Source organism: Amblyomma mixtum, chromosome 10 (assembly GCF_055824585.1).
Source record: "Amblyomma mixtum isolate Tamu chromosome 10, ASM5582458v1, whole genome shotgun sequence".
NCBI classification, from domain to species: domain Eukaryota; kingdom Metazoa; phylum Arthropoda; class Arachnida; order Ixodida; family Ixodidae; genus Amblyomma; species Amblyomma mixtum.
This window is the reverse complement of record NC_143021.1, coordinates 123,710,797-123,854,975: the sequence shown is the minus strand read 5'-3', so window position 1 is coordinate 123,854,975 and position 144,179 is coordinate 123,710,797. Positions and strand designations below refer to the sequence as shown.

The 144,179-nt window shown below is 45.5% G+C and overlaps 3 protein-coding genes and 2 long non-coding RNA genes across 6 annotated transcripts; 2 read left to right on the top strand and 3 right to left on the bottom strand.

Moving 5' to 3' along the window:
* Nucleotides 1–23,392: 23,392 nt before the first annotated feature.
* On the bottom strand, nucleotides 23,393–102,387 carry LOC149326842 (acetylcholinesterase-like). 2 transcript variants are annotated; one of them, XM_089563896.1, is made up of 4 exons: nucleotides 102,372–102,387; nucleotides 96,661–96,920; nucleotides 29,791–31,007; nucleotides 23,393–23,534 (listed from the first exon to the last, which is right to left on the bottom strand). In XM_089563896.1, the coding sequence occupies exons 1-4, from the start codon at nucleotides 102,385–102,387 to the stop codon at nucleotides 23,393–23,395; spliced, it is 1,635 nt and encodes a 544-aa protein (XP_089420022.1). The 2 variants fall into 2 exon arrangements, with proteins under 2 accessions (XP_089420022.1, XP_089420021.1); XM_089563895.1 differs by lacking the exon at nucleotides 102,372–102,387 and having other exon boundaries at nucleotides 96,661–96,918.
* LOC149326845 (uncharacterized) lies at nucleotides 49,707–58,412 on the top strand. The gene is made up of 3 exons (XR_016286425.1): nucleotides 49,707–50,003; nucleotides 51,076–51,149; nucleotides 58,004–58,412. It is a non-coding gene; the product is annotated as an uncharacterized LOC149326845 (long non-coding RNA).
* Nucleotides 58,554–69,128, bottom strand: LOC149326844 (uncharacterized). The gene is made up of 3 exons (XR_016286184.1): nucleotides 69,028–69,128; nucleotides 67,882–67,955; nucleotides 58,554–58,678 (listed from the first exon to the last, which is right to left on the bottom strand). It is a non-coding gene; the product is annotated as an uncharacterized LOC149326844 (long non-coding RNA).
* Nucleotides 87,860–89,245, bottom strand: LOC149326843 (uncharacterized). The gene is made up of 2 exons (XM_089562324.1): nucleotides 88,663–89,245; nucleotides 87,860–88,586 (listed from the first exon to the last, which is right to left on the bottom strand). Exons 1-2 carry the CDS (start codon nucleotides 89,215–89,217, stop codon nucleotides 88,452–88,454), a joined length of 690 nt encoding a protein of 229 aa, XP_089418450.1. The 5' UTR covers nucleotides 89,218–89,245; the 3' UTR covers nucleotides 87,860–88,451.
* A 36,114-nt stretch (nucleotides 102,388–138,501) lies between the features above and the next one.
* On the top strand, nucleotides 138,502–139,368 carry LOC149326841 (uncharacterized). Its single transcript, XM_089564698.1, has one exon. The coding sequence runs from the start codon at nucleotides 138,502–138,504 to the stop codon at nucleotides 139,366–139,368; it is 867 nt and encodes a 288-aa protein (XP_089420824.1).
* The last annotated feature ends 4,811 nt before the right edge of the window (nucleotides 139,369–144,179 follow it).

Genomic DNA, 144,179 nt, shown 5'->3' with positions numbered 1-144,179 from the left:
CAATGAACACTAAAACTTCCTTGAACGTTCTAGGAAAGTCTGGGACGTCCGGCGGACGTCCAGTGTCGTTTCAGTGCCCTTTGGGAGGAAGAAGGGCATCATGGCTATTTACAATGATTTATGCCTACTGTAATTACGCGCAGCGCTCGCTCTGCTGGTCAGATCCCACTAAACGAATAAGAGCATGTAAGTACCTGAGACAAGGTATAGAAGGTGGTACGAGTAGGCCATCGGTGATGAGTACCGCAACAGTTCTCTCACTCATAAACAATGCATCACTGTAAACTGATAAGCAATTGCATAGTGCATACAACTAAAGTATAATCTTTTTCGTGTTTCGTTGTCCAAAAAACTGCTATAATTGCGCTGTCAGGTTGACGGAGCAAACGCAAAGCAACCTACCGGACACTATCCGATTCTTTGCGCACGTTTTTGTCGTTTTTATTTATTACAGATACCTGCAGCGCCCAAGGGCATTATTGAAGGGGGGGAAACACAATAACTTCTACTCATTTGGCCGAAAGTACACATAATAACAGAAATACAATCACACAACTAATCGATGAGGAAAAACATGCACTGAAGGAAGACAACCACGCTCCACAAATAAAATAACACTAATGAAATGAAAAAGACACGCGCAAGAGAACTGCGCGCCACGTCACACATCAGATAAAAATGCGCGGAATTGACCTTCCGTGCAGCACTCAGTGACGCCGGCTGGTAGCCTGTTCCAATCATTGATCGTCCGTGGAAAGAACGAGGTTTTATAAACATCTGTGCGACACTTAATCTCTCGATCTTCCACTGATGATCAACTCGTCTAGAAAAAAAAATGAGGTTGAAGCAGATACCGGTCTTTGTCAATGCTCAGCTTTCCAAAATAGATGCGATGCATGATTTGTAATCTCAAATGCTTCCTACGGTTAGCTAAAGATCCCCAGCCAAGGTGGTTTTTAAGAGACGTGACACTAGCTGAGAAGCTGTAATTATTGGACACAAATCTCGCAGCATTATGTTGGACGCGCTCGAGCATATCACATAAGTAAGCAAACTGGGGGTCCCATACAGGACAAGCATATTCAAGAATTGGTCGTATGTAAGTGAAATACAGGAGTTGTTTGACATTAGACGGTGCTTTATTGAAATTTCTTTTTAAGAAATTAAGCATTCTGCAGGCTTTGGATGTAGTGTACTCAACTTGCCTCGTCCATGTTAGGTTAGACGAAAAATAAGCGCCGAGGTACTTGTATACAAGTCCATTTGTACTTGAATACAAGTACAAAAGACTTTTGTACTTCAGAGTGTGCTACTTGTATTCAAGTAGCACACCCTCTCTTGTAATTCCTTGGCGTCAAAATGCAAGCTGCTCTGATTTAGTGGGTTCTAGACCCCTATTGTGAACGAGCCTCAGAAACACATCCTTTGCAAATGTCTGTATCGTAAGAAAAACAGACACCTTGGAAGCAACCTGGCTACCGAGACGGATCTCAGAATCACTACGGTGTCTGGCGAGTACAAGGAGACGAAAGCTACGACGAGAAAGATGTGGGTGTAAGAATGGAGCCTGCAAAGAAGAATTAAAAAACTCACCTCAGTGGTATCACTGTGGGTATTCACGCTAGTCACCCGACTACCTGCCGTTGAGATCTGAGCTATTCCGAAACCATAGCTTCGTAGCAGCTGGAGCGGCTGGACGACAGCCGACAGTTGCTGTTTTTTTGTTTTTTGTTTTTGCTTCATATTCGCGCCCTCTCTGCGCAATCACGACGCCGCAAACGGCATGTTCTTTCCCATCGACGGCCACAAAACTGGTTTTGCTGGCCTCCCGGTGCAATCTCCGCTGTTCAGTTCTCTCTTTCCGTACCATTCTCCCACACCCAGCGCCGTCTCAGTCTGACACTTTTTCCTTTATTGTTGGTTGATTTGATGCACAGACAGAGTGGTTAATTGCAGACAGTGAAGGCTTCCCTCATGCGATTCCCGATCACAGGCGGAGAAGGAGAATTTTTCGGCATTTTTTTACAGGTAGTTGAGCTGCTAGCCGAACAAGTAATACAGCAAATACACTCCATGAAGTAAGCTGTGTTACTGCTGTTACTCAACTGCTGCTCAAGAAAGCAAGAAAATTCTGGTGTTTTCCGAGCTCGGAAACTTGCGTTAGGATCACGTGCTCTTTTAGGTTAAGGCATCTGACAAGAGGCAAATGATATTCGTGATAGTAACTTGAAAGTGCTTGGAACCCTCTGCAATGGCTCAGCGGCTAGTCAGCCCGGCTGCTTCCCCCGAAGACGCGGGTCCAATCCCGCGTCTTCATGTCCTTTTCAGGTAACTTTTCAGTCCTTTACATCTACTTTGCTATGGATTAAGATTATGGATTATGCTAGCATTCTCCTGAAATTCTGCCATGCTCCAAGTCATAAGGCATTGGGCATAGAGCGTGGCTAGTTTTTCTCGCACAATCTCCTCCCCGTCGTTCAACAGATCTCCTGTTACCTGATCCTTACCGTCTCCTTTACGCCTTTGCATTGCTCCTAATGCTTTCTTTAATTCGTCTTTCTTTTTCTTGCGGGATGTCTAGTTGGTGTGTGATATTGTTTATCTCGATTACGTCCTGAGAACATTGCCTACTGTGCAGGTCTGTCTAGAGCTCTTCGGTGACTATCTCATCAATGCTACTATTGACATTGTCCCCTTTGTCTCTGAACGCCTACATCTGATTTTTGCCCATGCCTAGTTTTCTCTTCACCGCTTTTACGCTATTCATTATGTCAATCACAACCAAAAGCGCCCGGAGGCATTGCAGTGGGAGGGGGGCGGCGGAAGTAACAAAGAATGCTTGCATTACAGGTATAAGACGGGCGAACTGCCACCACTCTGCAATGAAATACACGTCATGCGCGGAGCAATCGCGATCAGAACAATGAACGCCGCCAGAAAAAAAAAACAGCAAATGCGAAGAGCACAGTGAGCACTTAACTCAATATTGAAAAGAAGACATCAATGGATACAACAATGACAACATTGCGAAGCAAATGGTTCCACTCTAATATTCTTTTTGGGCAAAGATACGATCTTAAGGGCACAGGGTAAGGTAAAATTAGAAAAAAATTGTTTTTTTTTTCTTTTGCAATTTGAGAAGTTCAATTCATTCTACATATGATTCACGAGCGTACTTTCCTCAGGAAGCCATATTTCGGGCTGAAAAATGCTTTTTCCTAGACCAAGTAGTAAGCGGCCACGCCCCCTTTCCTGATACGCTCCACATTTATCGCCAATTTTTTCAACCAAGAAGTCCACCACCTGATTTCAAAGCTTGTCTGAAATCAGCTACACATAGAAAATTGTTTCGCAACTACTGTTCAGCTGTCTTTTTTAGCCAAAACAATCCTGAGACGGTGCGCACGTTTTTTGCACGTTTCTGCAACCTTCATGCAGCTGCGTCCGAGTGCTTTCCCTTCCGAGGAGTATTGTACTTTGTGCCGGTGTTGGTTGTTGAGATGCCGAGGGCAAAGAAGGCCTTCGTCAGGCGTGAATTTCACGGCAACCGTTACACTCATCGTGAAAAAGCAAATGATGTCCACGACCTAATGAGACGCCGAACGCCCAACGCGCCAGCTCCTCGTCACCGAAGCTTTCAAGATTTTCTGCGTGCTTCGAGGAAGAGCATGTGCCACAGAGCGCCACCAAATATGCCTTAATGGACATAGACGGCATTTGTGCTGCAATTACACAGAGTTGTGTGTGTAGACAGTGCGGTGGCAATTGTGGAAATTGTGGCAAAGCGCGCGTGTTTGTTAGGTTTCGGACCCTAAGGATGGTAGCACTGGACGCTGTTATTTCATTTAATGATAGTAGCATTGCCCGGGACAATGTTTTGAAGGCGTGTGGATTGAACCCAGGGCGCAACCCCATCAAGTGGCTTAGGGAAGCTGACCACAAGCGTATGTACTTTGCTCACCAAGCAACATGACAGCTCACAAAAGAGGCCCGGCAAGCAAAGCGACAAGCCCAAAGGGAAAAAATTGACTGCGACATTGACTACGAAGCAGGGGGCTATTAAGCCAATTACTATTAATGTGTTTGTGCGAATAAAAAATTGTTTTTCAGATCTTTTTTCACTTTAGGCTCAATTATCTCAGAACTGTGTTTTTTCTTACAAAGGTACCATTATTTCCAATGTCTCTCAAGACAGACAGCTGATTTTCTTTTGAAACCATGTACATAGGTGTTGGCAACTACTGAACTAGAATTAACAAATTTCACTCAGGATTTTTTCCGTTATGAATTTTCAAATGCCCTAAGAAAGCCGAAATTTATGTACTACAGGTAGAAATTTCATTAAAAATCAAATTTCCAACACATTTCAATTATTCTAGTTCAGTAAAAAGTGTAGGAAAACTGTAACAAAATGATATATATATTATAACGGTACTCCTATTAGTTTTTGAGAAACGTGTACCTGAACATGGCCTAAAATGCATGGGAAGTATAGGGCTTACCCTGTGCCCTTAAGTAATTTGTATGGCAAAAAATTTCGCGTACTTTACGGTCCGCAAATTCTGAGACATATTAGAGCCGCTTTATATATACACTATACAGCAGCTGTATCGTATCGGTAGTCAACTATGGGGCATAAACAAGGAGGCTAAAGAGGGTTCAGCTTAAGTTATCGACTACGCAGCGAGCTATGGAAAGAAGAATGATAGGTGTAACGTGATGAGAACGGAAGCGGCCGGAGTGGGTGAGAGAACAAACGCGAGTTAATGGCATCCTAGTCGAAATCAAGAGGAAGAAATTTGCTTGGGCAGGGCATGCAATGCCAAGGCAACATAACCGCTGGTCCTTACGGGTAACGGAGGGGATTCCAAGAGAAGGCATGCGTAGCAGGTGGCGGCAGAAAGTTAGGTGGCCGGATGAGATTAAGTTTGCGGGGATACGATAGCTGCAACTGGCAAATGACACGGTTAATTGGAGAGACATTGGAGGGGCCTTTGCCCTGCAGTGGGCGTAGCCAGGCTGATGATGATGATGATGATATATTCATCTTTTTTCGCTTTGTACCAATGAGTGGCATACATTATGAAATAATTACGGGCGTAAATTTCGTCTATTGACCTTCAGGGCCTACTGTTTTTTTTTCTTTTTTAGCACTGAAAAATTCCGGTAATTTCCGGTGACAAATGAGCAGCCTTATTCTGCATGCATTCTAATTTTTGCTGATATTTTTGGTTGGCGGATTCCAAACAGTGTATGCATATTCTAGTATCGGTTTTACATTGACCTTACGAAGCAAATCCCGAGAGACCAATGGGAATTTTCTGCACTGAGGCGGAAAAAAACCCAATGCACGCCTAGCATATCGGGGCCAGTTTATCTCTGGCGTAAAATACACACCTGTATACGTTTAAGGAAAAATTATTTAGGGGGTAGGGTTGAACTCGAGGGTTTCTCTTTTTGTGCATACAATATATACTCTTTTGTTCAGGTTAAGTTTCATACGCCATTTTGTACACCAAAAAGGTATTTCATCCATGGCCAGTTCAGTTATGTAGGTGTCTATTTCAGAAGTGATTGCGCTGTAAAGCACGCAGTTATCTGGAAAGAGCCTCATATGGGCTGCAATGCCATCAGTGACGTCATTCACACAGAGGAAAAATAAAAGACTTAGCACGGACCCTTATATGACTCCGGATGTGGCTTTTGCTGTCTGAGATGGTGGGTTATTGACTACAACAGTGTTTTTAATCGCAACTACTCTTTGACTTAGCATATCACTTCAGGAATAATATTGGAAGTATACATTTCTTGAATAAGAAGGCTATGGGTTACCGTATCAACGCTTTCCGAAAGTCTAGATAAATGCAGTCCACTGAAAGTCGTTTGTCCACGCATCTGCTAAGTCATGCGTAAATTCTGTTAGTTGAGTGCCACATGAAAGCACTTTCCGAAAACCGCCTTGACGAGTGTTCATTTTATTTATGCGTGTCAAAGAGAGCGGCTAGCGTTGCGCACCGTGCCTGCGGAGTGGCCACGCTCGGCGGGCGTCTGTCGCAAGCACCGTGTAAGAATAACCGTGGTCGCAAGCCACAGCCCTGCGCGCCCGCCGAGTTTCGCGGCGCAGTTTCCGCTTTTAATTGAACCTGCTACGTTGCATTTCTCTTTCTATTTACTCCGACTTTGCGCCGCCGCTGTGGCTCAGTGGTTATGGTGTTCGGCTCCTGACCCGAAAGATGCGAGTTCGATCCCGGCGGCGGCGGTTGAATTTCGTTGAAGGAGAAATTCTAGGAGCCCGTGTACTGTGCGATGTCAGTGCACGTTAAAGAACCCCAGGTGGTCGAAATTTCCGGAGACCTCCACTACGGCGTCTCTCATAGTCTTAGTCGCTTTAGGACGTTAAACCCCATAAACCAATTTACTCGGACAGCATGTGGGATGAGTTGGTGCATGCATGAATTGAACGGCGGAAGGAAAAGAACACAAGTGCATACTAACATCTGTTGATTGAGCTGAAAGGATGCAAATTTATAATAAGCAGCTCAAGCACTTGACACAGGGGAATATCTATCCGAGCCAGTGAAACAACGTGAAACAAATCAACGTGCAAGAAGACAGCACGCACGTAATCGCAGAACAATTCTTATTACCTGCGCGTAAAGTATTAGCTTCTGATAAACAGTTTTCGAAACACAGAGAGGAATAAAAAATGTTTTTAGTAAAACCAGTGTCGAGTATTCGTAATAAAAGCAGTGCCATACATTCGAAGCAAAAGCAGTCGGAAACGTAGAAAGCTAAGTGCAAAGCAAAGTCAAGAAACGGATAACAAAAAACCCATCACAACAAACAACGCCCATTTTAGTGCACCATTAAAGGAAGGAATCTCGAGGGGTACACCCCTTTACAGACAACGCTGAAGACCGGAAATTTCATTTCTTCGAAGGGATACAGACATGTCGCTAACACGTTCTTGATCTCGCTAAGAAATTTTTTAATCTCTATGAGGGGTTTGGAAAACCATTTATCAGAAAGTAGTCTGGGCAGGGGTTGAGAAGGGCTCTGCGATTTGATGTGTGCTGACTTGTTTCATGCTAATTTCCTGTCACTGGCTCGCTTCGGAGCTGTATTGTACTGTTTCACATGCGTGAGCTGAGTATTATAAATGTACATTCTCTCAGTCTAAGTAACAGTTGGTAGTGTGCACATAAATTGCCTTTTTTCTTCTGGCGTTGTCGTTGCGGCATAGTTCATTTTACTGAGATAGATTTTCAGTCCGTTAAATACTCAATCTGGAGAGCGAGAACAGCGCTGAATGAATATTCTGCGCCTGGTTTTAAAACTTCCGAACGGAAAGAATGCAACACTCAAAGAAGGAAGGAGGGTGTCATGGCTTTCCACAATGATTTATGCGTACTGTAATTACGCGCAGTGCTTGCTCCGCTGATCAGATCGCACTAAACGAATAAGAGCATGTAAATACCTGAGACAAGGTATAGAAGGTGGTACGAGTAGGCCTATAGTTAAATAGTTTTAATGTACGAAAACAGAGAAGACACATAGGTAGGTGACAGGACGAAGCGCCATCCTCCAACTGATATTGCATTCATGAAGCGTACTTATATAGCTTGTCGACACATGCGCCGGTGGGTCACCTAAAGCTCAGGAACGACATGATAAGGCGCGCTCCAGGAACTTCTTTTCACTGTTACACAGTATATTTGATGTATCGCTTACGCTCAAGTTGCCTTTCTTTTTGATAACAAACGCTTCTATCAACTCCCTAGCATTAGAGTCATTTCTTTGGGCCAGAATGCGCAAATTTGCGCACCTTTTGCGCAATCATGATGCCGCAAACAGCATGTTCTTTCCCGTCGACGGCCACAGAACTGGTTTTCCTGGCCTCCCGCTGCAAGCTCTCATGTTCAGTTCTCTCTTTCCGCAGCGTTCTCACAGACCTAGAGCCGTCTCAGTCTGACACTTTTTTCTTTATTCCTGGTTGATTTGCCGCGCAGACAAAGTCGTTAATAATAGATAGTGAAGGCTTCTCTTATGCGATTCCCGATCACATGCAGTCAAGGAGAATTTTTCCGCATTTTTTTACAGGTGGTGGAGCTGCTAGCCGAACAAGTAATACACCAAATACACTTCATGAGGTAAGCTGTGTTTCTATTGTTACTCAACTGCTACTCAACAAAGCAAAAACAATTCTGGTGTTTTCCGAGCTCGGAAACTTGCATGAAGATGACATGCACTTTCAGGTTAAGGCAGTTGTCAAGAGGCAACTGATCTGCGTGATTGGAACGCAAAAGCGCTTGGAACCCTCCGCAATGGCTCAGTGGCTAGCAAACCCAGCTGCCTAGCCCAAAGACGCGGGTCCAATCCCGGCCGCTGCGGCCGGGCTTTGCGCATATCTCTATCACCTGATAAATACAGTGAATATGATCTCTCTGGTCGAGTACCCTTGATGAAAGCATGCCTGATCGTTTTGTTGATGGAAGTTTAAGGTTGCCCTGAATATATTAGCGAATACCTTAGTAAAAAATTCAGGGGGCACTTTGACTGTCTAAAGTGGGTAGAGGCGGAAGCGTTTTCCGCACCACCTTCGCTGTTTCTGTGGCACTGGTAGCGTCACATATATTTGAGTACTAATTACTAAGTGATGGCAAATCACTAATTAATTCTTAATTACTGATTAATGCCTGAATACTAATTAACTACTAATTAATTACGCTTAAGCTTCGCCTTAGGAGTGGAACGCGACAGCGCGTTGTAGCGCTGCCAGGGAGTCCACGCAACGCCACCACCCGTTCGGCGCGATGCCTTGCCCTTTGAACGCAACTTTTTTGAGGAAAGGAAATGGCGCAGTAATTCTCTGTCATCTCGGTGGATACCTGAACCGCACCGTACAGGAAGGGAGGAAGTTGGAGTGAAAGAAGATAGATAAAGAGGAGCCGTAATGAAGAAAATGAAAATTGTATTTGAGGAAAGGAAATTACCCAGTAACTGCCTCACATATCTCGGTGGACACCCGTCAAAATTCAGGGGGCACTTTTTTACCTAAGTGTGGTCACTGATGTGTGGTTAAGATGTTAAGCATCGCCCCTAACAGTGGAACGCGACAGCGTCTTGCAACGCTGCCAAGGAGTCCATAGAACGCCATCACCCATTCGGTTCTACGCCTCGCTCGTCGGTAAATTGGTTTTTGAGGAAAGGAAATGTATCTGTCTCTCATTTGTCGGTGGACACCTAAACCTCGCCGGAGGGGAATGGAGCAGGATGAGAGTGAGTGAAGACACCGTATTCACTAGACGCGCCTTTGTTCATTCCAAACCATCGAGCTGGATGAACGTACAGAGACTGCACCGGATCTTTGCCGTTTTTGTGTGGGCTGCGGACTGGGAACGCTGCAGCCGGACCAATTTGTTTAGGCGGGTGAAGGATGGCGGCCTGAGTCTGGGACACTTATTTCTGCGGCAGATTGTAAGCAGATTTTGTTTTGTGCGCGATGTAAGCGATCCGTTTTTGCGCACTGTGTGCCAATTAAGGCTCGGAAATGCACTGCCGTACTTTGTTGTCACAACCGAAAGTTTCTCGGGACGTATTTTTGGTTACTTTAGAGAGGTTGTCGCGAGTGTTCGATTCCTGTCTGTTCGATTTTCGTATGAATATTTATCTTCTGTTAGCAGGAAAAAGTAGTATAAAGATTTGTGCGATGTAGTTCTTCCACAACCTATGTACAGGGCCTTATACAATGGAGGCCAGGGACGCGACGTACTTAAGCGTGTGAAGGCGATGCAGGTGCCGCCAAGTGCAAAAACTTTTTTCTTTAAATTACATACCGGAACACTACCAGTAAAGGAATTCTTGGAAAGGAAGCAGTTATTTCTACCTTGGGGTTCACATTGTTTAATTTGTAAACAACCAGAAACAATAGACCACGTTTTTTTGCACTGTTGGGAGGGGGTATACTTTTGGGACATCTTGCAACGGACTTTAAAAAAGGAATTTCCGCTCGACGCTCATGGAATCCGGTACTTGCCTGTAGAGAGTGAGGATGGGACACCATTCGACCTCATTATGCTAATGGGCCTCCATTGTATTTGGCGCTCCAGAATGGCAGGATATCATTGCGATCCTGATGCACGGCCAGCACGGATCTATTTTCGGGAGTGCATGCATAAGTATATTGAAGTTCAGAAACTTGCTCCTGAAGCTCCCGAGTGGCTCGAAAGGTGACGCTTAAGGAGTTTTAATATGACGAAGCCACGCACCCCCGGGCGGATAGTGTTGTTAATTATTGCTCATTGCGCTCTGTAAGTGTATTTGTGTACTGTGGTTCTTGCCGAAGTCAGGCAATAAATAAAAAAAAAAAAAGCTGGCATGGCGGAGTGGATAGCGTGCTCGTCTCTCACGCCGAAGACCGGGGTTCGATTCCTGAGCTCGACCAATTTCTTAATCGCTTTTATTTATTTATATGGGCTGACTAGTAAGGCTAATTAGGCTAATTGGGTAATTAAGCAATTAACTAAGCTCAGTCCCACCTACTTGGAGCATCAGTATACGATCAAGGCAGAAAGCTGGGCTAGTTGGTTTGACATAGTTAATTAAAAGACTAGCGCAAAAAACTAGGACAAAGACAGAGAAGGAGACAGGACGAGCGCTAAACATCAACTAAAGGTTTACTACACCAAACATGTACTTAAAACACTTCAGTGGCACATGCGCACACTGCGTTACAAAAAAAACTAATCAAGAAGTGGCAAACTGTTTCGCAGATACATGGTTTCTTTCCTGGTCAGGGCAAGTGACGTCGTGCTTACACACTTGTCACCTTCCCTCATAATGTGATAAGCCTCACAAATCTCGCGACCTAACCTTGTGCCTCCCCTACCAAGCACACACGTGGCATCAAACGCCGGCACGCACCCGCACCGCTTACAATGCGTAGCCAAATGGCTGCCCCCCGCCAATGAATCCACCAGCGTGCGATGCTCTCGTAGCCGTTCATTTAGGCAGCGTCCAGACTGTCCCACGTAGCATCTACCGCATGAGAGGGGTATGCGGTATACAATGCCAGCAGTGCACGGAACGAACTTGCACACGTGTTTTATGGTGCATACCGGTTTCCTCTTCTCATTGACGGCTTTGCACATGCGCACCAGCTTTTCGGGGGCGGTGAACAAGACGTCCACACCGCACTTCCCTCCAACTTTCCTCAGCCGGTGCGAAAGCTGGTGCACGTACGGTATAGCCGTACGCCTGAGCCTTTTGGCACATTCTCCGGCGGCCACGCCAGGGCGGCCACCTGCCCTGACTTCCTTCAAGAGGCATTCCGCCACAGCCATCACTGTGTCGTTAGGGAAACCGGCCTTCTTCAACCGGTGCACTTGCGCTTGCAAGCTGTCCTCAATCTTATGCTGGCAGGACTTTTCGAGAGCACCCCGCAGGCAATTTTTTGCAATCCCCCGTTTTACCAATTTAGAATGGGCCGAATTATACGCTAAAATTTCTTTTTTTGTGCGAGGCTGGTACGACCAACAGATGTGCCCAGTGCCAAAGAACAAACTTAGCTCGAGGAACTGGAGGCACCCGTCCACTGGAACTTCATGCGTGAACCTCAGCTTGCCAGAACAATCACCTAAAATCTCTAAAACACTTTTTACAACCTGTGGTTTGTCGCTCTCGTTGTTAACATGCATAAACACAATAAAGTCATCCACGTACCTAAAACACTTAACGCGCTTTTCGTCTTCAATGCACGCTGCAACGCGCTTGTCAAACTGTCCTAAAAAGATTTCACTAAGAATCGGGGCTATGCAAGACCCTATGCAAATGCCATCTTTTTGCACAAACAATCGGTCATCAAAACAAATGTAAGTGGATGAGAGGTAACACTTAACTAAGGCTATAAAGTCATTTACCGAAACCCCGCTACTATTCTGAAACTTCACAGCCCCCCAGCTTTCAATCCGCTCTCTTACTGCATCTAACAACTCTTTTTGTGGTATGGAATAGAATAGCTCCTCAACATCAACTGAAAACGCGAAATTAGCTCCTGAAGCACCACCTTGCGCTGCCAAAAATTCTATCACATCTTTTGAGTTGCGCACTCGAAAAGGGTCTTCTACGTCTAGTTGGCTAAGGTGCTCTAGTAGGTATTTTGACACCAGGCCTTGCCAGGCTTCTTTCTCGGATACAATAGCTCTGAGAGGCATGCCCTCTTTGTGTGTCTTCGCAGAAAAGAAAACGTTCAGCCCCTGCTCATTCGCTGCTTTAACTGACTTATGAAGTCCTATCAAATTGATCTGTTCGCAAACCTTTAATGCCTCAGCCTTTACTTTCCTGCCAGATCTTTTTAGGAGAACAAAGTTCTTGTCAATAGCCTGCATAGCCTTTTCATGATACATTGTTTTCGGCAACACGACGAATCCCCCCTCTTTATCTGCAGTCAATAAAGAAAGATTATTCCTTTTGAGGTAATGAACTGTATTGCTCACTGCTAGCGTTTCCTGCTAGCTCACTGCTAGCGTTTCACTGCTCACTGCTAGCGTTTGATGCCACGTGTGTGCTTGGTAGGGGAGGCACAAGGTTAGGTCGCGAGATTTGTGAGGCTTATCACATTATGAGGGAAGGTGACAAGTGTGTAAGCACGACGTCACTTGCCCTGACCAGGAAAGAAACCATGTATCTGCGAAACAGTTTGCCACTTCTTGATTAGTTTTTTTTGTAACGCAGTGTGCGCATGTGCCACTGAAGTGTTTTAAGTACATGTTTGGTGTAGTAAACCTTTAGTTGATGTTTAGCGCTCGTCCTGTCTCCTTCTCTGTCTTTGTCCTAGTTTTTTGCGCTAGTCTTTTAATTAACTATGTCAAACCAACTAGCCCAGCTTTCCGCCTTGATTGCATTGATTTCTCGTACATCGGGCCCTGTTCTTCCTTCTTTTATGTGTAGTGATCCTTCAGTTACCTATGTGAACCTAATAGCAATAACTACTTATCGGGCAAGAGTGCTTTCCTTCGCCCTCAAGAATGGACTGGTACCGCCTGAGGTGCAAGCCTTGTTCCATCCCTGCCAAGCGTCCGTGCGACATACTAGAAGAATCACCAAGATCTTCCGTGCCGAACTTTGGAGACACATCCGGTATTTCCAGCTGTGCTTGCGTGTGCATGCCACGACCAGGACAAGCTGCAAGGTAACCTGTGATGCAATGATCAGGACTTGGGCTAGGGAGGCAGCTAATGTTACCGAGTTCCTGTGGTCTTGTGGGCTGCCATCTCTGTGTGCTTGGAAAAAAGCGGAAGAGGACTCTCAAAATGTTCCTAAGAAGGAAGTGTTGTGTTTAGCAGAATGTGGTCTCCCTGATAAAGTTCGAAGGGTTTTGAGCTGCGGGCCTAAATTTTGTAATGAAGTTAACGAGACCCCGCTCGGTCTCCTTACCATGGTTAGGAAAGTAGGGCAATGTGCAGACGTGGAAGAGAAAGCTAGATGTATTTCCGAAGGTGTCGACTGCTTGTTAAGTAAAAAACCATGTCCACGTGTGGAAACGCTAGCAGTGAGCAATACAGTTCATTACCTCAAAAGGAATAATCTTTCTTTATTGACTGCAGATAAAGAGGGGGGATTCGTCGTGTTGCCGAAAACAATGTATCATGAAAAGGCTATGCAGGCTATTGACAAGAACTTTGTTCTCCTAAAAAGATCTGGCAGGAAAGTAAAGGCTGAGGCTTTAAAGGTTTGCGAACAGATCAATTTGATAGGACTTCATAAGTCAGTTAAAGCAGCGAATGAGCAGGGGCTGAACGTTTTCTTTTCTGCGAAGACACACAAAGAGGGCATGCCTCTCAGAGCTATTGTATCCGAGAAAGAAGCCTGGCAAGGCCTGGTGTCAAAATACCTACTAGAGCACCTTAGCCAACTAGACGTAGAAGACCCTTTTCCAGTGCGCAACTCAAAAGATGTGATAGAATTTTTGGCAGCGCAAGGTGGTGCTTCAGGAGCTAATTTCGCGTTTTCAGTTGATGTTGAGGAGCTATTCTATTCCATACCACAAAAAGAGTTGTTAGATGCAGTAAGAGAGCGGATTGAAAGCTGGGGGGCTGTGAAGTTTCAGAATAGTAGCGGGGTTTCGGTAAATGACTTTATAGCCTTAGTTAAGTGTTACCTCTCATCCACTTACATTTGTTTTGATGACCGATTGTTTGTGCAAAAAGATGGCATTTGCATAGGGTCTTGCATAGCCCCGATTCTTAGTGAAATCTTTTTAGGACAGTTTGACAAGCGCGTTGCAGCGTGCATTGAAGACGAAAAGCGCGTTGTTAAGTGTTTTAGGTACGTGGATGACTTTATTGTGTTTATGCATGTTAACAACGAGAGCGACAAACCACAGGTTGTAAAAAGTGTTTTAGAGATTTTCGGTGATTGTTCTGGCAAGCTGAGGTTCACGCATGAAGTTCCAGTGGACGGGTGCCTCCAGTTCCTCGAGCTAAGTTTGTTCTTTGGCACTGGGCACATCTGTTGGTCGTACCAGCCTCGCACAAAAAAAGAAATTTTAGCGTATAATTCGGCCCATTCTAAATTGGTAAAACGGGGGATTGCAAAAAATTGCCTGCGGGGTGCTCTCGAAAAGTCCTGCCAGCATAAGATTGAGGACAGCTTGCAAGCGCAAGTGCACCGGTTGAAGAAGGCCGGTTTCCCTAACGACACAGTGATGGCTGTGGCGGAATGCCTCTTGAAGGAAGTCAGGGCAGGTGGCCGCCCTGGCGTGGCCGCCGGAGAATGTGCCAAAAGGCTCAGGCGTACGGCTATACCGTACGTGCACCAGCTTTCGCACCGGCTGAGGAAAGTTGGAGGGAAGTGCGGTGTGGACGTCTTGTTCACCGCCCCCGAAAAGCTGGTGCGCATGTGCAAAGCCGTCAATGAGAAGAGGAAACCGGTATGCACCATAAAACACGTGTGCAAGTTCGTTCCGTGCACTGCTGGCATTGTATACCGCATACCCCTCTCATGCGGTAGATGCTACGTGGGACAGTCTGGACGCTGCCTAAATGAACGGCTACGAGAGCATCGCACGCTGGTGGATTCATTGGCGGCGGGCAGCCATTTGGCTACGCATTGTAAGCGGTGCGGGTGCGTGCCGGCGTTTGATGCCACGTGTGTGCTTGGTAGGGGAGGCACAAGGTTAGGTCGCGAGATTTGTGAGGCTTATCACATTATGAGGGAAGGTGACAAGTGTGTAAGCACGACGTCACTTGCCCTGACCAGGAAAGAAACCATGTATCTGCGAAACAGTTTGCCACTTCTTGATTAGTTTTTTTTGTAACGCAGTGTGCGCATGTGCCACTGAAGTGTTTTAAGTACATGTTTGGTGTAGTAAACCTTTAGTTGATGTTTAGCGCTCGTCCTGTCTCCTTCTCTGTCTTTGTCCTAGTTTTTTGCGCTAGTCTTTTAATTAACAATCAGTATACGATCCCTTCAATTGGTTGTATGGTTACTAGCCAAAGTGCAATTGGCCCCGTTTGAAATTCGCGCCCTGTGACGTCACGACCGTTTCCACCAATTGAAAAGCGTGACATTTTCTGTCGACAACTGCTGCTTACAACGATGAGACATTAAAGGCTTCCGCCTTAATATATTATAGGAAATGGACAGCAGTCTGATCGATCCGTAATTTTTCAGGTTCTTTACATCTGCTTTGTTATGGATTAAGATTATGGATTATTCTAGCATTCTCCCGAAAATTCGCAACGAACGAGGTCATAAGGCATTTGGTATACAGGGTGGCTCATTTTTCTGGCACAGTCTCCTCGCCATCGTTCAACAGATCTGCTGTTTCCTGATCCTTACCGACTGCTTCACCCCTTTGCATTGCTCCTAAGGCTTTCTTTCATTCCTCTTTCTTTTTCTGGCGGGATGTCCCGTTCGTGTGTGATAATTTTTATCTCATTTACCTCCTGGGAACACTGGCTACTGTATAGATTTGTGTAGAGCTCTTTGGTTCCTTTAACTATCTAATCCTTGCTGCTAATGACATTGTCCTCTTTGTCTCTTAACGCCTACATCTGACTTTTGCCTATGCCTAGTTTGGTATTCATCGTTTTAGGCTATTAATTATGTAAGTCACGACCTACAGCGCCCGGAGGTATTACAGGGCGGCTGTGTGGGGGGGGGGGGGGGGGGGGCGGTAAGGAACGCTTATATGGCATAAAACGGGTGAACTGGAGCCACTCTGCAATGAAATGCACGTTATTCGCAGAGCAGTCGTAATCAGAACAATGAACGCCGCCAGAAAAAAAAAAGAGAGAGAGAGCAAATGCGAATAGCTCAGCGAGCACTTAACATTTAAAAGTAGACATCAATAGATACAACAATAACAACATTGCGAAGCAAATGGTTCCCCTCTAATATTGTTTTGGGAAAGATAAGATCTTAAATAATTTGTATGGCCAAAAATTTCGCGTACTTTTATGGTCCGCAAATTCTGAGACATAGTAGAGCTGCTTTATACATATATACAGTATACAACAGCTCTATCTTACCGGTACTCACCTATGGGGCATAAACATGGAGGCTAACAAAGAGGGTTCAGCTTAAGTTAAGGAGAACGTAGCCAGCTATGGAAAGAAGAATGAAGGGTGTAATGTTAAGAGATCGGAAGCCGGCAGAGTGTGTGAGAGAACAAACGTGGGTTAATCATATCCTAGTCGAAATCAAGAGGAAGAAGTGGGCTTGGGCAGGGCACGTAATGTGAAGGCAAGATAACCGCTGGTCCTTAAGGGTAACGGAGTGGATTCCAAGAGAAGGTAAACGTAGCAGGGGGCGGCAGAAAGTTAGGCGGGCGGATGATATTAAGTTTTCGGGGATACGGTAGCTGCAACTGGCAAAGGACAGGGTTAATTGGAGAGACATAAGAGAGGCCTTTGCCCGCAGTGGCATAGTCAGGCTGATGTTGATGATGATATCTTTTTCGGTATGTACCAATGAGCGACATACATTATGACATAAATACGGGCGTAAACTTCGTCTTTTGTACTTCAGATCCCATTCTATCTTTTTTTTCTTTTTTTAGCACTGAACTGCCTTTCCAAATTTCCGGTGACAAAGTGAGCAGCCTTATTCTGTTAGCAGCCTAATTTTTGTTGATATTTTTTGGTGGGCGTTTTCAAAAGAGAGCATGCATATTCTAGAATCGATTTTACTTTGACCTTACGAAGCAAATCTTGAGAGTCTATTGGGAAGTTTCAGCAAGCAATTCGGAAGCACCTTCGTTTTTTGCTTTTCTTTTGAATAAAGAAAAAAATGTTTCCGAATTTCTGTTCATACCGTCCAGATGTGCGTTATCGTAGTTGTTTTTTTCCTAGTTTTTGTTCTAGTTAATTTTGTATATTTATTATTCAATTCACAACACAATGCATTATGGTCACTTATTACCGATATAGCGACAGCTGACCTTACTAAGTCAGGTCGATTTGTTAAAGAATGAAAAATATTGTTTCCGCATGTGGGGTCTAGTATCATCCGCTGAGGCGGTGACAAAGGCGTTGACAATTCCAGCTTACTATATCTGGCAGATTAAAATTCCCTCCTATGATAATTGAATCAGTTTGTTGTAATACAGACTTGAAAACTGCAACAACTCTTGTACAGAAGAATCTGGTGGACGATAAGAGCTACAGGCTGTCTGAACCTTCTTTCTTTCTTTCTTTCTTTCTTTCTTTCTTTCTTTCTTTCTTTCTTTCTTTATTTCTTTCTTTCTTTCTTTCTTTCTTTCTTTCTTTCTTTCTTTCTTTCTTTCTTTCTTTCTTTCTTTCTTTCTTTCTTTCTTTCTTTCTTTCTTTCTTTCTTTCTTTTTTTCTTTCTTCTTTCCTTTCTTTCTTTCTTTCTTTCTTTCCTTCTTTCTTTCCTTCCTTCTTTCTTTCTTTCTTTCTTTCTTTCTTTATTGTTTCCTTAGACACAGTCCAAGAGGGGGCCGAGGCTAAAGGCGACAGAGCGCCTGACAAGGGCCCCGGCCCCCTTGCACAATGTACATAAAACAAAACTAGCATTACAAAGTTCGGTCAACTAGTCGTCCTAGGATCAGTCAAAGGGAAAACAAAAGGTAGCTATTTCCTGTCAGAATCACATGGCATTAGAGACAATTTCATTTTCTGTACAACAGAGTGCCGATACAAAAAAAAACAGTAACTGAGTGGAACATCGGGAATATACTGAATACAGCATTAAACCAATACATGATTTACACATTAGCAATTAGTAGACGCAACCGTGAGTCGTCGCCGCGAAGACATTAGATCATATTACAGTTGGTAAGACATGACAAGAGGAATATAAGATAAAACAAGGTTACACTTTTCGGAATAGTTACAGTAATGAGAATTTAGTACCGGTGTTCACAAGAAACTTCTTACAGAATTTCTTAAAAAATTGTGCACCTTTATTCGAGTCTATCTGCATCATATCTTTTCTGTTCAAAGCATTCGTGATTTGGAAAGATAATGCTTGTTTTCCGTAGTTTGTTCTAACTGGCGGCATTCTTCGTTTTGGATTTCGAATGCTGTATGAACTTGAACTATGTACTGTGGGAATATGTAGCCTGTATCTATGGATCCATTGCAGTAATTTAATGTAGTATACCTGGTCAGACTTCAACATATTATATTTGACATATAATGGTCGTGTTCTCAAGACTGCTTATTTCCTTTGTAGTCTTCTAGTATACGTAATATTTTCTTTTGTAATACATTAAGCCTGTAGTAATTAGAGTTTGTTGTCGTTCCCCTCGTAAGGATACCATAGCTTATTCTGGAGTAAACTAGAGAATAGTACAGCGCCTGTGTTAAGCTTTTGAGTATTCGATGTTGTACTTTATAAATGCAGCCTATTGTACGAGACAGACTTGACTTAAGTTGATTAAAATGGATGTTCCATGAGAGGTCGGGGCAGAACCAAACACCTAAAACTTTTTGTTCGGTAACCTGTCCCAGTGGGTGTCCTTCAAATGTAATACTAACCGAGTTGCAGTCTTGTTTATTTATTGGCTTGAAAATTAAGTACTTAGTTTTATTTATATTTAGACCCAAGCAGTTTCTGTGAAGCCATTTAGATAACTGTATTAGATAATTGTTAACAGAGTTCTCTAGACAGTGCGCGGTTTCTCAAGTAAAAAATACATTAGTATCATCTGTAGACATTATAATTTGCGGCGATTCAGGGATTGTTGTAATGTCATTCACGTAAATGAGAAAAAGGAGGGGTCCCAAAATGGAGCCCTGGGGAACACCGTGTTGGATTTCAAGTTTGATGGAGCACCAGTTGTTAACACATGCTTACTGGTAACGTTTCTCGAGGTAACTTCGAATTAGTTTTAGTGCCACTCCTCTGATGCCATATGTTTCCAGTTTTTGTAAAAGAATATCATGTTGAACAATATCAAAGGCTTTGCTTAAATCTAGAAATAAGCCAAGTGTAAAAAGATTTATTTCAATGTTTTCAATTATCTTATCCTAAATGTTAATGAGTGCCAGCTCTGCTGATTTATCAGCTTGATAAACCGTATTGAGCTTCTGTTATCACTCGGTGCTTCTTAAAAAAAACAGTTAACCTGCTATTGATTACATGTTCAAATACCTTCGAAAACACAGTCAGAACAGAAATTGGCCTGTAATTACTAACGCTACTATCATCACCGCCTTTATAAATAGGTGTGACTTTTGCGATCTTTAATTCGTCCGGGAAATTCCGCTAAGAAGCACTTGATTTATTATGTGCGATAGTATGGTACTTATGAAGCATAACACATGTTTAATAGGCAAGACCTTTATCCCGTCATCACCGCAGGCGACATGGTTTTTTATTTTTCTGATTATCTCTTCAATTTCACTAGGTGTTGTCGGAGCAAGCACAATGGACTGTGGCAAACTGGTTACATTCATCCCGTCATCTGCAGTGCCGTATCCTCTTGAGTGAGCACCCACCTTAACAAAGTGCTTATTCATTGCATTTACTAGGTCGTTCCCGGTCAGAAGGTCACTGTCAATACGGATTTCCTTCACACTGCAACCAGCTTGTTTCGTTGTTTATATGATATTCAGCATGTCCCATGTATTTTTGCTGTCATTTTGAACATCTTGGAATTTATTTTGAAAATAATTCGATTTTGCATTCTTTAGATCTGAGTTCAATTTGTTTCGTAATTCAATGTGTTTCGTACAGTGCACAGTAGGACATCCGAACCCTTCGGTCCGAACCCTTCGAAAGCGGTCCACGTGGAGAAGGCTGCTTCTTGGTTTCGAAACCACAGGTTGGCAACGCCGGTGAAGTAAAAGATAACGTTGGTCGACTTGGCAGCATCGTTGTTCTATGCGCTCACCGGCTGCTATGATGTCAGCCTGTTATCAGCATCATGGACGTCATTCCCGGTGAAGACGGCAGGGTCCCACTAGCGGAGGGAGCCGGAAGAGAGGACTGCTGAGCCCAGCTGTACTGCTTGGTGGTTGGCGGCTTCAGGCATACTGGGCGTCGGCAGCGTGCAGATGCGAAGTTCCCGGGAGGTACGAGGTTGAGAATGAGAAACCGAACCACCTCAGAATGTAACCGGGGCTTAGGTCAGCGCTTAGGCGGCGGCGACGCCACAGCGGCGAAACGCAGTCCTTGGTCCGTCAGGGTCAGCAGTCTCTCGCTGTGAGCGATGGCAATGCCACTGGGATAATGCTCGTCTCCTTCACATTTACTTTATTGATTTTCTTAATGTTGCCGTTTTTTTATGGTAAAACACCAAAGCAACAAATATTAGTCAATGTCTTATAATCCATTAAAACTAGCATGCTAACACCAAAGTGATAAATGTATCAGTAGTCCTGCATTGCGTACGGATATGATATTCCCGCCTTGACGAATCGCGACTAGTTTCATTGCGGGCAACCGTGAGCGCTATAATCAGGGCTGCTCTCATTACAGCACTTTTTCCATAGAAGCTCCGTGAAAAAGACGCTTAAACGCCTAATATTTCATTGAAATTAGCAAAGTGAAGGGTGTGGAGGCCTACTCGTTCACCACCTAGGTCATCCTAGTTCGGGGCCACATGCATGCTTTTAAATGTTTTGACGTCAAGGACCAAAAAAAGAACGTTTGTCAGCAAAGAAACATTCATGGGCAGTTTTATTTCACTTGCAAGCATCTTCGAGGCAGAAACAACGACGTAGAGTGTACTTGCCTGCTTAAACTTTTTACCTGTTATCGGCGTCTCGGCCTAGCGTGCCTTTCCAATTGATTTACGCTCCAATAGTGTCGCAGATTCTAGGTGAGGCCTACCTGGCGAATAGAAAGGCGGAGGACGCTATCGTTGGCACCAGTATAACGGCAGCCACTTAATAGAAGTGACGAGACAACCAGGCACACAAAACCAATCACACGAAGAGACTTCGCGCAAAACAGGCGCTTGCGAGCGTGGGCTATAGCGCGTGCAAGGGAGACTACTAACGTGTACTCGAACGCAACACAGTACTCATCACAAATAAACACAGAGTGAGTGATTGAAAAGGACAAAAAGCGCAACTTTTTCAAAGAGGCTTCCTTCAATTATCTCGACAGAATAGGATAAGCGGAAAAAGTGTATGCCCTGTTCAAATTATTTTTTATAAACGTTTGCATCGTTTGTTATTCGCTGTGAGAAAAATTAACTGCAGTTTTAGCAAGGCTGTCGGTCATGCGGCACAAAAAGAAAAGTAACCGTTACATCATGGAGTGCCCTATACAAAGCTTCATTAACTTGCGTACCGTCAACTGAAGGAAGGATGTGAGCAGGGGTGGCGTTTACCCGCGTCGGCATATATATCCTCAACGAGGAACATTACTACTACCTATCCCATCCCGAAAAGGTGCGGGTTCGAATCGCACTGAAAAGTATAGCTCTACAAGTGTGTTTTATTGTGCCGAGTTGTTTTGTGCGGAAGGACAGATGGTCGAAATTATGCGTACAAAGAGAAACGTTTTTCCTATAAATGCATTTGTGGTGTAAAAGTTATTCATGGTTACACCCGCGGCAATGCCGACGACCAGCGTAAGCATGTTTATTTTGTGCTTTTTCGGCTGTTGCATTTCTTTAATGCTGAGCTACGCATAAATGGATGGCGACTTTGTTCCGGTTTTGGCAGCATTAGAACGAGGACTTAACGTTCTCAGAAATGTGCAGGCGCGCACTTCAGCATCTGTGATGGTAAGCTTTGTGAGGGTATTCTTCCAAGTTCACAGCGTAACACTCCCCCTCGGCTACATACATGGTGCTCCCGCAAACCGGCTAATGTGGCACGTCGCTGCTGTTGCTGCATCATAACTGCTGCGGCTGCTACTGCGCCGGCGTGATGAAACATTGCCATGCGATCATTTCAGTTTCAAGCAGTTTGACGCTATATTGTTGAGAACGCGAGTCCCTCCTGATAACGACGATGTTTTCAGGACAAAGCGAAGAAGTGTGGGTGGACGCATGATCGCGAGCGCTCCATGCTCCATGCTTTGGCTTCCAGAAAAAATACTCTTTTTTGAAGGTTCATATTGGAAGGTACAGCGCGAACGAGACGCCAGACGTACAGAAAGAGGACACAGACAGGCGCTGACTGGCAACTAATTTTTTATTACGAAAAATTACGCATTTTATACAACCCTGTCATGTGACAACAGATCGAGAGGACTTGCACAGACACATTGCCCAGGGAAAACCATTATTACCACACTCAACCTTATCGAACAGAATTTGGCCTCTCTCTTCAATTCTCAAAGACATAATGAGGAGTTATGAAGGAAAGAGACCTCTTTATCAACTAGCATAGCAGAAGGCTGGCTTAAACACTACGGCTGTCTTTTTCGGATAAAGTAGGCCGCCATGAGTTCCCTTGTTGTTTTATCTTAGTGCCTAAATAAAATCTTTGTATTAGCAACTGAACGACGACTGGTATTGGTTTTCTTATTTTTCTTTTTCTTGCCATTTTTTTCACATTCGCGACAGTGGTCATTCAAATGAGAGTAGTCAGTATCGGAGAGCGATTTGAGATATTCTCGTAGAGGAATGTTTATGCATTTTCCTGTTTGCCCTATGCATATTTTGTTGAGTGGAATTTCGGACACAATATATGATTCGCAACCGTATGTTAACGTTACCAACATGCACAACTGTCCATGCTTGTTCTTTTTCAAAGCACTCGTCGTATCTGATTAACCTGGTGACTGCATGCAACGCCGGACATTTAAGGCGAGCGTCTTTGGTAATTCAGGCTGTAGAGAAGAATCGATATGCATTAAGAGGTAAATATATCACTAATTCTTCTCTTTCTTTTTCCGCTATTTATCAACTCTAAAGGATTACTAAACAACACAGGCATCAACCGAAAATTAAGCTTTTGACTTGTCAAAAGCGCGTCCTCCAACGTTCACACTGACTCTCTCGGAAGTTCCTTGTCTCGTTGAACTGCCCACGGCCCATCATTACCACGACGGGGGAGCTCCTGGTGTACTTTGGCCACTCCTGTCCACTTGGCAGCTCAGGAACGCTGCAAAAAGAAATGGAGCCTCTCGAATTAGTTCCGTAATATACCGAGTAACCATAGTCAGCGTCCCAAGCGTCTTTCCCCAAGCAGTATCGAATATCTTTTTTAATTCTCTTTTCGGTCACTTCTTCATACTGCAAAATATAATGCAGACGATGGTAGTGCCATTGCGGAGATTAGGGTCATTATAAGTGGCTTCTGTCCTCCAGCAGGGGCATTCCGACTGAACATAATCATTAAAATTGGAATGTGAGAACCATGAGTAGCCGAGTGATAACTGGCGGGTATTTATTTCAAACCCCATAAATGACAGCAGTCAGGCGATCACGATGGTACAGAACATGAAGCTCGCGATATAAGTTTTGGCATTCGCAATGTTTACGAAATACAAATTGCGCTTACACTGAACAAATGTGGCAGCAAAGAGCGGACATCGGTAACATAGTGCTTTTACCGCTAACGCTACGTTCTGCTAGCTGGTAGAGAATGTGTTAGCCACAAGGCAGTTGTAGGATTTTGCTGAATTCGCAGTTGGAGTGAATGCATGTTTGGAAAATTGTGTGCAAAAAAACGATGAACAAGAAAAGCAATACAACAAGCACCGAAAAGCAAGATTGCACACAGCGCTGATGTGTGTAATCTTGCTTTTCGTGCCGGTCTCTATTTTGCGCTGGCATTTTTCAAAATATACTCTTCTGGTGATTTCAGCAGCACAGTTTCCACCACCCCAACAAAATTGGCTTCCGTTCATTAATATGTACTGAATATGGGTTCTCTGTGTTGCCATAACAAATTTTTTTCATAAAACCGCCGCCACAGTGTACGGCTGTGGGTAGAAGTAAATAAAGCACTGTTATTGCATTTTAACATTTCTCATGCGTCTCATAATTGTAATTTCTTGATACTCTGTGTGCATGTTGGTAGGGGGCGCCAATGCACTTTCTCATAGACAAAATATGTTTCTACATACACAACATGGAACGCATGATTCCACTTAGAACAAAGTCGCGTACTCTGTTTACTTATGTCCGCATCTGTACGTACCGTCCTCTATATGGACGTCTTGTAAGCAAATGTATCTATCAGCAATGCTGCCATCCTGGGCTCCATTGTCGTTCTCAATTTGCCTTTTAGAGTTCGCATTTCGTAAAATCTTCTCTTGAAGGCAGAAGATTTACAACGTGCAGTAGAGTTCACGGGATCAAATAACTCGTACCGCTTCGTGGCGTACCCGTTGAATCGGCCCTGTCACCAACGTTGTTTATTTTGGCTTTTATCCATCTTGCATTGCACTTACATCACAGTCCTGACTGTAAAGTTTTTTTGTAGGCTAATGACTTCATTTTGTGGAGTACTTGAAGCAACTTTCAGACTCAAGCCGCCGTACTGCAGTCAGCCTTTGATTTCTTTTTTGTTCATTTTGAACGAACACATTGCTAGCCTCTTTCGAAGCTCTTACAATATTATTTTGCAATGCTATTCTTTCAGGACATGTCGCAAGAAAAAAGCCATCTACTGAAAGGAAGCTGATACAACAAAAATTTGAAGATAGTGAGACCAAAGTCATCTCCGGAAAAAGACATGCTGCAGGCTTGCATAGTAAAGTACGTGTACAGTATAGGAAATAACATTTATTAAAAAGTGGTGCAAGCAGTGCCAGAGCACAATAGTCCAAAGAAACAATTATGACAAGTCAGAAAGAAAACTGCTCAGAGGTAGAGAATTAACAACATTCTCTAGTCGCTAGGAGGAAAAAGGAATAATAAATGTTGTCAGTATGAAGTTTATGCTCAACTAAATGCTCTGAATGTTGTGTTTTGGCATTTTATTTAGCTGAAGGAACTAAACCGCGCACTCTACTAAACAAAGAACTTGGGGTGCGAGTTCCAGGTACGGCTATGAATAGTGGTCTGATTTGGTCTGTTTAAGCGCTTACTTCGAGAGTCATTACGTCCATACTTGTTAAAAATAAATGTCTCCTTCGTGCTGAACTCTTTCCGTTATGTTAAGCATTTCTGTGTGTACGGAAACCAACCCACGATGATGTACTCAGCTAAACTACCTACAAAGGCCATCAAATTGGTGTCGGGAAAGGAAGACGGAATGGACAGTTCTAAAGAGATATGCGTAGGAGGTCCTAAAACAATAGCTCGAATAAGAGCGGGGACGAATGCCGCCTGCGCAAGACTTCATCACTTTGTAAGTGACATAAGATCTGAAGCCATTTATCTCGAATGCTCGAAGCCAGGCGGGAGCTATTCTGCGTTTTTCGGAACAGTAGGGGCTACTTTGCACGCCTTATCTCGAAAGCTTGTTGTCAGCTTTAAATAGAGCGTGACAAAGAGCGTTGGGCATTGTTTTGGACGACCGCTGTGCACGTTTGTGACTATCGCCACCGAGTTACTCAGGTCTTTCGGGTGCGAGTGAGCGCAATAATCAGTTTCTATTGGAACTCCACTTTGCTAGCTTCGTGACTGACTGAATGCCGTCACCACTGCATAACCATACACTCCTTGGACGCAGGGACTGCACCCCGACTGAATCCTCGGCTTCATTAGCTAGCTAAACCATTTTTTTTTTAATTATTAGACAACTTTTATAATTTACACCCCACTTTAGGCCCATATGAAATAAAAAAGGCACTTGAAAATGAAAAGCAAACTGTGGCACCTTAGATGAGGACTGCCTCTGAGGTTACCTTAGGTAACATATCGCTTGTTTGGAAGTTGAACGACCAGCTAAAGCTTCTTTTCCAATGGAGTTAAGCTCCCAGAAGCTAGCCTTTCATTGCTCAAGAGTGCAAGGAAATAGGGCACATACAATAAAGAAAGCGCTCAACCGGCGTGAAAGCCTAGCCTAGGCGGTGCATCGGGCTTTAGCGAAAATTTAATCTAGTCGACATATCGGCGCTCGGCGATGAAGATTTCTACAGCCGGTAGATTGCAACTCTAGCAGCGTAGTTTTGGGTATCCAGGGCTCATCCTGAAATTGAATATACTTTTTAGTATTACAATAGGAAGAAAGACACACAAAAACCTAGAAAATCCTGACGAGGTCTGCGCTACCTTAGATAGCTGTACTAAAAGAAAGTATAAAAAATGTGATCGTAGTACACATAATAAGGAAAACTCGTTGCTGTGGTCTTACCACAAACTACAAAATTCTTGTATACATAATATTTTGTGTGCATAAGTACATATTTCACTGAATTTTCACACAAGCTGGCTGAAATGGCACCAAACAGAACAAAAGAAATAGCGCTTTGACTGACATGACTTCCAGGTTCACGGGACTAATGAGAGATAAAAGAATGACGTTAAAAAGCTGAAACCATCGTACACAGCCATACAATTAGAGTTTACGTCAGTCAGAATAGGATCGGGCTTCATCAACGAGAATTTCGAACAATTACGAACCGAACACACTCCGTAAAGAAACTGAAGAATCAAAGCAGTTTAGCCTTGAGTGCCAGAATGAGAACCAAATTCTCAGCAAAGAAGCCAGTGACACTTCCCGTAGTTACAGCGCGAAGGACAGGACAGGGGAGAACAGGACACAGAGCTGACTCGCAACTGAAGCCTTAATGGCAAACCAGTCAGTATAAGTTCTGGCCGCCCACCTGGTGGCGAGAATTGGAAACGAGAAGATACATTGCATGCATACGAAGCATCGATCTTCAAAAAGCATTGGCACGTGTCAACAGTCACATTAAAGATAGGGTCTTTTTTTCTCTGACAGAGCCATGGAAGGCACACTAATACATTCCTCGTGGAGCCGTGGTGTCATCAGTGCTTCGATGATTTCTCTCGTCAAAGCATCATGGTTTCTTCCAGTTACAGTGCTTTCCTGATGACTTTAATCTTTCTTGCATTCTCCGCAGTACTTTGTCACGTGCCTTGTAGTGGCAACACGTGAGACGATCTTTCATTAAGTCACCAGACAGTTTGGCCGGTGTACTTCTTCCGACAGGACACAGGCAACGGATAAATCACTCCTTCCTGGCAAGAGACGAAACGTTCAGCGTGCCTCCTCGAGCAGCCTTGAGGTTCGCTGTTCGAGGAATTCACTTCCCGGAAGAGACTACACAGTCGCTTAGGCGCCGCAAAACAACGTCCACTCCCGCACGGTTCCCAATTTTCCTTAGGTTGTGTGAAACCTGGTGCAGATATTCACGTCAGCAACGTTTCTTTCCCTTTTCATCATTAGTTTTTTCACTTTATTGCTGTCCTCCACTCTGTCTGCAGTTTTTCTGCCACGGAAATCAGAACTTCTGAAGGGTAACCGGACTGCATTAGACGACGTGCTTGGTTTTGGAAGCTTTGCTGCGGCCCGTGCTCATGTCTTTTGCGCTGTATTGCTAAAATTGAACAATTGCTCTTCTCAATAGCTTCGAATATGCTGATGAATATGACAAAATGGGTTCTTGAAAACGCGGCTCAAAATCCTAGCACACCTGGGATGAAGTGAAATGAAGCGAGAGGTCTGAAAAACCTGAAACAACCATCAAGTGGCACTTCGTTTCTTAAAACAATCTGATTGAGGCATGCGGGTAGCTTAGAAATGGTTTGCTATTAAAGGCTTCAGCTGCGAGTCAGCGCTGCGTTGTGTCGTCCTCTCTGGTCCTGTCTTTCCCGCTGTAACCATGGAAGAAGGTCACCAACTCGCCTAACCGCTTGCTTTACCGAACTTCATTTCTCGTACAAAGGGCCCTTTGGCATGTGATATAGATCCTATTTTTTTGTGCCAATCGATGCCTTGTATTTTCTTGCGCCATGCTGCCTAATTCCTTTATCTGCGATTAAGTGCATGCTTTTGAGGCAATTATTATTAAAAATGTACAAAGTAAGAACGGTGGTCTGTCGTCTACTTCTCGTCTACTCCTCGTCTACTTATGTCCTCGGATGTACCCGGCATCTCACCTCAAGCATTCCTTCTTATGGACTTTTAACGAGCCAGCATTAATGGCCGCGGTTAGTGATTTCAGCATTGTGTGTGTGTGCGTGGTGCTTCTGCGTCACGTAAACAGAAAAAAAAAGTTTGATGGTTCGCATTCGAACCCAAGAATTTCTCGTGGGACGCGAGTACGGAACTTCAAAGCTTCCATGAGTGCTTAGTTGGTTGTTAGAGGGGAACAGTCTGTGCGGCCAGACAGAAGCATTTGCGGCGGAACTTTCAATGACGTCACCCTTGGTGGTGTGAACGAAACGAAGGTGGGTGGTGTATAAAAACTCCGCCGCCGTTGACGTCATGGAAGGCAACTACACGCTCGCTTACAAAACATTTCGCTCGGCACCCAGTTGCGTCGACCTCGAGCCAAACATGGATGAGGCGAAGTAATAAAAAAAGTAAAAGGTGAAACAACGAAATATGTTTTCAATGAATAACCACAGGACTCAGTTTTGTTGGCCAACAATACGTGGCCAACGGAAATGTAAGTTTGCATTTTAAAGACAACGAGAATTTGTTCTGGCTTGGTAATATATGCTCAGATAGCGGGATAAGTGCCTCAGAGATAGCACACGCTAATTCTTAGTGACCTTGTTAATGAGTTCCCAAAAGCTGTGCTCGGTCGTGTGCGCACTCCGATTTTTCATAATATATAAGAGCGTCTTTCTTTCAATCTTTTTAACTGAACATATGAATTTTAATTCAGGTCTTTCTTTTAATGCTGAAGAAAACCAAGGATGCGGAGGATGTATTTGTGGGTTGTGAGGCAGATAACCACTGCCACTCCAGCCTAACTTACGTAAGCAGAGCGATGCGGCCGAATATATGTCCTATTTCCATTAAGGCAAAAAAGCACTGAAAATCACAGTCTTTCTAGAGCACCCTGTGTAGACAAGTTTTCCAGAAGGCTACTTGCCGTAAGCGCGCCTTTCTACCACTCAGAACACCCGCGCAGCAGAGCCTCTCTCAAAACAACGCCGTTTCCTTTCCGAAGGCATTTTCAGACCCAAAAATTGCCAGTGGCCACGCTCGAATTGATGCCTGAACAACATTATCTATTTGTGCATCTATTTTCCAGTAAATCTAGTCTTGCGGTGCCGGTGAGCTGCGCATGCTCTGTTGGGTTTTCTCGGAGACTGGTTGTTTTTCAATAAAGCACAGTTGATAGTCCAGTCGTTGTGTGTGCCTCGTCTGTCCTTTGTCCCCGTCTTTTTGGCTGGTTTTTCTTAAGTAAATGTAGTCTTGCTGCGGCAAATGATATCCGGCGGACATAACAGACTGAAGAAGCAGAAACGCGAGGGTTGGCACACACCCGCTTTCGGCGAAGGTTGCTAGCATCCGCACGAAGGCTTCGCTCATTCGCCCGTCGGGCGAGTCAGGCTGCTGGACGTACTTGTGGCCAAAGGCGAATGCCAATTCGGAAGTGTGGGGAGCGCCCGTCCAGCTGGGGAAAGGTGCCGTGGGCGACTTGTGGCTGAAGACGTAGGCGTAAACATTGCTGCCCCTCTCACTGTGCTTCTCAGCGAGGAACCGGAAGGGGCAGTTGAACAACCGGTCCGAGAGGTAGTCGATGTACTGCCTCCTCAGAGCATTGCCGTCGCCCTCTGGAGCGTCGGCGGTATACTGAAGGATTATGTCATGTGTGTCCGCCTTCTGCCATCGTGACACGACAGCATTAAGAGCGTCGGTGAGACCTTCTGAGGCGTCGAGGTCTTCGACCAAGAGCTCCGGCTTTGCTGAGGCCAGGAACGAGTACGCTGCTTCGTCCGAAGTGACGCCCGCTAGGATGTCGACGGATCCAAAAAATCCTCGCTTGATTGCGACCAGCGGTATCCTTGGCAAGAATGAGTCATGATAGGTCGGCAGAAATGCGGTGATCTTCGGCGCTGTGCTTTCGGCGGCAGCTCGAACCAGTTCTTCTGCCGACTTGCGTCTTAAGCAGTCTACGACTTCATCTGGGTTGGACGAGAGATTCTTGCTCCCCCCGTTAGAGCAGCCGATGATGTCGGCTACTCTGCTGCCCTTGACCATGCTTTCGTGAACCGTGTCCCACAGGTCTATGCTGTACATGCTGCCGCTCATCAGCACCGCTCTCCTGAAAAGCCCCTCGCTCATCGGGGACAGGACGTGAGCGTGTGTGCTCACGGCACCCGCACTTTCGCCGAACAGGGTTACTCGCTGCGGGTCGCCGCCGAAGTATCCAATGTTGATCTGCACCCACTGCAGGGCCATGACCTGGTCCAACAGACCCACGTTGCCCGGCGCCTGCGGAGAGTCGGCGCTCATGAAGCCAAGGATGCTGAGGCGGTAGTTCATAGAAACGACCAGCACGTCCGCCATGGCGGCCATCGCGGCACCGCTGTAGTTGCCCTGTGTGGCGCTGCCGGAATGGAAGCCGCCTCCGTGGATCCAGACTAGCACTGGCCGAGGGGTGCCGGACTGGACCGCCAGGTCGGGGACCCAAACGTTCAGCCGCAGGCAGCCTTCGGTGTAGGAGACACCGTGCATCCCAAGCCTGGCATTTTCCACCTGCATGACAACAAAGTTCGATGCTAATACTCCCACATAACTGTGTAGCTCTACAGTGACACCTTGAACAATGCATTCATCATGCAAATGTGTATCGTTTCATAAAGAACTAAAGTCGCGTTTTCACACATATTAAAGTTAATTGAAAAAATTGTGAGTTACACCAGATGGATGGGAGAGTTGGTACGACATTTTTCTGAATAACAGCTCAAACTTGCACGAGGAGTGAATTAAGACACAGCGTCCGTCTATGTGTCTTCCTTCAGTCTTCGTTCAAGTTCGCGCTGTTATTCATGATTATTTGTTACATTCTGCCAAATCATGCACGTTCTCACCCTCCCCCCCTCCTGCCACCACACTGTTCATTTTGCAATAATCGGAACTATTTCCTCGCAGGAGGTCGTAAAAACTGATCATTCACAGAGGTCTCGCAAACTACTGTTCGGAAAATATTGGAACTATTGGCAGCAATGAGATTTCTCCCATTCTTTTTTTCTCTCAAAACAGACAAACATTTTAACACGAAAATATCATATCCTGAAGTAAAAAAAGAGGGGCACCGGGCAAGCGACACTGCAGTTAACACGGAATTCGCAGCTGAAATTCTGTTCAGTCCCACGAAAGCAACGTGCGAAGCGTTCTCTGCTGCGGCAAACGCAGCGCAGCTCTGTGACTGGCTCAGCATCGGAAGAAGAGAGTCTCTCGTGGACGTGCACGGCCCCTGTCGTTTATCGCCGGAAAGCAGCACCAGTCTCCGCAAGAAGCCCCCGTGGTGGCTCAGGCGCCTTATTTCTTAACAATAAGTCAGTGTTGCATAGACAGCTCGATTTCAAGGCAGTGATCATGTAGTCCACTTAGGTGTCCTTGCATGAACGCAGCTACGGACTGCAGGAAATGGCAATTCTTAGGCGCTCAAACTTATACTTAACGTTTATGCAGCGAAAGTGTTTCCACTTTTGTTCAGCCATATAGCCATTATTCGACCATAAAATATACGTCGGCCGTAATACCTAAAACGTAATTGTAAAGTTAGTCTTACGTACATATCCGAATTAATTTATTTGAATGTTTAAAATAATTGTCACTTGGCAACTGTCCTAGGTTTAAAAGAGGAAAGCATTGAGAGTACAAGAGCGACAGGGCAAGGGCGAGAGGCAATGCAGACAGTGGTGAGAGTTGGGAGGAGACAGGTGGCCGCACCAGGAGTCGCTGATCCACATGACCACGGTTAGCCTTCCTCTTATGGTTGAAAACCTTGATTCCGTGGCCGAATGCAGGCTTAAATGGCTAAAGAAAACTAATAACAGCATTCTCTGTTTAGTGTACCAAGGAGGTGAGTTCAGCTCTTGAAGTGTTTCAGAATTTTTTTCTTTCGCTTTCTACACGCTTTATAGTGGCAGAGGGCAGACAGAAAGCAGCGGTATGTAATCCTGACAGTTTGCCACATCGTAGCACACCATGTTAACTAAGAAGAAAGCGGACTTACCAGAATTCGAGGTGAGTAGATCTACTCAGGGCAAAATCATGTCCCATTAATTTCAAACCACCTCTGTCCTATTCCTGTGACGCTCACCCTATTCCTGGAAGCCTTGGAACACCATAAGCAGATTACTATCCTTGCTACTAAGTACTACGTTTGTCTTGCCTGTGCTTCGACTACGTACTCTAAACGACCATCGGTTTCCTGGACTGCGTAGTTAGAGCATATTTCTTCCGAATTTAGCTTTCTAATAACAATAAATCTCGTTTGTGTCCTATCTTCCTCCGTCCTAACCATAGACCCATTATTTATCCTTGTACGGCTGACTGGGCTGCGTTAAATTTAGTTCTTCTGTGCTGGGTTGCATGGCGGATAAAGAGCTGAGGTATATTTCGCCGAACGCGGCGATAAAAGTGTGTTTGATAAGTAATGCTAAAGTGCGTAACCTAATTTGTTTCGAACACAGCGTTCCTTTAGAAAAAACAGAGACATAGAAAAACTCAATTGCGTTCTCGCCTATGATCCTTCTAGGATGGTGTAGAATGTTGCTATTGTAAATGCTGCAAAATGCGTTTTTTTTAGTTGATGAAATTTTAAGCAGGGCATTAAAATGTGGCTTACAGCAGCAATTTCACCGCATACTTTCCAGGTAGGCATATTTTGATTCATTAGTTCGAAGTTGTATTTACAGTGCACGTTTTCAATGCGAAGCTTCTGTAGTACCACTTGAGTGAAATATTGTTCTCGATTGAATGACGTTCATGATCCCAAGATTGCGTTTATCGGCTTTAGCCTATGTTGCACTAGTTTTTTCATGTGGACTAATTTATCACTCAGGTGTTTACGTACTGATTTTATGCAGTCTTTACAAAGAGTGGTCGCTACTCTGAGCTCCTTGTTGTGAGCTTTTTATTGAACTTGCCCACTCTTTCATTCCTATCAATTCCGATGTGACTTTGTGCCCAGCCGAAGTTCATATCACTTCCTTGCCTTGTGCCTGTGTTTATATTATCTGTGATAACGCCAACTACTGGTATGACAGTATTTCGAGAGTTTAATGCTTTGAGCATTCTGAGAGTCAGTGCAGATTAAACTGCCTTCAGCGCTGTGATTTATCATCAATGCCAAAGCATTTCTAGGCTATTGCGACGGGGTCGTGTTACCAAAAAAATGTCCGCAAACGTGTCCGCAGAAGTTGTGATGTTCTCAGGAGAGGTAGCATCAAACGAGTGGTTGTATCCGAAAGAGGATGATGTGAAGACGCTGCGCAAGAAAATTATGTCTATGGGATGATTATTAATTAGAGTGTAACGACGAAGAAGTTCCTATTCAGGCGAAGACGGTGACGAACTTCTGACCGTTATATCGAGCGGCATTGCCATCGATTTGTGTGTGTGGTCCTATTTCGCAAGCTGCACGACACGCAGAAGAGTGTCGTCAAGTTGCCCGTTCTCTCACGACGGAGGCCCAATGCCGTCGAAAATCCCGCCACAACAGCCATCACACGTCCCCGCACTTTTCCTCTGGTAGCCTGGTGTGGCTCTAGATTCCATCCAGTACTCCGGGCCTCTTCTCAAAACTTCTTGCATAGATTCACGGTCCCTACCGAGTTGTGGAACGCACCTCGCCTGTTAATTACGTGGTGGAACCGCTGATGCCGTCTCCTGATCTTCGCCGGCGAGGACGGAAGACGGTTCACGTCCAGCGCCTTAAGCCGTATTATGACGCGGCTATCTCACCTACGCCGTAAGTCGCCAGAATGGCTCCTCTCCTCCCCGTGGGGCAGTTGTAACGACGAACAAGTTCCTGTTCATGCGAAGACGATGACGAACTTCTGACCGTTGTCTTGCGCGGCATTGCCATCGCTTTGTTTGTGTGCTCTCGGTGCTCGACCGCTCTGTGTCTACGGACCGCCGGCGCGCAGTACCTCCAACTATCCCAGTACCCATCTTACAAGGGCGAAAAATGTCGAAGAAACAACGAAATAGCGCGAACGTCGATATAGCGAATAGACGGGCAAACAACCGTGGACGGCAAAATAGCGCAAAAATAACCAAAGGAGTGAAAATAAATTTTGAAATGAATTGAAATGCGCATGATGAGTGATAATTAATCGAATAATAAGTTTCTTTTTGTATCAGTCTGGGTGACTGACCGAGTGATGTACACCAGTACGTGTCGAGGGAACGAATGCCAGCAGTCATTTATTGCACTGTATATAAAGCCACGTTGGGCGAGAGGGTAGTGTGAGGGTAGAGGGCAGTACTCTTGGTAGGAAGAGTTATCATGAAAGGAAACGTCGGCTCGTGTTTGCTCGGAAGCAAACATAAATACGCGCACAAGCAGATATGATACACTTTTCACATAGATTAATTAATTAATTAACAGCAAAAACCACTGGACCTTTGAATAGGCTGGACGGAGATATAGTAAGTGGACGGAAAAGCAACCACGGCGCCACATTTGACAAACCAAAATGGTTAACTGAGATAAGAGAAGGCATAACCCAAGTAAATAAATCGCTCTTTTATTAAAGCATAAGATAATTGCGTTAACTAAGTTGATAAATTTAAATTAAGTTGTTTGCAAAAAAAATTTAATTAAATTAAACTTAGTTGTTAGCACCGTCGTGCTCGTGCACGACAATTCACGAGAGTGGTGCTAGTGAACGCTATCGAGGTTCAGTTACATTGGATATAAATACACCCGAAAGCAGAAAATCGGATAGCTGTCGCCATAGCTCAGTTGGTTGAGCACCAGACGCTAAATTTGGAGATTGTGGGTTCGATTCTCACCGGGGGTATGTGGTTGTTTTTCTTCTGCTTTCTGGTTGATTATCTTTAACAAATTTACATTATTATTCTCCCAGTGATGAACGCAAAAAAAACTATCCACTATTGTCCTTGGTTTCTGCTACTGGTATCTTTCATCGCTCATTGTTGTCTTTTTGTGAGGCCCCTTTTTCCTAGCCATGCCAGACAACCATCATAAACGCCTTTGTCTAAGCTGCGTGTGTCAGAAGGCCTGGCCGATTTGCCGTCAACCAACTAAAGACACATTGCCTACTTCTTCATTAGGAAATGCCTGCGCATTACTTTTAATATCGTTACATAAGCAACTACCCAGGTAGCACACGACGGCGGGCCAATATTTGAAATCCACTGGCAAAGCGTGGCCCTAACTAGGCCCAGAGTTGCCAGTGAGCATCCAATATTGGTTGTGCCACTCCTTAGCACATCCAACAATGGCCATGGTTGTCCGTCGCTTTACCAGTATTGGCTGAGCCCTCATTATATCCTGGCTATCATGGGCCAGGTTAGCCAGGATTGCCCCACTGTTTGCCATTGCTGGCTGTGCCATCATCGAATCATGGCTATCATAGGCCATGTTAGCCAGTGTTGTTCCACTCTTTGCCAGAATTGGCTATGCCATTTCCGGGAGCTGGCTATATTGGCCTAGGATTACCACCGCTTATCCAGTGTTCAAAGTATACTGGCAAACGTTGGTAAACATTCTGTCATCCATTAAAATGGGTTCAAAATTAATTTTATTGTCGAGTACCATATCGGCAGTTCATAATTTTTGAACGCGCTAAAACATGCGAGTTCAAAGATTTGGTTTTATTTAGTATTATATTTTAACCGAACACTTTTGCAGTTTGTGAGCAAAGCTACCCATGATTCCGTTGGAAAAGCTGCACTCTGGTTGCGCAGTGAGCAGCAATAATACGTTAAGAATTGCGATCGACGTCCTGTTGATCAGAATTAACGTTCTGATTACACCCGAGACGCCTTCAACAAAAATTGTGATCAGGTGCCTTCAACAAAAATCAAATAAGTTTCATGTGATTAAATTTTCGGAATAAAAAAATCACTTTTTTTTTATTCGCTCTAGGTATTCACTGCCGCAGTGCGAAGCTGGTGTCTGCTTCAGGGAGATCGCGATACAAACGTAATAGATTAGCGCAAGTGCATTCGCTAAACCGAAATTGTGCTCAGTTTTGGCAACGTCCAGAAACTAAGCAGTCGCCTCGTAATTTCGAATTATGCGTTGCGCTCGTGAAATATTCGGCGGGTGCTTCATAAACGCACGCGGACACGTGCTAAGCGATTCTTACGCTTCCCTACGTCGTGCCCTGTGATCGCGCCTTTCCCGTGTTTTCTGATTTGCTATTTCCTTCCTTTTCTGCAAATCGTTGTGTTGGAAATTGTTGTTTTTGACCATTTTATACTTCTGTTGCGTAATTTGCATTGGGGGCAATATAGCTCTTGCTCATGTCCTTGCATATTTACTCGCAAGTTTTTTTTTTCTTTCGAACATGACCTTTATTGATGAAAACCGTCGAAAGTAGTTGCGAACCACAATTCAACATGCCTTTGTTTGTTTTTACTTTTTTGCGCGAAACTTCCACACCAACAAACAATTTGAGGATTCTTCGACGACCACTGAATAAATGGACTGACAACTGGCGTTAGACGCATGTTAACCTAGCTTGTTTGGCGCATGTACGGTACATGAAACTATGAAAGAGCGCGCATTCTGCTAGGATATTTTTTTTGCTTTATATTTTTGTTATTATGTGGTAACATTTTAAGCTATCTTGAACTAACAGAAGCCACATCATACGGCCCCACAAAATACGCGAGTGTCTCAAGTCGTTTTGGCGAAATGCATCTTGAAGCTCCAAGTTTTTCACTTCAAAATTTTCAGGCTTTTGCTGCAACTTTGTAGCAATACTTTGACGCTTCCGTGTTTCCCATCCACTTCTCTCTTGTAGATATTGCTTTCTGTACTGCCTGTGGCCATGTGACTCATTCTCCAAAAATTCCAAACCCTTTTCACGTGTTTTGGCCTCTTTCCCTCTCTCTTTCAAGTCTTCAAGTCCAATATCTCCCCACCTGTTCTCCCGGCCGTGCCCTTTTCCAGGTAGCGGGCTAACCCCCCACCCCGCGAAGCGCTATTTTTTCTTTTTGGTTGTCACTTTCTCAAACCTGTTTTCCCTCGCGCGCAGATACGCGCTTCGCTGTTCCTCCACCTCCCTGTCTCCACCTTTCAGCTCGAGGACTTTTCTCGGAACCACAAAACCTGCTTAAAGGAAAATTACTCTCTCCCCTCCAGCCAACCCCCCCCCCCCCCCCCACACCATCGTCTCCACTGCTCGTCTTGGAACCGCGCGACTCATCACAAAAAGACATTCTTGACTGCACGGCGGAGCTCAACCACGTGCAAACCAACGCGACGAAAATGCATGCACACTCGAGCTAGCACCGTTCATAGTCTGCGCACGCGAAAAGCCACACTCATATATTAGGAGAGCTCCGACGCTGTTCGTACCGCCTGCAAGATCTTTTGTAAGTACTAAATCTCTTTTATCTTGATATACGTCTGGAAGTTAAAGTGGTTTTTGTAGTAAATGTTGCTTTGACTACATGCGCCTTTATTTTTTCGGCAGGAGAAGAGAGCGGGCCAAAAAGCACGAGGACGACTTCTGTGTACCCACTCTCATTGCGAAATGGCTTGCTTGACGTCGTGCGCAGTGGAATTGTGGCCGAATGGTGAGAATTTAATTTTTCGTCTTTGGTGAGATGAACTCTTTAAAGATTCACTACTTTGGCTAACAGCGGGTTTGAACTCATATGAATTGAGATAGGATGCATTCGGGAATATGTCCTTTACCGCTTATGCACGACGGAAATCAGAACCGCTTAATTAATTTTCCACTGCAGACTAGTTGGTAAGGATATGTGTAATACTTCCGTAGTGTTTCTTTTTGCCTTCTACTCTTGCACACTCAATAGAAAATCCGCAATTACTGGTTAAAGCTTTTGCCCAAGTTCTCTCGCAATGAAAAAGGGCATTACTCTGGACTATCAGACTAGTATTTTTGTGTGGTTTTCAAGTTGCAGTTTCGAATCCAACTATAGCATGCATGCGAAGCAACTAAGGTAAAACAAAGGTGCCCTGAGTTCCTTGCGTTCAGCGTATTTCGTCAAAAGTCGCAAGCCGCATTTTTGACCCCATTAAATAAAACTAATCAAAAATGTTGTTTTGACGTCCATGTGGAAGAGACGCTACAACCTGTGCATATTTACTGGAATAAAAAATTACCTCGCAATTTAGAGATACGAGTTATGATATTAAAACAAAATAATACATTAATATGTTTTCAATATCACATTAATTTGCTTATCTCGCATTGAATATATTTACTGGGATTGCGACACGACGCATTAAACTAAATTAAACCATTTGGTATAAGGGAAGTTTAGTAAATTAAATTCCACTTTGTGCAACTAATGTGGGGCTGGTTCTTAAGAATAAATTAAAAATTATCCTGTAAAATATGTTGCTAGTGTCTTCACGATGACTGTGTTTCACAAAATTCGGTGTTATTTTTGTTATGTTTGTTATGTTATGTTTGTTTTTGTTCTGTGATGGCCATAATTCAACTTACCATGACATCATGCATCTCTTTGCAGGCTTGGCACTTCGTGAGGCCATCGTGCAAGAACTGGACGAGGAATTTGTTTGAATGCAGTCCAGCAGCCCCCTTGCAAGTGGAGTGCAACGATTACTTCGGATATGACTGATCAGTTCACTGGAGGACAGCTCCGTTGAGCGCTTTATGGATGCCTTAGCCGTGCCGCAGCAGCTCGCCGAGATGCTTTGTCCAACCTGATCGGCACTCACCAAACTTGAAAATAAATTGTTTTCCCACAGCCTCTGCCACCATGCTCTTGGGCCCCTTTTCTTTACTCCCCAGGGTGGCTGGTGGTAGCGAAAACCATCCTGTGTGCGCTAGAAGCGTGATTCTTGTAACTCAAAGCAATAAACGGGTCTTTTTTCTGGAATTCTTTCGCACCCTCATTTATGAATATTTGCTAGGTAGAATGTTATGTATGTACATCTATCCACAGTGCCGGTCATTGGCGAGTGGGTTAATCCAGCGTTCGAAAGCTGGATGCCATTATTCGAAAGCTGGAAACCATTATTCGAATGCTGGATGCCAATATTCGAAAGCTGGAAACCATTATTCGAAAGCTGGCTACCAATGTTTGAAAGTTGGCTACCAATGTTTGAAAGTTGGATGCCAGTATGAGACCTTTGCTGGTCCATGCTGCAGAACGAACATCGAGACTGCGTTGGCCGCTTGATCGGCCGAGCGTTGGCCCAAAACTGGCGTGAAAGTAAGGCCAATGTGTAAAGTGGTAGCGCTCGGCCCAAATGCCAGTGTAGGACCGATGTTCGTGCCAAGTTTTGCCAACACTTGCGCGATGTTCGGCCAATGTTGTTGTGCTTCCTGGGTATGCTACTCAAAATGAGTTTATGTAATTGAAAGTTCTTTCCCCTGTGTCAATAACTGAGGGATTAATTAAGACAGCATCGTGCGTGGCGTAATTGAGGGCCTTGATTATATCCAAGGCTTATATAGCTTTAGTTTCTCTACCACGTCCCGGCCTATTATGTCTACCTTAAGTTACACCATAATATCTTGGGTGGAAAGATTATCCCTGAAACTTAGCATGGAGCTTGGAATGAAATTATTGTCCTCGGGGTATTCTCATATAGCTTTCTTTCCTTTGGCACGTTTAGGGTCTATTATGTCTACCTTGAGTTACAGCATACATCTTGGGTGTAACGATTAGCCCTGAAACCTAGCGTGGAGTTTGCGAGCAATTATTGTCCTCGGTATATTCTTGTAGTCGGTTGAGAACTACATCCTTCAATAATTTTGCCAGGGAGGATGTCAAAGAAATTCGCCACAGATTGTTTATACACAACTTCTTCCCTGGCTTTGGAATGAATGAAATCTTTGTATTTTTCCATTCTTGTGGAATAGTCCAATTTGTCCAGTACTTGTTCATTAGATAATTGAGAGCGCTCACGGATACCGCGTCCAAGTTTCTGAGACCATCGTCTGTAACATCGTCAGGCCAGGCTGCAGACGTGGTCCGTAGTTACCACATGGAAAACCGCACCTCCGCCTCCGAGTCATAGGCGTCTTATCTTTCGTTTGGTGTGTCCCGCTGTAGTCTGGCACCGGTCCCGCTGGGGTTCTGTTTGAGTATCTATCTCGTAGTTCTGTGAAGAACCTATATGTATCGCCTTTATACTGATGCACTAATATAATGAGTTGACACCGTTGAGTTGATTTTTTCTCTGTGGGGTCAAGAGGGTTTCTGAGTAATGTCATATTGTACCAATGCTGACTATTCTTGCGGTCACAAATCTGCCGCCATTGTTTGTGTTGAAGCTCGAGAGTATAGGTTTAAATTTGTTCCTTTAATTGCCCTAATCTCTTTTAAGAGTTCTGCTGCATTTGTTCCCCTTCCAACAGTTTGCAAGATGAAATATCCTTTCCACACATGCAACAGCCTAGATTCAGTGACTTGTCCTTCTTCTTCCAGGACCATTTCAGCGGTGGCAGCTTCTGTATCTCTTTTCAGTGACTCTGTCCAATCCCTGAAGTATTCAATTTATGTGTCTGTGTTTTTTTCTTAAGTCTCAGAAGTTGTGCCAGTCCTTTTTATTTTGCTTTGGTCAAGACTTATTTATTCCTTGTTATCTCAAAGGTGGTGGCGAAGTGGTGATTATTCATAATTTAAAAAAAAAACAGCGCTACAAAGCAAGAGAAAAAGAAGAGAAGGCGCGTGGTTTTCTGTCCGCTCATTGGTAGCGCACTTGAAAAATAAAGGGAAGTGGGAGGCACTGGAAGTACACTGTAAGCCATTTGTGGTGGATTTTGCGGAGCCAGACCAGTGACTGAAGGAAAAATTTATCCTCTGCAGACGCGTGTAAAGTGCTCTGTGGTGCGCAATATCTGTCTGTCAGGGACACGACAGTTTCTAGATTGTACAAAATAGGCGTGAATGACAATGCAGTAACCAAACATTCAGCCGTTAAGACAAAACTTTTTCAGGCTGGCATTACGAATGCGCCAGAGTATCGTTTCTAGCGTAGGCCTGAGCCTGATATGAGTAAGAGACAGTAGTGATCGTAAGTTCATGGAACGCCCTGCCTGATATCCTCCGGGTAAACGACGAGCGTGCTGTGCCCAGGCTGCGAAAGAGAGCAAAGAGGTCACTTTGATTCCTATTAAAAGCTACACTTTGCCATTGAGTGATCGCATCACTCACATTCCCAAGCATCTCCACATTCTGGACGACACCGGCAAGTGTACCCAGTCTAAAGTGCGTTGCAATTTGTAATAAGGGAGTAATTACTCATTGACATCCACCCAAGCGCAGCCAAATGGCTGTAAAGGAAAGCTATACAGCTCCCTCTGAAACTTCGTAGTTAAAGAAAAATTCGTCCTGGTCCGGGGTTCAAACCCGGGACAACCGCTTCACCGTAGCAGTCGCTCTACCAATTTAGTACACCGGGACGGCAAGCTTATGGTAGGGCGAGAGCGAATTGATCAATAACTTGATCAATAACTTTAAATTTGTTGCATCCCAGTTTTGGATTCTCAGAGGCCAGTTCCTGTTATCTCATTTGATGAAGATATTCATGACTCGTACACTACTTCGTTTTGCGAAATGTGCTGTTTTATGTCAGCGCACTTTAATAACACCAGGTGGTCAAATTAATCCGATGACCGGCATTACGGCCAACCTCATCCTGTATGGGGTTAACACCACAAAATACACTTCGATAAATAGTACAGCTACCTAATATTCCTAGGACATTTGGCATAGTCCTGTACTGCTTTGTTGCCTGTATGCTTCCCACTTATTTTGCGGATAAAGTGATATGTTAGTTGCACTCCGCACTGCATTTTTTCTGTACTCATTGCAGATATAATTTTATCACAGGAACTTCAATCTTAGTGCTATCATTACTCTATGTAGATACGTTGGCCTGTACTAACTTCCACATGATCTTCAGAGTAAGCCTAACTAAGACAGGTGCCGCCATCTGGGTTAATGATGATGGATTCGACAATATTTCCTCATGTGTCCTTTTTCATCAAGGCTTCTACACGATGTGTTTCCCATTGCCATATTTAACAGCAATTAATTTTATATTTTTAATAATTTGTACATCAGGTGCCCCTCAACGGTATTGAGGGGCCCCTCTTATTGAGAGGCACCTCAATGGGTCCCTCAATAAGTGCTCTGGCAATGAGGTGCGTGCAGTCATCGAGAAATAATCTTCAATGGATGTCTTTAGTAAGCGATAGCGTGCCAACGAAGCGATGTTGGCCGGAATTCCTCGACCACCTTGAAATGTACAAAGTAAACATGGTTTTTGTAATGTCGTATCAAAGTGCCTTTAGGGCAGCTGGATCGAGATAAATGGTGTGTTGGACAGGTGAAGATGTCCGACGGCCAGGTAAGAAACCAGCTTTGCAGAGGCAAACGTGTTCCGTATCACGGCGAGATCGCGCTGAAATTTTTGTTTTTACACTAGTGAAATTAGATCTCAGCATGAGATAAATCTAGCTGGAACATTTTTAATGGATCGAAGAATGCCTACCCCCCTAAAGCCTCCGTATATACTTCTTCTGTTTAGCCCTCAAAATTGAGATTCGTATGAATCATGATTTCTCACATGGCGCCTGTTAGCTGTACGAATAGGACAGGCTAGGCTAGTATCTCTTGATGCTTTTTACTATGAACGTTGCCATGTTCACTTTCTAATGTCAGCTTCTCCGTATCTAAATATTGATAGATCACCCACTGTGTCACAGCTCACAAAGCTACCGAGGACCAAAAGACGGTGGTTAAATGGTATATTAAAGCGAAAGCTTTACTACTTGCACTTTCAAGCCTTTGCCGTGACGCGGCGGTCCCACCATTGACCTTTCGCATGACCTCTCTGTGACGTCACGCCGAAGAGCTGGGGGACCATCTCGCGCCGTCTGCGAGTAGTGGCGGTGCCACCACCGGCGGCCTTAGATTAGATTGGATTAGATTAGATTACATTAGATTAGACTAGATTAGATTAGATTGGATTAGATTGGATATGGTTGGGTTAGATTGGACTGGATTGGATTATATTATATTATATTAGATTATAATATATTGTATTAGATTAGATTAGATTAGATTACATTGGCTTGGATTGGATTGTATAACCGATGCATCACCACAAGTCTAACCACAAGCACCACCACCAGCTACACTACCAGCTGAACCATGGCGTAGGTACGGATATTGCTTTCGCAATTACCGGGCTTAACCAAGCTAAGCCACAGCGAATTTTCATCTAGAAGCATGTAGCAAACTGCTGCACCTGGGCGGCCAAACTAGGTTCGGGTGAGGGGGTAAGTTTTATCTATTCTCTTCAGACGTTCTGGTCCTAGGATTCAAGCCAGCGTTCCAAAGCCTCAGTGGTCCCCGGTGCTAATTGTCGGGATAAGACAGCAGACCTGGCAGTGTTCTTAAGTTCCACTAGAACAGATTTTCTATGCTGGTGGCGACTTCCAGCAGCAGCCTGATTCGATCCACGGAGCTCTGTCACGGGAGACACAGCTTGTTTTTCATGCAGCGACTCCCAGTCAGCGAAGAATTCGGGTTTTGCTCGGCCGCACAGATAGTCGGACACGCATGCCGCTTCGTGTCCTCGAAAAATACAGTTTGAAGTCTTCGTCTCGTATGTCGGCTTGTCTCTGCATTTTCATTTCATTTATTTTTCCCTTAAAGGCCCGAGGGCGTTACATAAGGGTGGGGGGGGGGACTGTAGATTTGTACCAACAGGACACGAACACTACAGAGAAAGAAAAAAAATAACAGTAAAAAGGAATAAGAATGTACAACAGGGAAGTGGCGCCGAAAAGGTTACACAATGTGTAACAAGTAAAAAAAATTGAACATATGAGTAAACAAAGGCTAAGGAATAAAAAAAAAGCAAGGACACTTGTCTGTATTAAGCGCAACATATAATTGAAAAGATTGCTCTCACGAAAAATGGTCCTTTAGTATTTCACGGAATGATTTGAGATTAGTGCATGATACAATGATGTTTGGCAGGGCATTCCATAGTGCTATTGCGTGCGGGACAAAAAAAGAACTGAGTGCTAATGTGCGACAGTTGATGCGAGCGATGCTATGATTATGGTTGAAGCGGCTAGACGTCCTATGGGGGGGGGGGGTTGTAGTTTTGCGTGGCGTGAGCGCGGATGATAATAGAAACGATGCAGAAGACAGAGGCGAGATACGATGCGGCGTGACATGAGTGATGGAATGGAGACGGACTGTTTCAGTGCTGTGATGCTGGTTTTCCTTGAATAGGAAGATGTTATAAAGCGGATGGCGCGGTTCTGTACGGCTTCCATGTCGGCGGCGAGATAAGCTTCAGATGGATGCCAAATGAATGACGCATATTCTAATTTCGAGGGAATGATTGTCATGTATGCTAGTTTCTTTATTTCAGGGGATGCGGCCTTGAAGTTACGTCGTAAGTAACCGAGTGTGCGTGAGGCTTCTGCGCAAATGTTTTTAATGTGGGTTGCCCATGATAGTGATGGTGTTAGGTGGAGGCCGAGATATTTGTTGGATAATGTGGGGTCGACAAGAAGTGAGCCAATACTGTACTGATGCGGATTCACAGTGCGTTTTCTCGTGAAAGACATAGATTTGCACTTGCTAATGTTTGTGGAGAGGAGGGACTTATTGCACCATGAGGCGAGTGTGTTAAGATCGGTTTGAAGTAAAGGTGAATCGTTGGTGGCCTCAGTAACTCTGTATATGACGCAATCATCTTGAAGAAGCCGTAAATTAGAGTTTATGTTACAAGGGAGATCATTAATGTAAATGAGGAATAGAAGAGGTAACAGTCCGGCGCCTTGAGGGACCCCTGATGTTACGCTGGTGAAGGGTGAGCGGCTATCGTTTGCGGAAGTGAACTGCTTGGATCCTGAAAGAAAATTTTGAATCCAGCGGATTAGGTTGGCGGGAATTCCTCGCAATGAAAGCTTATCTTTACGCTGTTGTACTTCTCTACCGACTCCCTCTCTTCCACTCGAGCATACACCGTGGCCGGCTAAATCTGACTTCTTCGCACGCACGCACTAACATTCTTGCTGCGCTGTTTTACCTTTAGAGCGCATGATGTACAGGGTGTTTCACCTAATATTTTACACACTTTTTAAACAGTCTTTTGAGTTAGGAGAGCCGTTTTTTCCGCATAGCACTGTCAGCGGTAAAATACATAATACAGCTAAGGCATGCTCACTAGCAGGGTGGTTAAGTAATATTTAATAGTTAACTTTTTAACGACTAATTTTATACTCCTTAATTATCGACAGTCATGTTGCCCACCGTAAGTAATATCCATATCACATTTTAGAATTTCAAAAGCGCGGTTACCCTCGGTGCTGTGGCCCAACAGATTTTGCCTACACTGCGCCAAAATAGAGGCGCTTTCAAGCAACTTGCGAGCAAAGCAGCCTGTCCAGTGCGCGTAACTCGACGAAATCGACAGAATTTGTTGGGCCAAAGCGCCGAGCAAAATTGTGTTGGAGAAATTCTGAAAACGGATACAGAGATTGCTGGCGGTGAGCAACACGCCTCTCAGTAATTAGGCAGCTTAACAGTAATTGTTAAAAAGCTAACCATTCTACATTGGTTAACTGGTGCTACTGTTAGCACGCCTTAGCTATATTTGGATGTATTTCACTGCTGAAAATGCTACGCCGAGAAAACTGGTATGCGAACACAAAACTCCTATTTTTAAAAATTGTGTAGAGTTAGCTAAAACACCCTGCACATCATGCCCTCTATAGAGAAAACAGCATGGAAAGCTTTTTAGTGTGTGCGGGAGGCGGCGCAAAAGCTTTTCACTCAATCCACTGTGACGAATCGGCGTCCAAACCCAGACTCGGTCTGCTAGCTTGCATTCCGCGTTGCGTCTTCGTAGGTTTTAAGGGTCCGGCGTCGGTGCGCTGCTGCTTTTTGATCCGGAATCGGGTAAGTATTTCGGCTTCTTTTGTGCATTGAAGGTAGGAAGCGATGTTACTTTCGGTAACCTTCGGTAACCTTCGATGCTACCTTCGGTAACCATGCTGCCCAACGTTTCCTTCGGTAACGTTGGGCAGCATGGCGTCTAGCCTGATCGTGGCCTCCCTGCCATGAAGGAGCCTAAAAGGCGTCCGTCATCCTGGTGCTCTCCTGCACAACGGTGTTGTAGGCGAAGGAGATGTAAGGCAGGGTGACGTTCCAGGCCTTGCTTCCGCCATCGACATACATGGCTAGCATGTCCGCGACTGTTTTTATTCAGGCGCTCAGTCACTCCGTTGGTCTGCAGATCGTACGAAGTTGTCCTCAGGTGTCTGGTTTGGCTATAACGCAAGATAGCTTGCGTAAGTTGTCCTCAGGTGTCTGGTTTGGCTATAACGCAAGATAGCTTGCGTAACTTGTCCTCAGGTGTCTGGTTTGGCTATAACGCAAGATAGCTTGCGTAAGTTGTCCTCAGGTATCTGGTTTGGCTATAACGCAAGATAGCTTGCGTAAATTCCGCTCTAAACGCTGCTCCTCTCTCCGTGATGAGCACATCGGGGCGCCGTGTCGCAAAAGAATGGACTCCACGGAACGTTTGGCGACTTCTGCTGCTGTTCCGTTCGGTAGGGCTTTTGCCTCGGCGTGGTGGGTCAGGTAGTCAGTCACTGTGACGAGCCACTTATTTACTGACGTTGGCTTCCGGAATGGTCCAAGTAAGCCCATGGATATCTGCAAAAAGGACCTTAAGTAGCGTTCAATAGGGTTTATAAATCCTGTTATTCGGGTTGGAGGCGTGTTTCGTCGCTGACAATCTCGACAGGTTTTCACGTAATGTGCAACAGCAGCAGTCGGTCGGGTCCGGTAATATTTCTATTGAATGCAGCGGAGGGTGCAAGAAAACCAGAGCTGTCCAGCTATCGGCTTGTCATGCGAAGCCTGAAGAGCTTCTTCGCGCAGACTTGCAGGTACAACAAGGAGGTAGACTGTTGTTCGCTGCGAAGTTCTTCACAAGAACATCATTCTGCACGCAGAACGGACAACCCTGTTGAAAATTCCAGCAAAAGTCACGTTGGAGAAAACGGTGGGCCGAATGGAAGTGTTGGTTTCCACGTTGGAGAAAACGGTGGGCCGATTGGATGTGTTGGTTTCCACGTTGGGTGCTGGTGGAGCGAATGGGAGAGATGCTGGATGCACTAATGGCGACGTTGGGCACCCTGGATTGAGTGGAAATTATGGTGGCTGCACTGGCACTTTCAGTAAACAATATTGGGCTGAATGGAAACCACGCTGGACACTTCAGTAAACACGATGGGACGGGATGGGCTTGGTGGTATCCATCATGATTATCTCGATGGGCCTGGCAGGCAACACTGGACTATGGGAAACCACGGTGGGAGCATATGGATGTGTACAGTCGCGAGCAAAAAATATTAGCACAGATCACTGGCGATCAGAAATCGTATATCTCACCACGCGACGCTGCGGTACGCAGAACTGCCTAACGGGCCGTGTTCATGTTTGCAGCCAGGGGAGGGACGGCAGGAAGTTAGCTTTATCAAGCGTGCACCGCCCGAGCGATGAAGTGCCGACGCTACGTGACTGTGCTTGCGGAATTTATTTTGGCTCGGTTATCATGAGCAAAGATTGCTTCTTTTTATTACTGTTTTTTTATGTCCGCGATGGTTTGTAAAAAGGAACTCGCGGGAACAATAGATGATAGCGCTCCTTTTAGTCAGTAATTTTGGTGTCCGTGGGAGTCCGCTAATTTGCTGTCCGTGGCAGTCCGCAGTAATTTTACTGTCCGTGGCAGACCCCCTTAATACTGTAGAATGGGAACGGTCCGGCACTCTCGTTATCAGTCTCTCCGCCACGCGCAGTGCCAGGCGTTGTCATTCCGGCCCTCTGGTGTTCCGTCATGTGTGCTAATCTTTTTTACCCGCGACTGTACCTACTTGTTTGGCATGGCACAAACCATGGCTGCATTTGAATGGCCGATGCTCGGCAGCAGATACTGCATGCATGTGCCTATATGGTTGACAAAATGAAACTCATCAGTGCACTAACAATCTCAGTGGGTCCAATCCATCAAACGTACACTTGGCACTTTATGCTGTTAGAATAAAAACTGCAAGACAAATTTCTCTTTTTTGCACGTGCATTTGTTGACTTGGCAATTTCACAAAATTTTTTTAAAAGTAACGACTTATATACTTGGGCTTAGATTATCATTAGCAAAACATTTGAGATAAAGTTTAACTTCACTGTTCACAAAATAATAAATTGCAGGATTGCAGAGCCCTGCATGCCTGAATCCAAACACTCAATTTCATTCAGAAAATTTTATTGAGCGTGCATTTCAAGACATTACTAATCCAAATAACAAATTGTTAAACACATACTGGCCACACAGCTTCTTTGTAGAAGGGTTACGAATACAAAATATACACAGAATATTTCGACAAGGCTGATTACAGCACTCTTACACATGCACCTTGGTAGACAATTACCGGTACAACACTGTTTTTCAAAACAGAAATGCAGATATATATAAACACAATATGATGATCTAAATTACACAGCTTATTTTATACTAAGAATTGATTTGGTTTTCACGTTGGATGAGAGAACTCCACTATAGAAAATGCACACCTTCACTGTAGTCTAAAGAAAGCATATACCATGGAGGTTGTTCTCTCGACGCGCGTTTCAACGCTGCCGCCTCGCACGTCATGCTGCCGATCAAACAGCGTCACCATGTTTTTACGACAACCTGCTCTCTACGACTGCTACGTTGGGTACTATGTTAGCCTTGCTGATCTCCCATCAATATAAAAAAAAACTTCCCCATACAAACAGAAATTGGCATGTAATATCGTGAATAAGCAAAGCAGCAAGCGATACTGACGTGAGAACTCATGCATTTTTCAACCGCAGCGCAAGCAACAGGTCGTTAATTCGCGCGTTTCTACCAGTGGTAATTGCTCGCAATCGCTGCAATTTCTGTGGATGCCGATACGGCTGAATACCCAATAAAAATACCGAAAATAAAATAAAAAGTAGGATACAAGCTTTTTCACAACGAAACCGAAACAGAAACTGGTTGTCACCGCCAGGTGGCTGCCGGTAGCTGTTTTTCTGTATAACCCTCATGGCGGTTCGGGTGCTGCGTCGCGTGCGTCGCGCTTCGGGGCTTGCTACATTTCGCTACTTGGATTGTGAGCCGTCGTGAACTGTGTTGTGGTTTGCGTGTGTTTCTTCTTGCACAAGGGTGCACAATCGCGCAGTGCTGTCGACGTATCCTATTCGAGGCAAAGGGTAATTTTTCTGGTCTCTCTAACGTTTCAGTCTGTGCGCTTCTCTGTGTAGTCCAGGATGGGTGTCCAGGCACAAAGACGCGCGGGCAGTGTCGCGGTGGAAATGTTCCCAATAAGGCCTGGAATATTTTCTTCTGTGTGACTGCGTGGTAGAGTGTGCCGGCTACGTAGCACTCGTGCTGAACTCTCACTGGTTGGTGTAGTGCCCGTGACACGAAGGCAAACAGCGTTCTGCACGACTACGCAATCATCTGAAAAGGTAAGCAGTACTCGTGCTTTATCCGAAGCATATAATGCTGGAACGGTGACCTGTCGTACTGCTGCAGTAGTCGTGTTCAGTGCTATAAAAAGCGTTTAAGGCGCTTTTGTTGTCGCCGCGGTGAGTTGCTCTGTCGCTGTTGGTACTTGTTTTGGCAAAGGGGATGCGACCGTGCGTGCGCTAGCTTTGCATGATTTTGGTATGCGCATGTTTGCGCGTTTTTTTTTCTTGTTGAGCACAGATTTGTCCTCGTATATGCCTCGTTCTATGCGTTTCTGCCCATTCTTGTTCACACCACCGCGCACGTTTCAAGGACCGGCGCTTTGGCTGTGCGTAAAATGTATGATTAACTTTCAAGATAGCGTTAGCACTTTGAGGGGGATGAAACACTTTTTATTCGCCGCGGTTTTTGGTTGGCCCTAGACTGTTGAACCTTAGGTCGTGGGGTCGATCCTGATGGCAGTAGCCGCATTTCGATTTAGGTGAAATGAAAAAAATAATGCCCCTGTGCTGTGCGATGTCAGCTCACGTTAAGAAATTCTAGGTGGTCTAAATTAATCCGGAACCCTCCAATACGATCAGTGCCCATTTTCCGCATCTGAACTCAAACCCCACTATAAAGGAAGCACTGTCTCAGGTTGCAGTTACCAACGAAAGTTAATTTCCGGACGTCAGGATCTAATTTTGAAATCAGTATGTGAACTTATTTTTTTTATGATGCCGATAGCGTTTCTGGCTACCCAGAGTATAGTATCTTGCATTTCGATCATCTGCTGTTTGAAAATTGGTTTCTGAGGAAAAGAAGTGACGCAATAATTGTCTCAGTTATTACGATGTTTATCTACGCTTTCGAACGCAGATTTGTTTTGCTCATAGCAAGATTCCTTTACTAGTGCTAGGGAAACTGATGCATTTTAAACAGGGTAGTTTTCCTTTTTATTGAGGCGTTATTCTTGGGCAAGTATATTTTTCCTGATCTTTTTACATTCATGTGATATTCACTGTTAAACCGAGTTCGCATGCTTGTTTTTGTACTCCTGTGATAGTGATAATGGGAAATTGGTATCCGCAGGTGGCACATCTGTCTTCCAGTCCGAGTCAATGGCATGGAGTTTGTGGCCACCAGATGAAGTCAAAAGCTGTGTTGTAAGTTGCTACTGCATTGTGCTTTGTTTCTGTGGTTGCCATGAAATGTTCTCTTACTTTCATTGCTCTATTCCTTAATGCTACTGCTTGGAGCAGTTTGGATAGCTCTGGCCTGATATGTTTACATGTTTATACGAGTAATATTAGTTGGCTCTCAGAATGGGCCGGTTGCAGGCCATTTGAAGTTTTACATTCAATATTGCTTGTCTTTTAACCGTTGCATTCTATGCATGAAGTGCGAAATGTCTGCATGTTTTTGGCTGCATTATGTGATACTATTTGACTACGAATATTAACATTATGATGCACGTGTGTTAACTTATATATGTGTTTTTATGCCACTCATCGCAGGTCACAGATGTAAATGAAAAAGTGCACACATGAGAACTGGTTTCATTACTGCTGCCTTATTTTTGCTAAGCATGGAGAGCTGAGCTAATTGGTTCTGGGTAGAATTATGAGACATCATTCCAGTGTACAAAAACACACGAATGAAGAGAGTAGACTGCATGGACCCCAGACTTCAACTGAGGTTGATTCCACAACATGAGCTTTTTACATGCAAAGTGGTACTAGTGACCCCTGTGGCTGAAAAGTGTTTCCTCGACCAGGTAACAATTATTCAAGGTTGCAAAAACAAAAACATAGGTGTAAGGTTAGCTTGTCACTCAAGTTGAATGCAATGGCGTGACTAAACATTGCCTACCTGGCTGACCCAACACACATTTGCATTGAGATAATGTATTTCTTTTTCTGCCTGCCTGCTCCAGTCGCCTTACTTCGGCATTGACGCTGTCACGACTCTGTGACAGCATCAATGCGCAAGTAAGGAGACTGGAGCAGGCAGTTTTCATAGGATAAATTGTAGCCTTAGTGGTAAAAAGCCAGGTTCGAGAGATGAAGTGTGCTGGGCAGCGCAAGCCGGAAGACAACGCACATTTGCAACAGTGGCCTGTCATTGTGCCCTATTGCCATCAGGTGTCACACCGCCTCAAGAAGGCCAGTGACAAACACGATGTACATGTCGTATTTTAAGCTCGGGAAAGCTGGGATGCATGTGCCACCTGACAAATGACGTTACGAGAAAGCCTGCCTACAAAACTAAGCACACCAAACCCCTCGTTAAACATGAGGTTGGCATGGTGTACAGCATCCTCCTTGCCTGTGGCAAACATTACATTAGACAGACGAGGCTTGCATCAATGAACGCTTGCTTGAACATCGCAGGACAGCTGATTCATTAAGTGGCCGAGGTCATTTAGCTGAAACACATGCCTTGTGCAAGTTTAGCACTTGAAAGGGCTGGGAAATTTTTTAAGCCTTTTGTATCTCTGCTGAAAAAGAGAATTACGTCAGCAGCCCTTCTGCAGCGCTCCAGAAAAAGAAATAGATTATCTGGAGGCAAATATGTTTGTTCGGTCAGCCAGGTAGGTGATGCATAGGCCTGCCGATGTGTTGAATGTGAGTGGCAAGATACCTTTGCCCCTTTGTTTTTTTTGTGTTTTGGTTTTTGCCGTCCTGAATAATTGTTATCTGGTCGCGGAAATACTTTTCAGCCCCAGGGATCACTAGTACCCCTTTGCACATAAAAAGCCTGTGTTGTGGAATAAACCTCAGTTGAAATATGGTGTCCATGGAGTGTACTCTCTTCATCCGTGTGATTTTGTGTGCCGGAACGATGTCTCATAATTCTCCCTTGTTTTCAGTGAATAAGGAGGGCTTCTGGTGTCTCTTTTTTTTATGTGATGGTTATAACAAAGTGACTACCCATAAACTGTCATTTTGGGCTTAATGAAAGGATCCTTGGGAATTTGTTTGACAGCATATTCCATGGGCACTTTCTTGAGAAAAATCAGTTATTTGTTACCCATTTCACTGCATTAACCATTGCTTCTCATCATGTCTCGAAAGTCATTGATAAGCACCACCTTTCGAGTACCTGAGGGCTGTGTGAGTAGCCTTCTAACATACTTTAAACTACTGAGGATATCTGAAGACAGATTTTACCAATAATTGTTAGCCAATCCAAACCTCTTGGTTCTATCCCTGACAACCTGAAGCTGACCTGTCAATAATTAAGGCTGGAAACCGTTCTGATCCCCAAACTGTTCTCCTATTTTATTGATGTGCATTTTGCATGAACTGTTAGAGCACAAAATGAGTCCGCATATTACTTGCCACCATAATTCAAACTAATATTTCTAAACCAGTCATCAGGGCTCCCATTCTCTTTACTCATGCGCAATCCAACTTTTTTATTCACAACAGATTATCACCCAAATTTAGATTCTTTATTTTAGGCAAGTGTCATCGACTTCAATTTCTCGAAAGCTTTTCATGTTTGTCATTATAACCTTTTAGCTACACTCTCATGATTGAGCCTTCATTCTTTGATATTAGTGTAGATTCATTGCTTCCTGTTCTACGGCTGGCCTTAAAAAACTATTGTACTTCTTGTCTTATGAAGCCGAGCATATCAATATGCAAAATCATAAGGCGCCCCTCATCCTGAGTCACTTTGGGATGTTAAACCCCCATAAACCAAACCAAGCACATTACTAAAGTACATTAATATTAGCCATTCAATAACAATCTTTGTCTTTATGTCCCAACCTTGTCTTTATGACTGCATTATTCAGAAGGATGTCCCAACTATCTCAGCTACTCTGACTGTATTGACATTTCCAAGACGGATGAATGGGCTTGTTTCTAATTCGTGTCAAAACAGCGCAAAGAAGAGAACATGAGGAAGGAATGCGACGGTGCGAGTGCTGACTTTCAGGAAGGTGTATTGGAAAGTACATCAAAATATATACATTGTGGCCTAAAAAAAGAATGAAGAAAGGGTGCCTTGTAACATTCACTTTGAATCTGTCAAAAACAAAACGAAAGTTGAATATCAAGCATTTAAGAGCATGAACGCTTTCTTAGGGAGCGATAAAGAAGGTGTGTTAACACATTGATTGCGTTTTTTCTACAATTTCAGTGGCCTCGATCATCTCAGGCACAAACTTTTCTGTGTCTGTCTAGCACAATGCAGCACGTGAATTACGCCTCACAGCAATCAGGATGTGGCAAACGATCGCAGTCGCGACAGTGAAACATCAGATTCCCCCTGCTAGCTTTGTTCACATCGTAACGGTGGTCTTTTGACCTCTCATTGGCACCTCTGCTAGTTTCTTGCTGAAGTTGATACATTAGCCAGATGGTTCAACTTTAGATTATTACATAGTTTCTGGGCTCTGGGCATTGCTATTAACAAATCAGCTGCTGTGTTACACTTGAACTCAGAATTAACTGCCTCCGTTGCCTTGGACAGAAAGACGCCTTTAGACATGACCACAAAACCACCTTCTTTATCAGCAGTTGAATGCGATAGGGCCCACCGTCTTAAACCTGTTACAGTTCAGCCTGCGGGCAAGTTCCTGGCATGGTTCAATCCACGACACCCCATCAACCAACGCCCCCTGAAACACACCTGTCACGCTCAGGTCCAGGCACAGGAAGGCAAGACGTCAAAGTATGGCAAATAGCTCCAAAATAGTCCTCTTCGAAGGAACAATGGCAAATTTTGGCCCGTAAATGCTTCAAGCAGCAGACGAGGCAGCAACTCAGCGTCGACATTGTGCACCTTGTTTTCAGACACTCGTGCCTTGGCTTCTCTGCTCCGGGCTAGTGAGCGCAAAGTGGCTGCAAAGTGGCATTCCAGATGGCTTTCACCTGGTCAACGGTGCGTGATACCGTCAACCAGCCACTCCCTGGCTTGTTTTCAGGCACAGGAGTTTGACAACAAGGTGCACACCTTCAGCTTTGAGTCGCTGCCTCGTCTGGTCTTTGAAGTGCTTATGGACCAACATTTTCCGTTCCTCCGAAGAGAACTATTGTGGAGATGCTTGCCATGGTTTGACGAGTTGCCTTTTCCACGCCCAGACCTGACTGTGACAGGTGTGTTTCGGGGTGTTTTGATGCAGTGTCACGGTTTGAACCCTCTTTAGGAACTTTCCCACAGGCCTAACTGTGTCGTATTTAAGAGGGTGGGCCCTCTTGCTTTCAACTGCTGATAAACGGTGGTTTTGTGGTCATATCGAAAGGCGCCTTTCACTCCAAGGCCACAGATGCAGTGTATTCTGAATTTGAGTGCCACTTACTATCTGATTTGTTAAAAGCAAAGCCCAATGCCAAGAAACATTAACAATCTAGAGTTTAACCACCAGGCTAATGCCATCAACTTCAGTAAGAAAAATTGTCCAGCTATCTTCTTTACCGCAAAGACCCATAAAGGTGACTGCTCCTTGAGGGTTGTAGTTTAAGAGAATGGAACTTGTCAGAAACAAATCGCCTTTTCTTTGCGACATAAAATTAGGTTGCTGAGCATTGATGCCTCCTCTCGTGTAAGATCTGCAGAGAAAGTAACGCAGTTTCTACACAATAACTCTCGCACCAGTTTCATGGGGTGCTATGTTGACATCAAGGATTTATATTACACCATCCCTCAATCAGGATCAATAATGTGTTGAAGAATTCATTAACCTAAATGGAGCAGTGGCATTCCAAACGTCTCAGGCGTTTTGGTGAATAATATTGTCGCACTTTTAAGCTCATACCTTCAGTCCACCTTTATTACATTTCAGAATAGCTTGTTTTTTGCAAAAAAAACTGTATTAGCGCCGCTGTTACGTGGCTTATTGCAGGATCTCCAATCCTGACGAAGCATTGTCTAAGGTGAGAGAGGAGTTCAGTCAAAGCCTCAGTCCACTTTGAATCACCACTGAAATTATAGAGGATATGTCATTACATTTATTGGATCTCAATCTTGGGTGGCTACACTTGTTGGGCTAACGAGCCAAGGGAAAACAAGCTACTTTTACCATTTTCTACGGTTCAGTCTAAGCTGGTCAAGAGGTGTCACTAACCTTTGCTTCAAAAATTCCTTAATGAAATCCTGTTTGATTGCGATGACATCCAGTTTTGCCCAGCTCATATGCCGTTTGTCCTTTACTGGGTATTCGGAACCTTTGTCAGTGTCTTTAGCCGATTGCTTTAAGCAGTAGTTGAAACATTCCTTTTGTGCCCCCGTCGAGACTGTAACTCCCAAAAGGAAGTTTGTACGTACCTGTTCCCTACATCCACAATTGGTCGCACCGGTTAAATAGGCAGTCGAGTTGGCGTTGATATTGTTTTTCTAAACCTATGAAGTTTCAGTACCTGTAGTCAACCGAGATTATCCATCAGAGTCTCTTCGCGCACTGCACAGAAGACATAGTGTGTTCGAACGCCTTGAAATGCGGCTATGTTTACATTGGGAAAACAGGCAAGTGTGTCACTGAGAGGTTTAAAAGACCACCACGACGATGTGAACAAAGCTTGCGGGAGAACTTTGATGATTCACTGTCGCAATTGCAATTGTTTGCCAGATCCTAAACGCTGTGAACCGGAATTCATGTTCTGCATTTTGCCTGACAGACACAGAAAAGTTTGTGCGTGAGATAATCGAGGCCGCTGAAATTAAAATAAAAACCGCAATCACTGTGTTAGCACACCTTCTTTATCGCTTCCTAAGGAAGAGTTCATGCTCTTAAATGCTTCTTTGTCAGTTTTTGTTTTGTTTTCAACTCATGCAATGTGGTTGACACAAGGTGCTCTTTTTTCGTTGTTTTTTTAGGCCATAGTGTGTTTTGGCCATAGGCCATAGTGTTTTGACGTGGTTTCCAATACACATTGGCGATAGTCAGCACTCATGCCATCGTATTTATTCCTTCGTTGTCCTTGTCTTGTCTGCATTGTTTTGTCACAACGTATTGACCTCCTTTCCCACCTCTAGGGTTAATGGTATGGAGAAACCTTAACCAGATGCAGCCCCACATACTTGGAGCATGTCACGATACATGCTGCTGGCACCACAAGGGCATTTGGGTTTATCAGGAGATGTCATGATCTGTGTGCTCTTGCCGTGCTGCGCAGTTTATGCATAAAAATTCTATTGATTCGAAACTGAAGTATTCCGTAGCTCTTTCAATTTTGCACCAAACTGTTTGAAGCTACGCCACCAACTCCCTTTAATCCAACAGCGACACTTGGTACAGCATATGTGTAATCAGTCATCTCATATGACCACCAGACATCACTGCATAAAAGGGGAAATCGCTCGTTTAGGTGTGTTCCATATACTGTACAATACTTTTCCACAACTTAATGTTAAATGTTGCTGCCCCGCTTCAGACCAGGATGCCATCACCACTAAATCAAGAAATGTTTCCTGTTCGCATTGAAGAACAAATTGGCTACCTCACCACATTTTCATTGCATGTGGTTCCTCAGAATTCAGGAAATAAGTGATATCGCTTGGAGCATTGACACTGGTTTGTTTTACCTTTTGTTTGCTGCTGTTTTTATTTTTTGCAACTGATGTATCAATCGATTGTATGCCTCTTTTCTTAGTGTATCGTCTGCGACATCTCAGCTGTGCTACTGCAGTCACCCCTCTGATGTTACCTCTATATTGTCCCTCTTATTAATACCCCACTAAAAGCCTTCAGAGGACAAAAAACGATGGCTTTTTTATTTTCCTCATTATGGCACACGTCAGGCTTATGTTTAGGGATATAGGAGAGGCCTTTGTCTTGCAGTGGTGCTAGTTATGCTGCTGATGATGGTCCTTAATGACGAGCATATGATATATTCAATAAGAACCTCAAATTATTTTTCTTTTTGAGTGCGAATAGCTTCAGTGGTTCTTGATTTAGGTTCACTTTATTCCTGTGGCCACAATACAGAGTTTACTTTTTTAGCACTCTAATACTGGCAAGAATAAAAACTTGTGGATCCTAATTCTTTCATTTCAATCTTTTCTGCAGAGTGCATCGCCCAGTTTTCCCAAGCTCTCATGCACCGGTGGTACATCAACAGGGCTGTTTCATGGGGCCCAGCTGCATTGACAAGTGGCTAAAGAAGAGCAAGAGGAGCATGAACACAAAATAAAACTGGCTGTAGGAGCTTCATCTATTTTGAAATTTGCTGTCTCATTGCGACAGACATAACATTGCCCCATGGCCCCTGCCCCAACATCTCCCAGTCATTCCAACCTACCCAATCATTCCAACGTGCCGAATCATTCCAACGTGCCCAGTCATTCCAACGTGCCCAGTCATTCCAACGTGCCCAATCATTCCAACGTGCCCAGTCATTCCAACGTGCCCAGTCATTCCAACGTGCCCAGTCATTCCAACGTCCCCAGTTATTCCAACGTGCCCAGTCATTCCAACCTGCCCAGGCATTCCAACCTGCCCAGTCATGAGTGGGTAGATTGGAATGACTGGGAGATGTTGGGCAGGGGCCATGCCATAATGTTATGTCTGTCGCAATGAGACAGCAAATTTCAAAATAGATGAAGCTCCTACAGCCAGTTTTATTTTCTGTTCATGCTCCTCTTGCTCTTCTTTAGCCACTTGTCAATGCAGCTGGGCCCCATGAAACAGCCTTGTTGATGTACCACCGGTGCATGAGGGCTTGGGAAAACTGGGCGATGCACTCTGCAGAAAAGATTCAAATGAAAGAATTAAGATCCACAACTTTTTATTCTTGCCAGTATTAGAGTGCTAAAAAAGTAAACTCCGTATTGTGGCCACAGGAATAAAGTGAACCTAAATCAAGAACCACTGAAGCTATTCCCACTCAAGAAGAAAAATAATTTGAGGTTCTTATTCAATATATCGTATGCTCGTCATTAAGTACCATCATCAGCAGCATAACTAGCACCACTGCAAGACAAAGGCCTCTCCTATATCCGTAAACATAAGCCTGACGTGTGCCATAATGAGCAAAATAAAAAAGCCATCGTTTTTTGTCCTCTGAAGGCTTTTAGTGGGGTATTAATAAGAGGGACAATATAAAGGTAACATCAGAAGGGTGACTGCAGTAGCACAGCTGAGATGTCGCAGACGATACACTACGAAAAGAGGCATACAATCCATTGATACATCAGTTGCAAAAAATAAAAACAGCAGCAAACAAAAGGTAAAACAAACCAGTGTCAATGCTCCAAGCGATATCACTTATTTTCATAATTTTGAGGGACCACATGCAATGAAAATGTGGTGAGGTAGCCAATTTATTCTTTAATGGGAACAGGAAAAATTTCTTGATTTAGTGGTGATGGCATCCTGGTCTGAAGCGGGGCAGCAACAGTTAACATTAAGTTGTGGAAAAGTATTGTAGAGTATATGGAACACACCTAAACGAGCGATTTCCCCCTTTATGCAGTGATGTCTGGTGGTCACATGAGATGACTGATTACACATATGCTGTACCAAGTGTCGCTGTTGGATTAAGGGAGTTGTTGGCGTAGCTTCAAACAGTTTGGTGCAAAATTGAAAGAGCTAGGGAATACTTCAGTTTGGAATCAATCAAATTTTTATGCATAAACTGCGCAGCACGGCAAGAGCACACAGATCATGACATCTCCTGACAAACCCGAGTGCCTTTGTGGTGCCAGCAGCATGTATCGTGACATGCTCCAAGTATGTGGGGCTGCATCTGGTTAAGGTTTCTCCATGCCATTAACTCTAGAGGTGGGAAAGGAGGTCAATACGTTGTGACAAAACAATGCAGACAAGACAAGGAAAACGAAGGAATAAATACGATGGCATGAGTGCTGACTATCGCCAATGTGTATTGGAAACCACGTCAAAATATATACACTGTGGCCTAAAAAAACAACGAAAAAAGGGCACCTTGTGTCAACCACATTGCATGAGTTGAAAACAAAACAAAAACTGACAAAGAAGCATTTAAGAGCATGAACTCTTCCTTAGGAAGCGATAAAGAAGGTGTGCTAACACAGTGATTGCGGTTTTTTTTTTTAAATTTCAGCGGCCTCGATTATCTCACGCACAAACTTCTGTGTCTGTCAGGCAAAATGCAAACATGAATTCGGGTTCACAGCGGTTTAGGATCTGGCAAACAATTGCAATTGCGACAGTGAATCATCAAAGTTCTCCCGCAAGCTTTGTTCACATCGTCGTGGTGGTCTTTTAAACCTCTCAGTGACACACTGCCTGTTTTCCCAATGTAAACATAGCCGCATTTCAAGGCGTTCGAACACACTATGTCTTCTGTGCAGTGCGCGATGAGACTCTGATGGATAATCACGGTTGACTACAGGTACTGAAACTTCATAGGTTTAGAAAAACAATATCAACGCCAACTCGACTGCCTATTTAACCGGTGCGACCAATTGTGGATGTAGGGAACAGGTACGTACACACTTCCTTTTGGGAGTTACAGTCTCGACGGGGGCACAAAAGGAATGATTCAACTTCTGTTTAAAGCAATATCGGCTAAAGACACTGACAAAGGTTCTGAATATCCAGTAAAGGACAAACGGCATATGAGCTGGGCAAAACTGGATGTCATGGCAATCAAACAGGATTTCATTAAGGAATTTTTGAAGCAAAGGTTAGTGACACCTCTTGACCAGCTTAGACTGAACCGAAGGAAATGGTAAAAGTAGCTTGTTTTCCCTTGGCTCGTAACCCCAACAAGTGTAGCCACCCAAGATTGAGATCCAATAAATGTAATGACATATCCTCTATAATTTCAGTGGTGATTCAAAGTGGACTGAGGCTTTGACTGAACTCCTCTCTCACCTTAGACAATGCTTCGTCAGGATTGGAGATCCTGCAATAAGCCACGTAACAGCGGCGCTAATACAGTTTTTTTTGCAAAAACAAGCTATTCTGAAATGTAATAAAGGTGGACTGAAGGTATGAGCTTAAAAGTGCGACAAAAAAGTATTCACGAAAACGCCTGAGACGTTTGGAATGCCACTGCTCCATTTCGGTTAATGAATTCTTCAACACATTATTGATCCCGATTGAGGGATGGCGTAATATAAATCATTGATGTCAACATAGCACCCCATGAAACTGGTGCGAGAGTTATTGTGTAGAAACTGCGTTACTTTCTCTGCAGATTTTACACGAGAGGAGTCATCAATGCTCAGCAACTTAATTTTATGTCGCAAAGAGAAGGCGATTTGTTTCTGACAGGTTCCATTCTCTTAAACCCTCATAAACCCTCAAGGAGCAGTCACCTTTATGGGTCTTTGCGGTAAAGAAGATAGCTGGACAATTTTTCTTACTGAAGTTGATGGCATTAGCCTGGTGGTTAAACTCTAGATTGTTAATGTTTCTTGGCATTGGACTTTGCTTTTAACAAATCAGATAGTAAGTGGCACTCAAATTCAGAATACACTGCATCTGTGGCCTTGGAGTGAAAGGCGCCTTTCGATATGACCACAAAACCACCGTTTATCAGCAGTTGAAAGCAAGAGGGCCCACCCTCTTAAATACGACACAGTTCGGCCTGTGGGCAAGTTCCTAAAGAGGGTTCAAACCGTGACACTTCATCAAAACACCCCGAAACACACCTGTCACACTTAGGTCTGGGCGTGGAAAAGGCAACTCGTCAAACCATGGCAAGCATCTCCACAATAGTTCTCTTCGGAGGAACGGAAAATTTTGGTCCATGAGCACTTCAAGGACCAGACGATGCAGCGACTCAAAGCTGAAGGTGTGCACCTTGTTGTCAAACTCTTGTGCCTGAAAACAAGCCAGGGAGTGGCTGGTTGACGGTGTCACGCACCGTTGACCAGGTGAAAGCCATCTGGAATGCCACTTTGCAGCCACTTTACGCTCACTAGCCCGGAGCAGAGAAGCCAAGGCACGAGTGTCTGAAAACAAGGTGCACAATGTCGACGCTGAGTTGCTGCCTCGTCTGCTGCTTGAAGCATTTACGGGCCAAAATTTGCCATTGTTCCTTCGAAGAGGACTATTTTGGAGCTGTTTGCCATACTTTGACGTCTTGCCTTCCTGTGCCTGGACCTGAGCGTGACAGGTGTGTTTCAGGGGGCGTTGGTTGATGGGGTGTCGTGGTTTGAACCATGCCAGGAACTTGCCCGCAGGCTGAACTGTAACGGGTTTAAGACGGTGGGCCTTATCGCATTCAACTGCTGATAAAGAAGGTGGTTTTGTGGTCATGTCTAAAGGCGTCTTTCTGTCCAAGGCAACGGAGGCAGTTAATTCTGAGTTCAAGTGTCACACAGCAGCTTATTTGTTAATAGCAATGTCCAGAGCCCAGAAACTATGTAATAATCTAAAGTTGAACCATCTGGCTAATGTATCAACTTCAGCAAGAAACTAGCAGAGGTGCCAATGAGAGGTCAAAAGACCACCGTTACGATGCGAACAAAGCTAGCAGAGGGAATCTGATGTTTCACTTTCGCGACTGCGATCGTTTGCCACATCCTGATTGCTGTGAGGCGTAATTCACGTGCTGCATTGTGCTAGACAGACACAGAAAAGTTTGTGCATGAGATGATCGAGGCCACTGAAATTGTATAAAAAACGCAATCAATGTGTTAACACACCTTCTTTATCGCTCCCTAAGAAAGAGTTCATGCTCTTAAATGCTTGATATTCAACTTTCGTTTTGTTTTTGACAGATCCAAAGTGAATGTTACAAGGCGCCCTTTCTTCATTCTTTTTTTAGGCCACAATGTATATATTTTGATGTGCTTTCCAAAAAACCTTCTTGAAAGTCAGCACTCGCACCGTCGCATTCCTTCCTCATCTTTCTCTTCTTTGCGCTGTTTTGACACGAATTACAAACAAGCCCATTCATCCGTCTTGCAAAAGTCAATACAGTCAGAGTAGCTGAGATAGTTGGGGCATCCTTCTGAATAATGCAGTCATAAAGACAAGGTTGGGACATAAAGACAAAAACTGTTATTGAATGGCTAATATTAATGTACTTTAGTAATGTGCTTGGTTTGGTTTATGGGGGTTTAACATCCCAAAGTGACTCAGGATGAGGGGCGCCTTATGATTTTGCATATTGATATGCTGGGCTTCATAAGACAAGAAGTACAATAGTTTTTTAAGGCCAGCCGTAGAACAGGAAGCAATGAATCTACACTAATATCAAAGAATGAAGGCTCAATCATGAGAGTGTAGCTAAAAGGTTATAATGACAAACATGAAAAGCTTTGGAGAAATTGAAGTCGATGACACTTGCCTAAAATAAAGAATCTAAATTTGGGTGATAATCTGTTGTGAATTCAAAAAGTTGGATTGCACATGAGTAAAGAGAATGGGAGCCCTGATGACTGGTTTAGAAATATTAGTTTGAATTATGGTGGCAAGTAATATGCGGACTCATTTCGTGCTCTAACAGTTCATGCAAAATGCACATCAATAAAATAGGAGAACAGTTTGGGGATCAGAACGGTTTCCAGCCTTAATTATTGACAGGTCAGCTTCAGGTTGTCAGGGATAGAACCAAGAGGTTTGGATTCGCTAACAATAGACCCTTTAGAAAATTCAGCGCCATCTGGTGTGTGGCGCGCAAACCGCGGTACCTCCGCCATTACTTGGGCATACGCCTGCCGGTATGCGCTCGGGCCAGATTGGAAAGTACGGCGCCCGGCGAAGTCACAGCAAGCTCAGTTTTCTTGTTTCTGTGTCCTAGCCATGTTCCTTGACACTGGCTCTCTGCACCAAGCTATAGTCGCGATGCCGGCATGCTGCTGTGTGCCTTTCTGCAGCCAGCGCGGAGAAGAGACGCGCACGGAAGCAAGCTGTGTTTCCAGAGCACGGAGCGCACGGAGTAGCTGCATGCTTCATTCTTCTCGTCCGTGACCTGTTCGTTTTCGCATTAAAATAAATTATATAAGTATTGAAAGAGCAGCGAAAGGTTCCTTCTACCGTGTAGCCGCTCCGCTGTATAGTGAGCACAAAAATAAAGATGCCACCTTCGGCGCACTCGAGTACATGCATTCCGATGCTGGCGACTGTTTCGGCGCGTCAGAAAATCAAAACGTAGCTCAAACGCGCTTGTTTTGGATTTTCAAGCATCCACGTCCATTCATAGAGAGTTCCGTGTGCACGAAAGAGAGCACGACGATGCGGCGCGGCGAGGAGCGCCGTCGTTCTCTCCGTTGCGAGCATGCAGCAAACGACGGCGACATAGGCGGAGTGCAGCAGCAGCAGCTTTGTGTTTTCTTTCGGTCAGGGCCTATGCACTCTGGCTAAGGCAGGAGACACATGTCCGGCAACACGCTCCGGTCGCCGCTTCTGAACTGCCACACCACAGCAAGCAGGGACACACGCAGCGGCAAGCACTGCTGCGCCGCTCTGCCCAAGCTCCGCCCACAACCGGTGTCGCACTTCGCCGCAGCGCAGCAGTGCCTGAGCGCTGCTTGGCTTGGTGTACAAATATTGCAAGAAAAAACGGCATCGCCTTGTTACCAGAAAGACTGCCAGCTATACTCGAGCGGCGACAAAGCATGCCAGCTGATGTTGCGAGCTTTCGGCAACAGCCCCGCTCGCGGGCGCTCCGGGCGATGAGCTCTGCGGCTGCCTGTCTACCGTGGTCGTCGCTAGGCCTATAGGCTGCTTCGCATCGAAGCGGCAGGGGCCGGCGCTTCGGAAGTCGCCTGCGCTATGATTGAAGGCCTATTCTTCACTCCGCTTTGCTGTCAACGGCATCATCTCACAATAAAATAATAGTATGGTCAATTTCTACGGCGCCTTCAGCAGCGGAGCTAGCGGGAGCCAGTCGAGCCGGACCCCGGCGTCGGGCCAGCGGCAGCTTCGAGGCGGTTCTCGCAACAAATTCGCTCGTACCACAGTTGTCACTTTTACCAGCAACTCGGTATTGACCAATGACCCAGAAATACGGTATCTTTTCTCATTTCCCTATCCTAGGGTTTATTATTTACGTCGAGAACACTCATTAGCTCGTTTTTATGACGCCGGCAGAAGTGATCCAAGCCGGCCGGCAGGCTCGGCTTACTTCACGTTCGCACAAGAAAATACAAAACAGCCATGCTACCAGAAAGGATGGTTGCTAGATTCTAGCAACGACAGGATGCCTGTGCTAGAGTGGAGCTTTCGGCAACGACACCGCCTGCGGCAACGCCGGGCGACGAACTGCGCGCTGGTCCCCGACTGCCCTAGTCGTCGCTAGGCATAGATGGTGTACAACTACAACGCGACTTGTTTCGCACCGACGGCTAGCGCACCGGCACTGCTGATCGAGCGCCCGTATCCGGATCCACACGCATTTCGCCCTGCAGTGCGCCTGCTCGTAGTCGAGTCCGGTCCAAGTGTTGTTATCCCTCCTTTATCGACAGTAGATTCGACCTGCAGGGTGACACGGCAACGCGCACTGTCGACGGATCGCATTGATACCGGCTTGTAGCTTCGCTGAGAGGTGCGGTCGGACGATAGGAGTCCAGAAGCCTTTCCGAAAATCCGCCGGGAATGACTCAGGTCCCTCGACCACTGCAAATTTTCCGCCTGTCAACGGATCGCAGTAATACCGGCTTGTAGCTTCGCTGAGAGGTGCGGCCGGACAATAGGAGTCCAAAAGCCTTTCCGAAAATCCGCCCGGGATGACAGTCAGATCCCTCGACCACTGCAAACTTTCCGCCATCGCTTTCACAAACGCAACCAGACATGCCACAAGGTGGAAACTAGTGCAAAGGCTGTGCAGAGCGCTACAGCTGCGCGTCTTCCAGCCAAAGGCGCCCAAAATATGGCGCCCGGCGCCGACGAAAGTTGCTGATGATGATGCCTGCCGAGTTGCCAGACTGAATTTTCTAAAGGGTCTATTATTGGTAAAATCTGTCTTCAGATATCCTCAGTAGTTTAAAGTATGTCAGAAGGCTTCTCACACAGCCCTCAGGTACTCGAAAGCTTGTGCTTATCAATGACTGTCGAGACGTGATGAGAAGCAATGGTTAATGCAGTGAAATGGGTAACAAATAACTGATTTTTCTCAAGAAAGTGCCCACGGAATATGCTGTCAAACAAATTCCCAAGGATCCTTCAATTAAGCCCAAAATGACAGTTTATGGGTAGCCACTTTGTTATAACCATCACATACAAAAAAGAGACACCAGAAGCCCTCCTTATTCACTGAAAACAAGGGAGAATTATGAGACATCATTCCGGCACACAAAATCACACGGATGAAGAGAGTAGACTTCATGGACACCATATTGCAACTGAGGTTTATTCCACAACACAGGCTTTTTATGTGCAAAGGGGTACTAGTGATCCCTGGAGCTGAAAAGTATTTCCGCGACCAGATAACAATTATTCAGGACGGCAAAAACCAAAACACAAAAAAACATAGGGGCAAAGGTATCTTGCCACTCACATTCAACACATCGGCACGCGTATGCATCACCTACCTTGCTGATCCAGCAAACATATTTGCCTCCAGATAATCTATTTCTTTTTCTGGTACGCTGCAGAAGGGCTGCTGACGTAATTCTCTTTTTCAGCAGATACAAAAGGCTTAAAAAATTTCCGAGCTCTTTCAAGTGCTAAACTTTCACAAGGCATGTGTTTCTTTCAAAAACGCCTTGCATGCGCGCTTGTGCGAGCAAAGGCGAATGTGCTCAGCTAAATGACCTCAGCCACTTAATGAATCAGCTATCCTGCGATGTTCAAGCAAGCGTTCATTGATGCAAGCCTCGTCTGTCTAATGTAATGTTTGCCACAGGCAAGGAGGACGCTGTACACCATGCCAACCTCATGTTTAACGAGGGGTTTGGTGTGCTTAGTTTTGTAGGCAGGCTTTTTCGTAACGTCATTTATCAGGTCGCACATGCATCCCAGCTTTCCCAAGCTGAAAATACGACACGTACATCGTGTTTGTCACTGGCCTTCTTGAGGCGGTGTGACACCTGATGGCAATAGGGCACAATGACAGGTTACTGTTGCGAATGTGCGTTGTCTTCCGGCTTGCGCTGCCCAGCACACTTCATCTCTCGAACCTGGCTTTCTACCACTAAGGCTACAATTTCTCCTGTGAAAACTGCCTGCTCCAGTCTCCTTACTTGCGCATTGATGCTGTCAAAGAGTCGTGACAGCGTCAATGCCGAAGTAAGGCGACTGGAGCAGGCAGGCAGAAAAAGAAAAAGATTATCTCAACGAAAATGTGTGTTGGGTCAGCCAGGTAGGCAATGTTTAGTCACGCCAATGCATTCAACTTGAGTGACAAGTTAACCTTACGCCTATGTTTTTGTTTTTGCAACCTTGAATAATTGTTACCTGGTCGAGGAAACACTTTTCAGCCACAGGGGTCACTAGTACCACTTTGCATGTAAAAAGCTCATGTTGTGGAGTCAACCTCAGTTGAAGTCTGGGGTCCATGGAGTCTATTCTCTTCGTTCATGTGTTTTTGTACACTGGAATGATGTCTCATAATTCTACCCAGAACCAATTATCTCAGCTCTCCATGCTCAGCAAAAACAAGGCAGCAGTAATGAAACCAGTTCTCATGTGGGAACTTTTTCTTTTACATCTGTGACCTGCGATGAGTGGCATAAAAACACATATTTAAGTTAACACACATGAATCATAATGATAATATTCGTAGTCAAATAGTATCACATAATGCAGCCAAAAACATGCAGACATTTCGCACTTCATGCATAGAATGCAACGGTTAAAAGACGAGCAATATTGAATGTAAAACTTCAAATGGCCTGCAACCGGCCCATTCTGACAGCATCCTAATATTACTTATATAAACATGTAAACATGTCAGGCCAGAGCTATCCAAACTGCTCCAAGCAGTAGCATTAAGGAAAAGAGCAATGAAAGTAAGAGAACATTTCATGGCAACAACAAAAACAAAGCACAATGCAGTAACAACTTACAACACAGCTTTTGACTTCATCTGGTGGCCACAAAATCCATGCCATTGATTCGGACTGGAAGACAGATGTGCCACCTGCGGATACCAATTTCCCATTATCACTATGACAGGAGTACAAAAACAAGCATGCGAACTCGGTTTAACAGTGAATATCACATGAATGTAAAAAGATCAGGAAAAATATATTTGCCCAAGAATACGCCTCAATACAAAGGAAAACTACCCTGTTTAAAATGCATCAGTTCCCCTAGCACTAGTAAAGGAATCTTGCTATGAGCAAAACAATTTGCGTTCGAAAGCATAGATAAACATCGTAATAACTGAGACAATTATTGCGTCACTTCTTTTCCTCAGAAACCAATTTTCAAACAGCAGATGATCGAAATGCAAGATACTATACTCTGGGTAGCCAGAAACGCTATCGGCATCATAAAAAAAAAATATGTTCACATACTGATTTCAAAATTAGATCCTGACGGCCGGAAATTAACTTTCGTTAGTAACTGCAACCTGAGACAGTGCTTCATTTATAGTGGGGTTTGAATTCAGATGCGGAAAATGGCCACTGATCGCATTGGAGGGTTCCGGATTAATTTAATCCACCTAGAATTTCTTAACATGAGCTGACATCGCACAGCACAGGGGCATTCTTTTTTTCATTTCACCTAAATCGAAATGCGGCTACTGCCATCAGGATCGACCCCACGACCTAAGGTTCAACACTCTAGGGCCAAGCAAAAACCGCGGCGAATAAAAAGTGTTTCAATCCCCCTCAAAGTGCTAACGCTATCTTGAAAGACAATCATACATTTTACGCACAGCCAAAGTGCCGGTCCTTGAAACGTGCGCGGTGGTGTGAACAAGCATGGGCAGAAACGCGTAGAACGAGGCATATACGTGGACAAATCTGTGCTCAACAAGAAACAAAACGCGCAAACATGCGCATACCAAAATCATGCAAAGCTAGCGCACGCACGGTCGCATCCCCTTTGCCAAAACAAGTACCAACAGCGACAGAGCAACTCACCGCGGCGACAACAAAAACGCCTTAAACGCTTTTTATAACATTGAACACGAATACTGCAGCAGTACGACAGGTCACCGTTCCAGCATTATATGCTTCGGATAAAGCACGAGTACTGCTTACCTTTTCAGATGATTGCGTAGTCGTGCAGAACGCTGTTTGCCTTCGTGTCACGGGCACTACACCAACCAGTGAGAGTTCAGCACGAGTGCTACGTAGCCGGCACACTCTACCACGCAGTCACACAGAAGAAAATATTCCAGGCCTTATTTGGAACATTTCCACCGCGACAGTGCCCGCGCGTCTTTGTGCCTGGACACCCATCCTGGACTACACAGAGAAGCGCACAGACTGAAACGTTAGAGAGACCAGAAAAATTACCCTTTGCCTCGAATAGGATACGTCGACAGCACTGCGCGATTGTGCACCCTTGTGCCAGAAGAAACACACGCAAACCACAACACAGTTCACGACGGCTCACAATCCAAGTAGCGAAATGTAGCAAGCCCCGAAGCGCGACGCACGCGACGCAGCACCCGAACCGCCATGAGGGTTATACAGAAAAACAGCTACCGGCAGCCACCTGGCGGTGACAACCAGTTTCTGTTTCGGTTTCGTTGTGAAAAAGCTTGTATCCTACTTTTTATTTTATTTTCGGTATTTTTATTGGGTATTCAGCCGTATCGGCATCCACAGATATTGCAGCGATTGCGAGCAATTACCACTGGTAGAAACGCGCGAATTAACGACCTGTTGCTTGCGCTGCGGTTGAAAAATGCATGAGTTCTCACGGCAGTATCGCTTGCTGCTTTGCTCATTCACGAAATTACATGCCGATTTCTGTTTGTATGGGGAAGTTTTTTTTTTATGTTGATGGGAGATCAGCAAGGCTAACAAAGTACCCAACGTAGCAGTCGTAGAGAGCAGGTTGTCGTAAAAACATGGTGACGCTGTTTGATCGGCAGCATGACGTGCGAGGCGGCAGCGTTGAAACGCGCGTCGAGAGAACAACCTCCATGGTATATGCTTTCTTGAGACTACAGTTAAGGTGTGCATTTCCTATAGTGGAGTTCTCTCTTCCAACGTGAAAACCAAATCAATTCTTGGTATGAAATATGCTGTGTAATTTAGATCCTCATATTGTGTTTATATATATCTGCATTTCTGTTTTGAAAAACAGTGTTGTACTGGTAATTGTGTACCAAGGTGCATGTATAAAAGTGCAGCCTTGTCGAAATATTCTGTGTATATATTTGTATTCGTAACCCTACTACAAAGAAGCTGTGTAGCCAGCTATGTGTTTAACAATTTTGTTAATTGAATTAGTAATGTCTTGAAATGCACGCTCAATAAAATTTTCTGAATGAAATTGAGTGTTTGGATTCAGGCATGCAGGGCTCTGCAAACCTGCAATTTATTATTTTGTGAACAATGAAGGTAAACTTTTTCTCAAATGTTTTGCTAATGGTAATCTAAGCCCAAGTATATAAGTCGTTACTTTTTAAAAAAATTTTGTGAAATTGTCAAGTCAACAAATGCACGTGTAAAAAAGAGAAATTTGTCTTGCAGTTTTTATTCTAACAGCATAAAGTGCCAAGTGTACGTTTGATGGATTGGACCCACTGAGATTGTTAGTGCACTGATGAGTTTCATTTTGTCAACCATATAGGCACATGCATGCAGTATCTGCTGCCGAGCATCGGCCATTCAAATGCAGCCATGGTTTGTGCCATGCCAAACAAGTAGGTACAGTCGCGGGTAAAAAAGATTAGCACACATGACGGAACACCAGAGGGCCGGAATGACAACGCCTGGCACTGGGGGTGGCGGAGAGTCTGATAACGAGAGTGCCGGACCGTTCCCATTCTACAGTATTAAGGGGGTCTGCCACGGACAGTAAAATTACTGCGGACTGCCACGGACACCAAAATTACTGACTAAAAGCAGCGCTATCATCTATTGTTCCCGCGAGTTCCTTTTGACAAACCATCGCGGACATAAAAAAACAGTAATAAAAAGAAGCAATCTTTGCTTACGATAACCGAGCCAAAATAAATTCCGCAAGCACAGTCACGTAGGGTCGGCACTTCAACGCTCGGGCGGTGCACGCTTGATAAAGCTTACTTCCTGCCGTCCCCCCTAGGCTGCAAACATGGAAACTGCCCGTTAGGCAGTTCTGCGTACCGCAGCGCCGCGTGGTGAGATATACGAATTCTGATCGCCAGTGATCTGTGCTAATATTTTTTCTCGCGACTATACACATCCATAGGCTCCCACCGTGGTTTCCACATAGTCCAGTGTTGCCTGCCAGGCCCATCGAGATAATCACGATGGATACCACCAAGGCCATCCCGTCCCATCGTGTTCACTGAAGTGTCCAGCGTGGTTTCTATTCAGCCCAATATTGTTTACTGAAAGTGCCACTGCAGCCACCAAAATTTCCACTCAATCCAGGGTGCCCAACGTCGCCATTAGTGCATCCAGCATCTCTCCCATTCGCTCCACCAGCACCCAACGTGGAAACCACCACTTCCATTCGGCCCACCGTTTTCTCCAACGTGGAAACCAACACTTCCATTCGGCCCACCGTTTTCTCCAACGTGACTTTTGCTGGAATTTTCAACAGAGGAGCGTGACCTCAGAATCTTGAAGCCTAGTCACAAAAAAATATAAGGGAAAGCATCATGACAGATAGGCCCTCGCGTGACAAGACAGCGGTAGCTCTTAGCCGGATTTCGGTTTCTGTTTCGCTCTCTTGTTGTATTGTGTCAGACGACCAACACGGCAGCGCTAGAAATTTGTCAAGCGCACACAGGCCATGGAGCTTGGAGATTTGTATGCGCCGCGAGGCCAGTGCCTCAGTGCCACCGTGTTTCGTGAAGTGCGGCTGGGTCGCCTGAGCTGCGCAATGAAATACTGCGTGCCGGGATGCAGGATCCGTTCGGAAGAACGCCGTCCTGGGGGCCTTATCAGAATCGCAAACAGTTAACTCTTGCTACTGTCACTAACAGCAGCGCCTGCCAGGTCGCAGTAATGAAAGCTGCATTATTCTATAGGACGGTATCTTCCATCGTCTTCCGACAAGGGCAGCCAGTTCTCGAACAACGGCGTGAGCCCACATCACCGCGTCAACTCGGAGCATCGGCTCCGAAACCGACAAATAAGCTAAAGTCGAGGGCCGGGAGACCCCTCGCAGGGGCAGACGTAAAGCCGCCGGCACTCTCTCTCGACAACGAGAGAAATAATTTACTTCTGCATTTCACGCCGGGACCGCGTATGTGCGCGAGCGTATTCGGCGCGACTTGTGACTCGAGAATAGCGGAGAACGGCGGGCCCATGGGCGGGCCGAAGTCCGCCTGCCCGAGAAATAGAGTCTTGCGCAGCGCACCGGAGCGCTCGTTAAACACGCCCGTCGGCCGTGAGCGCTGTGGAAGCCACTGCGCCCTTTTTAGAGGCTCTTTTTCTTTGCCTACTCTCGATGCGCTGAAATAAACGCTTCGTATGTGTGTATAACGACGAAAAGAATTCCTCTCCAGTCTCTTTATGAACCACAGTTAAACAGTGACGAGGTCGCGGCCGCACGCCGCTGGGAAAAATACTGAATTCTAGTGACATTCAAAGTGGGCATGAGCAATTTGTATTTCTAACAAGACCACGAAAACGCCTCTTCACGTCGGTACTGGAGAACCGTACACGTATAGCGTACAGCGGCCTTAGTTCAAATGCGCACAGTGCCCACCGACGAACCCTTTGATGAAATGTTTACTTGATGTTTTCTACAGTGCACCCAAAAACTCAAGAGCATAATCAACAGAAGTGTTGAAACGCGGAGCCTTCAGACAACCTCGAGCTCGGTACACATTCCGCCAAAGCTGCAAGACAGGCGATGCGCTTCTGCGCTACATCTGAGCACGGACGTTCAGTAAGAAGTGCCGCGACCAAAGCTGGCTGGCAGTCTGGTAACTGTGGAGGGCCTATTTTCAAAGAGTCAGTGCGCGAAAGGGCCCTCGGCAGCGGCGTCAGAGGAGGATGGCTTGCACAGGCTGATCGCGTGACGTGCTCCCTCCTAGTTTTTTTTTCCTCCATCCCTAGGCCTATGCTCCTTGCGCCGGTATGCACTTCAGTCTAGGAATTTTCATCAAAGTGCGCGAGGATCAGAGGGGACTGTAAACGATGCTTAAGTTCTTTGAAAGGTTCCGCTTCCGGCGCTTCCCATTTAAATGGTAGTAGGCCTGCCTTTGGCAGTTGAATGAGAGGATCGGCGATTCACGAAATGTTCTTGAAAAATCGTCATTAATACGACCACAGTTTGAGGAATCAGCGCAAATCTTTCTTATCGGCCCGAAGTGGAAACAGTGCGATAGCAGCTATTTTCTGCGGGTCTGAGCGTACTCCCTGCTTGCTAACAATGTGGCCTAGAAACAGCAGCTCTTCATAAGCAAAACTGGCAATTTTATGCTTTCAAGGTAAGAAAGGATGACTGGATTGCCTCTACTACTTTTCGAAGCCTCTTTAGGTGCTCTGCAACGTTCGAGGCGAAGGTAACCACGTCATCTATATATACCAGAGAAATTTTCCAATTGAGAAATGGCATCACTTTGAGCTTTAAGAGGCCATCCGGAGCGATCAATGCGGTCTTCGAGAAATACCCGGCTTTGGAGAGCCGGTCTTGTGTGTCGTCGACGCAGGGGAGGGGGTAGGCGTCCTTCTTTGTTATGTTGCTGGTGATACTGGTGTTGGTGGTAATCAATGCAGAATCGGAGTGAACGGTCTTCCTTCCTCCCTAGAACTTCCGGCGCCACCCAGGGGCTCTTTAAAGCCAGGATGATGTCTTCACGAAGCATTTCTTCCACTTGTTCAAGACGTGTATCCGCTGCCTGGCCTCGATGACACGCTGGGCATCCTGAAGGGGGACCGCTCTTTTTCCACCTCGGATCATCTCTCGGGAAACTGGCAGGAAACCGTTCACCCCGACGACGCGGAAAAGACTACGTTTGTGACGCCCTACGGCCTCTACCAGTTTAACCGCATGCCCTTTCGTCTCTTGAGTGCTCCGGCCAATTTCCAGCGCCTCATGGACCGCGTTTTGGGCCATATGAAGTGGACGATGGCGTTGGTCTATCTAGACGACGTAATTTTCCATGCGGCTACTTTTGACGAACACCAGCGACACCTCAAACTTGTCCTCGAGGCCTTTAACTCTTCTAGCCTCCGCTTGAAGCCGAAAAAACGCCTCTTCGGTTTCGCGGCAGTGGCATACTTTGGTTACGTTTTCACCCGGCATGGCATTCGTCCCGATCCGTAGAAGATGCAGGCGCTCACGGCTTACAAAGCTCCCACCACTCACAAGGAGCTGAAAAGTATCTTTGTATTTGCCTCCAATTTCCGTCGCTTCATTCCAAATTTTGCCACGTGAAGCGCTCCGATGAGTACCATGCTGAAGCAGAATGCCACGTGGAGCTGGGCAGCGGCCCAACAGCTCGCGTTCCTGGATGTCAAACATGCCCTCCCCGAACTTCCTACGTGGCTCCATTTCGATGAATCGGCCCCAACCATCCTCCACGCGGATGCCAGCCATGATGGATTCAGCGCAGTCCTCCTGCGTGGAATACGAGTCTGCCGACCAGAGGGCCCTTGCTTATGCCAGCCTCCAGCTCTGATATTGAACGCCGCCGGCATTCTTTCGAACTGTAATGCCTCGCCGTCGTCTGGGCGATCGAGAAGTTCCGACCCTACCTATATGGCCGGAACTTTACTATCGTAACGGACAATAACGCGCTCACTTGGCTGTAGTGTGTCAATCATTCTCATGCAACGATTACGAATGCAACTTCAAGAGTACGATTTTACAGTAGTGCATCGACGCGGTTCTGCCCGTTAAGATGCTGATTTCCTGTCTCGTCACCTTTGTTCTGTGACATACTTAACGGATCGAGGACTGCGCAAGCTCAACATCCCAACACTGCTGCCATAATTCGCTTCTTTAGGACCACTGCCGGCCGACGCCACCGCACACTGCGCCTGATATATGGGGCATAGAATACTGTATTGTTCCATGTGAAGCGGCTCCGTGCTCGACCTCCCGTGCGGTTGCCAGTGGTGCCGGAATTGCTTCGATCGCAGGTCTTGCGCGGCTTGCACGACGCTTCCAAGGCGGGTCATTTTGGCAGCGGCAAGACCTATGCGGGACGGTCGGAGTGTTTTTGGTGGCCTAACATGTTTTGGGACGTCTAGCAACACGTGGCATGCTGCCAGACTTGCCAGTACAGGAAGGGGTCCCCGAGTTCCAAGGCCACCGTTGCGGGCTTTTCGCCTCCGTGTTTACCTTTGGAGTTGGTTGGACTCGACTATCTGGGCCAGTTTCCAAAGACGCGCGCCGGCAGCCAGTATGTGCGGGTAGCAATCGTCTACTCCAAGTGGGTCCAAGCACCGCCCATCCCTGACACGTCGTCCGCTCATGCCGTCTTGCTTCTAGAACGGCTTCTCGTACTTCGCCAAGGTGTGCCCCCTCGCCTCATCACGGACCGTGGCAGCTGCTGTATGTCTCATGAGTTTGAGCGAGCCCTACGCTCTTTCGGCATTGCGCATTCCACCACGTCCGTCATCCATCCGCAGTGCACTGGCCTCGTGGAGCGCGTCAACCTTACCCTCACAGATATGCTTGCGTCCTGCGTCGCTGCGTCCCACACAAACTGGGACCGTTTTGTTCCTGCTGAGACTTTCGCCGTCAACACTGCGGTGCAGGAAACTACGCACGTGACGCCGCTCTCCGTCGTCTATGGTAGAACGCCCTCCATCCCCCTCGACGCACAGTTGGAACTGTCCCGCCTCACTAAATCTCACCGACATTCCGCCCAACGGCTTCGTCCCACCCCCCTCGACGCCCAGCGCAACAACCTCGAAGATCTGCCAGAGCATCGCCCATGCGGTGTACACCACATTTTTCCGGGGCATGTGTCGCACATGAAGCGCTATGTCTCCGGCGCCCGCAATAAGCTCGACTTGGCTACCGGGCCCCGTTGGTCGGTTGCAATGTCATCGGCAGCGTCGACGCTTAATCCTGGCTCCATGCCTTCCTCAAAGCGTACAGCTCCATAACGGGGACCTAGCAATGTGCGCGCGTCGCCTTGAAGAGCGCCCACAGTAGGAGGTCGCACTGGTCCCATTGGATTGAGGTCCGCCTCCGGTGTGACTGCATCGCTTCGGGACCTCATGACCGTCGGACGGCCTCCCCCGGCTGGGATTTTTGTTCGGTCATTCCCTGTGGAGTCTGTGCTTTCGTGTTTGAGTGTGTTCGGGCACACTTGGTGCGTTTCCTTACCCTCCCATCTTGCCCCTCTCTCCTCACCCCCCACCGGCGGAAAGATCTAACGGGCAAAGAGGAAGGCGCCCTGCCGCCACAGGACAGGCACGAGAACAAAGCGCAGGGTCGAGAGCGTGTTGAAGAAAACTATCGGCAAGAGGACGCTGGTCTGCGGTTGGTCGCAGAACTGGGTTTCGCTGTCTTGTGCCGACCAACACCGTAACAATATCTCGTCACAGGAAGGAATTGACGTTGATCTGATAGCATACCGATATTCTTCACTGAAGTTGGTCAGCAGTACTTCAGCTTGGCCATTGCGGAAATGTGCGATGCCTCTTGCGATGTCGATTCCTCGGTCACGAAGCAATTGCATGTTCCTCTCGATAGTGGCTTCAGCGTCATTGATTTCCGTGACGCCTAAGGTGATGATGACGCTTGAGCGAGGTGGTGAGCTCACTTGTTCCTCCAGGACACACTGGGAACGTTATCTTCCATAGAGAGAGAGAACGAAAAGAATGGAAAGGCAGGGAGGTTAACCAGGAAATGCGCAGTTGACTTCCCTACACTTGGGGAGGGGAACAAAGGGGAAAAAAGGAAAAAGAGCAGCAATGAAATGAGTTTTCTAAGTGTCCAGCGATCACTATGTCACGGGGACAGAGGGCGCGCACTGAAAACTTAGATTATAGACGGGAATACAACCCCGAGTCCCTTAAATATATCAGGAGCGCTTTCACTGCTTTCCTTTGTGCGGAAGGTTGTGTCCAAGGGCCCAGAACGTTGGACTCTGTTAAAGGACGCGAGTCCAAGCTGTACAGAGTAGCAATTAGGAAACCGCGCTCTCGCTCAAAACGAGGGCAGTAACAGAAGGTGTCCGATCGTTTCATCACAACCGCACTGGTCACACGCTGAAGAGTCTGCCATTGCGATGAAATGGGAATAGGCGTTTGTGAACGCCACTCCCAGCCACAAGCGGCACAACAGCTTAGCATCACTGCGGGGGAGGCCAAATGGTATATGATGTCGAAGCAAGAGGTTTCAGTGGTGCGAGCGGGGTGTCCAACCTCCAGGGGCAGACGACGACGTTACAGTCAGGTTTTGGGCGAGTAGTTGAAGGTGCCTTGCTGCGTCAGCTCTTGTCACTGGTATGCGGACACTGTTGGTTGTATCGTGAGCCGATCGAGCAGCATCGTCAGCTAAAGCGTTACCAACAATGCCGCTATGGCCTGGTACCCATTGGAAGATGATTTCATGATCTTGTTCGATTGCCTGGTGGTGCAAATATCGTATCTCAGCTACAAGTTGCTCATGGTCGCTATGTCTCAAGTCCGATTGAAGACATTGTAGGGCAGCTTTTGAATCACAGAAAACAACCCACGTTTGAGGTGATTGTTGTGAGATATACAGTACCGCCTCAAGAAGTGCGGCCAATTCTGCTCCAGTAGAGGTAGTTCGATGCGAAATATGCTGGTGAATTTGAGTCTGTCGCGCAGGAACGACCACACCCTTACAAAAATGGATATCAACTTTCTTTAGAATTTGTATTAACATTCTATTGACTCTAGTAACCTTGTAGTAACTTTTACATTTTATCAACAATTGTTCATACAACGTTGGTAGAAGTTACTTCTTTGTTACTTAGTTACTTTGTTACTAAAGTTACTCCTGTCAATAGAAAGTTACTAGAAAATAATTTTTACATTCTATGCACCTTTGTCAATACAAAGTTGGTAGACTGTTACTTCTTTGTATTTACTCCTGTCAATAGAAAGTTACTAGAAAATCTGGGTGCAGTTTGACACGTTGAGAGAAATAAATGAACAAACTGCATGGTGTTCGAGGTGATTAACACTATCTTGTTCGCATAATCGTGACGACATCGTACCGGATTGCATGGTGGAATCTGTTGCAGCTAGTCAACAACTTCACTATATCGAAAAGCGACCAACATTATTCGCAGCAAATGCGTTTGGAATGTAATCAGGATATGGGAAAACGTTTTAAAACAGAAGATATATTCCATTTTAATACTTTATGTACTTTACGTACTGTTGTGAGCAGAAATACTCTAGAAAGTGACAAAACATTTTTGGTCATGCGAATAGATGCCTCAAATCATGTACTGTAGGCGATCACTTCAAAGCTATTAAAACAACCTTGAACACGAAACAAACATTACACTCACATTCTCTTAGCCGAACATATTCTATTAACATTCGTTGTTAGGAAGTTCATACAATTTTCTTACTGCTTTCTATGGACTGCTGTCACTAGAAACATACTAGACACAGACAGAACGTTTTATAATGAGAATAAATGCCTAAATTAATTAAGTACTCTAGCCTAACACGTCAATGCAACTAAAGCAACCTTGAACACGAAACAAACATTTGCAGTCACATTTTCTTAGGGCATATTTCATCAACATTTGTTGATAGAAAGTTCATACAATTTTCTTACTGCTTATATACTGCTGTCAATAGAAATATACTACGAACCGAGAAATCATTTTGGTGATGCGAATAAACAAATAAAAGCCTAAAATAATCAAGTACTGTAGCCGACAACTTCAAAGCGGCAACTTAACTAACCTTGAAGACGAAACAAAAATTTGCAATCAGATTCCCATAGCCGAGCACACTGTGGTTTTTTAGAAATTTCAGTTCAATTTTCTCAATACTAGCTTTACTGCTTTCGAATTTTCGAGTGCGGGGAAAAGAGCAAAGTTGATAACAGAACATTTATCCCGAAATTCAGAAACGTGCCTTGAATTGAAGACATTTAGTGACAATTTTTGATTGTATGAAGTGTACGAAAAAAGTTACCAGCAAACGAAATTTTGGTACAAAGTGAATGAATTCATAGAATACTCAAGTATTATTGCCTCGCACTTCAAGGAAATTAAAAGAACTTTCTAAGAAAAGGTAGGAGTTAGTGACATATTGTGTTACATAAGCGCAATGATGACTTCGTTACAGCGAATCAGTTTCACTGATGGCTCATTCTACACGAAAACAATGCTTTCTGATGCGTAGTCAGCCTTAAATTCTGTACTCAGGCAGTCATTAAACAGATTTAACATTTCAGAACTAACAAAGAATTTCAGCAGAGCTGTACAACAACTCTGCCAATTCGAAACACGTTGGTGTTGCTATTGCTGTAATTCTTGATAGGTCATATTTTAACGTGCAGTTGAACAGTGATGTACCGTACGACGGTGCTAAAGCACACTAGCGTTAAGAGCGTTTCGGTCTGAGGCTTCAGAGGGATTATTGTTGCGAGCTACAAAAAAATTCAAGTTTAGCATTGCACCGATGTGTTTCCACACTCATTGAATGACATGTTCTCGCTAGCTCAAAAGGCGCCCAAATTATAGCACCAGCTTCCTGAACCTCCACCGCAAGCACACTTTCCCTGCACATTGCCCGCCATGCAAAAGTGCCCGGTACACTTTATGCCACTCCACGTGGGAGCGCCCAATTTAAACCCTCGCACTACCCTCCTCCTCGAGCGACCAGCAATGGCTGATCGCACGGCACTGAAAACCCCACGCGAAAAGGGCCGCACCGCTTCGCGCTCTGAGTAAATTCTGTGTAACGTGTGCAGGCTTACAGCTTCGAGAACTCAAGTTGCTTCGTTCCTCAGTTACTGTACATGCGAAATTTCAGGCAAGGCAATATTATTTTTTATTCATGTCCGGCGGCCGATACTATAAAGAGAAGTATAGAGAAACAAAACAGGTAACAGCGGCCCGCTGTACTCAACTGCGGTAACAAGGGCTTTGCATGAGGAAGGTGCACGGCAATTGGAGCTTTTTAAGCCCTCATTCTTGACTTGTTACATTTTTCACTAGTACTGAGCGGCAGAGGAGCTTCCAGTATGGAAAAAGCTAGGGTGAGAGCAGACCCCGCTTTGAGCACCGCTAAAGCACAGGCGCAGTGCCTCTTCCGCATCTTCACTTGCGTCTCCTTCAACGCAAACACGGTACAAAGCTGTGGCGAGGGAAAACGTGGTTGTAGCTGTATTTTCTATCTTCGCGTAATGCAATGACTAAGGAATCCTGGAATAAAGTGTTGGGTTTTAACGTAGTCATACGGAGTAGACGCACGAAAGCACGTGTTCATTCTTCGCCTTTTCTTACTGCCATCAGCGGACGTGAGGCCGAGCCGAGGACCGCGTAAGGCAGAGGCAAAAAGCAATCAAGGAAGCACACAAAAAGACTACGGTAGCGCGACTGTCGGCGCGGCTCGCTCGAGCAAAGAGCGTGCAAGGTGTCCAATGACGTGGTATAAACACACACAAAACCACAAAACAGAGGCGATGCTGCAGCGCGGCCTTGAGAGTTTCGCTCGTCACGCTAGAGCGGCGTGCGAACGCTCGTTTCCCTAGGTACACACACGTACACTTAATCGCATGAGCCAAGCTGTGTAGAGTACGCTAAGCCACACAATATGCGAAAATAAAAACCGAAACCAGTAGCGTTTGGCAACATCATCATCATTCCTTATTCTGCGACGCAGTTACGGGGAGCTGAGTTATAGCCTTAGAACTAGGCAGACAGTGCAGCCGTGCAGCGGCTGCGGCTTTCCTGGCCCCAGATGCGTCGCCTGTACCTGCCCGGTTTTCCAAGCTTTCGTTCGCAGCGCCGCCAGAAACAGATGGCTGTGAGTAGTCGCATTTTTTCACTTCAATCATTCCAATTTGCTGACTTTGTAATTGAAACAAAATATTTTGTCGTTTAATGCCACAAGTTTGTGGCAAAAAAGGCTTTATCAATTCTTTTTTTAACGCGTGTAAAGTTAGGCGACATTAGCGCCATCTTTCCGTTCGCTGGAGGGCGGATTGCGAGTCTCATGTTGGCCGCGCGCTACACTATCTTTTTTAGGACGCAGCTTTACTTACAAGTTTTGTATCTGACGCAGTGTGTTCCTTAATATTTTGATTCATTTGCTTTAGAGTGTGCCACTCTTGCCCTGACGAACTTGCTCACCTTTGTACTCTTTGTTCATACATTTTCCCCTAACACCTGGTATAGCTCCAAATGATACATTATCTACAGCAACATGTGCATTATATTGCACTGTGTTTGTGCCATCACTTTTGAAAACAAAAGCTGCCTGAATTTTTGTGCAGACAAATCAGAAACACAAAATAATTTTTATATTTGATGGCCTGCATGTTATCTTCATATGACTGGAATGGCTAAATATCTCTTTGCGGTAGCCTAATTTGGTGTAACACGTTAATGTCAGTTCCTGTGAATATCATTCAGTCTTCGAATGTGGGGGCAGAATTGAACACAACAGCATGTTATAGCTTTTTCTTGTTCAAGGACGCATTACATTTAGTTCTAGTCTTGTGACTGCTGCTTATGCTATTACTCAGCAGCCTTATCAAACTCACTCGGAGTGCTGCATTTTAGTGCACATTAGACTGATTGTTGCTTCTCCGTGTTTGATTCTATTAGAAGTTACTATAACTGTATACTTTGAATGTTTTCTTGTGCAGTTCTCTTGCTGCTGCATTCTGCCATGGAGGAGGCTACCTGTTCGTGCACACGTCTCATCACTAGGACGCTACCTCTTCCGCTGGTGATGCAGACAAGTAATGACAGGGTTAATTGGAGAGGCATGGGAGAGGCCTTTGCCCTGCAGTGGGCATAGTCAGGCTGATGATGATGATGAACAACAAGCAGGCTGCCTGATATTGAGGACAAGTGTCAGGATAGTGCACCAGTCGCTTAAGCATTTCTGTGCTGATGCATTTTTATTAAAATCAGCTCATAGCTTAATATCTACATCCATGGGGACATTTAGCATATGTTTGGCATCTGTTTGACTTTTAATTCGCTAGTGTTTGCAGCCTTTAATGTTGGTCTTAAGACAGTGTAAGCATTGTTTCACTGTGTGGGATTTTTTAGCTGTTTTGGAGAGATGTGTGTGTATGCATGCAGTTTTTTTCCACGGGTTTGTTATGTGGCTCATGGAACTTTCATGTTACAGAAGAAATTATTTCGTTTCTGTGTTGTACAGGAAAGTGAGCAGTATTTATATGCACCAGGTGTTTTAGGGAAGAATAAGTAGTTTTCAAAAATATGGCTTTTGCTGCATAATATTACCAGTGTTAGCAGACACCAGAAAGCCGGTGAGGTGTATTTAGTAAGCTGGTTAACTAATTTCTGATAATTAACTTTTTAACTAACACAGGTTTGCAACTGGTTGCAGTTAGAGACTTTTAGCCAGTTGTTCGTAGTAGCCATATCATTTTCTGGAATGTACAAAACATGATTACTTTCGCCGCTGTGGCTCGACAAAATTTGGCTGCATCGTGCGAAAATACATGCGCTTTTGAAAGCACACAGGGAAAGAAACCCCTCCAGTGCATGTAACTGCTACAAATCTCTAATGGCAACTAGACGCCTAACTCTGATAGCGAAGGAATCATATTCTTAACACCAAGACACACACACACAGGACACCCGCTAGACTTCAACTATCTTTACTGGGCAATTGTACAACATAAATATGTATCACTGAGCACACGCAGGTGCCTCGTCATCCGCAACAGGTCTAACTACGCCCTGCCCTCTCCTGCAAGGCGTACGGTTGCGCCGATAAACAATCTCTTTTTTTGCCAACGCCAGGGAGGGAGTGCTTACACATGTCACCCGCCTCTTGAATACGAAAGATTTCGATAATTTCTCTTTCTTTTTTCTCGGCTCCCAGGCCTTTCGTATTCAAGAGGCGGGTGACATGTGTGTAAGCACACCCTCCCTGGCATTGGCAGAAAAAGGGATTGTTTATCGGTGCAACCGTATGCCTTGGAGGAGAGAGGGCGTAGTTAGACCTGATGTTAGAGGCCTCGTCCGTCGAAAGCGTGATCAGCTTGGATCGCAGTTAGATGACCGCCTGATGCTCAGTAAGGAAGTCTATGCCCAAGATCACTTCGCGGGAACATCGCCGTTGCACAACCAAGCTCACAGCATAGGTATGGCCCTCGACACTCGCTGACGCTGTGCTTCATCTCCATAGCCTAATGATGTGGCCCCCTGCGGTGCCAATATGTGGGCTATCCCAACCGTCATTTTCCTCAGATGCGCAGCGAATGTTCTATTCATCGCCGAGTAGTCGGCTCTTGTGTCGACTAGAGCGGTAACTTTCCGGCTGTCGATAACTAGTCGGATGTTCTGGCTCTTGCGTTGCACGTCGTCCTCGGCATCGGGTCACGGCTTCGTCGAGTGCGTGAATCGTGGGTAGGGTGTGTAGATGCTTTTCTGGGTGGCCCGTAGTTTGAAGGAGGTGCGCGTCGTGGTCGAGGTGGTCACTATGCCATTGCAGGATTTTTGGCATTTAGGTCGTTAAATGCCTAACCTGTATAGGTTGCGGTCTTTATTTTCCCGTACGGAGGCTGGAAGGTCTTCCTCGTACCGCGGATGCGTACCTGCGGCGCGGCGACGCAAAACGAGTGGCTGATGGCGATGGTGAGCGCGAAATGTGGTTCCACGCATAGTGACCTCAACGCAGGTAGTCGTTGACTTTTTGCCGACGCTGGTCGAAGTGGGGTCGTGATGGGTCAACAGCAAAGCCACAAAGCAGAAACCGATACGGTGGTACGGGCAGAGGCGACGAATAAGGCCGGCTTCACCGCAATAGAAGCACAGCGTGTGTTGTCGGAAATACTCCAGACGTCGTGTTTCCTGAGGATTGAGCATCGTTCGTAGGTTGGGCGGGCGGAGGCAGGGCGGCGGCGTTCGGGAATAGCTGGTTCACGTCGAAGAGGCGGGCATAGGGTGTGTCTTTGGCGCTATGGATTGCTTACTGCAGGAGGCGTAGCTCAAGGCCGGATTTTCAGCTTGAGCCCTATCGAAAAATCTCATATATATGTGTCATATGTGTCTGGTTCATACGAGATTATGGAATATGTGTCATATGTGTGATATGTGTGATATGTGTGATATGTGTGATATGTGTCTGGTTTACAATTATTGGGAAAGGAAAGGACTGGGGTGGAATTATAAGGCAATTAACAATAAAATAGCTTCCATTGAAGTTAGTGAACTAAAGAGAGTAAAAAAAAATTCGGACGCGAAAAAAGACTACGGCTGGGCCTGGATTCGAACCGCTGACCTAGAGATCTACAGCTCACTACACTACCCACTACACCACGGCTGACTTTTTTTTTATTTATTGCCTGACTTCGGCGAGAACCACAGTACACAAATACACTTACAGAGCGCAATGAGCAATAATTAACAACACTATCCGCCCGGGGGTGCGTGGCTTCATCATATTAAAACTCCTTAAGCGTCACCAAAGGCTCGACTCTTTCGAGCCACTCGGGAGCTTCAGGAGCAAGTTTGTGAACTTCAATATACTTATGCATGCACTCCCGAAAATAGATCCGTGCTGGCCGTGCATCAGGATCGCAATGATATCCTGCCATTCTGGAGCGCCAAATACAATGGAGACCCATTAGCATAATGAGGTCAAATGGTGTCCCATCCTCACTCTCTACAGGCAAGTACCGAATACCATGGGCGTCGAGCGGAAATTCCTTTTTTAAAGTCCGTTGCAAAATGTCCCAAAAGTATACCCCCTCCCAACAGTGCAAAAAAACGTGGTCTATTGTTTCTGGTTGTTTACAAATTAAACAATGTGATCCCCAAGGTAGAAATAACTGCTTCCTTTCCAAGAATTCCTTTACTGGTAGTGTTCCGGTATGTAATTTAAAGAAAAAAGTTTTTGCACTTGGCGGCACCTGCATCGCCTTCACACGCTTAAGTACGTCGCGTCCCTGGCCTCCATTGTATAAGGCCCTGTACATAGGTTGTGGAAGAACTACATCGCACAAATCTTTATACAACTTCTTCCTGCTAACAGAAGATAAATATTCATACGAAAATCGAAGAGACAGGAATCGAACACTCCCGACAACCTCTCTAAAGTAACCAAAAATACGTCCCGAAAAACTTTCGGTTGTGACAACAAAGTCCGGCAGTGCATTTCCGAGCCTTAATTGGCACACAGTGCGCAAAAACGGATCGCTTACATCGCGCACAAAACAAAATCTGCTTACAATCTGCCGCAGAAATAAGTGTCCCAGACTCAGGCCGCCATCCTTCACCCGCCTAAACAAATTGGTCCGGCTACAGCGTTCCCAGTCCGCAGCCCACACAAAAACGGCAAAGATCCGGTGCAGTCTCTGTACGTTCATCCTTGCACAATGCAACACTTGCATCACGTACCACAGCCTAGACATAAAAAACAGATTGCACACTGTGGCCCTTGCGAAAATTGAAAGGTGTCGCCCTTTCCACCTTTCCACCTTTTCACGCGTGGCTTGCGTCTGTGCTTTCCAGTACGTATCGCTATCGCGATAACCGTCCAGTGGAACGCCTAAGTACTTTACTGGGGTCGTCACCCAGGACACGTTTGCAAAATTGCCGGGCTTCGTTGGCCATTCTCCGTGCCAAAGCCCCAGGGACTTTGACCAATTCACTTTACTACCGGTGATCTTGGTGAATTCTTTTACGCATGCCACGGCCTCGGTTATACCTTCCCGGTTCACTGTGAACACCGCAACATCATCCGCATAAGCCAGCAGCTTAACTTCTGCTGCCTGTAGCTGGAATCCTCGAATTTTTTCACTTTCCATGATATTCAAACACAACGCTTCAATGTAAATGCAGAATAGAAGAGGGTTGAGGGGACAACCCTGGCGCACCGAACGCTGCAGGCTAATGGGGGCCCCCAAACTCTTATTTACAATTAATCTTGTCGTGCAGCTCCGGTACGCCATGGCCACTCCCTCACAAATAATGGACCCTAAATTCGCATGGTCGAGTATGCAGAACAGGATATCGTGCGAAACACAATCGAATGCCTTCTCAAGATCTAGCTGAAGGATGGCTACACAGCTATTTGTGTAATCACAACATTCCAGCACACACCTCGCTTTATGAATATTGGAAACAATAGCGCGTCCCTTGATCCCACACGTCTGGTGGGGACCGACTATATCCTGAATTACTGACTGTAGTCTAAAGGCTAAAATCTTCATGAAAACTTTATAATCCACGTTTGTGAGGGCGATAGGACGATATGCTGTGACCTGCTTTAACTTTTCTGCGTCATCGGATTTAGGGATTAGCACTGTATGGGATTTACCATAAGACGGGGGCAATTCATTTTCTTTATAGGCTTCGTTAAAAACTGCTGTCAGTACTGGCACTATTTCGCGTTTATATGCTTTGTAAAAAGCGGCGCTTAACCCATCAGGTCCAGGAGATTTTCCCAGGTTCAAATTTTCTATCGCTTGCTCGACCTCCGACGCAGTTATCGACAGCTGCAGCCTTTCTTTCTGTTCGTCATCTAATCGCGGCAAAGCGCCAAGAAACTTTTCCTTGAATGCGCTCACATCCACTTCTTGCTTTGCAAACAGCGCCTGATAATATTCAAGAAATGCCTGCTGGATATGCCCGCTTTCTCCAGATAACGCCCCGCCCAATTCAATCTGTTCAATGTGGTTTCGTTGAGCATGCGTTTTTTCCATTCCAAGCGCTCGTTTTGAAGGTGTCTCCCCATCAGCTATATCTTGCGCCCTAGCCCGCACCAGTGCGCCACGATAGTGTTCTTCGTCAAAGAGTTCAATCTTATTTTTTATTTTCCTAATGTCATCCATCCATTTGCCAGGCTCTTCGCTTTCTCTTTCGAGAAGTCTAGCTAGTAAAGATCTTAAATTGTCCTCCTCACGCTTCTCCTCTTGTCGTATGCAACTTGACCTTTCGATTGCTGCTATTTTTATTTGTTGTTTGCAAAGTTCCCACTGCTGCCATACTTTCAGTTCCCCGCTCGGCTTTAATTTACTGATTTCTTCGTTTACTTTCCTGCTAAAGATGTCGTCTGTAATGAGCTTATTATTTAATTTCCACATCTCCCAAGAAAACTGATTTCCTCGTTTCTTTGTCCCTATCCCACACTTCACTAAACAATGATCCGAAAATGATACCGGTACTACATTGTAGCTACTGCATTTTGAAATAACGTTCGGTGACACATAAATGCGATCTAGCCGTGCATGGCTTGACCGTTGAAAATGGGTGAGTCTCACACAACGCTCGCCTTCTAAACATTCGGCCACATCATCGAGGTTGCACGTGTCTATAATTTCTGAGAGTACTTCAGTGCTTCTGTCCCTAAATGCCCTTGCACTGGTTTTGTCACAGCCCCTCAGGACGCAATTGAAGTCACCCATTACGATCAGGCATTTCTCACAACTGAAGTGCTTTTGTACGCGTTGAAAAAACGCTGTCCTCTCATCCACCGCATTTGGGGCGTACACACAAATGATGCGCCAATATGTTTTGTCGTACAGGAGGTCAACCAAAACAAATCGACCCGAAGGACACGCCGTATATGCCTGAACCTCCAGTCCCGGTACATTCTTTACAAAGATGACACAACCCGCAGACGTTCCTACAGCGTGGGCGACAACTGCAAAAAACCTAGACGTGAAACGTCTCACCATGCTCCCGGTCTCCTCTTCCCCGTCAATTTTCGTTTCCTGCACTGCCAGGACGTCAATGTCGTGCTCAGTTAAAAGGCGGTACACCTGGCTCTGCTTCTTCTTACTTGCCAGTCCCCTGACTTTAAGTGTACCGACTTTCATGGGGAACGCATGAGCCATTTTAATGCAGAAGAAAGAGGCCGGGAACATGGTGCTTACCCTTCACGTCTAGCGCTTGGCTAGACGACATCGTTGACACCGGAGCCATCCGGTGCTGGTGCCAGGCCTGGCAGCGGGGGCGGCTTGTCAAGGGCTCTCCTCTCCGTCGACACATTTGATCGTGTCCGGATGGACGACCGCCGTCCTTGGGTCGTTTTTGCCGGCGGCTCTTCGACGCTGGGGGCTTCCGCCTTGTCGTCTTCGGTTCCGGTCCGGGCGTGTGGCCGCTTCGCTGGGGCAGGGACGCCGGTCGTGCGGGCGCCGCTCTGGTCAAGGTTCTCCTCGGTCAGAGTCGCTGGCTCGGTTTCTTGGAACGCTGGCACTCTTACTTCACCGCTCGACGCCTCCGTCTCCTTTCTAGTAGGTTCTGCCCCCTCAGGCTTGCGTCCGGCATCGCTGCGTCCGGCAGCGGCTTGCTGCGTCCGGCATCGGCTTGCGTCCGGCATCGAAGAGCCCGTCGATCCTGCTTGCGTTTCGGGTTCCTCTATGCCTTTCGCAGATTCTTCAGCCTCGACTACATCCATCAGGAGTTCCGCAGAGTCGTCTTTCGACGCCCCGCCCGTAGCCACCGCATAAGTGCGGACACACTCATTATCCGCGTGGCCGTACCGCCGGCATTTCGTACAGCGGGGAACCTTGCATTCACGCCGCACGTGGCCTGTACCATGGCAGCGCAAGCACTGCATTGGACGCCCAGGCGCTACGACAACAGCCAACTCTCCGGCGACGCGTACCTGGTGTGGCAGGTCATCCACTTTCAAGCCGGGCTTCAACTTCAGTAGGACCGTTCTTGTCGTTGAGCTCTTGTCATTGACGCCTTGTATCCGCCACCGCTCACGCGTAACGTCGGTCACTTTGCCAAACGCCGCGAATGCCGTCCGAATGTCGTCGTCGGCCACACCGTGAAGCATCCAGTGTAGCCGCAGCTTTACCTGCTGGTCTTCCGGGTCGATAATGAGGCAGCGGCGTTTCTTAACTTGCAGCTCGTTGAAGGCGAGCAACTTCTTTGCTGCCTCCGTGTTCCGCAGGGTAACCGCCCACACGTGGTTGATTTGGTACGCCCCCAACGCGACCACGTCGGGGAGCATACCGGTCTCGGCCAGGGCGTCTCGGAAATCCTCGACCCGGAACGGCCTCGCTCGCACGTCGCCGTGAAGAAAAACGGTGTTGAAAACAACACGTCCTGTTGGCAGTGTCGGCAAAATAATCTGGTAATCCTTATCACCGCAGTCATCGATCCTGTTTCCGCGGCCGTCAAAGGCCGCTATCGCTGCTCCGCTGGAGCCCATGACCCTGCGATCCGTTCAGCTCGGCTGCCGGAAGCATAATACTACACCACGGCTGACACGGAAAACAGTTGCGTTATATTAGGATGACAAGACTTACGCTATGCTTCTCACTACTTTAGAATTCGATGGTTAGGTGCGAGGTCAAATGTTTATTTGTAAGGTTTAAGGAGTTGAACTACAGCCGATTGCACTTCCACTGATATTGTGAATCTTCATGAGCTCTGTGATAAGCACTGAAAGATCTGATATTTGTATGTATTTTAATTTTCACAGCACCTGCACCATTCATCGTAGTACTCTCATTGCGCACCTATTGTTAACTACAGTCGGAGCTCTTGCATGAAAATACCTGGCGTTATTCGCTCATCAGCTCAACTAAGCCCAGAAGGCAATATTTGCATTCTAGCTGAACGTTTGTCCAAGCACATTGGAAACGCCTAACGTCATACTGTTTGGATAGGCACTGTTTACAACAAGACGGCACAAGCAGAGAATCAGGGAGAAAAATATTTGAAACAGGCCAAGAGTTTTTTTTTCATGCGTTGGTTGGGCACTTGTTAATCGCTTCTTCATCCCTTCTTTTCCCCGTGTTTCAAACAGCAAGGCCCACTCTATAAGAGGCCCTCATCAGCGGCTATCGGTTTCGCACGAGATTGATGTAAGCTGATACGACGCATATCGGAGCTCTTGTGTACGCAAGAGTGTCGCGTGTCAGTTGAGGTATGCCACATATGTAATAAGTGCATACAAGTCACATTTCCGTAGCGCGTGAACTACTATATATGCAGCACATGTGTTGATCTGTGACATTTGTGACGCGTATGAGCTCGTACGTGACACATATGAACTCGTATGAAGCATATGTGCTGATACGAGGCGCATTTGTCGACACATATGGCTCATATGATGCCCATATGAGTCCATACGAGGCACATATGTGGCACATATGAACTCGTATGAAGCCTATATGTGTTCATATGAGGCACATATACTGACACATATAACTCATATGGGCTGCATACGAGTTCATATGAGGCACATATACTGACACATATAACTCATATGAGCTGCATACGAGTTCATATGAGGCACATATACTGACACATATAACTCATATGGGCTGCATACGAGACACATATCTGACACATATAGCTCGTATGTAACACATATGGAATCATACGAGACACATATGAATTCATATGAGATTTTTCGATAGGGAGGGCAGCTCGATGACGGCAAGCCAGGCGCACGCTGCACTTCTTGGCGGACGATTTCTTCAAGATTCGGTAGTTGAGGCTGGTTTGAAAGATAGTAGCAGGTTACCAACCGTTCAATTTCAAGGATGACTTTACGCAGGTTTCCTGCGAATGCTGTGCCATTCGATAAGGTTCTTGGGAAATGGCAGACTTCTGCTTCAAAAAGTTTCTCAATGGTGGCTGCTTCGCTGGTTAATTCAGCTACGTTCTTCGTTGGGCTGCCGGGTAAGACCAACAAAAAGAGCCTTTTTAGCACCACGCATCGAAAGCTCCCCCTTCTTGTCTTGCGTCCTGTCAGTTCGACACGTCTAAAAATGCTCTTCATGTTTTCTACGCATGCGGTAACAGTCTCATTGTGGTGCTGGATGCGAGTCTGTAGAAGCACCTGAGCTCTTTTTTTCCTGACGGTGCATGTGAAAATCCTCGGGAACTCCCGCTTGAACGATTCCCACGTCGCTAGAAAAGCTTCCTGGCTTTCGAAGCCAATTCTGGCTCTTCTTTCCAGGGCGAGAGAAAACGTGCCTTTCTTAAGTCTGGTAATTTCAACTGTTGAATACAGCAACACGGGCAAATTGTTCCAGCCATTCTTCAGGATCCTCGCCCGGAGAAGCGTTGAATGTGTGCGGTAGCCGGGTCAGGCGAGAAATAAAGGGGGCTGGTGTCGTAGCCATGGCTGACGCTCGCGTTAAGGTGTCCTTCTTACCTGCGTGCGGTCCTGTAATAGTCGGGATTTAGGTGAACGCCTCTCGAGACGACTGCTGCTTCGCACTTCATGTTTAGTTGGGACGGCTTCTGCGGCTTTCTTGTGATCTACTTCTTCGAGACAGTTTGGGCTACTTTGGCGGCTCCCAGACGGTGAGGGCGACAGAGACATCCGTTAGCACCTCCTCCTCTCTTGTGGTCTCGTAGTGGTGAGTGCAGTGTAAAGAGCAGGAAGACAGTGAACAAGGCTTCTAAACAAAACTCTTCAGTTGGGCTGATTTACGGTCGTCGAGCAGAATCCCCACCGCTCTTAGCGGCGCTCAATTTAAAGCTGATAGCAAACTTTCGAGATCAAGCGCGAAAAGTTACTACAACATTCTCGAACAACGTAGAATCGGTTTCGCCCGGTTGGGACCTAATTCAACTCCTAATCTATATAAACGATCTGTCTGCTCCATCCCCGGAAATGTCTCTTTAAGGCTTTTTGCAGATGATTGCATACGTTTTACGACCGTAAATAAAAAGAACGATCACTACATCTTGCAAAATGGGCTTCTAGCTGTTCATCAGTGGTGCGTAAAATGGGATATGCAACTAAACCTTGATAAAACTGTTCTCTTACGCATTTCGCGCAAAAAACATTTTATTTCTTTCTCTTACACCCTGAAAAATCATGTAATCCACGAGGTTACACAATATAAATATTTAGGGGTAACGTTAACTCATGACTTAACATGGACTTCACACATTGCAGACATTTGCTCCTCGTCTGTTTTTAAGCTTTGCTACTTAAGGCGGAAACTTAAAGATGCCCCTAGTAAAGTTAAACTCCTTGCATACTCAACATTCATTAGGTCCAAATTAGAGTTCGCTTCGGTATTATGGGATCAATTCATAAAGGAAGACATATACAAGATAGAGGTGGTGCAAAGGAAAGCGGTTAGGTTTATTTATAACAAATACAGGAGGTTAGACTCACCTACAACACTAATGAAAACCAACCATATTCCATTACTTGAAGTACGCAGAAAAATTTCCCGTCTGTTGTTTCTGCATAACCTTTCAACACATAAACTAAACATACCCCGCCCCGTAATTCTCAAACAATTGTCACGGCGAACACACCATTCACGAAATCATTTGTTTGAACCCATTTTTGCAAAGACTGACTCATTCAGGGACAGTTTTTTTCCACGGACTGTTTCCGACTGGAACTCTCTTCCCGAGGCCATTTTCCAGTCCTCAAATTTTAGTAAAGTTCTTGAGAAGCATTTTCTTGAGTGAATGAGCGTTGTATTTTGTTATTCTGCTCACTGTTTGTAACCGCATGTATTTTCTTAGTATTTGTTATTTTCAATGTCTTGTATAGGCCCTCCTGCACGGGCCAATCTATTGGCCTGCAGTATTTTTAAATAAATAAATAAATAAATCTGGTCGTGTCTTGCATCGCAAACAAAATGATAAGCAGCGTGCCGGCAGCTTTGAAGAATGAACAAACACTGAAAAGATTCGCGGCAATATATTCACACATAGGGTAATAAAACGAGCACCTTTTTCCAGCGTTCCATTTTGCTGACTTTTTTTTCCGTCTTTGAGGCTGGTTCAGATTGTTTTTTTTTTAAACTACAGCGAACAGGAAATATTTTGTTCTCAAACCAGGGTGTAAGCGAGTAAGTGCCAGTAAATGCCAGTAAGTGGTTCGACAGGTGGCATCATAAATTACTGCTTTCCAAGTCACACGTGTACAAAATACGAGAAGAAAGCACGAAGCACGATATACATAGTTGCAGCGCTTCCCTTCAGTTTTTGCGAGATGAATACGTGCGAAAACTGCGAAATAAAAGTAAAAGGGGATATTGTACCATAAAATGCAACGTGTCTCTCGAACATAATGCAGTAAATTTCTTAATCGCATTGAGACCAGCTGTGTTCTTAGGGAATCATCTTCTCAGCGCTGCTTAGCTCAGTTGGATTCGAGCTCTGGGAGCATCAGGATAACTGTCTTCGTGAACCACGTGATGGTACATATGTCAGGACACGCGATGGTGTCAACACTGGAAAAAGGGTACACAGTCAAGTTTTGTGCTAAACTCAGCAAACTGCATCCCTAAGCCGAACAAGTGATTCAACAAGCCGACGGAAAGTTTGTTTTGTCCTATTATTTTGCTTCAATCTAGGTGCAGTCATACAGGAGTGCCGGCAAAACATGAACGATGAACCCTGCCCTGGATGGCTAGCAAAGGAAGCGAAAACGTGTCTCTCATTTGTGATCTTTTGAACACCGACAGAAAAATTAGTATGAGTACGATAGCAGAGACTCTCAATGTTCCTAAACCCACATAGTCGAGACTCTCAGTGTTCTGAAAACCACTGCGCGCAATACCGTTAGCGACAATTTAAACATGCGGAAGTTCTGCGCCGAGCTGGCTGCTTAACTGCTGACCTATGACCACAAAAACAACTCAGAGGTGATCGCGACTTAAATTTGGAAGGTCTTAAAACTGAACATCGTTTTTCGACAGTGTCAGCATCGCCAAAAAATATGATTGTTAGATTTCTACCTAGAGATGGAGCGCCAAAACTTCGAATGGAACCGCTTAGAGTGTCCTGTGCACAGGAGTGCAAGAACGAGCACATAGAAAAGGAGAACAATGCTAATTGTTTTTTTTTCGACGCCAAGAGTATGCATAACAGCGAATTCGTACCCCAAGGACAAACAGTCAACGCTGCCTACTACGTGGATGTCCTCGATGAAATAGGGTCGTCCGAACGTGAAAAGAGATAGCCGATACCTGCCATTTGCACCACGCACCACGACAATGTTCCCTGCCACCCCTATCTGCTCTTCCAGGAGTTAAAGGAAGAAACAGCACGACGAAACACGGGCACACGAAGAAACGATACATACACGAGCGCTGACTCTCAACTGAAAGTTTATTGTGATGGAAAGACTCTTAAATAGAATACATGAAGGGGTGGGTGACAGGGCTGCTCCAGCGATAACCGGCAATCAGTGTGATCGCGTCACAAGATGGCACAAAAACACAACAGGGAACAAAAGAAAGTTATTAAGGCGGAAGCCTTTAATGCCTCATCGTTGTAAGCAGGAGCTGTCGACAGAAATGTCACGCTTTTCAATTGGTCGAAACGGTCGTGACGTCACAGTGCGTGAATTTCAAACTACTACTACTAACCATGCACCTAACCACTAACCATGCAACCAATTAAAGGGATCGTATAGTGATGCTCGAAGTAAGTTTGACTGAGTTTAGTTTATTGCTTAATTAACCAATTAGTCTAATTAGCCTTTCTAGTCAGGCCAGATAAATAAATAAAACCGAGTAAGAAATTGGCCGCGCTTGGGAATCGAACCCCGGTCTCCGGAGTGCGAGTCGAGCACGCTACCACTCCGCCATGCCAGCTCGTTGCTTTAGAATGAACAAAGGTGCGTCTAGTGAATACGGTGTCTTCGTTCACTCCCATCTTCCTCCCTTCCCGTTACGGCGAGGTTCCGGTGTCCACCGACATACGTGAGACAGATACATTTCCTTTCCTCAAAAACCAATTTACCGACGAGCAAAGCGTATTTGTCCGCGTTTCAGAATGGTCCACATTCTCGTGACGTCCCCGCACGCGAATTTTGACGGGTGTCCACCGAAATATGTGAGACCGTTACTGTGCAAATTCCTTTCCTCAAATACAATTTTCGACTAGTGTCTACTGAGATATGTGAGACAGTTAATGCGTAATTTCCTTTCCTCAAATACAATTTTCATTTTCTTCATTACGGCCCCTCTTTCTTCTTTCACTCACACTTCCTCCCTTCCTGTACGGTGCGGCTCAGGTGTCCACCGAGGTGACAGAGAATTACAGCCCCATTTGCTTTCCTTAAAAAGCGTTGCATTCAAAGGGCTGCGCATCGCGCCGAACGGGTGGTGGCGTTCCTTGGACTCCATGGCAGCGCTACAACACGCTGTCGCGTTCCACTCCTAAAGGCGAAGCTTAAGCGTCATTAATTGGCAGTTAATTAATGCACCAACAAAATGTGCAGTGAACAATCGCGTAGCAGAATGCAGCACTCAGGCTTTCGCATTTCACCACTTTAGCCGCTAAAGTTCCTCGTAATTTTTTTCCTATTTTTTATCTTGCTTCTAGTTCCACACCACCTTTTGGGCACGTTTTTTTTCATTTTTTATATTTTTATGTTTTCACCTGTATAATTTTCATCTGTTTCCTTCATAGTTTTTACCTTTCCCCGCCCTTTTGGGTACTTTTTTATAGTTTTTGTTAATGTTACCTACCTGACCACCGTTACGCGGCCCTTTACATCGCTTATAACTTTCTTTTGTTCCGTGTTGTGTTTTTGTGTCATCTTGTGACGCGACCTCACTGATCGCTGGAGCAGCCCTGTTTGTTACCCACCCTCTCATGTTTTCTATTTAAGGGTCTTTACTTTCATTTGTTAGTCAGCGCTCGTGTGTGTGTCGTTTCTTCGTGTGTCCGTGTTTCGCCGCGCTGTTTCTTCCTTTAAATGCATTACCAACTAGCCCGGAACCTTGCTCTTCTGCTCTTCCAGGAGTTCCTGGCGAAGCACAACTTGGGAAAGCTGCCCCTCAGTGTGCAGTGTGTCTTGGCACTTTTTTTCCGTCCCGAAAAATTAATACCGAGCTGAAAAGCACCAGTTTTGGGGTTATCGAACCCATCTAAACCGCTGCGACAAACACTCTTAAATTCCCGTCGAAGCGTTGCAGGATGCGTAAATTGCCTGACATAGTCGCTTGGAAAAATATGTAGATGGCAGATGGAACTAATTCGAAGTACGGGGTGTACTTCAGGCTTCGAAATATTTGAGACATTTTTAAGGATATCTTTAGTGAATGAATTAAACTTTTATTAAAAGGAAAGGAGCAGGTTCTAGGCAGCATTTGGGGAATTAGGTAGTATAGGCTCTCGGTGCAGAAGTAAGTTCTTATTAGTGGTTTTCAGAGCCTTCAAGGCGCCGCATTGTAAGTCAGTCGACCTCTACTACACTACTCGAAGCAGGATTCTGTACGGGCTGCCCAGGTATAAGTTTTCTTCTGGTCATCTCAAAGACATCGATATGTTGAATCAACCTTATTTTATATGTATAACTGCATCACTTTCCAGACACGCCCTGCGTACTCGCATCAAGGATACGATTGAGTGGTCGGAACGACTAACCACTTCCCTCCGCCCGGCTTTATCTATGAATTGTTTTCACAGAAGGGGAATTAGGGCGCCATCAGTCAAAACGATTCTCGTCGTACTAGCACACCGCTGCCATTCCTTGTTACACAAATTTATGCACAGGTTTTTGCAAGAAAAACTACTGGAATTAGTTCAAGCATGTACTTCTTCCTTTTTTTTGCCCTTGTCCTCTGCCTGCTTACTGAGGAGAAATGCGACACAAACAATCTGCTAGTCGCACTTGCAAGTGGTCCGGTAGCTAGGCTTAAGCGCCTACCTGGGGGCAGCCCGTGGCTGCGGTAGAGGCGGTGGCGTCGAGGGTGCCCGTCCAGGCGTCTTTGGGCCGCGGGGGCCGGAAGCGAAGCTCGCCGACGGGCGGCTCAGCGAAAGGGATGCCCTTGTACTGCTCGACGCGTCGTCCGACCGCATGCAGGATCGTGCCACGCACACGGCCTCCGGCGGTCTGCCTGACCACGTGCAGGTCGCTGGCCACAGCCACTCTCAGTAGAAGCAGCAGGAATACACGGCTCGCCATGCCTGCGTATGGAGATTATGCGACCCTCTTAATTTCGGGGCGTTAATTCTCATTCGACGGGTTACAACAGACCTCGATGTGAAAAGACCGTTAGCGACGTTGGCTTTTAGAGGCATGTAGCCTGCGGCGGAAAAGCATAAGAAAGTAAATATAGTGAGAATCTTCGCGTAGCGATGACTTCCAACTTGTTTACAAAGAAACCCGCGCTCTATACTTACAGTTTTGCTTATCGTCGAATGTCAAACTATGCAAACATATATAGCAGCTCTTGTTGAAAAGTTTTGAAGCAGAAGAAAACGGCGGGATGAAGACTAAAAGACAAATAAGTAGCAGCGCAAGGAGACGAGGACTAGACGAGACAACAGGGACGGCGCCGTCCTTGTTGTCTCGTCTAGTCCTCGTCACCTTGCGCTGCCATTTATTTGTTCAAGACATGTACCAACACGCCCAATTTTCCACGTTACTGGAAGACAACCACAGCTTCGACGTTATGTTCCTAGTTTCGGAGCTGTCTTTTGTTTTGTGTTAATGCAGAGTGACGGCCCCACATACTACCCTGATGCACACAAGACGGCTAAGCACAGAGACACAGCTAGATTCAGTTGGAACAAAACGGATATATTCAACAAGGAAGATGTCGCCCGGACGTGCGGGCCTTCCGCAGACGCGCAGCGCACTGTCACAGGAGGAAGCGATTAAGCTCCCACATCTTCGCCTCACCCTGCCAGTGAATTTCTACCCTTGCGACCTTCCATATCTCTACAAATCTGCCATAAATACAGAGTTTATGGTAGGTGCGCAGCCCTATAGGCTCATGTGGCCGTCCAGCTCAGACTCCGGCTGACAGCACTTTTGTTTTATCAACGGTACTGACTTGAGCCTCCCATTGCTCCTTCCAGCGCGTCTTGAAGTTTTTCAAACGACAATTTTGGCGAAAAGTACCTGATAATACCACCCAACCAGAACACCTACCGATGGGAAACTGCGAAGTATTTGCATGCTGCTAACTCGTAATTTGGAATAACGAGAAGCGTCTGGAACTGCGCTTTTACGCGTTTTTAACGCAGGAGAAATATACTGCGAGTGCAGCTTTTTTATACCGACATGATGATATGAGATGGCAATAAAGAACAAAAATTGCACCCGGGAACTCATCACGGGAGTACTCTTAATTGCTTTTTCATCCCTTCTCATAAATTTTCTCCTATTTTCCGCTATGTGGCACAATTTGATTTTAACGGATAATTTTCTGGAGGCTGCACTAAAGTTTTCAACTTTGGTTAGTGAATATAAAAAGAAGTGCACTGAAGTTCATGTTGTCTGGTGCGACAAATTGGCGTTAGCAGTACTGGATGCAAATTTTACTTTTACAGTGATCACCGCTCCTTGCCTCTTTGTATGTTATTCCTTCCTTGCTTTTCCGTTCCGGGTATACGTGTTTTTCTTGAGGATGAATGTGGATGTAGGCTCGTATCTAGGAGAGGCATTTTTTTCGTGTGTCCGCGAGAAGACGCAACCGCAGAAGGTAATTTTCAGGCTCCCGAACCGCCGAGATTTGTTATGACTGCAGGGAGGCGGAGATCGAAAGTAATTGCTTTTTGTAAGAAGTGGGCTATACCACCGACGCAGTGAAATATAACTGCACGGTGGCACCTGCCATCAATCTGTTTTAGGAGCGCGCCTAACTTCATCTCTCCATCGTGGTGCAGCACTGCAGCTATCTGAGAAAATCAATCAATGCCGGGTGAGTGCCGGTAGGAGGTAGTTCCGCAAGCATTACTGACAAAAACAACAGAAAAAACAACAGGATGGAATCAGAATAAAACAAAACGATGAGCGCACGTCGATAGAAGAATAGAAGTTCGGAGAAGTGAAGAGAGCCTAGGGCAATCGCGCACGGTGCCACAAACGTCCGCAGTACAAACAGCGGGCTGGAGCTTCTTCGCTGCTTAGTGACAGCAGGATCGCATCTGGAAGCAATGGGCGAACGAAAGAAGCAATAAAAATTTGATACAGCCAAGCCCCATCTACTCTCTTTTACAATTGGCTGCAGAGGATGCTTTATCTAGAGGTAAATGTTTGAAATTGAGCTTGGTGAACTGGTCGAGGTCGCTGGATACGATACAGAAGGAAAGGGAACGAAGCGCATAATAGGATTCTAAAATCCAACTTAAGGAAAGTATATGGAGCACAAAACACGGGGACAGCAGAGAAGACAGAAACAACAGGACTGACGCTGTTCAGCGCCAGTCCTGTTTTTTGCGCTGCATATACTTTCCTTAAGATGAGCCACCGACTAGCCCATACCAAAATTTTGGCCTAAATGGCAACTTTGGTGTGTATATATTGCAAAAAAGCGAGAGGAGCATTCATGCAATCCATTACTTTAATGTTGTGGTCCAGGCCTTGCATGATGTAACCTCCCGTTTCTTCGAAACACTCAGGCCCTTAAACTGTACCCGGCACTAGAAGAAATCATCGGCATGCTGCTTAAAAGTTGTTAATTTTTAATGCCAAAGTACTCATACGCTCGCCGACACCCAGCAAGAATCTTGCCATCTTTGATCTTAAGATCTTATGCCGATGCCTAGGTATAAGGACGCCACTAGGTAAAAAATAAAACGCGTCAAGATAAACAACTTAAAGTCGAACCCGCAGCGGCGTAAACAGATAAGCTTGAAAGGTCGGGTCCCAGCGCACGAGGCTGTGACCGCTTTTTTTTTAATACGGTGTTTATTACAGTGATGCAATGTTCTATATATGTGAACTATGTAGAAACTACGAAAAAAACAATCGGAGATCAACACAATGCATAGTACGCCACACAAAAACAACCAAGCACGAAAAAAGACGCAACTCAGAGCAGGTCACTACTAAAACATAATGCTGCACATCTGAGCAACGATTCAGTAGAAAAAGGGCAATGAGCGTACAGCACTACGAGTGGTTACCACTCAGGTTCTATTTATGTCTGGGCATAGCTTTAGATGAACAATCATTCTGCTGAAGTGGTCTGTTGCAAGAACAGATTCACAGTCCTTCCATCATGCGTGTTTTCCCGAGCATGCGTAGTCCAGCGAAAAAAAAAACATGCCTCAGGATTCATACAAAGATCGCAGTGCGCGCAGTGCGGTGTCAAACTAAAGTGTTTTTTTTCCCAATATTTGTTTCAAGACATACCATATGAGCATTGCATCTTTGCAATCAATGAAACAATCCTCAATAATTTCTGGACCATCACAAAGGCTGCTATTTACCATAGGCAATAAACTGCCGTTTTTTCTAACCACTTTATAACAGACAATGTCTCGCTATGTAACCTATAGATGTCTTGGCACATGGCGAGAGGGGAATTTTACGTACTTTCTTAGTATGTCGTTTCCCGATTGAACAAAATTCAAAAAGTGGTACATGGGCGGAGGGAAGATAATGGAAACTAAACCCTGGTACAGCCGTTTGCTGGACTTTACCAGGGGCAGGGTTCATCCCCTTGCACAATACGTGCTGCACATGACCACCCCAACCCCCCCGCACACTGAGCTCATCTCGGCGCCTGCGCACTCGGGAAATCGCGGCAATGAGGCCACTAACTCCTTAGCCTGAGGATGTAGAAACGGGGCACAGGGGTACCTCGTTGGGAATTTCTCGAAGGAGCTTATGCATTCGTTTGCTGAGCTCATCGTAAACTACTGCGCTGAGCACCTAATCTATCTGCCACCCCATACATGCCTTACTGCCAGAAAACAGTCAACTTGGCGTCGCCTGCAGACTCGCACGCTGCATACACAAGCCGCTCTTTCTGAAATTATGCCAGTACAGCCCCCCCCCATGTGCATCTTGCCCTTCAGGAGAATGGTAAGTTGGGCTAGTTGGAAGCTGCTCATGTTGACAATGGGGGCACAAACAGAACAGGATGAGCGCCTCGCCCTGTTGCCTTCTTTCTCTGTCTCTGTTTTGCTTGCATTCCACAATGTCAGAATGAGCATCCTGTGCTCCCACCCTGAGGCCACCCTTACCCATATCCTCCTATCCTGCCAGGCATCCCCTCCCCATGCCAAGCCGGGGCCTCTCTGGACCTGCCCTGTCAAAATGCGCGACAAATTTTTTGGTCGCGAGAAAAGCTTTCTTGTCGCGCGTTGTCTCGTGCGACAGAGCCTCGTGCCGTGGGTTCTTTCGCGAGACAAAAGTGTTTGAATTGGTTTCTGTGGCACTACAGTCATAATTCCTGCATTTTGTCGTGCGAAGAAGGTGCCTGTCGTAGGATATTGTCGCTCTTCAGGTTTCTGTCCCAGGTACTGCGTGCGACAGAGAGAGTCGTGCCGCGCGACAGGGCGTGCGTGCCTTGAAAGAGTTGCCGGTCGCGGGTTGAGTCGCGCAATAAACTTCTACACGGCTGTTTTCATGCGACAAAACTGGCTATCGGTAGATCTGTCGCGAGGCACAACAGCCTGTCGTGGGTTCTGTCGTGCGACAGATTCTTGTAGCGGCATGTGCCGTGCGATAGATTGCTGTCTGTGGTAAGTGGGTTTTGCTACAGAATGATCGAAATACTGTTTCGCCGTCGTTTACAGTGATAGGCTGAAATTACCAAATGGCTTATTAAACCGCGTTCACTATGGCGAGCCGCGAAGAGGATTACAATTGCTCCGGTCAATTGGCGACGGCCACCGAGCGAAACGAAGTCTTAATTGACAAACCTGACTCGGGTATTCACCTCGCTTCCCGAGACCTAGCTTTTCGCACGAGAATTGGCGGGGAGGAGAGGCGCCGCTCGCACTCCCTTCCCCTTCGACTCGCATATGTCGGTGTGAGCGAAAAATGACCATGCTCAAGGGTAACGCGGCTTCAAAAGCCGAGGCCAGGTCTCGTGCTCGTACAACATGGTACTTCTCTCTTAACTGTATCATAGGGTCCCGTGCTCCCCCGTGTAGCACTAGGTGCTGTGTTTGACGCTGGAGCAATTCTGCCAGGTGATGTCGCCTCGCAAATACGATTGGATGGCGATCATTGTACGGCTTGCCACTCTGTTGAAGTCTGCCGCTTATGCGTAGAATACTGTCGTTTTCAACAAAGCCTGGAGTATCCATCAGCGGCGAGTCTCCTGGAGAGCCATCTCCTTTTTTTCGCACATTGAATTTCCCTCTCCAGGTCTTCTCGCTGATCTTTCCCCAATCAGTATTTCTCGGCGTCATCCAGTTTAACTGCCATCAGTGATCCTTCCTTAGTGCTCGGATGTAGCATGTTGACGTATCGTAATATCCAAGCTGTAACTCGGAAGAGTCTTGTTGCATTGCTGTATAGATCCGTGTCTAACAGCTGTGGAGGTTCATCGAAACTTGTATAAAGGACTTCCACAGTTTTCTTCTTCTTCTTTCATTGTCGGAATGCTTCATGGTAGCGAGAAGCATGGACCCGTATTTTCAATCACTTTCATCCGGGGCGTTCCTTTCCACCAGGTGGTACTTTCATCAAGCTGATCAGGTGCAACTCCTCTGATAATGAGAACCGCCGGATTCTCGGATCCAGGAAAATGTTTCCGCGCTGAGGTTTCGGTGAGACGCTGAATTTCCGTTACGCGATTTCTCGCAAATAGTTTCAATTTAGAGGGCTCTCTCGTGATCAAAAGCAATGCTATTATCGAGTCAATCGAAAAAGGTGTCACTTGAGGTGGTTCGCTCACACTTTTGTGGATGTATCAACTCAGTCTGGCCGCTAAGATACGCGCCGTCGGATCGAGTGCCGGAAGAGTCAGTTGTTTTATTGTGGTGACCCTTGATTTGCTAATCTGGATGCTCGAACTTGTAATCCTATCCGCATCTATTACGCAAATGTAGGCCACTGCCCCGTATGCCACTGGGCTGGTGTCAGCAAATACGCGCAGGACTGTTTTGATGGCATGTTTGACTATGCCTGATTTGTAGGAGAGTTGCACTTGAAATATTTTCAATTTATTTAGTTCCTCGCACCACCGCATCCATTTCGTGTCTGGATCCTGAGGTAGGTTGGCATCCCATTCCACATTTCTCTTCTACAGCTCTTGGATTAAAGCCTTTGCCCGGACCGTGAATGGCACTATCCATCCAAGTGGGTCATGTAGTTTTGCTGTAGTGTTCAGAGCAGCCTTTTTGTCTTGAAAGAATGTCGTACGCCAAAAAAGGACGAAACAGGAAGGAAAAACACAGAACAGGAAAGAGGCGCAACTTCCAACTTTAATAACAGGAAAGGAAACCAGGCGCTCTTTTATAGCCGCTGAGCTGCATGAGGGTGCGTGAACTAAAACAACATTCGTACGACATTCTTTCAAGACAATGTACCAACTAACCCGTCAAAAAGTTCTACTACAGCCTTTTTGTACTTGGTCTTGGCTCAGGTAGGCTGCTGGACTTTGGGGTGAAGGTGAAGCTATCTGTGCTGGGATTCCATGTCAGTCCTAGCACTTTAAGGATCACTGGGAGGTTCCTAAGTGTCTTGCTCGACAATCGTCCGTCGGAAACCATTCTGTCTTTGTCTGGTCATTGGAAGCCCACTTGTGCAGTGTCATAGAGGCCGCGCTGAAGACGGTCCTAGCTTCTTCATAGATCTTCAATGCTCTGTCTTCATTTTCTGCTCCCGTTAAGAGGTCATCCACATACAAGGAATGCGCCAGCTGTGGTTATGTGTCCGGATACTCTTCTACTTTCTTGAAATGATACTGAAGAGTTGCTGTCAACAAGAAAGGACTCGTTGTGGTTGTAAAAAGAACTCGCTTCATTCGCAGTCTGTACTTTGCCTGCTGGTTCTCTGGCACCTGCTTTCTTGTGGTGTCAGAGAAAGCGCAATGCATCCTTGTCGTTCTCTCTTATCTCTATTTGTAAGTATGCCGTTTCAATACCTTCCACCAATGCATTTCTATTGCTTCTGAAATTCAGTAGCAGTGGGATAAGGTATGCTGCCAAATTCGATCCACTCTCTAGGTTTTGGTTCAATGGCTTTAACTTATGCCCACACGATGTAGGAACAGAAAACAGTCGAAGTGCCTTCACATTGCTCGTTTCTGGAAACCCCTGCTGGTGAAGCATTTAGTAGATGAAGCATTTAGTAGAAGCTTTCCCTGCTCTTCTTTTTGTACTACTGGCTCAGCTATGTCTTCCATGCAATACTGCTTGATGACAGCGTTGTAGGTTTCCAGCAATTCAGTCCTTAGCAGGCGGTTTTTCTATTGGGACAGGCATTTCTCACTGATATCTATGTTTTGCTTCCAGGGAAGGGCTATTTAGTGTCGAAATGCACTAAATCCACAGGTGCCGGTTGCCGAAGACTAGGAAGTGCATCGGCGACCTCCTGCGTGATGGCATTCCGGATCTCAGGACTGAGGACGGGCGGTGACGGGTGTGGGTTAGATATGAGCGATAGCTGCCGGGCGACCTCTTCCCGCACGAAGTCTTTGATTGTGGCTAGCAAGTCGTGGTTGATGCCCAGGCCGGAGATGGAGTCGACCGGCGGGGGAGGCCGACGAGCGCAAAGACGTTGCTTGCGCAACTCGTCAAAACCTTGGCACAGGGTATACACCGAGGCGACGGTGGTGGGGCTCTTCGCCAACAACATCTGAAAAGCGTCGTCGTCGATGCCTTTCAGGACGTCTTAATCTTGTCAGCTTCGGACATAGCCGGATCAACACGCTTGCATAGGTCAACTACATCTTCAATGTAGCTCGTGAAAGTCTCGTCCTTGTGCTGAGCTTGAACACGCAGGCTTTGCTCAGCGCGCAGTTTCCGCACGGCGGGACGGCCGAAAACCTCCGGAAGTGTGCTCTTGAAAACGGCCCAGAAAAGAAATATTTACTCTTACCTCCTGTTTTACAATTTACCTACTTCCTAGAAACTCACTTTTCTTGTATTCAGTGTGTACTGATGGCATGGATCAGCACTGTAGTTGCATAGCAATTCCTTCTGCGGCGCTCTTGCAGTGCCTTGTTATGCAAGCCTCCCTCTACGGTTTCGCTGGCTTGGTTTCTTCCTCACGTTTTTGCAAGCCGGCAGAGCAATGACCGATTTCAGCATCGTTTGCATCCCTATTTCTGTTATGGTAAGTTAGCGAGCAGAGTGGCCCAAATGGAGGTCGCTCACAGGTAGAGGCAATCAGTCGCTAGCACGTCTTTGGGGACTCCGCACCGGGGCCTTCGATAATGCGGCGTTGCCTTTGAAGGCGGCAGCGCTATCTTTGCGCGCTCACTTCACCTTCGTATGGGGACAGTGGGTATCAGTCACCGCGGCGGAGGCAGCGTCAGCGACGGGCGAACGGAATGCGTCCAAGGACTGTGAATGGGAGCGGCTCACTGGAGAACGCGTGTCCGAAATGAAAATGGGTGATTTGTGTAGAGTGGCTAAGAAAAACAGAGAACTGAGGAAAATAATAATTTTTAATGGCAACGCATAATGTAGTCTCACAGCGCTTTTCTTTCCGGTTTGCTAACGTGAATAAATGTTGCGGCACTCATTCACGGCTAACACCGGCAGCAAAGAGAACGACTCTTCAGGATGGTCGGCGCCGCTCGGATGCATTAGCCGTGGACGGCTTTGGTGGAACGTTTTATGCAAACGCATTTAGTAGGTCAGTGTGCAGTCAAAGAGATGTCAAGGAGTTGAAAGAAACAAATATCCAATGTATTTTGTCATTTATTTTGATGGTATTTACTATAGTAATCGCCAATATTATTACTTCCTTATCGTTGGAAAGGAAAAATCAGGACGGCAAGTATAAGGTTTTTCGGCAACGAATTTAAACATTTTACTTTATTGCAGCAATCATAGCTTAGGTAATGAATTTTCATTTTTAATGATGCGAATAGAAAAAACAATATATTTTTTATACGAAGAAAGAACCTGTTTCAAAAATTTTGGACCCTCGGTAAAAAATTTGAAAAATTATTCGACATATCCCGTTGGAAAATAGCATGACAAAATATTTGGAATATACGTATTTTGACTAGAAAAGAGCAATCAGACTAATTTCTAAAGCTCCTTTCACCGCACACACAGGGCCATTATTTGAGCAACTAAAAATTGTTAAAATGACATCCTTGTATAACTACAGACTTTCCCTACTTTATAGACTAGGCATCACCAAGAAGGACGACACGCTAACATTACTAGCGGTGCTTCAACAACACATCAATACACATAACATCCGAAATCCAGAACGTTGGCATATCACTGGCTGTCGCACAAACTACGGCAAGCAGATGCTTCGTTATAGGCTTCCTGTTTTACTCAATCAGCACTCACGCAATAGTCGGAAAGATTTTACAGTTGTTTCCCTGAAACAATTCCGTCAAATGTTTTTGTGAACAGTTTGTCCATGTCCTCATTTAGTGCTATGTACATGATGTACTTTGATTTTTCTTTTTGTGCTTTTTAACTCAAATTTCTTTCAATTTTGATTTATTGATGTAAAAATTCAATCAGTTCATTTATCCTGCGCTGCCAAATGCCGTCAGAAAGGGGGCAGTCACCCCGTCAAGCTGCTCTCTGAAGCAGCTTTTTCGTGGCTGCTCCTTTCCTTTGTAAAAGAGGAAAAATAAACTATTATTATTATTATTATTATATTATTACTGTGCCTAAAATGAGTCTTCCAGTTCACAGAAACATAGCGCTAAACTTTACGGTCAGCAAAAAAAAAAAGAAAACTTAATAATCGTGCGCAGCGCTTTGAGCTCCATAGTGCAGTGACAAGGTGCTCTCATGGCCGTTTTTTCGGTAGCTCTGTTCCCTCCAATGTTGGCGGCACGGAATTGTTAAGAACATGTCCAGCACCTTCAGGGAAGCCCCCAAAGGAGTCGGTTTTTTTGGAAATGTTTTGAACAAAAGTCCGAGCTGGGAGCAGCAATAATCTCTATTCGAACAAACATTAGACAATTGGACGTCATCACCTCGTACACAGTAGGCGCTTGCACCTAATGAGTGGGGTGGCGATGCTTAGAAATCGTGAGAACTACGTCAGTGCAGGTTCAGTGCAAGAAGAGGACGCCGCCTTGAGCGAAAAATCTTGCGTGATTGCTTCGTGTTGACAAGTTTTCTGCGAAGTTTAAAAATACTCCCTCAAGCGGCCGAAGAAAAAAACCGAAACCAAGCCTGAAGTTCGATCCTGTTCAGTTTTGTTCCGTGTGTGGGCACAAGTCAGGCCCGTAAATTTTAAAGCTGATCGGCAGCCTGATTTTCAGTCGTCTACTACCATGCCTGCCGTTGCAGCGACGTAATATCTTGTCATGAGTAGAGGAGCCATTTTCGCTATTATTTTCTCCAAGCCCACAACATGCTCAGGATGCTTCAAAATGCTGACGGCAAAAACCACCGGAGCTACCCAGAGGTAATACGACCTTGAAAGAGCCGCCGCCTTTAAACGTTACAAGCGAAGCTCGAACCCCTACCAGAACTCAAGTGCCCCCAAACGGGCAGTTCAACGTCCAGCAAGACCCTGCCTCTGACGCTGCACCGTGGATAATACAGCTATATAGGGAATTATCTGGATGCAAATCCAGAAAATGTCTCGGTCAGCTCGAGCATGAGGCTACGTTTTCTGTCGATGTGTAGTTCATTCTTGCCATCGAGGGACTGGTAAACAAATGAATACAAAAGAGACGAGTCTCCCCTTCTCACCTTGTATATGAATTCAGAGCTCCTGAAGAGAATCAAGACCGCTGTTCACAAGGAATGGGACTAGGTACCCCTTTTTTACGCATCCCATACTTCAGTGCATTGTCCATCCCGTTCATAAAAAAATAAAAAAAAATATCGCTCCCGCAGTAGCGGCACTCAGGTGACAGGGGAAAAGAAAGTAAATCTCACGATGCAAGGCTTGAAAGGCATACTCTTTGCAGGCCCTGTACCGCTGTCAGGACGGTTAACAAGAACGCCCCAGCTGATGTCTTCCACTGACATGCCTTCGAGCGCTGGGCGCTGAGTCCGAGTCCACGCTACATGGTATGTTTGCTGCAAACCCGCCATGCAGCATGGTCCCAGACTCAGCGCTCAGGGTCTGTCATATCAGTGCAGGGAGAACATTTCGGAGTTCATGTTAAGCGTACTGACAGCAGTACGCAGTTCACAATAAAGTATTTCGTATTTTATCGAATACCAATCTAACATGGTGAAAATACCTTGTATATGCAACGCACTATGCACTTTACTCACGACCACGAAAAACACATGAAGCGCTGTATTTTTAATAGCACGCGTATAATATGCAAGAAATGAAAAAAAACACATTTTTCGTGCGTGATTGAATATCTGGCTACGCACAAAAATTCTGATTGCGTACTGAACTTTACCAAGACATGAATTCAGTAACATCCACAATCGACACCAGCGCATAGTAGTATTTCTGGCCCCGAGGAAGTATGGTAGCACGGCGTCTTTTGAAAGAAAGAACTACCAATCTTGCCAAGCGATCGCTGCTGAAAATTATTTCCGTCAGGATTGTTCGTGATTTATGTTAGTAAACATTGCTCCTTACCTCTAATGCTGCAAGGAAATCAGTGGGCTGAATTGCTTACTGCAGACCGTCATGGCTACTTTGTATTGTATCCTTCTTGAGCCTTACCACGATCCGGAGGCGACGGTGTTTGGGCTGAAGTGAAGAAAAAAATAGGGCCAATGGCTGCGAACTCGCGGCCACATCTTGAAAGATCCTTTGCAAGAGTACTATCGAAAATTTTCTTGATATCTCCGTTTGCTTTTTTGAAAGTGACCACCATTTCTCCGTCGCCTTTCTTTATTAGTGGGATTAGAGCCACCTCGGTATGCGTCGCACCTGCCTCACTAAGCCGTGCGCAGCCGACTATTTTTCACACTAGACCAGCAACACCTTCGGCGTTGTTTTCATGGCACCTGCAATGCCTGCGTACAGATGGCTTGTACGGCGACAGACTACCTTGCATAACAGCACAGAGCACTGCCTGCATTAAGAGCTTCTTCATCTAAAGCAGCAGTCAAATGAATATTTTCTGCAGCTTCATGAAGCGTAGAACAGAGCTAACGGGCCGCGGAATCATCTCTCTGGGAGCCCCATTGGATTTCGAGTGGTGCACATATAGGCCGTGAAAGTTGTCAATGCAGCAGCCCGTCCTGCTGCACGGCAAGATGACAGTTTAGGCGGTGCCCCGTAGGCTCCGCTTGCATGACCATTGGAACACACCACTAGTCTATTGCAGTAACAATTGTATTCTACGCCGGCCCCTCCGTGTCGTAGGCATAAATCAGGACGCAACCTGGCAGACCAGGCAAAGAGCATTTAAATACTAGGGCATTAATGTGTTTAGCGTCGTCTATGATGAACGTGGTACTTCCTTCAATAGGCATTTTTGTTGGAAACAAGAAAAAAACACAAAACGCGGGAAATATTGTCGAGAGAGTGCTTCTTTCGCGACTTCAAAAGAAGCATCCAGTGAAGGAAACAAGTTATCATTTGATATCGTTTCGTACAAGTGAGGAGATGCTAATAATAACCAACCAGCGCTGTTATTAGGCAATTATCATTTCGTATAAATCGACCGTATGGAATGTTTCGACCTAAGCTTGTTAAAGGGAGTCATACTGTTGTTAATGACGATAAACCGATCTCCGCACAAGCCAGAACCAATGTCCTTAAAATGTTCGCGCTAAAGTGAGCTACGGAGCTTTTCTCAACTTTGCGCGCATGATCCGCACTGCGCTTATTACCAGAAAGTTGACTAGGCACGCTGCGCCAGAGCTCACTCACCGATGGACGTCGATCCAAGCTGCTGCTACCGGCGCGCCTGCTTCGGTTGACGGGTGCTACTGCACTGGCTGCGTATTGGCACACACCGTGCAAGGAGGAAAACTAAAAACGCCTTCCGATGATGATAGACACACAGCAAACGTCGACAATTCTGGGATAAAAGAAGACTGATACTACTGCGAAGGTACGCCTGATAAGTTCACGTTCTCGAAAGACGAATCCGTACCGCTGGCATAAGCGATAAAATTATCACAAGGCGCTTTGTGTGCTAAAAAAAAAAGACAACAGTCTTCCGAATCGCCCATGGATTAGGGTCATCGTAGCCATCGGGGGTGTCGAAAATATCAATTGCATTATCTAAGGTAATATGGGCCTATATTTTAAAACAGGAATTTGGATCTCAACAAGTATCGCCTATGACTGCTTTTTGTATATTTGTACGTTTGAATATTCTACTTGGCATGTAACTGGATGACTGTAGTTTTTAAATTTTGTACAGGAGGTCCTCCGGACAGATTGCCCTTCGCGACCTCTTTCTGTAACACTAGGGAAACCATTTATTGAATGTACCGCATATTGAAATGGATATGAATGTCTGAGTGAATGAGTTCATTTCAACCCGGAAGAAAGACATTTCATTTTGAAGTGTCTTTTCTGCACTTAGGCAAGACGTCCTCCATAAGAGAAATGTGTGACTCTGTATACGTTTGCGCGTGAGCAGCAAGTTCCTTCATAGCGGGAAGTGCCAACCACCCAACTTCCCGAACAAGTCCACGAACGTAGATCCGAACGTCCCAGGATGTAATATCTTCGCGGGCTTCGAACCGTACGCATGCAGTTCCGGCAAGGTAAAATATCATGTTCGCAAGCAAGAGCGTAGCAGCCACCTGGCATGCTTGCTGACCCGCTCATAAAGCGAGAGCCTACCCTGTTGTAAACAAAAATGTTGTGAACAAAAGTCCGAACTGGGAGCAGCAATAATATCTATTCCAACAAACATTAGACAATTGGACGTCGTCACCTCGTACACAGTAGGCGCTTGCACCTAATGAATGGGGTGGCGATGCTTAGAAATCGTGAGAACAACGTCAGTGCAGGTTCAGTGCAAGAAGAGGACGCCGCCTTTAGCGCAAAATCTTGCGTGATTGCTCCGTGTTGACAAGTTTTCTGCGAAGTTTAAAAATACTCCCTCAAGCGGCCGAAGATAACACCGAAACCAAGCTTGAAGTTCGATCCTGTTCAGTTTTGTTCCGTGTGTGGGCACAAGACAGGCCCGTAAATTTTCAAGCTGATCGGCAGCCTGAATTTCACTCGTCTACTACCATGCCTGCCGTTGCAGCGACGTACTATCTTGCCATGAGTAGAGGAGCCATTTTCGCTATTATTTTCTCGAAGCCCCACAACATGCTCAGGATGCTTCAAAATGCTGACGGCAAAAACCACCGGAGCTACCCAGAGGTAATACGACCTTGAAAGAGCCGCCGCCTTTAAACGTTACAAGCGAAGCACGAACCCCTACCAGAACTCAAGTGCCCCCAAACGGGCAGTTCAGCGTCCAGCAAGACCCTGCCTGTGACGCTGCACCGTGGATAATACAGCTATATAAGGAATTATCTGGATGCAAATCCAGAAAATGTCTCGGTCAGCTCGAGCATGAGGCTACGTTTTCTGTCGACGTGTAGTTCATTCTTGCCATCGAGGGACTGGTAAACAAATGAATACAAAAGAGACGAGTCTCCCCTTGTCACCTTGGATATGAATTCAGAGCTCCTGAAGAGAATCAAGACCGCTGATCACAAGGAATGGGACTAGCTACCCCTTTTTTACGCATCCCATACTTCAGTGCATTGTCCATCCCGTTCATAAAAAAATAAAAAATTATCGCTCCCGCAGTAGCGGCACTCAGGTGACAGGGGAAAAGAAAGCAAATCTCACGATGCAAGGCTTGAAAGGCATACTCTTTGCAGGCCCTGTACTGCTGCCAGGACGAATAACAAGAACGCTCGAGCTGATGTCTTCCACTGACATGCCTTCGAGCGCTGGGCCCTGAGTCCGAGACCATGCCACATGGTATGTTTGCTGCAAACCCACCATGCAGCATGGTCTTCCATGGCATTCCCTGCCGAAAAATCTGTTAACCCTAGTTACAAAGCGCACCTCCATACCAATCCAATCGATCACAGCTTTCCTTCTACACCATGGGAATTATTGCCAAAACTAGAGAATTTCGCATACCCTTCCCAATAATGACTCAACGCATGAGCCGCTCCCATCGTGGAACAGCCTCTGTATTTTATATGGCGTCACATTAGCGCACCTTTGTAAAAAGCACCACACCAACACATTCTAGAAGAGCACCTGGTTCTTCAAGGAAGATACAGAAGTAGCACAGAAAAGAGAAAATGATGCTGAGAAGGCTACACTGCAATTTAACTTAGAAAACAGTAGGGCTGTCGAAATGTACATCTAGTTTGAGTGCTGAATTTTCCGCTGCGTGCATAGCTGCAGCCGAATGATGAATGAGAACATCGAAAACAACATAATCTAGACTGACTCACTGAGCCTGCTCTCAGCACTACATTGGAAAATTCCATTTGAATCGATAGGAGGAAGCATCTTTCACGGCATAGGAATGGTCAAAACACAAGGGCATATCTTAAGATTCGGTCGGTTCCAGAGCCACGTCGGAAATGTTGGAAATGAGAGAGCCGACCCATGTGCTGAACAAGCTCGCAGCCGTGAAGCAAAAAAATTACTGATCGAGACTTCATGAAGTTAATAAATAATAAATGGAAGGAAAATGACAGAAAGCGTGTATTTATGATGTTAACTACAAACTACACTCTTGAAAGCCTAACCTGGCAGAATATAAGACATATGAGCATCATGAACGATTCATCAACTTAATTATATGCCTAATTATATGCCTGTATAAAATTATATTTCTGTGCTCAAACTTTCAAGGGTTGTTCATTGCAGACAACGCCTAAACATAAGGAGGGCCATTCTGTATTTTTTCTATTATGGACGCAATTTCGCCGGTTTTACGTTCTAGAAAACTTTACAAGTGCTCCAAAAGTACAAATTTTAATTGCAATCTTCCTTTTACCAGAACACTTTAGTTTGTAGTGTTTTATTTGAATAACACTTCAAGCAAAAGAAGACATCCACCTCTTCTCGATGCTCCTCATCTATTGCCTTGGGTCAGGGACTGAAAAAATTAACTTTATTAATTTCAAGAATCATCGACCTTTACATAAGCATGTCTGTATGTTTTTTTTTCAGAAGCACAGCTACGCATTTAAACTGACGCTAAATTACCGACGCATTACTATGCGTGCAATAATGCGTCGCCGATATGGTTACGCAAAAAGCGTACTGGCACTAAACGACGGAGGCAAAACACACAAGACAGGACTGGCGGCCAATTCGAACTCCCAACTTCCAGCTTCATAACTTCGAACTTCCAACTTGGAAGTTGGCGCCAGTCCTGTCTTGTATGTGTTGCCTCCGTCGTTTAGCACCAGTACGTTTTTTGCGTAAGCCATGCCATGCTACAATCAACTAGTTCAAATCTAAACCTTGCTGGAGCGCTAACAAAGCCTGCTTTGAAATTTTAGGTAATATGGGTTAAATGCTGTTTGGTTCGACCAAAGAGTGATTATTTTACTTCTAGCAGCCCCAGATTAGCGTCTACAAAGCTCTACTGCCTCCTTCAATATTGCGAGGTCAAGCTATGCAGCAGTGGCTGCAGTTAAAATTTTTCGAGATTCGGGAGCCTGTTGTGAGACTTTTTAACCCCGTAAATAATGTTGTTTTTCTAGGACCCGGTAAATAATACTGTTTGTCAGAGGCAACGCAGATTTTGAAGTAAATCGTTTAGCCCTTATGTTTCTTGCGTTATTCCAGTTAAAACAGGTAGATCTCAAGTTTATAAAAAAAATCTGCAATGTTCTAATTCAACCAAAATCACACTACTTGTGGTTAAAGCAGCTCTGAAGAAGTTTTCAAAATAATTGGCCCTTTGTCGCACCTTAATTTGTCACTTTTTACAAAGAAAAACACTTTCGTAACGAACGAACATAGTATAGAAGAAACCGTTTGTTTTTCTGGCTTTTCATTCATGCCGGAACAACTAGCCTAAGAAACTAAGATGGCGAGCAGGAGACTTAAAGCGTAGACGCCAATGTTCAACATTCTTATTTCCTCCTATATTTCGACGCCACAAAAAAACCTTTACTATTATTTTTGCTGAAGTCTAACTCTCCCATTTGGACAGAACTGAAAAAAGATCCGTTAAAGACATACAACTAACGATTCTCATTGGGACTCTAGCACTCGACTGCCCCTCAGCGCCATGTTTGGACATTTTTAACGACCAGCGATGGATCCAGTCAGGAACTCTGCCATGACTGGGAGAAAATATGGTTTCCTTTTGAACTGCCTGTGCACAAGGAGCGGCTATTAGACGGCGGCACATTTAGCGACAATCACACCCTTGTAGAGTTCTGTACTTCACGCAATTAATGACGAAACATCGTTTCTGAGAAAATGTAGCGCAGCGATTTGGACTTTTACTGCCAAGATCTTGTCGCTTTAGAAACATTTTTTTCAGAAGCAGTTCTCGCAATTACATATTGTTTCATGAAATCTCTGGTACACGGCCAGATCATGTTCGCGGTTCATTTCACGGTGCATTTGTCATGCTTAGTTTGTCGAAAGGCCGCCTACAGTGAGTAGCTTCATCCGGTAGGTTGCAGCATTTTTGGAATCAAGGAACTCAGATGTCCTTGGAACGTTACGTATTCAGTCTTAAAACACTCAGTAGGAGTGTTTTTCCGCTCCACTCTCCGCGACATGGGAGTGCAAGCAACTTCGTTCAGGGATCCAGTGCGGCACTACCTAAAATTAACTTCGTCGTAATCTATATGCCTGAAGGTAGTGACTGGCCGACGTGTAGCTGCCAGCATAAAGTTCGACACGAGATTTCAAGCGTATTTTTTTATATCTTTAGAAACTACGCGGCCTCTGGTCAATCTTGAAAATTTCAGATACCTTTTCTGGAAGCGCAGCGTACCTGTACACTCACCGCAGCACTTTCGAGCCCCGCAGGATGCAGCAGACGCGGTCTGCTTCCTAAATTACGTACGCTACTAGTTGGTAAACGTATTTGAGCTTGCAATAATCATTGCGTGCAATAGACTAAATTATTCCCTCATGCATGGAGCAGTCGCTCTTTATACCCCTCCTCTAAGTATTTCCCCGGCTAGGAGCGCTATTATCTAGGACTCTTCTTCGCATTTTCCTGAGCTTTCTCATTATCTCCTCTTTCTTCCCTGTCGCTCTGTTTTTTTCGTTAGTAAGTACTCCTGGTAATTATGGTGTGATTCACTTCTGAGTACAGGACTTGAGGGCTGTTCCGAAAACGCTAGAAATGAAGATTTGAGGGCACTTAATGGGTTTATTATAACCCTGCGTTTGACACCAGCATCTGTGTTTATTAAAAACACTTGTGAGCTATGATTGTTTCGGGAAATTTGAATCTGCATGCAGCTGCTATATTTTAGCTATATAACTCACCAGACATAACCTATACAGAACAATTTCACGCACTGTACATTTTGCGACATACAGAGAGTGCTAAGTGTACCTTATTTATATGTGCGCAGTTCAAATCCTCCCACTTTTGGTCTGTGCTGGGGTTCGATAAGCCACAAAACTGCATGAAAGCAAAAACTGGGGCGTCGCCCATCACAAACTTTATATATGCGCCTGGTAAATTTGATTTCTCGCCGATTCCGATTGATTGGTCGCTTCAGGAAGGAATTTAAGCCTGAACAGTACGCGAAGCATCGTTCAAATTGAAGCGAGCGTATGGTTTTGAAGCCAATGCATTCAAGGCGCATCCGGCTTCGCAGGTCTCATGAATGGACGGAACGCTGCCGAACCTTAAATCGGGTCCCCTTCCAGCGCTGCTAAGGCAACCCCATTCAACGGCTTCCCATACCTAACAGTCGGAATGTGTTAAGCCGCTTTCAGTAGAAGCAGCATCACAAGCGCAGGATAAGAGCCAAACCTGAAGCTGGTTCTAGCTCTGCTGGAACGGCGGAACCTATATTAGCACGTGGGTAAATAATCAGCTACATAGAAAGGATATATGGTAGCGCGCAGTTGGTTTATAAGTATTGTAGAGAAAAGGCCCATGTGATCGCCATTGAACAGCGCATTTGTGTCCAGATGTTTTATCTCAGCGATTGAAAGATCACGAGCTTTACCTGATTCGATCAGGCTAGAAAACACTGTGAATGGGGTTCTAAAGGGGGAGAGGTGCCGGGCACTTCATTTGCAATTTTGTCGGTAGCGCAATCTCTTTCTCTAGCGGAAGAAAAGCTGACAGTTTTCCTGAAGGACCCATCATGCGCGCGTAATTTTGTTTTGTCGATTTTTCTTTCAGTATCCCTTTGTGGCAGGCTACAGGGGGACTAGTGGGCCTAAGGGCATTCATTTCTTACTTGTGCAGCTGGTAACCATGGCAACCGAAATATAGAAGTGAGCTGCTGTTTCGCACCAATAACAAGGTGATCCTCTTTCCCTCTAGACAGTAAACAAGTTTCCGGTGCCTTACACGGGAGACGCTCCTGCACTTACTCGTCTTCGGTACGCAGTATCCATTCAGGCATCTTCCAAGTAATCCGTCGGAGTTGCGTTTCACCTGTATCTGAGGGCGAGAGCAAACGCAGGTATTCTCACCCTTCGGAGCTCTAAAAAATTTGTCTTAATATTTTATGATCCAGCTTCTCATTAATTTATCTATGTAATGTATAGTAGATGAAAAGAAAGCTCTTGACATTAGTGCTAGAAAGAAAATTTCATGACAGTAAAAGCTTGCAGTTCCAAACCTGTACAGTAGCCAAAGAAGAGATGAGAACGAGTACTCGAACAAAATGTATTCTCAGGCTCCTTTCCGGTGAATCCGAACACGTCCAGCCTGCCGCATAAATCTTGCCATTATTCCATTACTGTGTAAACAATGTGATCAGGTAATAACCTCACGTATTTACCAGTGTTATATATCTTGTTCTCCGTGGCTGACACTAGACAAGACTACTGCTGCACTCTGAGCGCACCTATGAGACTTCAGAGCCAACCCCGCAAAGAAAATCCACTCCAGTACCCGTATGTATACAAAAATGTTGCCGAGTTAGATATGCCTTCTTGAAAGAACTTGTCGATGCTGCGTTTCCAGTTTTCTTCACCTCACTCAACAGCTCTCGACTTTATTGGTCTTATTAGAGCGCATAGTAATGGGAGTTTAAAAAAAAATGGCTGAGGCTTAGCTAAGGTTAAGCCTAGTCAGATGCGAAGCATATTGATGACTAGGCTTGGTAATACATGGCTTTCTTTGGTTGAATACTTGGTCATTTTAATACTATCACTAGAAGTGTAGCAAGGATTGCCGTGGCAGCTATATACGGGATCATCGGTGAATTTAATGAAGAGTGTACAACCGCTGCCCCAGAACCGGCTACAACAGCATTCTTGGCACCCATGGAAATAACGGTGTCGCCGAGCCGCATATTGGGCACGCCGCTTAGCCAGACGTTCATCCCGCTCTTCATTGGTCTCTGTGGCACGCTGAAGCTTTCGCTTCTCTTTCAAATCAGCCCTGCTTCTAGGCGGCATCCCAACACCTGGCCGCCTCGTAAGTGCCCGGAGAGTGAGGCAAGATCAGGTTTATACCGCTGCTGTAGCGTCACGTGGTCAGCTGCAGCGCCTCTGATGTGGAGCCTCCACCACCGCGGCCGACCGCGCGAGCCGGCAGCCCATCTCTCCTCTGCTGTGACGGCACGTTGTCACGTGGTCAGCCGCCGCGCCTCTGATGGGGAGCCTCCACCGCCGCGCCCGACCGCGCGAGCCGGCAGCCCATCTCTCCTCTGCTGTGACGTCATGTTGTCACGTGGTGTCACGTGGTCACGCTAAATGTCAATGGTAGCTTCACCGCCGCGCTCGACGGGCTGTAGTGTAGCTCTAGTAATATGCTTTGCATAAAAGCGTTTGATCTAAACAGTTTTAGTCCAAGGATGCGGAGAGCATCTCTAGACGCAAAAAATATACACAGGCAGGCTTCGTTATTTGGCAGAAAATGAAGTTCTTTTTATTTGAGCGAGTTTAAAACGTCGCCTAATAGTATTTGTTTAGCACAAACTCCATGCCTTTAAAAATGTTTAATGCTATTAGGAAAAATATTGAGAACGAGTGCGCGCCAGATATCACATCACAAAATGTTGCATCCCCGAATAGATAGCAAAATATTGGGTATTTTTTCCGCGCACTTTTTTCACACACGCCGTTAGATTGCAGCCCTGATTATTTCCTGGGGCTGTGCCCAGCGGTGGTAATTCATGATGCCCGGCGTGGCGTATGTAAACGATGTTCATCAAGGAGGTTGCCATCCAATGCGTGCGGCTGCATTTTACTGAGCACGATTGCGAACTTTCTGGGTCGAATTTCGAAACCTCATTTTCATTTACCCTTGTTTACATTTACATGTATCATTTATCTTCACATGTATAACAATTTACATATATACAGCCTTGCATGCTTCTTTCCCTTCTTAATGGTCTAAGCGAAAATGGAATGTGCCTTTCGCAAGAGGAATGCTTCAACGTCATTTGAACATTTCTTTATGTTGCTATACTATATATGATTGTACATTCGATTATTAATTAGCATTTTGTGCAAAGTGTGCAACTTCATGAGCGTCCTCAAAAATTATGGTTCATCACATAATGATCCCTTTCGAAATACTAATGCGATTTCCTCGATATGAAAGGAATATTACGTGTTCAGTGATACTCGATCGTGACATAAGCCGGAGCAGACGCCGTTGAAATTTGCCGATACATTCCGAAGTCGAGGCCAACTTGCCGCGGCCATTCTTAGTTCCCTTCTTATCCCTGTCCCTTCATGTCATACCCTATTACTCGCACGGTGTATATTTTACCAACACGATAGCATTAAGGCTCCGGTTCTGCAAGAAATCTGGCGTTGTAATCGGCGCTGTGGGCGCAATATCCTCGGAGAATCAATGTAGGTGGGTCACGTAGGTTATGTCAACACTAGCTGCCCACCGGACTGAGTGCGAACTGCCCCGCGTGTCATGCGGTAGGTAGTACAATAATTGGTCTCGAGAGGTTTCACACAAGAGCAACCTGCATCGCACGATCCTCAGCGGTGCCAGCACCTGCCATCGCAGGGCAGTGGCACATCACATAACCGCTGCACCACTGCGTATGGAGCGGTTTGCAGACTTCCAGCGACCGTTGAATGTTAAGTCGGGCGTGACGAATGGCCCACATATCGGCATTACCCACCAGTGATATCGCCATAACACGGGGCTGAAATGTCTCCACCAATTTTTTTTTATGTACATACTAGAAACCAAAGTTAATATGATCATCGTCATCAGCCTGACTGCGTCCACTGCAGGAGAAAGGCCTATCCCGTAATTCTCCAATTAACTCTGCCCTGTGTCTGCTGCGACCAACTTACCCCAAACCTTCGTTATAAATTTTCCGCAAACCTAACTTCCAGACACCCCTTGCTACCCTTGCCTTTTTTAAGTATCTAGTATATTACGCTTAACAACCATGGGTTATCTTTTCTTCGCATTATATACACTACCAAAGCCCATTTCTTTTTGATTTCGACTAGGATGTCATCAACCCACGTTTGTTCTCTGGTGCACTCCATCCTCTTCCGGTTCCTTAACGTTGCACTTATCATTTTCATTGTGTATATGGCTGCGCCGCCCTCATTTTATGCAGAATTCTTATCGCTATCTCTTGAGAGATATTGGCAAACTGCCCTTTATGATCAAACAGAAACGGCCAAATGCGGTCCACGCTATTTTTATTCTTCTAGATATTTTCTTCTGGTGATCCGGTTGTGCGCCGGCTACCTGTCTTAAGTAGACGTATTGCCTTACCAACGTGAGCGCCTCGCTAGCAATTGCATGCTGCTTTTTCCTTGCGAGAGTGCTGAACGTCATTTTGGTTTTGTGCATATTACTTTTGAGATCCATCGTACTGTTTAGCCTATTTAATTATTTGATCATGTTTCGCAGTTCATCTCCTCAGTGACTTACCACGGCAATGTAATCAACGAATGGAACAATAATGGGCTATTATTTATCAACTCTTATCTCCATCTGCTCCCAAACCAAGCCTCTCAATACCTCTTTTATACAAGCGGTGAATAGCTTTGGTAATGTCGTGTCTCCCTCCCTGACAACTTTCCTTTAAGGAATTTATTGCTCAATTTATTGACGACTATGGGTGGTTTAGAGCCGTTGTAGATAGCTACCACTACTTTAAGTGAGGTCTCCTGTGCACTCTGATGCCATAGTGGCTGAATGACTGCTTAGGTCCCTACCGAGTCTAATGCATTCTCCTGTATGGATTATGTACGTAGAGGTTGGCTATATTCCGCGTATTTGTCTATTGATGATAGTGTGAATAGCGCCTATTGTCCAGGAACCTTTTCGAAACGCTGCCGGGTCATTTGATAGATTTACGTTTAAGGTAATTCTTTGTAAATAGTTTGTTGGCAATGGAGAGTGAACTGATCTCTGTGTAATTTTTCAAATCCTTAACGTCCGCTCTCTTATAAAGAGGATGTTTGCGTTCTTCCAAGCTTTCGCTGTGCTCGAGAATAAGGCATTATGTAAAGAGGGTGGCTAGTTTTTCTAGTACAATCTGCCCACCATCCTTCAACCGATCTGCTTTTACTTCAACCTGATGTAATGTCCCTGAAAGGAGCTTTGAGGGAATTATAAAAGATGATGATGAAGCGAAGCGGCTATTTTTGCATCTCACGTTCCTTGTTTGGGAGTTTGTGATACAAATAAGCTTTCCGAAACGGACCTGTAACCCCCACAGAAATAAAGCTGCCTTCTTACTGATGGAGACACTGCAATCAGGCTGTAGCTAGTTTTTCTTAAAAACACAAAAAAAATGAGAACGTATATGATAGTCTTTCGACATTTCCTAGGAGATAATTCTGGAAAATGGCATAGATGCCTACGACTTTACAAGGCAAATAATAATATTTCCAAACTATACAATTCTACTTACTTTTAAAAGTCATTTGTTGGCACAGTCCGCGATGTGATTGAGCTAGAAATGCGTGTTTTTATGACCGAAGCCGCGTATTCCTTTAACAGTGTGCCTACTAATTGGACATGTTGTGTACTTGGGGGCAGTATGCTATTAAATCTTTACACCGAAGATTTTGCATAATGGTGAGTAGGTCAGAAACTTTAACGATCTTAGGAGCTTCTCATTTACTAGTGAACTCGGCTTAGCTATCGTAAATGTGTATTTAAATAGAAAAATTTCACTAATTTAGCACTCTTCGAGCTTACTCGGGAAAAATTCTTCGTTCGCTTACTGACTCATGCAAAAAACTTCTCCATTTCCTTCGTAAAGGCGCTTTCCTGGTGCATTAGGAGTGTCACAAACACAGCACGCAATTGATAGTTTCCGCCGCTTCGAGCTTACTTTCAAAAAACTTACATTCTTTGTCTGAAGCTAGGTTTGTGGAATTTCATTAGCTGAAAAACGAAGCTGTACAAAAATGTCTCACATTGGTCAAGTTTGCAGTAGTTTGGAACCGAAAAAAAATTCTGTTCCCGCTACTAAGCCAACTTGCTATAACGGCCATCCAAGGTATTTCTTGAGACTACAGCTATTCTATATATATTGGCGCCTTGCCCATTCAGGGCAAAGCTGTATATTATGTCTGTTACCTTTTTTATGCACACATTATTTAATCTTAAAAGGTAATAAAGCCTATATATATTTACATTTGTACCTCGAAAGAAGACTATAGAACAGTTTATTAGTACATCACAATCTTAAGATAATGACAGCGTTTTGTGGAGATAGGAACGACAACCCACGACAGCGGAGGTTTTTGATTGCGATGTTCAGTTTGCCACCTTAGAGTACGCACAAGTCATCTTCCATTATTAATGCGAAAGGATTTCTAGGCAATGTCGGCGGGGTCGTGTCACCAAAACGCGTCAGCAAAACGTGTCCGCAGCATTTGTGACGCTCTCAGAAGAGGTAGCATCAAACGAGCATCAAACAATGACCTGAGGATGCTGCGCAAAAAATATTGTTCCGATAGTATGATTAGTGAATTATTAGAGAAAGAAATGTCGAATAAATGTCGGACTAGTGTGGGAATCGATATATTGAGTGGACGGAAAAACAGCCATGGACGACAAAATAGTGCATAAATAGGCAAGTGAGTTAAAATAAGGTTTGAAATGAATTGATAGGTATTTGATGAGTGACAACTATTCGAACAAAAAGTTGCATTGCCATAGATTTATTAGTTAAATAATTATCAGTAGAAACCATTGGACGGTTGAATAGGCAGGACAGGGATATAGTAAGTTGATGGGAAAGCAACCACGGCGCAAATTTGAGAACCGAAAATGGTTCATTGAGATAAAATAATGTGTAATCATAGCAAATAAATGAATATTTATTTAAATCATCACATAATTACAATAATTCAGTGGATAAATTGAAAGACGAAAATAAAATGATAAAGAGAGGCAAAGAGGCGTGAATGCAGAAGAGGCGTGAATGCTTTCGCATTTTTCAAATGCGGGTCGCCGCATGTTCTCTTGAAACTTGGGAAAAAACCCACCTAGGCGCAAATGATTTCACGACACAAAAAGAGACGAGGAGACAACGGACAGGCGCCAACTTCTAACTATTTATTGCTCAAAAAACACATACATTTATAGTCTCAGGCAACGCCCACATTTACACACCACACTTCAGTTAGGTTGTATGCGGCGGAGTACGGTTTTCTGAGCAATAATGTTCGTGCTAGGCGATAAGTCAGGGCTGCGATAAGGCACGTGGTGTGTAAATGTGGGCGTTGCCTGAGACTATAAATGTGTGTGTTTTTTTTTCGAGCAATAAATAGTTGGAAGTTGGCGCCTGTCCGTTGTCTCCTCGTCTCTTTTTTTGTCGTGAAATCATTTGCGCCTAGGTGGGTTTTTTTCCCAGGTTTCAAGATGAAAAACCAACTAGCCTGTCCACATGCCTTACTGAGCATGTTCTCTATTTATTTTTAGCGTACCTTTCATTATATCATCATATGGCTTTTTAATAATCCAGTATATTAAGCGATAATATTCTACCCGCTAATCTACCTCAACAAATTTTCCAGGTTAAGCTTATTCCAAAATTTGGTATTTCATTGGAAGTTTGGATAAACCACCAAATTTTTCGGTAATCAGATTTTCAAATTTGTGCACTTGTGGTTACGTCGTGTTGAGGACGTCTTGGCACTCAGTCACATTCATATATAGCGCAGTAATTTTACAATGCATTTAAAACAAAAAACTACCGAAACACACGACTGACATACAAGGCAGAAAACTGGCAAGTAGGATACGCTACACAAGAACCAGGGTATGCAAAAGCAATAATTTATTATTGATTGCTTTGGTTTTGGGGGATTAAAAGTTTCAAAGCAGCTCAGGCTATGAAAGATGCCGCAGTGAAGGGCTCCGGAAATTTCAACCACCTAGCGTGCACTGACATCGCACAGCACACGGGCATCTAGAATTTCGCCTCCACTGAAAGGCGACCGCCACGGCCAAGATCGAACCCGCGCCATACACATGTTGCATGCGAGAGACAAGTTGCCTTTTCTGAGCTCCGGGAAAGCTTACGAGCGGTTCCATAGTGGCCAGGTGAAAAGTATTCTTAACCATTCAGTGGGGCGCTTTGTTTACCTAGAGTGCGGTGAGGCGAAAGCTTTAAGCACGGTGTTGCTTCTTGTGTCACGGATGTGTGGTTAAGATGCTAAGTTTCGCCTCGAAGAGTGGAACGCGACAGAGTCTTGCAACGCTGCCAGGGCGTCCACAGAACGCCATCGCCCGTTCGGCTCTACCCCTTGCTCGTCGGTAATTTGGTTCCTGAGGATAGGAAATGTATGTCTCGCATATCTCGATGGACACCTGAACCTCGCCGCAAGGGAAGGGAGGGAGATGGGAGTGAACGAAGACACTATATTCACTAGACGCGCCTTTGTTCATTCCAAGCCACCGAGGTGGCATAGCGGAGTGGTTCGATTCCCCAACTCGACGAATTTCCTACTCGGTTTTACTTTATTTATATGTTTATTTATTTTACTTGGGGCATCACAATACCATCCTTTTAGTTGGTTGCATGCTTACTAGCCTAAGTACAATTGGCCCCGCTTGAAATTTGCGCACTCTGGCGTCACGACTATTTCGACCAATTGAAAAGCATGAATTTCTGTCGACAACTCCTGCTTACAACGATGAGGTATTAAAAGCTTCCGCCTTAATAACTGGCGTGAATTAATTTCATTGCCTCTCTCCATGGGGGCACCCGGTGGGCAGCTTGTCACTAGCCATGGTGGCCAGGTTGGGATGAAAATTAAGGTAAGATAAACTTTATTTTCCATCAAAAAAAGATGGAGGGAGACGGGGCTAAAAGCTGCAACCGCAGCTTGACTGGTCCCCGCCCCCCTATATGAAAACGACAGGTGGCACTTGACAGAAACATTTAGCAACAAAAAGCATATCAGAAGAACAGTCGTTTTGACACGACTAAATGAAGAAATGCCTATTGTAACAATACATGGCAACAAAACATGATACTGAAAAAAAAATCTCAGGAAGGTACATTGAACATGGTTAATTGAACATGGAATTTGAACATGGTTACCGAAAAAGTGATACATCAGATTTCAGGACTAACAACAGAACATCTCTATGAATTATACAATATTAATAGCGGTTACATACAGTTTGCGTTTTATTGAAGAAAAATATTCTTAAGCTGCGTAGAATTCAGCGCTAAAATGTCTACATCTTCAGACAAATAGGAGTTTAAGACCGAAGGAATGCGGTGTTTTAGGGTTTGTGCAGCGTAATTTGTTCTGCAGGAGCCAACTTTCCAGTATTCTGGTTTTCTTGTGAAGTGACCTGACGAACTTTTAACGGCTAGTTGTGCTAATTTTGTTAGGATTTTGCTATTTTGCCTCCTTTCTCGAATTAATGCGAGACATAGGTTGTACTTGTACATCTCTTTAATGTGTAATAGGCCAAGCTTGTGGAATAATGGCTGTACATTAGAATCATGTGCAGAGTGTGTAATGATTCTAACTGCCTTACTCTGTAGTCTGCTAAGTTTCTGGATACCGGTCATTGTGGTCGTTCCCCACACGAGTATGCAGTAATTTAAGTAAGACAGAAAAAGAGAGTTGTATAGAAGCATCATGACATTTTTCGGTAGAAAATATTTGTTTCTGTGGAGAATCCCAACTACACTCGCGATTTTTGAGGCTATATATTCTGTGTGCCTGTTCCAGGACATCGTTTCTGTAAAAATAACCCCTAGTGTTTTAAATTCGTCGACAACATCTATCTCCGAACCATTTAACTTAAGTCTTAACTCAGACGGAACTAGTCTTGATTTCGCGCGGAAAACGATCGCTTTTGATTTCGAGCTATTAATTATTAGTCCATTGTGTTTTGCCCAATCACTTACTTTAGCTAACACGGAATTTGCAGTGCTAAACAATTCTGTACATTTATCGGAAGCACAAAAAATGCTAGTGTCATCGGCATAGATGACGAACTTAGTCTGCATATCCACGTTCACAATGTAATTTAAGTATATATTAAATAAAAATGGCCCCAAGATACTTCCTTGCGGGACTCCTGATTTAGTACAAGTCACGCTTGAAGAATAACCATTTAGCTCAACATATTGTACGCGATTTGAGAGGTATGATTTAATTAGCTCAAATGGTAGCCCGCGAACACCGTAATGTTTTAATTTTTCGAGGAGGAGATTTCGGTTGAGGTAGTCAAATGCCTTGGTAAAATCCAGAAATATGCCTACTACATACCTTTTACTATCTATATTGGTTAAAATGTATTCTTTCTGGTCAAGCAAGGCAAGTTGGGTAGATCGAAACTTCCGAAAACCGTACTGGGAATCAGTTATGCTATTCATTTTTTCAAAAAACGTTTCAAAGCGTATTAGAATAAGTTTTTCTAACCCTTTAGAAAACACGGGAAGAATAGAAACTGGGCGATAGTTATTAAGATTGCTATGATCACCTTTCTTGTGTATAGGTTACGTTACCTCCCTCGACCAATCAACAACTTAACTTCCATCTGGCATGGTACAGTGTTCAATTAAGAGAGCATCTCAAGCTATAGAATGAAAAAAAATGATGCTCATATTTTCCTTCACGAGGTTGTAGCGTCATCCAGAAAATTACTCCTGTTGCTCTGCAATGACTTAGGAGTAATGCTCGCGATTTAATATCGATGAACTAATAGCGACCATCGAAATGGTTCTGCTACTCAAAAAATACATTTTTCATATCTTCGATAAAATATATTTTAATTAAAGCCTTGAATAAAACATTTTCGTGAAATTTTTGCGGTCAGCATATCCTGACATTTACTATCTCGGGATGTAAGCGAAGCCACGCATTTGCGTTATCCTAGGCAGACTGTTTTTCAGGTAAATTTACTGTTCCCGACAAAACCAATGACTGCACACTGTGCCTATGCAATTCCAAAGGAAGAATAAAAACTTTATTGTAAAGGAAAAATAACGTTTGACCTTTGTTCCTCGCATTGTAACAGACTAATATACAGCAAATACCTTTCTATGTTCCTTACCATGTCTGACACTAACTGATTGGAGAGCACTGGAACTATCAGTGGTAGACAGAGTAGTTAAATCAGTGATTAATCCGATGAAACTGCCGACAGCCCACTATAAGGATATTTACACGTCTAGATTAGCACAATCACTGTCCCCGTTCTAGCTAAATGCTCACGGAGGTCAATGCAACGTTCCAGGCCTGGACATCTTAAACTCTGTTTAACGCACGCTAGAATAAATTGGAGAAGCTAAATATGGTTAACGCTGACTTAAAGATAGCAGACATAAATTAGCAACAGATTTGTTAATTCCTTATCAGGACTTTTAAAATGCCGTTAGGGGACGCCTGCAAACGTAGTACACATGCAATGAAGAAGCGTTTAAAGCATTAATTTCAAGCCAGGAGTTAGAATGATGACAACATGCCTTACCCAGCATTCTGTCTTGTCAGGGTAGTTCGCCCGCACCACAAGAGTAACAGTGTTACAGTAAAACCAGCAGGGATTAATTTTGGACTGAAACACCAAAAGGTAACCAGGTAGTTATATAAAATCTTCAATGTACACTGAAAAATTACTTCGAATTAGGATTGAAAGGCTGAAAAGGTCAGTGCTTGAGGAGAGCGGCTATTTTTTTTTCATCCCCAGCTACTTACGTTCAAGAATTCATCAGCTTCTGAGACAGTGGGGAAGAGATTTTTTTTATCTTTACTCACTATTACTATCACAAGCTCCTGTGATAAACTGAACAAAAACATAAAATAGCAAGGATCCAGCAGATGTGACTATGGCTTTCCCATATATCAGTAGATATAAGACCAGAACCAATATTCTGACAATAATAGACGCGAAGAAGCCATAACTTGAGACGAATTAATTGTACGATTACCGTCTAAACTCTAAAACAACCCTCTACATATTCCCTTTTTGTGAATATATAAGATCTGTATAAGCTACCCTTAGTTCACGGGACAATTCTCATGGTCCAAAAACCCAACAGTGCGGAAGTATTTTTATAAAACACTCCTTACCATGCCCATTCAAATCGTGCTATTTGGACAATGATATGAAACGGCCATTTCTTCGGGATCTGGGCCGCTTCTGAACAAGCAGTGCTATCCTATCCGCTCTACGATAAATGTAATTCAGTTCAGATAACGCTTTTTAATGAGATAAAATTTTCGGTTGTCATCTTACCAATCAATTTTCGGCTGTTCTGTCACAAAATACCCTGATTTGTCGAACAACGTGATGCGGCCTTGTGGCGTTATCACAGCTCGCCGACCGTAGAAGGTGGCAACCTGCACATCGGATTGCTAGCAAACTGGCTATCATGGCAGCTGGCAGGAATTTTATTGATTGGTCGAGCGAGGTCACGTGACCAAGCGACGTCACACAACGCCACGCTCATGGATCGGGCACCTGTCTATCGGGTTGTGAGCTACATGCCGCACCACGGCATGTGGCAGTGACATTAATTCGAACAATTAAACTCGATGCAGTTGGCACCTTCCAACCATGGCGATGCGCATGAGTCTTACGAGGACTCGGGAAGGGCAGTCTAGGCCTTACAAGACACACCAGTGGCGGTGTTTCAAGAACCCAACTGCCGAGGCAGCGGCATATTGCGTCACAGCTGCACCACTTCACCAACAGTAGTATGAGGATTCCCCCATATCTGGGAATGCGATTTAGAGGGTCCTCACGGTATCGAAACTATGTGACCTCCAGTAGACTAATAAAAGGGTAGAGCCAAACACCAAATTCTGAGGATTTCAGATATTTGGAAGTTGACCTACCCCTAAAATTCCTCGCTGGGGTTGCTCAGTTGTTACGGCGCTCGGCTGCTGGCCCGAAAGGCCCGGGTTTGATCACGGCCGCGGCGGCCGAATTCCAATGGAGGCGCAATTCTAGAGGCCTGTGTACTGTGCGATGTCAGTGCACGTTAAAGAACCCCAGGTGGTCGAAATTTCCGCAGCCCTGCACTACTGAGTCCCTCATTGCCTGAGTCGGTTTGGGACGTTAAACCCCTATAAATCAAATGAAACGTAAAATTCCAAGGATAAAAAAAAATTGCAAGTAGGCGCATCCCAGAAAACTGAACAAAGGCGTATGCTTTGAGTTGCGTTACTATGACGCCATACTTAATATTGTACATTCTCCTTAAAGCATCGACCATGCACCGTGTCAGAATGAAATTAGGCCCCACGAGAGCACAGCGGTCTGAAAAAAAAAATTTATAGATGATTACGGTGGTGGGTAATGAGAAATTTGAGCGCAACTGTTCACTCTCCGCCTGCCACCGCTGGTAGGTGACGTGTTACGCTGCTAGCCACCATCCCGGACCTTTCCGTGGCAGCCGCCTTCCAGTTGGCGTTTCGCTCTGCTACGTAAACAGCCGGTTACGGCGGGAACTTCGGCGACGACGCCGACGACTATGACGACTACGACGTGGAACGAAGGAAAGACCGCCTAAGGGCTGCGCTCCAAAATTTCACGTGAATCTCTGCAAAGATGGCCTGCAGCGAAGTCGGCAGTCAGAACAGCGTCTTGCATCCTGCAGTGGTAAAGTGTGTGGCAAGGCAACGAGGTAGTTGCGGGAGCGAAGACAAGACATAGAGCGAGTGTATGCAAACATTATGGTATTAAAGAGCTCGCCTCCTGTTCCTCCGTAAATAGGCTTGTCCGCCATGCATTGCATGTTCTTGGCGCTGCAGCCGCCTAGCCGTTGATTAAAGGTCACTCACCAGACGTGTTTCTAATACTGTCAACCAGATCTGTTTCACCAAGCGACCAAACAAGGTATAGATGGACGACAGGGTGGGAGAGAAAACAGCAATTGCAGAATAAACCATTCAAAAAGGCTATCAATAAGTAAAAGGTGAGCAACACCAGAAAGTATAACGTAGGGAGAATCGAGTAGATTTTAGCAACGGAGGTAGTCTACAAGCGATAGAGGATTGAATATGTAGCGTTCCACAGAAAGCTCTACATTGTAAAATGATTTTATAAGGTAATGATGAAGCCAATGGTGCGGACAATTTTGACATCTTGTTCTTAGCCTTGCACGGAAGTTAGGCCTACTTGGAAAACAGAGATAGAAAGCACATAGTGCGGCTCAGCGAAATGGAGATTTACTGAAGGATAGAAAAATTATGGTGGAGTAGGTTGATAACAATTCAAAGATGGCTGGATATTGTTTTAAAAAATTTGTTATTTGCGTTCATAACCTGTGATCATCATAGCTGGTGCGAGTCCGGGGCGCTTAAACTTTATCTTCCTTAAATAGATATGGAGTGTGTTTGTTTTTGTATAGAATCTTAAAGTTTGAAGGGTCTGACGCGCAATTTCAAGCGATAGCTTGCATTTGAATGGCCTACTGATCTCTAGCATACCATAGGCGCTGAAGTATACGAGAATTTTTCTATTTTTGGAATTTTTCTAATTGCACAAATTGAGCGATTTTGCCGAGATTGCAAATAATCAAGGTTTCCTTTTGTTGTCTCTGACAATACCAGGCAGCAGTATGTTACACGTGAAAGAAAGAGAACGTAGTAAATTTGTTGCGTTACTGAAACTGGAAGATAGCATCTCTGCCTGTTTAATATACCAACAGCGCGAGAAGTTTAGTTCTAAGAGCATCTATGCGCACATTCCAGGGAACGTTTTCATGAAACATAACACCTAGAAAGCGAATGGTCTTGGACTGGTTGATAATGTTATTCCGGAACTTCAAGTTGAATTCACTTTCGTTTTTACTAAATAAATAACATTTGCTCTTAGGTAGGCACGCTTTTTCAAACCTACATAATTTGATGAACGGGATCGAACCGCCGAACTCTTCACTCCCTAAAGGCCCCAAGCAGCCAATATTATGTTCTTTCCTCTCTTTCACGCCATAAAGAAATAGTCGTATAATGCTGCCATTGTTGGAATATAAAATATTTCTAGGATATAAACAATCTTAGTACTTAGTACTCTCACCTGAGTGCGTGTCCATCTGCAGTCAAAGGCGAGTGAGGCCGTTATTCCATGAGGAGCGCATGAAATTCCTGCGGAACAGCAGCAAATAGTTCATATGCGGTCGGCCTCAAGACAGCATTTCCCAAGGTATTAGATATGTGCCTCGTGTAAACGGCCTGTATACATGTGTTTTTTGGTTACTTGGCTACTTTTTATAAAATAATATGAAATGAGTAGCGCTTTGTATCCATGCATGTTTCAAGCAAGTTCTTTATTATTCTGGCCAATCAAGGTATGTTGAACGCTTCCTTTCCTTCCTAACATTTCTAGAGCCTATGCTCATGTTTTTCTCTGTTTTCAGCTCTGTGGAAATACACAAGGTGCCATTGGTGATCGATGTCCTGAACGCCCACAAAAATTAAAAATTTCAACAAAAATCAAGCTTTTTTTGTTACCGTTCATTTCTTGCAGAAACAAGGAGAGTAAATATGCTTTAAACCAGGCTCATAAGCAAACCGAAAACATTAGAAATGTTGATATTTACGCGCGGATGTTTAATTACGGCATTTAATTTTTCGTTATAGATAGGTAGAAACAATGATGCTTAAATACCCATATTTTTCTTACAAACACCCCATTTTAAAAACGCGGTGTGCACAAAAGCATTAACAAGGACAGAACTTAGTTGTAAGGCACATGCGCAATCAATATCTCAGTAACAAGGAAATTAGCAAACACAACTTGCGCAACTCCGCTTTCCTTTCTGCTGTGCTCCTCGGCTTAGCCGAGCAATCCTATGCATAGAAGATTAGCGCCCTGAAAACTCATCATCCGCATCATACGCCCGTCTACACCCACAGCAGGACAAACGCCTCTTGTACGCCAGCGGTGGCTACCCTATCCGCAAACTTCATTTCGTCCACTCCCTGCTATGCTTGCCCTCTCTTGGAACCTAGTCTGTTACCCATAACGAACATCGGTTGTTTTGCCTTGGTATTATATGTCCTGCCCAAGCCCATTTCTTGCTCCTGATGTCGACCAGGATGTCATCAACTCGCGTTTGTTCGCTGACCCACTATGCATTGTTCCTGTGGTCAAATATTTAATATGATAATAAAGGTTAAACTTGGGTGAGTGTAGTTAACCAATATGGAAGAATAATTGTTGACAAGGGCCGAATGACGAGAAGGAAAATTAGTTTTATTCGCTCCCTGCAAATTCTACGTGGTTACAAATAAAGCAAACCGAGGGCTGTTCCTTAGGAACCTACAAGGTTGTAACTTCTAAGATAACTGTGATGTTAGGTTGAAGCCTATTACAGATATTGTGACAGTATTGCGCTATCAAGTTATTTCAAACCACATGACAGTTCATTGATGCGAAAAAACAAGACAGACCCAATATGACGTTCAACATCCAATCCATCGGGATTTGTTTAAATGGGATGTATCAGAGAAATCCAGCATTCATTTTTAAAATTGACTTTTTCAGGTGTAACTGGGACATAAGTAGCATAGTGGTAACACTGTTTGCGGAGGTAATAAAATGATGAATCATGATGGGGAACTAATTTCTCATATTTCATGTTTTCGCTGTTATTGCTAGTCGCCGGCCTTTAATCAAGTATATGCATTCGGCCCTTAACACGGCTATAGAAGTTATTACATCTTCCAAAAACAAAAATAGCCTCGTCACTGCTGCTGACAATATTTTCATCATTTCGCGAGCCATTGAAAAGCCTTGCGTCCTTAGGGCGTGCCAAAAAATGCCTAATGATATAAGGTTTTAAAATGCATCGCAAATTTAGCTTCTCTCCCCCTCGCGTTCCTGTGCTCACCGCTGCTCGATGCTGCGGCTCACAGGAGGGAGAGGACGACCATAAAATAAAGTGGGCTGGTAGGCGTCGCCTTGCTGGCGCTTGTAGCAAAGAGCACGAAATCTCCAAAACATTAGCGCCACAGGTAAGACGGTTAGTGCGTTTCTCAATTTCAAAAACTCACTTGCTCTTGCTGACGACCAGCTGCAAATACCTATCCGCTACGAGGTTCTTAACTTCATAATCTTTAAAAGGTTAGCAATCATTAGTTCATCATTTTATCAGCTAACTTAATTCACTGTTTTCTGGTCTGTGTCAACGCAGGTAACTTTATACTCATATAGGAGTATTGTTAAAAATTCGTCGCAGACTTCCGAGCAACACACATTTCAAAAAGAAAACGAAACGTACGCAAGAATGTTAACACAGTGCCCTCGAAATTGAGCGCACTTTGCACAGCACATTTTTTTCTTCTCAAGCCTTTACTAACATTCAAATTTATCACCCTTTTGTACAGTGTCATGTGTCATGAGCTCTCGGTTTCCTGTGCCTGTAGTATGCTCCTAATATCCGCGACTTTGCTAATCTCGAGAGGAATGAAGGATTCAAACTGTCTGAGTGTCTTTAGTTCATACTGTGGAAGAAAGAGGTTCGATGCCATATTTCTAAAAGAGAGCATTCGAGCTGGGCCCAACATCGCAGAAGGAAGAAGAGTCCTGCACGACGTCCAGACACTAGGATGTATGTTCGAGAATACAGCATTTGCCCTCAATAGCAAAGTAATTAAAATTTTAAGTAAAGGCATCTTGTAATTAACTTTGTTATTGCTAATGCGTTGAGCTTGTGTACTCTACCCCGTTCTTTGTTTGTAAAATTCTTTGCCACGTTTTCTTCCCTGAAGAGGAGCGTGTGGGCTAAGCCTACATCTAGTGAAGACCTGAACGACGTATTTTTTATGCCTGTTTAGTTTAATATGAAAACAATATCATCGCTGTGTTTCTAGCAGCTCTTCAGTGTGCCACCCACCCAGAATTACTGCGTTAAACGAAGAATATTTTTGAAAAAAATAAAATATTCAGGGTGGCGGAGAGGTGGTATGGTAAAGCACACGGACGACGGAGATTATTATCCAAAGTGGAAAGTCCAGGTTTGAGGACCTGCCTCGTAAGAGGAAGTTTGGTTAGTTTATGGGGGTTTAACGTCCTAAAGAGGCTTAGTCTATGAGGGACGCCATAATTAAGAGCTGCGGGATAATTTCGACCACCTTGGCTTCTTTAATGTGCACTGACATGGCACAGTACACGGACTTCTAAAATTTTGCCTTGATCGAAATTCGAGGAAGTGCTTGCCGCGATCTACAATTGAGTGTTTCACCGAACAATGTGTCGCAGCTATGCCGTATCCGGCTACCATGTATTGCATCACGGTGTTATTTATTTTGCAATGGAGATAGCTCTAACCGCACCGAGGGCGAAAACAGTTGTATTTTTTTATCCTATAGTATAAGAGCAACATGTCTCTGCACTGACCGGTGGTGCTCAACTGTGGCACCGGCAATGCGACAACTGGTACCTCAGTAAATGGCTCTTGCCTGATGGAAGGCATACTGTTGGCCATGCTGGTACAAATCCATAATGAATACTGCAGGGTAAAAAAAGACGAGCACCCGTAAGAAAGGCCACACACGACAAGCGCTTCTCGTGAGTGACCTTTCTTACGTGTGCTCGTCTTAGTATCCATAGTGCCTCTTGCCTCCTGCCAAGAACACGGATAGGTGAGTTGCCGCTGCAGCCAACCACCTGCCACGGCTTGCTGGTGGCAATCTGGAGAGAGAAAATCCTACTCCCTTCTAGGGCAGAGGAGGGAGAGATCGGAAGGTGCCTGCCTCGGTAACAACCCTGTCACCTGTGAAAGTTCGTAAAAGGAACGGCCAGTTGCAACAACAAGCTGTCTCTTTTGGCTGCTGCCAAAGTGAAGAAAGGGAAATAATGCCTGTCTTCTCTGGAGGTGCGAGGAGATTGGGACAGACCGAATGTTGGCTGCCACTGGAGGCAGCCTGTCAGATGCTAAGGTTGGCAGGTGTTTAAGTATGAAGGGACATATTTCCCTCTCCACTTATATGATATCTGTGCTTGTGCTTGGCAGCACAAAACGAGGTTATTGTGCTATCATTTGGTGACAGCTAGTGTTAAAGAAGTGTCTCGCAGGTTTTTTTACTCTCTTCTATGAAAGGCATATCCGGCAAGCGAGGCAGGCGGCCGCTTAGTTTCTGTTGCCAAGCTTCGCCTTTTTCTTGCATTGTTTCTTCAGCCACCGGCGCCGTGGTGGCTCAGTGGTTATGGCGCTTACCCGAAAGAGGTGTATTTATTCCAGGCCGTGGTGGTCGAATTTCGATGGACGAGATATTCTAGAGGCCCGTGTAATGTGCGATGTGAGTGCACGTTAAAGAACCCCAGGTGATCGAAATTTTCGGAGCCGCCGCGGTGGCTCAGCGCTTATGGTGCTCGGCTGCTGACCCGAAAGACGCGGGTTCGATCCCGGCCGCGGTGGCTAGAATTTCTTTGGAGGAGAAATTCTAGAGGCCCGTGTACTGTGCGATGTCAGTGCACGTTAAAGAACCCCAGGTGGTCTGAATTTCCGGAGCCCTCCACTACGGCGTCTCTCATAGCCTTAGTCGCTTTGGGACGTTAAACCCCATAAACCAAACCAAACCAAATTTTCGGCGCTCTTCACTACGGCGTCCCTCATAGCCTGAGTCGCTTTGTGACGTTAAACCGGCACAAGCCATATTCAGTCGACGATCTTGTAACTCAACATATGGTATCTGTTTACAGATTTCAATTCCTAAGAAAAAATCACTAATCTTATGCTCATGCCTGTCATTGCTTTTTTTTTTCCTTTTTATCGTTCTACGAGGAGAGTTGCCGGGGAGCGACGAGCGTAACGCCAGACCATAGGAAAGTGCAACAGGGGGCGGCTACTGGAGGAACCGCCGGAAGGTGGTTACGCTGGAAGCGGGACATGCGGCAACAGCGCCGGAATTGCCTCCGGCGGATGGTTGTCGTGGAAGGAGTGGAAGAAAGAGTGGTGGCGAGGGCGTAGGAGGGCGCAGCCGGTGTGTGGTTAGTACGGGAATCAACCGGAGGGTAGTTACTTTGTAAGCAGGAGAATTGCTACCGTAAAACGAAGAGCTTATTATCCTTCTATCCTTCTCATTTTGGGATCTTACGATGGCGTAACTGGAGGGTGGTGTCCAAGGGAACCGTCCGAAAGAGCCGGTTACTCAGAAAGGAAAACGGTGTAGCGGGAGCGTAATAAAGCTTAACCGGATGTTGGCTACCTTGAAAAAGTGAAAACATGGCGAGAGCATTAGAAAGCCTAGTGGTAGGGTGATTTCCGCGAAAGGAGGAACAAATGGCGAGAGCCTATGGCGCAACCAGTGAGCGCTTGCCATGAGAAACACCCAGAGAGCATTTGCTTGCAATGCGCATGGTTGCAGTAGACGCAGGGGAGGAAGGCCGGGGAGACGAAATGCGTAAAGAGAGGATGGTTACCAAAAAAAAAAAACATCTGGAGGGCGGTTGTCGTGGACGAAGAAGGAAGAGAAGGGTGCCACCGAACTAATGTAGCACGGTCAATGTGCGACAGCTGCAGCGAAACCTGCCCCTGTCCCTTAAAGTCTGAGTCGCTTTGGGACGTTAAATCCTGTAAAACCATTTTTCACTATATTTTACTTTCTTAGATTGCCTGAGACACTAGGCTGGCTGCATTCGTACCGTTTTATAGCCCACAAAATAGCTAGCAAATAACATGTGCTTACGTCACTGTAACACCACAAAAAGAGAGCACGGTTAAGCCTTACCGGAAAAAGTTATCAAAAATGCACCAAGTAAAATCACAATCCTCTCCATTTTTTTCCAATGACTACAGTTATTCCCAACTGCGAAAGAATTTCATCTACTCCTCAAATACAGAGTCGCTGATGGCATGCAAAGGCAAGGCATAAATTGTTCAGTTCCTTGTGATTCGATTCATTTCACATTCTCTGATCGCAGCGTTGAGAAAATGTAAATGCTATCAGCAGTAGATACAAAGAGCTGCGACGAGCTATGATCGATGACCGAATATTTTTTCGACTGCCCTTAGCGACAAGGCTCGTATTAATCGACGAGACACTGCACGAACCGGATATTGTTTAAGCTTCACTTTCTTCACTCCGGCAATTTTTTTTATTTTACAGGAAGACGAAATACGAAATATGGGCCTTATAAAAGCGACAAGACATCTGCTTGTAGCATTCAGATATAATTAAGGCTGCGGATTCATTTCAAATGCATGTCGCAGATAAATAGTCAGTAAACAAAACTTCCCACTCTCGTGAACTCGCCGTTCCTACTCAATTTTAGAGAGCCACCGCTCATAGCACGCAACAAAGTCATTTGTGTGCGGCTGTTTACAGGACATCTCAACAAAGGCAAATTGCCACGTGTATTTGTAGTGTTTGTTCATTTTTAGCTGCCGGCACGCCACTTTATCGCTTTGTTTGCGATGAAAGACGCGACCAGAAATGTCTCAGTTGATCGCCTCCAGACAGAGCCGATTTTTCGTTGTTCCAGAATGTTGCTGCAACTTTGCTCGATTTATCTCGAAAGTTCGCTATCGGCTTTAAACTGAGCACCGCCGAGAGCGGTGAGCATTCCGTTCGACGACCGCCGAGCACGCTTGTTGCTACGCTGCCACCGAGTTATTCACGGGCGCAAGCAAGCCCAGAAAATGACAGAATTGTATATATCCGCTTCAGATAAAAAATGCGAGAGTCTTTCCCCCTCCTCTTTTTTAGAGCCAGCGCGCTCAGCTCCTTGGTGCCCGCTCCTGCGTTCCGCGGCGTCGCCTTTGTGCCTCCTAGCCAGCTCCGCAGCTCAGGCAGCGCGCTTCCCTAGCTGCGCGCGCTCCTGGCGCCATTTCTGTCGAACGCCCAGGCTGAAACGCACAGCCGCCGCCATCGTTCGCCACTGGCGTGTTCGATTTTAACTAAGCCATTATACCTCATCAACAAAAATTTTTCCACGGCGACATTTCATCACACACAATTACACTTTCACTTATCTTCAAAGAACGACGTAATCTTGCGGACACTTTTCGCTGACGCGAAAGAGCCATGTAATGCTCTCGCATGAGAAAGAATTTGCATGGAAGCCATTTTCGCTCTCTTCCTGCTCTCCGGACCGGTTGGATGGATGGAAGATAGGAGCGCTCCCTCTGAAGCGGGTAAGTGGCAATTGGCACCATGATCGCCTTTTTTCCTTTACATTTGTTTAACTTCGGTGTAAACTGACATTAAAATTCGCCATTTTCTTTCACTACGGTTTCCTACACATTTAACCTTTCGGCACATCTCTTCTTCTCAGACATCGATCTTCCAACTGCTTTATAATAACTTCCACCGGACATTTATTTACATGACCATTGTTATCACCAAACCCTAGGGCCACAGGAAGAGTGACTGCGCCTGCATCGACAAGTGGATGGATAACATCCTACCACACACCTACCACACACAGCAGATGTGCTATCATCATTGTTGAATTTTTTTCACAGCTGCGCGTTCTAAGGCACCCTGACTTAGCTTCAAAGAGTAGGGCACTTCCTCTTGAATTATCATAGAATAATTCCTTCCTAATCTGCCTTTTCTAATTTTTCGACATAGTTCTACGCTATACTAATTTTTCATTGAACTAAAGCAATTTTCAACTTCCGCGTTTTTAACCAGTCGTTTAGTGCTCTTTCTTTATCCGCCCTCGTCTCCAGCATACTTACTGGTTGGTTTCCATGGTCTTTTCAGCCAATGTGTGTCAACGCTCTTTCTGTATAAATATTTAAGTACCTTAGCTGCCCAACTGTCATCGTCCGATCTCCTCAGGCTTTCTTCATATAGTATTTTACTCTGCGCTTTCTGTGCTTCGAACGATGTCCAGCCCACATCATTTTTACTGCCTCGCTTGTGGTTTTGTTTTGGGCACCTAGTTCTAATCTTCCCACAGCTCTCTGACTTACTTCTAATCTACACCGAACTTCTCCCTTAAGCACAGGACCGTATTCCCGAAAGTAATCTCCGGTGTAAGGAAGACGACGGGCATACGCGCGAGCCTCATTGCCATCGCCTGGTGCACGCTCCTGGCTCCTTGCCTGACCTCGGACTGCTGTTAGCCCTGCTCCCGTTGTGAAGCTTCGCTGGACAAATCCCACCTTACATTTGGTGCAGGTGCCGAGGTAATATCCTCTCGCCCTGGAACTCCGTAGCCGAACGCTACCCCCTACCGCGATGCCTTCGACCCACCAAGCCGTACAAGTGAGCCTCGCCGCCGTCGTCTGTACTGGTTCTCTCCGCCAGCGGGGCCCCGCTATCTTCAGCGGCACGGACGACCTTGATGTTGAGGATTGGCTCACATCATATGAGCGGGTGAGCGCATACAACAAGTGGGACGCGGAAACCAAGCTGACCAATGTGATATTCTATCTGACGGGCGTGGCAAATCTGTGGTATCGGAACCACGAGGCGGACATTACATCGTGGTCCGTTTTCAAAACGAACTTCTCTGAGGTGTTCGGCCGTCCGGCTGTCAGAAAACTCCGTGCCGAACAGCGCTTGCGTGCGCGGTCGCAGCAGGTAGGAGAGAACTTCACGAGTTACATCGAGGATGTCGTGGACCTGTGCAAGAGGGTGAACGCACAGATGACCGAAGCCGACAAGATCAGGCATATCCTCAAGGGCATAGATGACGACGCCTTTCAGATGTTGTTGGCGCGAGACCTGCGCACCGTCGCCGAAGTCATCACCCTATGTCAAAGCTTCGACGAACTACGCAAGCAGAGGGCTCTGACACGCGAACACACCACGAGCATCGACTCGCTTGCTGGCCTGAACGATGCAAAAAACCAGTCATCGCTCCCGCCGCAACTCAAGAGCTTAATCCGTGAAAAAGTTGCTTGGCAGCTCTCGCTTATTTCAAGCCACCAAGAGCCATCAGCACACATAACTCCGACTCTGAGGCACGTTATTCAAGAACAGGTCGCTGAGGCTCTCCTGCAAGCCCCTCAGCCCACCCCTCTCGCGGCCCCGCTGCCCTATGCGGAGGTTGTTGCGCGACCTCGACCACCTACCTATGATCCGCCTCCTGGTCCTTTTTGAGAGCCTGCTGCTTTTATTCCACCGCCTGCTCATCTGCAAACCTCCTGGGGCACGCCTGATAACATTCGACCGCCAGCTCAACTGGGCAACTCCTGGCGCACGCCTGACAACCGCCCAATCTGCTACTTCTGCGGCTTGCCAGGTCATGTGGCACGGCTTTGCCGTCGACGCATGAACGCCTCACGACCACGTCCAGACGTTTCCGGTTACTGGTCCCAGCGACTGTATTCGCCTCCTGCAGAGCCGCCACTAAGCCGTTCTCTGTCTCCTGAGCGCACGGCCTTCTCTGCACGCCGTCCGCCTTCTCCACGTCGGCGCTCCATCCCTCCGATGCGACGGCGTCCCTCGGCCACTCAAGAGGAAAACTAGGTGCCGCAGTTCCTGAGGCGAGAACTGCACAGTCGTCGAAATTTGAAAGGCCTCGTTTGTCTGCTGCTAATTTAATTGAAGTTTTTGTAGAGGGCGTATCTGTCATGGCGCTTGTCGACACCGGTGCTGCGGTTTCTGTCACGGATGCAGCGCTTTGCCGCTCTTTGAGGAAAGTGAAGACGCCCCTTTCTGGCCTGTCGTTACGAACTACAAGTGCGCACCTCATCCAGCCGTTAGCAGCGTGTACTGCTCGAATAGTCATAGAAGACATTTTATATTTGGCCGAGTTCATCGTGCTGCCGTCCTGTTCGCGTTCGATCATCTTGGGCTGGGACTTCCTATCGCTCCACGACGCGGTCATCGACTCTGCTCGTGCTCAAGTCGAGCTCTCTACGCTGCCGAATCTCGTGCAAGAGACTGAAATTTATGGTGCCCCTGTTTCTGCCAAAGCTTTTGTCGCCGACAGTACCGATATTCCTGCGTGTTCTTCCATGATTGTGCCTCTCTCCTGTGACTGCGTTCGCGATGCCAGTGTCATCTTCACGCCCTCTACTACATTTCTACGCCGCCATTGTCTGCCTCTGCCTTATTCCCTGCTCAGTTTATCCGCTGGCCTCACCGCAATGTGGGTCTTAAACCCATTTTCCAGCCCCTTCGCGTTGCGCCGCGGGGAGTGCGTCGGAACCGTGCAGCTATTTGATTATATTTTCAACCATCCCGACGCTGCCGCAGAATCACCGCCGGTCGCCATGAACGCCCTCAGCTCACCTACTCCTGCGCCCGCGACGTTGTCGCCCGATCTGTTTCTTCGCTCTATTGACGCTAGTCTTCCGCCAACTCAGCGAACCCAGCTTCTTGCGCTTCTTGAGGAGTTTCGCTCTTCCTTCGATTGTCACCAACGTGTTTTGGGACGCACAACTCCCCCCCCCCCCCCGGTCAACTACATAGTTCCCCGGTCAATTACATAGTTGAGCCCCTCACGTCGTCACCCGATCTCCGACGCCGCGGCCGTGAGACCGTCAATATCACCCGCCTCAAGACATACCACGACCCCTCTGTCTTGTCCGCCCCTTAAGTCGCCAGGATGGCTCCTCTTCTGTCCGGGGGGCCATTGTAAGGGAGACGACGGGCATACGCGCGAGCCGCATTGCCATCGCCTGGTGCACGCTCCTGGCTCCTTGCCTGACCTCGGACTGCTGTTAGCCCTGCTCCCGTTGTGAAGCTTCGCTGAACAAATCCCACCTTACACCGGCACCATTATTCCTTTACAAATACCTCTCAGTGCTTCCTATTTGTTGTAGCCCCTATTAAGATCGACGTCAACAAGTCTCGCCGGGTGGCCGCCAGCACGCCTGCTTCTACTGTGTATGGCTGCGAGCCACTTGAGTGTGATTGCTTTCGGGCCTGCCGCCATGGACCGCACGCACGGAGAGGACCCAGGTGCCAGCTGACTTCAATTACGGAATTTGCCCGGTTGGAGTACAGGTCCAAAACCAGACCCCCTTTCCGAAAGGTCTGCACGTGTAGAACGCCGCCGCCGCCGCCGCCGCCTCGGGGAGACGAACGTTATCTTCCCCATTTGCCGTGACCGTGCCAGGGAACAAAGGGTCTCGTTTCCTGTTGCTCTTTGGAGTGCCAAGCACCGCGACAAGCTGGCGGGCATCATCTCCGACCCTCGCGAACGTCTCCAGGCACGGGGAACCACTTTCGGCCTTTTCGTGACCTCGCTTTCCGGCCTCGAGCGGCGGGTGTCTGATTATCAGCAGATGTCGGTGACCCGCAGAAACCTTCGACTGGCCGGAGGCCATCACCTACCGCAGTCAACGCTACCTCGACGACAACCTTCTTTCCTCAGACTCCACAGGTGACGGGGGCGTGGCCCTAAGTGCAGTGGTGTGTTTGTGCGCACAAGTTTGTGTTGTTTGTGATCTGGGCCCCTCCCACCACGGCGTGGGCGTCCTCAACCTAGGGGAATTTAGGGAAGGAGAACAGTATAAAAGTCGACAACGAGTGCGGCAGGACAGCCTCCCATACAGCCCCATTTTGAGCCTCACTTCGCCTCACTAAAGCCTCACTTCAGCTTCACTTCAGTCTCACTGCTAACCAACATGTTGTAAAAATGTAAATAAACCCTCTTGTAATCTTCCTCCCATCACCTTAACTCTTTCACTTGGCGGCACTCCTGTCCTGGTGGTGGTGGGAACGGGTGCGAAGCTTGACCACGGTTCAGTCAAGCGAGCAGCAGCAGCAGCAGCAGCAGCAGCAGCGAGCTAGCAACGACTTCCGAACCGACCCATCTTCGCCAACAACTGATGGCAGTGCCAACACCCCCTAATGCACTGTTTCATTACCCGGGCGTCTCCTTGCTCTTTTGCCGTAAGAGACTGTTCGTGCTCTTCCGTGTATATCTGCCCTTCGTTTAGCCATATACCGAGGTATTCGTATTCCGACAGTGTGGGTATGTCATGGCCTTGTATCGTAAGCTCTACATTAGTTGTAGCGTTAAAAATCATCACACCTGACTTAGTGCCGCTAAAACTGAAATCTAGAGCTTGCAAATCTTTTGGCTATCTTCTTTCACTACAATATCGTCCGCATACAATAAACCCGGGAGCCGTTGCTCAACGACATTTCCACCTAATCTTTACGACAGATTATAACTTGATTACTTCCTTTGTAGCCCTCTTTCCATATTTCTCACCCAAAGCATGAACAGCAGTGGTGATACAGGATAATCTCACCTTAATCTTTTAAATACCTCCACAGTTTTCGTACTTTTTATCCCTTCTCATGCAATTTAAACTCTATTATTTTGATAGATTTCGTGCTGAAAATCGGTTACGTCATGACCGCCACCTTCATCTTTTAATATGGCCCACAAAAACTCTCTGTTCACCTTGTCGTATGCACCTCTTATTGCATAGAAAGCGAACCAGCGAAAACAGAGGCAAGACAAGAACAAAGAAGGCAGACACCACAACGTTGGTGCCTTCTTTGCTCTTGTCTTGCGTCCGTTTTCGCTGTTTCTCTTTTTATGCAATATGAACCAACTAGCCCAGCAGTTTGCACCTCTTATGTCCCGAAAGGCTAAATACAGAGGTCTGTTTTCCGCCTTTGCTATTTCTCGGCGTTCTCTAAGCACGAACAGGCTATCATCTAAGCGCCTACTCCTTCTGAGCTCATTCTGAAGTTCTCCGAGTATCCTATTACTTTCTACCCATGACTGCATTTTTATTTTCACCGCCTGCATTGCCAGCCTGTATATAACAGATGCTATCATAATTAGTCGGATGAATTTTATGTTCATCTTGTCTCCTTTTCTCTTTATAAATTAAATTCATTTTGATCTGTCTCCAGAAGTGTGAAATTTGCTTACTTGCTATGACTGTCTCCTATGCATTTACCAGCGCTTCCTTTCTTCTTGGGCCAAGTTCATTAATCAGCTTATTTGGAATCTCGTCTATCCCTGCAAATGTGGAGTTAGGAACATTTTCTTCCGCCTTTCTCCAGCTAAGACCAGTCAGTTCTCTACTGTTCTCTATTGTGTTGTCCTGTGTTGCTCCCTTACTTGGGAGATTACCATATCGTCGTTCTGAAATTACGCAGCTACAAATGATGTAATACAGTTCACAGCGTCGTCTCTCTCTAACTATTTGTTCTCAGCATTTTTAACCAGTTCCTGCTTTCTTTGGTACGTTTTACCCAGCCAACTTACACGGATTGAGAATTTTCTTGCCTCCCCCCCCCCACCCTCCCCTCCTAAATTGCAACGCGAACTTCAGCCATCCAGGGATCAGAGGACTGCTTTATTTTAGCCTGGACGAGGACCTGAACTTGTGTTTCTTTTGTCGATAAGATTCCCACTTTTCGCCTATTTCCTCTTCAGATAACTGCGCCCTCTTTGCTTCTCTGTGTTCCCTTGAAGCCGTCGGTCGTTGTTTCGATGCCTTCCTTAATTTCCATATTCCTCCAACTTCGTGTCTTCCTCTTTCGTCTTCTGCCGTTTACTCCCTTTACCTAGTGAATTTTTTGTACTAATCAGTGGTTCTAACTGGTTAGAATCTCACTTTTCCATGGGACGTTTCCCGATTGCTTCCTCTGTGGGGAAAAAGGGGGTTTCGCCTCGGCTGCTCTGCGGAAAAGTCCGAAATAATCAAATATGACATGTTCCTCAAGATGGATGTCGCGCCTGGCAGGAAAGTGATTTCAGAATTTCAGACCCTGCGAATACTGAGCGTGTGGCTACCGTCTGTTCCAACATGTTGCTACCGCCTATTTGACTGAATGATAACGAGAATTGCAAATAATTGCAAGGTTTAGAGAAGACGATATGGAGAGTCTGGTACAAGCCAGGTAAGGCCTGGTATATCAGAAGCCCATTAAATCAGAAACCAAGTACCGAGGCACTACTTCACAAAGCCTATAAGATACCCTTGGCCCTC

Bases quoted from the DNA above. Each gene is read 5' to 3' on its own strand.
- LOC149326843 (XM_089562324.1), bottom strand. From the start codon at position 89,217: ATGGGCTCCAGCGGAGCAGCGATAGCGGCCTTTGACGGCCGCGGAAAC. The intron at 88,587-88,662 runs GTACGCGTCGCC...GCCATGGTACAG, and splicing joins TGGATGACCTGCCACACCAG to GCCACGTGCGGCGTGAATGC.
- LOC149326842 (XM_089563896.1), bottom strand. The intron at 31,008-96,660 runs GTAGGCGCTTAA...GTTGTCATGCAG, and splicing joins CAGCCACGGGCTGCCCCCAG to GTGGAAAATGCCAGGCTTGG. The intron at 23,535-29,790 runs GTGTGTGCCAAC...TTCTTTTTGCAG, and splicing joins GCAACCTTCGCCGAAAGCGG to CGTTCCTGAGCTGCCAAGTG.
- LOC149326841 (XM_089564698.1), top strand. From the start codon at position 138,502: ATGCCTTCGACCCACCAAGCCGTACAAGTGAGCCTCGCCGCCGTCGTC.